Raw genomic sequence first — 144,179 nt, 5'->3', positions numbered from 1 at the left:
CTTGGCAAACACATTTAAGCAAGGTTATCAGACGGTGTCCCAACTCCCTCTGTCTGAGCAAAATGCTAAGACCACTTACCCAGTTGCAACTCCTTAACCCTCCTGTTACACTATGTCCCTCCTGTTCCATTCTATGTCCTTATGATTTGTTTGAATTCTATGTCCTTATGATTTGTTTGAATAAAGATCAGATATGGAGTTTGCTGAACTGCACTTTCCCATCTCATAGTTGCCTACCCTCCTGCATTCTGCAGGAGACTCCATGAAATAGCAGCAAACTCCCTCTCTCCCTCATTAGTCTAGCAATCTCCCTAATTTCACCTAGCACTCATTACACTATAAGATTTTGGGGTGAAACAAGGAATGAGAGATAGATAGATAGTTACATTGAAAAATCAACCCATTTTCCAGCATTTTACCAAGTATAGTAGCTCTTACTAACTACTTTGGGGCTCATCTACATTTGGATATAAGTAATTTTAAAAGATTCCACTCAGATGTAGCAGTACACACCCACAATTCTAGATGCCTCTTTGACAATCTCTTCACAATCTCTCCATATATGGAACTAGACACGCCCTTTGGGTGGAGCATGACACGCCCCTTCAATGGGGCGCTTTGCAAAATTCTATTACCAAATATATTCTCCCTGAAACTTGTTTTCAAAAGTAGGCAAGTATGCCCATCTCTGTGGCAGAGCAGACAACCAGTGTCCATGTGAAAGTCTTCCTTTAAGTACTTACGGTTGTTGCAGCCTTCTTTCATTCAATATTTGGGAAGATGGTTCATGCGGAGTACATGCGGAAAATACTTTACTACAGTACCAGAGTCTTTGCTGTCTGCTGTACTGGCACCATCTTTCTGAATACATTGTGGAAAGTTGACGCTTCTTGGAGCACTTAGAAAGTATTTTCAGCACAAACATAATGGTGTATATCACGAAGGGTGTACTGTGTGGAGCCCTACTGGGCATCGCACGTCCTGTGCCCATTATATATACTATTCCGGTAATAAGCCCAGGCATGTATTACAGAGCCGATAGCAGTTTATTCATGCCTAATGTTGAATGTGTTTATTGATTAAAAACATCTAAATATTGATGCACGTGGGATGTATGTTTACATGTATTGCTATGTTTGATTTACTGATGCTCACATGTGCATATGTGTAAATACGCATGTAATAGCAAATTACAATAAGTACAAGCATATAAGCATATTTCCTAATAACATTTGTTTATCTTACAAGCAAATGCATTTCAAAGGTGTAACATTTGCATCACTCTTAGTCCCTGAGAAAGAAAACTAAAACACCCAAGAGATATACAGTGTTCTGAATATGTGTTGCTAGGAGTTAGAGCACCTGTGGCCTGCAAATAATGGAGGCAGACAATTTTGGATGGAACCATTATTCTTAGGAATTAACTAGGAGCCAGGAATTCCAATAAGGCACTACACGTCTTACTAGAACAGAGAATTTAAATCAATTATAGGACCATTAAATTAAAATTTACAATTATATTATTGCCATTGATACATTTTTTCCTCCACTAGTCCTAAGACAGGGATGGGGAACCTTCGGCCCTCCAGCTGTTGTTGAACTACACAACCCAAGTTTTGCTATTTGGCCATGCTAAAACTGTTGCAGAGCATTCTGGGATGTGTAGTTTAACAACATCTTGAGGGCCGAAGGTTCCCCATCCCTGTCCTAAGACATTAGTGTGATTAAACTAGAAACCATATTTAAGAAAAGAGAATCAGCTTTATTGGCCAGGTATAGAGAGAGAGTGGGAGAGAGAGAGAGAGAGTGGGAGAGAGAGAACCGCTACCAAAATATTTACGGCTGCAACTCTATAAGTCCCCCCTGTTAGTGGGGGAAAAAAGAGACAAAATACACAAGAAGAATATAGAGTGCGCCTCTCAGTGTATCACCACCACCACCTCAGAATTTGATGGTAAGTATCATGTAGTCAAATATCAGATACATTTAGACAAACATTTTATGGAAAATTAGCAGGTCATGTCGACTTGTAGCATTAATTCATCCAATAATTCATGAAGAATCATACAGCAGTCATCATCATAAATAGTATGCAATGTGCACCCTAGGGTGCCACCCTGCGCTCAGTATCGCTCAACCTTATTGTTGTGTGTGCTATGCTATGTATCTAGCCAGTATTTTATATACAACATGCACGGTATTTGATGAATATAAAAATAAATTTATTTGTCACAAGATTAGAACATATCATGGGACATTTGTCATTTCAATTTACAAAAAATACGGAAATGAGAATAAGATTAAAAATAGAATTCAGATATATATAAGAATGAAAGAAATATATGAATAAAAGATAAAAATAGGACAAGTATATAGTATACAGTATATGAATATGCAATACTATTATATAGGATAAGCTATAGGAAACAACCGTTGTTTACAAAGTAATTTTGCTAGTGAGTTACCCTAGTACCGGTATACATGCCACAATGGGGAAGGTGGGGGTTAGGGGTGACGTACATAGACTCACATAGACTAACACAGTCTTTGTGGTACCAGTGGGTGATTGCCACAAACTTGTTGCTCCTGTATGACGTTTTGGGCAGTTCTGCTTCCAAATGGGCAGTTAGGTCTCTTTACCTTCAGGCTTGGGGTGAGTGTCTGCCGGCAGACTCTCGCTGGTGCTGTCACTGTGTGGACGGCGCTGGGCGAGTGCAGGACTTCACATCAACTAGTTTCGCCCGGGGGTGGGCTTCGTCAGGATCGTTGTGAATAAATAACTCGACGCATTTTGTCACTCTGACTTCATCAGGGGTAAGAAAAGACTCGATAATAGAATGTATCAAATTAAAAAGTGAGTCCGGTTCCTCTAGGATTCCTAAACAGACTAAATGTTAGTTTTGCTGGTATCAACTACCATGTAGAAATGGACCAAAAAAGTTATTTAGGAGAAGGATTTGTCCGTGGGTCCTCTCCAAGATATTGCAAGAGACAGACTTCATTGGAATAACACACCAATATATATATATATATATATATATATATATATATATATATATATATATATATATATATAGAGATAAAGGAAGCCAGCACATCCATTTCCAAATGGAAAAATATTTTTATATGAAGTAAAGTGAAAAAAACGGGAACACATCATGGCGGGTCTGGGTCAATACACAGATACAGTCCAGCTTTACATTGTTACCGCAATCCAACAGGATAACATGATGGTCCACTTTCAAGCCACTGATGCCCGACGGCCGTTTCGGTGTGGTCACCGTCGTCAGGAGCATAAATGGCTATCAGTTAGGACGCATATAAATAGCATGGTCAATCAAACAAAACATCACACACCTGTCTGTACCCAGCGCACACCTCACCTGTGTATGTCTATTCCGTCAGTGCTGTTCAAAGTGAGCGGCGTCCGTGACCGGAAGTGACGTCACACGGGTACGGACTGAAAGCCCTTCCCCGCGTTCGTTTCCACGGCAACAAGACGCTACTGTTGGAGAGCACCTAAGCCTGGATCTACGGCGTCAGACCGGGTACAAACCCAGCGCTGGCGTCCGTTACCATGGCTAGGCTTCTCTATGACGCAAGTCTCAAAACCTCTACTTGAAGTCAGCGATCCTGACACAATGCCTGGGTACACTGACAAAGGAGGGAGACAATTGGCAAATAGCCATAGCGTGCAAACAAATGAGTACGGAATATTGACAGGTAACACTGGTGTGATGGTGTGGGCCGGTTAGGTGCTTAAAATACATAATATCGTGACCAGATGTTATATGCAATATACATATTTCAACGCAGACTAGCAGCCATGAATAAATAAGGAAAAAATAAGAAAAATAAGAAAAAAATAAAAAAAGAGAAAAAGACATGTGAAGAAATGCAATCATCATATATTTATAGAAAACAATTGAGGGAATATTCCTCATTGAGTCCATCAGGTGATATACAGCCAAGTTGGCGTATCCAGAAACTCTCTCTTCTTAGCAACAGGTTTCCACGATCGCCCCCTCTTCTCAATGGGGGTACATGGTCCACGGGCATAAAATGAAAGTCCTTCATGGTATGCTTTAAAAGGTGGAAATGTTTGGCAACAGGCGGAGTTGTGGCATCGATGGTGGTCATAGCTTTTTTAAGAGAGGACCGATGCATCCCAATGCGTTCCTTTAGAGTCCTTATCGTCTTACCGATATATACAAGCTTGCAAGTACAGACAATCGCGTATACCACAAATCGACTATCACAGGTAAGATGATATCGTATGGGATATGAAATGGAAGTTCTAGGATCGACAAAAACATCAGAAGTTAGAAAAAACTGACAGTTAATACATTTGCCACATTTGAAACTCCCATTTTTAGGTACAAGCCACTTGGTCATTTTCACAGGTGCTAAGTCAGATTTAGCAATCAGATCTTTCACATTTCTGCTCTTCTTATAGCAAAACATTGGGTAATTATTACAGTATTGCCCTATTACAGGGTCTGCCTGCAGAATATGCCAATGATTAATAACCACATCACGTATTCTTTTCGAAGCTATAGAATACGTACTAATAAACGTCAACCTATCTGATTGATTTACTCTCGTTTTAGATATAAGGGCTTGTTCTTGTGAGATCCCCTCACAATGACCAATGGCTTCACTAATCTCATCTCTAGAATATCCCCTCTCCTCAAATCTTTTCCCCATCTCTATCAAGGAAGGAGATACATCTTTATCGTCTGACGTTATTCGTCTTACTCTGAGTAACTGTGATAGTGGCAGACCCCGCTTGAGAGGGTGTGGATGGAAGCTGTCAGCCATTAGTAACGTGTTTTTGTCTGTAGACTTGCGATAAACGCAAGTAGTGATGCAGCCATCACGGAGGTTAACCCCAACATCAAGAAAGCTGATGTAAATCTCACTGAATGCCAGTGTAAAGCGGATGGAAGTGGGTAGGTCATTTAAAAAGTCAACGAATTCAGTCAGAAGCCTAGGTCCACCAGTCCACACCATGAATAGGTCATCAATGTAGCGAACATAAAAAAATATAAATGAAGAATAAATGTCATGTGACATGATATATTGGTTCTCGTACATATGCATAAACAGGTTGGCATAGGCCGGGGCCATGTTTGACCCCATGGCCGTGCCCTGCCGCTGTAAGTAAAAAAAGTTTTCAAAAAGAAAATAATTTTTTGTAAGTACAATCTCCATAAGCAATAATAGAAAATTCACATTGGGACCCTCATAGTGTGGACTGGCAGAAACCAAGCTCCTGACTGCGTCCAGTCCATCCTTATGTATGATGTTTGTGTATAAACTGGAAACATCTAAAGTCACTAAGAGAGAGTCGACTGGAAGTTTACCCAACTGCTTTAGCTTGTGTATAAAGTCAGTGGTGTCACGTAAGTAATAGGTCGTGTGCTGTACCACAGGTTGGAGCCAAAAGTCGATATACTGGGAGATGGGCTGACAAAGAGATCCACAGGTGGACACAATAGGTCGACCCGGTGGGTTGACCAGAGTTTTGTGCACCTTCGGCAACACATACAGAATAGGGGTGCGTGGATGGGTTTGCGTAAGAAAATATACAGTGGGTTCATCCAACCACTCATTGATGAGTCCCATCTGTATCACCGAATCAATTTCCTTTTTATAGGCATATGTCGGATCATATGTCAACCTTTTGTAACACACTTCATCAGCGAGCTGCCGAAGTACTTCAGAGATATAATCTGATCTATTGAGTATCACCACCCCACCCCCCTTGTCGGCGGGGCGGATGGTGATACTAGTATTAGCTCCAAGATTTTTAAGGGCCACATTTTGCTCTCTTGAAAGATTGGAATATGATAACTTCTGTTTACTCATAAATTCAAAGGTGTCACGTTTGACTAGATTAATAAAAGTCTCAATGGATCGATTTTGGCAGGGAGGGTCAAAAGTGCTTTTGGTTTTAAAGGGATGGGGTTTTTTGGGAGGCGTGGGGTTCTTTACAAAGAAGTCTTTTAATCTGAGGGAGCGATGAAATCTATATAATTCAACTTCAAAGTCGAAAGGACGTTGTTTAAAAGTTTTTACATAGCTCAGGCCTTTGCCTAATACCTCCAATTCATGTCTGTCAGGTGTGTAGTCAGATAGGTTAAATATTACGGTTTCATTTTGTTTCTGCGTCCCTGTTGTCTCCTGTCTCTTCCTACCCCCAGATCTACCCCTTCTACAAGGTCTCCTCCCTGTGTTTTGTATTTGGAGAGAAAATTTTAGAACTCGCAGAAGAAGGGTAGGAAGAACAGACAAGGGTTTTTCTGATGTCGACACGCACACATCAGCCAGTGACTCTGACCAAGCCTCACAGCGGGTTTTTCCCAAAGGCAGTCTAACGCGATCCAAATACAAAACACAGGGAGGAGACCTTGTAGAAGGGGTAGATCTGGGGGTAGGAAGAGACAGGAGACAACAGGGACGCAGAAACAAAATGAAACCGTAATATTTAACCTATCTGACTACACACCTGACAGACATGAATTGGAGGTATTAGGCAAAGGCCTGAGCTATGTAAAAACTTTTAAACAACGTCCTTTCGACTTTGAAGTTGAATTATATAGATTTCATCGCTCCCTCAGATTAAAAGACTTCTTTGTAAAGAACCCCACGCCTCCCAAAAAACCCCATCCCTTTAAAACCAAAAGCACTTTTGACCCTCCCTGCCAAAATCGATCCATTGAGACTTTTATTAATCTAGTCAAACGTGACACCTTTGAATTTATGAGTAAACAGAAGTTATCATATTCCAATCTTTCAAGAGAGCAAAATGTGGCCCTTAAAAATCTTGGAGCTAATACTAGTATCACCATCCGCCCCGCCGACAAGGGGGGTGGGGTGGTGATACTCAATAGATCAGATTATATCTCTGAAGTACTTCGGCAGCTCGCTGATGAAGTGTGTTACAAAAGGTTGACATATGATCCGACATATGCCTATAAAAAGGAAATTGATTCGGTGATACAGATGGGACTCATCAATGAGTGGTTGGATGAACCCACTGTATATTTTCTTACGCAAACCCATCCACGCACCCCTATTCTGTATGTGTTGCCGAAGGTGCACAAAACTCTGGTCAACCCACCGGGTCGACCTATTGTGTCCACCTGTGGATCTCTTTGTCAGCCCATCTCCCAGTATATCGACTTTTGGCTCCAACCTGTGGTACAGCACACGACCTATTACTTACGTGACACCACTGACTTTATACACAAGCTAAAGCAGTTGGGTAAACTTCCAGTCGACTCTCTCTTAGTGACTTTAGATGTTTCCAGTTTATACACAAACATCATACATAAGGATGGACTGGACGCAGTCAGGAGCTTGGTTTCTGCCAGTCCACACTATGAGGGTCCCAATGTGAATTTTCTATTATTGCTTATGGAGATTGTACTTACAAAAAATTATTTTCTTTTTGAAAACTTTTTTTACTTACAGCGGCAGGGCACGGCCATGGGGTCAAACATGGCCCCGGCCTATGCCAACCTGTTTATGCATATGTACGAGAACCAATATATCATGTCACATGACATTTATTCTTCATTTATATTTTTTTATGTTCGCTACATTGATGACCTATTCATGGTGTGGACTGGTGGACCTAGGCTTCTGACTGAATTCGTTGACTTTTTAAATGACCTACCCACTTCCATCCGCTTTACACTGGCATTCAGTGAGATTTACATCAGCTTTCTTGATGTTGGGGTTAACCTCCGTGATGGCTGCATCACTACTTGCGTTTATCGCAAGTCTACAGACAAAAACACGTTACTAATGGCTGACAGCTTCCATCCACACCCTCTCAAGCGGGGTCTGCCACTATCACAGTTACTCAGAGTAAGACGAATAACGTCAGACGATAAAGATGTATCTCCTTCCTTGATAGAGATGGGGAAAAGATTTGAGGAGAGGGGATATTCTAGAGATGAGATTAGTGAAGCCATTGGTCATTGTGAGGGGATCTCACAAGAACAAGCCCTTATATCTAAAACGAGAGTAAATCAATCAGATAGGTTGACGTTTATTAGTACGTATTCTATAGCTTCGAAAAGAATACGTGATGTGGTTATTAATCATTGGCATATTCTGCAGGCAGACCCTGTAATAGGGCAATACTGTAATAATTACCCAATGTTTTGCTATAAGAAGAGCAGAAATGTGAAAGATCTGATTGCTAAATCTGACTTAGCACCTGTGAAAATGACCAAGTGGCTTGTACCTAAAAATGGGAGTTTCAAATGTGGCAAATGTATTAACTGTCAGTTTTTTCTAACTTCTGATGTTTTTGTCGATCCTAGAACTTCCATTTCATATCCCATACGATATCATCTCACCTGTGATAGTCGATTTGTGGTATACGCGATTGTCTGTACTTGCAAGCTTGTATATATCGGTAAGACGATAAGGACTCTAAAGGAACGCATTGGGATGCATCGGTCCTCTCTTAAAAAAGCTATGACCACCATCGATGCCACAACTCCGCCTGTTGCCAAACATTTCCACCTTTTAAAGCATACCATGAAGGACTTTCATTTTATGCCCGTGGACCATGTACCCCCATTGAGAAGAGGGGGCGATCGTGGAAACCTGTTGCTAAGAAGAGAGAGTTTCTGGATACGCCAACTTGGCTGTATATCACCTGATGGACTCAATGAGGAATATTCCCTCAATTGTTTTCTATAAATATATGATGATTGCATTTCTTCACATGTCTTTTTCTCTTTTTTTATTTTTTTCTTATTTTTCTTATTTTTTCCTTATTTATTCATGGCTGCTAGTCTGCGTTGAAATATGTATATTGCATATAACATCTGGTCACGATATTATGTATTTTAAGCACCTAACCGGCCCACACCATCACACCAGTGTTACCTGTCAATATTCCGTACTCATTTGTTTGCACGCTATGGCTATTTGCCAATTGTCTCCCTCCTTTGTCAGTGTACCCAGGCATTGTGTCAGGATCGCTGACTTCAAGTAGAGGTTTTGAGACTTGCGTCATAGAGAAGCCTAGCCATGGTAACGGACGCCAGCGCTGGGTTTGTACCCGGTCTGACGCCGTAGATCCAGGCTTAGGTGCTCTCCAACAGTAGCGTCTTGTTGCCGTGGAAACGAACGCGGGGAAGGGCTTTCAGTCCGTACCCGTGTGACGTCACTTCCGGTCACGGACGCCGCTCACTTTGAACAGCACTGACGGAATAGACATACACAGGTGAGGTGTGCGCTGGGTACAGACAGGTGTGTGATGTTTTGTTTGATTGACCATGCTATTTATATGCGTCCTAACTGATAGCCATTTATGCTCCTGACGACGGTGACCACACCGAAACGGCCGTCGGGCATCAGTGGCTTGAAAGTGGACCATCATGTTATCCTGTTGGATTGCGGTAACAATGTAAAGCTGGACTGTATCTGTGTATTGACCCAGACCCGCCATGATGTGTTCCCGTTTTTTTCACTTTACTTCATATAAAAATATTTTTCCATTTGGAAATGGATGTGCTGGCTTCCTTTATCTCTAACTTTTTATTATGTGGCCCCCGCACTCCCACGCTGCCCTACTATAGTGTGCGAATTGCCTGGACTCTATATATATATATATATATATATATCAGTTTTTTCATTTCCGTTCCTATATGTGGAAGGCAGTGCAGAAACCCTGCATGCTGCTTTAAAAAAGGGGAAAACTCTCCCAAATATCTCACCTTCTGATTCTCACACCCTATTACATTTGGCCTCAGATCATTGAATTTCTTATTATTGCTATTTGCAGCAATAATAAATTTCATCCAGATGTATTAAAAACCATGTGCTTCTTATTGTGAAATATTCCCAGTCACGTCTTCATACATACATATTTGCAGGTATATGCCATATGGCCCATAAATGAGTCTAAACTGAGCAATATTTTAGTAAAGTAACTGAAAAATGAGGCCCATAAGCTTTTTGTATACACTGTTTTATTACTTCTGGCTTTTACAGTTATCATCAAAGGCATCCTGGACAGAACCCACCAAGAGGGTGAGATGCCTCCACCCCCCAACTACCCAGCCATTGGTCCTTCTTTCTCCTTTATACCCAGATTCATGGACTGACATACTACTGGTGGGGCTGTATACTCAGAAGCTTGTGTAGTACACTAATTATCTCCCGCTCTTCAAGACCAGGCTGATGAGCTCATCACTAAAATGATAACTGGGGCAATGTGCACAATACTGTAGCCCACTTCCCATTCCTTTAAACTCCTAAGTGCCCAAATTCCATGTGATTGACAGCAGGTCCGATGCGATGCAATGGAGCCTGTGAGTTTAACCAGCTGCAGAAACAATCTGCTAGCATGCTTGCAAGCCAGACAGGTTCGGCTGGGATCGTATGTGATATATTCAGTGGTGTTTTTTATCTATGGGATGTAGGGCTGCAGCCCCTCCAGGTAAAATCTGCCACTGTTCTCTGCCTGCTCTGGCTTCACTATGACTGGGAGTGACTTCCCATTGGAAGTCCAACCCGCCAGTCACCCAAGGCAGTCCCATTGGAAGGTGTTCCCTCCCTCCGGGATGCCTCTATATGGGCTGCTAAGCAGCAGCCCATAAAAACCGGGTTCAGTGCATGCACACTACAAGGATGATACTGAGCATGCACCGGACCCGGGACCCTGAATATGCCTCATTGGGCTGCAGCAAAAGCAGCCCATAAAGGCTGGGGGCCAGCGTATACGCAGCACCAAAGAAGTTACTGCTCATGCCCTGGCCTCGCTGCGGGGTCCAAGACCAATGGTCGTGAGCGGGGACCGGGACCAGGAGAATGGCAGCAGTGGTGGAGATGTCAGTGGAGGGTAGGGGGGCCACATCGCGTCAGCCCCCCTCCTCTGCAGAGATAGGAGCCACCACAGGATATATTGCATGCAAAATTACTGCATGCGATATATATCAAGGGCATATTGCCGGCGACTTCTCCAAGGGAGGAGTCGCAAAATGTATGCCCAGCTTCACTGCCCAGCTTTCATAATCATGTAGGCTAGTGGAAGCACTGCAATTAAATCTTACCTGCCCTTTTAATGAGAGAAGACAGGATAACTTTAGTAAATTTTGTGAAGTGACCCATGTGTTTTTTTACACTGCAATCCAAAATAAAATGTGAGTAGTCTTGATGGTGCACTTGGACTTGAACAAGTATATTACAAGTTATACACTTTATTGTATAAAGTGTATAACTTTTTGAGAAATATTTAAATAAAGTGTCTAGGAACTTAATTAGTGTTCATTCTAGCGCTCGCCATCTTTGAAAACCCATGCAGTTACTCTTCCCTGCCTGGGGTGTCGATGTCTGCTGTAGTGCTTCTAGCACAGTGTGGTCTGTATAGCAGCACTGATATGCAAACCAGACCTGTGCTAGAAACACCACAGCAGACAGCGACACCCCAGGCAGGGAAGAGGAACTGCATTGGTTTTCAAAGATGGCAGGTGCTAGAATGAACACTACTTAATTCTGTCTATTAAAATGGTGAAATATGAAACAAAGGATAGTGAAAAAGAGATGAAAATATTGTGTGTAATAAAATATATGCCAAAAATAAACATTTGTCTCTTGTGCTTATCATATAAATCATTTATAAAGGCACACTGGCTTATTTTTCATCATATATTGTTTTGTTGCAGTTCTTATTCCTGAGGCTGGGTTCCTTCTCCCACTGCTACTTATGTAAACAAAGTTACATTTGATCCAGGATATTCTGTTAATAGAATAGAATAAGTCACCCATATGTTTTATTACTCAGAAAAACGACGCAATTAAAAAAAATAAAGACTCGGACACAAATAACTGGACTCGTAGACAATAAATAATGACTCAGACAACTGTATAAATTGGAAAATTAAGCTCACAGCCAGAATTTATTAAATCGAAAGGCTGGATTGAATTAATTAATCAAAAGTGGCCAAGCAGCATGGCCCCTCGGCAATAGCTTATGCAATAACTAAATAAATGGGCGTGGCCTCGACCACGCCCTGCGTGACCATTACTGAGTAGCTCCATTTCCCCTAAATTGGCCTAGCCTTTGCCCATCCCTCAGATGTTGACCTGGTCCCCCCTTAAGGTAGTGACCGACTCGCCACTGTCACAGGGAAATGCTAGTCAATTTCTGTCACGCTAATCTCTTTTAAACCGAGGAGCCATGCTCTCCGCCTTCCACACCTTACTTGCAAGGCAATAAGCCTTTGCAAATCTCCTTTTCACCTTGCTCTCCCTCCTTGCAAGGCCCTAAGCCTTTGCAAATCTCTCTTGACCCTCTTGCTCCTTACTTGCCAGGCCCTCAGCCTTTACAAGCCTCAACATGAACTTACACAACCAAAAAAAAAAAAAAATTCTTACTTCGGGTGGGTGGGTGGGAATCCGAAAATTCAGCAAGAGGAATAATTTACCTCAGCCAGCTCTTAAATAAACTCCTAAGCCCCTCCCCCCGCTCTGCTATCACTGGCTGGCTGCTCTACCTCACACCCAATAGCTTTCCCTGACTGAAACACCAATCAACTAACAGCTAACTAATTCTTCATACAAAAACAGGGTGCTTATCTAATCTCAAGCTCAGGTAAGCTTTCGATTCTATTAGAATCAACTTTATTGGCCAGGTGTGCTTGCGCACACTCTGAATTTGTTGTGGATATACAGTGCAGCATCAAGCAGGGATGAAGGGGGGGGGAGGCATTACATAGGTTACATTGACACATTTCATGCTGGCAACACATGCTCGCCGAGTAGCACAGCTGTATAGCAGGGACAGTACAGTATCACACAGAGAATATATACCCGCCAAGCTGCACAGCGCCTAGGCAGCCATCAGCGGCGCCACTGGTCGCTGCAGCAGCCAGGTAGGTGACAATATAAGCAGGGACAGTACAGTGTCACACAGAGAACATATACCCACCAGGCTGCACAGCGCCTAGGCAGCCATCAGCGGCCCCACTGGTCGCTGCGGCAGCCAGGTAGGTGTCAATATAAGCAGGGACAGTACAGTATCACACAGAGAACATATACCTGCCAAGCTGCACAGCGCCTAGGCACCGCACAGCCAGGTAGGTGACAATATAAGCAGGGACATTACAGTATCACACAGAACATATACCCGCCAAGCTGCACAGCACCTAGGCAGCCATCAGCGGCGCCACTGGTCGCTGCAGCAGCCGGGTGGTAACAGTATAAGCAAAGATACCGCAGTTATAGGGACAGTACAGTTATCACACAGGGGAGACACAGGGGGTTACATATGCTGAGTGCACAGATCCTAGGCAGCCATTTGTGGCGCCAGCTTCCTGTAGGAGAACCAGCGTGGAGAGCCAGCAGGGGGAGGGAGGGAGGGGGGGGGAGGGGGAGAAAGAGTCCCTGAGGCCTGATGGAGTCAGTGGGGCCTAGGGCTGGAGTTGGGCCCTCCCTGGCTTGAGTTCCAATGGTCCAGTCATACCTCCTCCCTGGTGGGGTGGGGGGGGCGACGCCAGAGGCATAAAAAGGTCTTCTGCAGCTTCTGGTGCTGGGGATCAGCAGCTGGGGCCTGCGGCCTGGTCGATTCTCATTTGTGGGTCAGCCGGGCGCCGATGAGGGGGGGTGGGCGCAGCTGTCTTCGAGATCATGCCGCCAGGTCCTCCCTCCTGAGCCCTGAGCCACCGGTGTCTTCCCGGGGGCCATCTCCGTGCCGCGGGTGTCTTTGGCGGCGGCCGTGTCCAGTGTCGCATTACCTTCCGGCGAAGTCTCGCAGACACGCTGCTGTAAGTCGGTCGTGCCGGGCCATGGCGGTGCGCTCGTCCCGGCCGGGAGGGTGGACACCGTGATCGTGCTGACGGAAGCCGGTAGCTGCCGCCAGGTCCACCTTCCGTCACCTTCCATCACCCCCTCCGTCCTCCCTCATCTGTATCTCCACGCTGCTCTGGGGGCCGGGGATGTAAGCTCCGGTGGATGGGAGCTCGCGTGTGTGCGACCATCCCCGGCCCCGACCGGAAGTATACCAGTGTATCCAAATAGATGTTTCATCTATTACTCCGGGTCTGATTCAGACCTATTTGCTAGGCTGCTTATGTCTGCAGCCTTGCAAACAGGTAAACGCCACCTACCAATCTCAACCCCCCCACCCCGCCGTGAAAATCCCTGCATTCCTGCCGTGCAAATCCCTCTGGTTGTGTGCAAATCGTACTGTTTGCATACAATCTGATGGTGAGATATCCATGCAAATACCGTACTGAGCGTGTACAGACAGTTTTTTGAGAGACCACCTGTAGTGCCCACAAGCTGCATTATGTCAATCATATAGAGCAGGGGTGGCAACTGGGAGCACTGCAGAAAATGAGGACGTGTTTCCGCCGTTTTCTGGGCATGCCAAAGCCATTGGCTGTGTCTGTGGATGCAGCTTCAGTAGCGCTGAATTCTCAGTCATTTTGAGTTACCTTATGTCTGATGGTAACACAGAATAATCCAATGCTGCACCCTTGGATGCACTAGTGGACCACAGAAGCCGTCATGAGGAATCTATAAACACAAGAAGTTTCCTGCGGCATCAACAGCTGCTCCTGAATAGAGTACAACTTAGGAGTACATTTACTAAAATGGGAGTTGTAATGAAGATGGGATGTTGCCCATAGCAACCAATCAGATTCTACTTTTATCCATTTAGCACCTTTTAAAAGATAATAGATATAATCCAACTTGTTGCTATAGACAACATCCCATCTTCAATAGAACTCCCATCTTAGTAAATTGACCCTTTAGTGTCGGGCCCAATGGTTCTAATATGCTAAAGTTGGCGACTGACATGGGAGAAATGCGAAGATTGGAAGCAAACTTTCACAAACCTCCATCTCTTTTTAAACACACCCCTGACTCATAAGTCACAGCCCAGGAATGCCCAGCACCAGTGGCTCATATATGGGCTGCAGGCCTCTCAGTAAAACCCAATCACTGTAGTGAGACAGGTGCAGTCAATGACTGCACTAGCATACCCTCCAACATGACCCTCTCCATTAGGTACAAAATGACTTCCCTCTTAATTTATGATTGCCGTCACCTGTGTTGAACTAGTCCATTTATAAGAAAGGTGTGTCAACACAGGTGATACAATTATATAAGTCAGAGGGAAGTCCTGGAACAGATCGTTTTATACCTAATGGAATGGGTCATGTTGGAGGGTATGCACTAGTTTCACGGTGATTGGAAGACCTACCTGGCAGTCATCCGCAGGACAGGCAGTCCCTTGGGGAAGTGTTTCCTGCCAGACCAGGCTGCAATTAGCAGAGAGCTGACTTTCTGTATCAAGCCAGGCCTTGAATATCTTCAGCCCAATCCGGCTTCAATGGATTGAAGCCAATAATCGATAAATTACATCATTGCTGCAATGCGCACATGCAGCAAAAAGTTTACAATTATGCTAGCAGTAATGGGCCTATACTGAGAAGGGAAGCTATGACCAGTGCTGTTTGTCTGTGGTCAGTGTCTGTGTGTGTGTGTGTGTGTGTGTGTGTGTGTGTGTGTGTGTGTGTATACATCCCCTACACTACCAGAATTTCATGATAAAACCAGAAATACAAGTGTATATTTATAATTTCTGGCTGACCATGTGGTCAGCTAGGTGCTTGTTATCATCATAATGTTATGATGATGGGCCTATTGTTGTGTGGGGCCTGGAGTTTGAGCTCCTACCGCCCAATAGTTAATCTGGGTCTGGATGTAATGGGGCGCATCAAGATTATATTGGGTTGTGTATCAGCCACTGATGGTGATCCTGAGGAGACAGGATCACCATCCTCCAGCATCTCAGTTGGGCTGCCCATTCTGAGTAGACACTGCACCCATGAAAATATTCCAATGCCTATGCATGTATGTATGTATATCCCTAAGATCTGGACTATTGAAGTACTGGAATACCGTGCATCAATATATATACCACCCACGAGTGCTATCCAAATCCCCATTATATATATATATATATATATATATATATATATATATGGAATTTTTAATGACTGAAGAAACATATATATACATGTACACGAGCATACGTAGATAGCGCACACACCTTGCGATGGGTTACTATTGAGAATCTATTGCTCCCTTCTATCACCATTACAAGGGTTAAGAATAATACTGTAGTGTCCATGTTTCCCTGACCTCTTTTCCAAGCTTGCAGGATTATCCATGTCAGCTGGGCTGTGCTCTAGAAACCTAAAACAGGAGCTGCTGCCTTGCAGAGGGACTCTAGGATAGTGATTGCACTGTGAGGGGGTTGGGAAGACTTGCTTGTAATCCCAGGTTGCTGGCTTTTAGCAATATGATCCCAGTGCTGGGAGACCTTGCTAAAAACTGGTCAAACTGGTTTTATTATCCCACATCCCAAATTCCCTTCTGGACACATTTTGTCTGCAAGGCTCTGTAGGAGAGAATAAGAATTCAGAATTCTTTGTTCTTGATGCTTTCTAGCAAGTAAGCAAATATGTTTTCATTGAAATGGGTGTGCAATGGGTTCTACACCACATATTAATTGTGTGTGTGTATATATATTACACTATTTTGTTGTGATTTCCTATGGTCCTGACGAAGGGTTAAACACCCGAAACGGCGTAGACCGTGGAAGTAATAAACTTCACCTGATTGCTACACGTAAAGCCCCGGAGTGACGCCTGTTTTTTGAAGAGGATATTTGTGGACACCATACCACTGGGAAGGCACCCAGGCAGCAGCATTGTGTGATATGAGCGGGGAGTGCCGGACACCCACACAAAATATATATATATATATATATTATGTCTGTGTGTTATATTTTGTTGGGACCGCTCATATTATTTTCTTGTAAAATATGTCTGTTAATACAAACAAAATAAATTTACATTGAGTGGCATTTAACACTTTCTCATATTGGTGTGTACTAATGTTATGATATACTTTGGTTGCTATAAGCTCAGCTGTCTCAAACATGCTTTTGACCCTTGGGAAGTAGCTTGTGAAACAACAGCAGAAGATTATATCAACCACACAGGTGTGGAAACTCCTCCTTGCAATGTGTGATCTACAACCTGGACATGGACTGAAGAGGATGTGTAGGTTACTTACTACTGATACAAAAGGAGCTGATACTAGTTTAGTGCTATGGTTATTTCATTCAGTCTCTCAATTTTTATTTTATTTTAACAAATGCATTTTTTTAATTTCCATATATTACAATTCAATAAAATATTATTTTAAATAATTCGCATTAATTACTGCATCAACATTTTCTGCCTTATGTAACAAACATTATCATGGAGTGTAGAGGTATTTTCTTTCTTAGTAATATTATTATTCATATCATAATCTATATAATTGCATGATATTTGTATTGCATCACTAGGTATATGCTGTTGCTAACACATCTATGAAAAAACTTTCCTGCACAGTGTTGTTTTGCAAGCTGTCTTTATCACTGTTAATAAAAAAGTTATATGGCATTTGAGAAAAAAGGTAATTTTTATGCAGAAAATAAAATGAAATATAAATGTACATATTTCATGTAAACATTGTACCTATAGCACTTACAGATGTGTTTTAACCTGGCCATAGACAATACATTATCAATTTGGAGGTCACAGACACAGCACAAACGGTAATGGTGCAATTACTGACATAAAAGTGCTTTTCTAGGTTTGTTTTATGCCTTGTAATATTATCGAACCGGAGCACACGTTATATTGCTTGTATAGACCTGACTTGTGACCCTTTTCCACTGATGTCCCCATACCTCCCAACATGACCCTCTCCAGGAGGGACAGAATGCTCTGCTCCCAGACTTCCCTCTTAATTTATGATTGCCATCACCTGTTTTGAACAGGTTAAGTGATAATAAAGGTGCTTCACCACAGGTGATGGTAATTCTAAATTAAGAGGGAAGTCCAGAAGCAGAGCAATGTGTCCCTCCAGGAGAGGGTCATGTTGGGAGGTATGTGTCCCTAACCGGCATAATGCTGGGTGCATAATACCTCCCAACATGACCCTCTCCAAGAGGGACAGAATGCTCTGTTTCTGGACATCCCTGGTAATGTATGATTGTCATCACCTGTGGGGAGCTAGGTAATTGATAAGAAAGGTGGTGATGGCAATCATACATTACCAGGGAAGTCCAGGAACAGAGCATTCTGTCCCTCCTGGAGAGGGTCATGTTGGGAGGTATGTGGGTGGGTGACATCAGCAGAGGCGGGTCAGAGAGGAGATCATCTCCCAGTGACGGCCTTTCATTGAAGTGAATGGTCCATGACCCGAGTCACATCGACCTGGGTTGCCCATTTAAACTCTCCCATGAGCCAGGTTGAATCCGTGTTCAACCCTGCTTGCTCGCTATAACCAAGGATATTTTGGGCATGTAAAAGTGGTATAATGCTGCCAAAAGAAAAAGTTTTTGTGGGGGGCGGATCTGTCAGTCTATCCTCTCCCTTGTTCTTTATTGGAGGGGTCAAAGTTTGTGTAGTGTATCCCTGGTCAGGTGGCTCTCAGTGGTTTAGGAATACATTGACCATCATCTCTGGGCCCCTTTTACTTAATACACAAATCCAGTATAGCCGCTACTCATTCTGTTTGTAAGGTTCTCCTGGGAAACTGAAGCTGGTCAAGGGAAAGGCTTCTAAATGGGGTAAATTCCACACTGAGTGGAGTGGAGTTCATTTCAATGCAGAACAATGTCTACATACTGTAACTATAGAAAAGGTATTAAATATTATACAAACTTTATAATCATGTTTTTTGCATGAGCCAAAAAGGTTCTCTGTAAAAGAGGACCATAATCGGTTTCAACAAATTCTGTGACATAGAAAATATGGGAATCTGGATGATTTCTAGTCATATCTATATCTTTATAACTATGCTCCGGTTCATTTGGTATTCTTTGTTTTTTTCCGTATTTCCTATTTCATTTTTTGTTGTTTTATATTTTTATTAAAGCTTTGTAATATAATAGGACATAAGGTTTAAGGGCATTTAACAATAAAATTGTATATTTGTATCTGTACTGGCGTATTGGCATATATATTCCTACTCATGAGCATGGACACTTTCCAAAATTTTCCTTAACTGTTTTCTTATAAATAAGTCAAAAAGTTTTCCGATAAGGAAAGAAATGACTTCAATCTGCATCTAGGAAATCTTTTCCTCTGAAAAAATAACCATTACTTATAGGTGGATCATAAAGGCCCCCATACACAATAAATATTGTGTACAATTTCAATGTATGCAATATATCGCAGGAAGTTTGACTGATGTTTCCGGTCCCTCTAGCCCCCTAATCCAGCCCATATCTTATGGTACAACTGTATATCATAAGAAATATCTTGGCTTGATTAATTACATGAGATATATCTTATGCAAAAATGACACCAATGTACAAAATCAGATGGACTCACTCCCGGGAAGGAGGAGTTCTGAGGAAATTCCATCCAACTTCATGGTCAGACATATCGTTGTAGTGTATGGGGCACTTAACCCTGTAATAAAATTGTGTCTTATTGGAGATAACAGGGATTTGTCTTCACATAAATGATTCTTAAATCTTGTTTGTGATCATAATAGCAGTGAGTGCTTTTAAGTAATGGATTAACTTAGTATTCTAGAGGTTGGAAAGTATTATATAGAACGGCAGTGTCAGTATCCTGCCCACAATGCATCATTACACTAGACCTCGAGAACCCACAAAAGATTGAGGTTGTATCAAATTGACGTTAGGTTGTATCTTCAAGGGCGACATGTACATACCAAACTCATTGTGCTCTTAAAGTTTCATATTCAAAAATGGACATATGGCCATCTCTAAATGAGGGTGAAATATGTGCTAAACCTAAATTATTTAATCCTTTACAAAAATTTCTATTCTATGTTTTCCCCATATCCAGGATTTTTTTGGGGTTGGGAAACTCTAGAAAATATTAGCTGTCTTCAGTTTCTATAGCATAGGAAAGTAGTTGCCATTTAATTCATACAAAATGGTGTCATTTTAACTTTTAGGTAAACTAACAGTTGTTTCTTCTGAATACATGTGTCAGTATTTCTAAAACCTTAACTAACAATATGTGTAAGATATGCTAGAATTCAGTCATCTATTCATTTTTATATACCCCTTCCCCAATATTAATTCCATAAATATAACTATAAGATATAATATCAACTAGAGTTTCAACTGCAAAGGCAAAAAATAATGGGTACAAAGGACAGCCATGAGGCGTCACAGGGATTAAATCAATATAGCATTTAAACTTGTATCCAAGATATTTGCTAATATTATAACATGAACGTTAAAATATGGCATCCAGAGCCCCATTTTAAAGTGCCATTGTGAGTATACTTTATCTGCACAACAGAAAGAAAGTTTAACACCATCAATACATAGGGCCTTATTCTGGTTTGTTCGGATGGCTCCGAATGCGTATGGACGGCCGATGGTTGGTGTTTGCGCATGTGCAGAGGCGTATCTGCGCATGTGTGAACGCCGCACACGCCCGAATACGACGTGAATTCTGTACAATCCGAACAGGGAGTGGAGAGGGGCGTGAAGGGCTGTTTGTACTCATTACCATATGCGTACACCCTGCGTTTCATGGGCGTTCCCATGAAAACGCTGGGTGTACGTATGGTAATGCTGCCGGGACGCACGTGTGGGGGGCGGACATATGACATAGCTGGATGCCAGCTGCCCGCCCATATCCCTGCTTTTGCACTGAGAAATGCCCAAGTGGTCTGGAGCACTCGGTGCTGCCTGACCATTGGGTCCATTATTCGATGGTTGGCGACCATCGAATGCTGGGGGAGGTTCCCACACATAAGGTGGGACACAGGTGTTCACATGAAAAATCCACTCGCGGTCCGTTCGGTCGGCTTCTTTTTTTTTTTTATAAATCGTCTTTATTCAGCTTTTTTTTTTTTCCATGACATATACATTACATAACATATAGACATACAAGCATATAAACATTGACGTATAAACACATTAAAACCAAAAACATCCAGCCCAACTCCCCCCACAGTTGCATTAAGGGTTATCATCTTGTTCCACAAATACCTGCTCATTGCCTACTTCTATACTTCCATTAAGGCAGTCTGGTAACTCAGCATGTTTCTTAATAATTATAGACACTCCACAGAGTCAATTTACCTATCATCCAGTAGCATAGCTAACTTAGCCCTATCAACGTACTATACTTTAGTGATATATATACATATTTTTATAATCTGGTGTACCTGTGGGATTCACTATATCGTGTTCTCACTTCACTTAATTTTTTAGTGCATCATTTAGGCCATAACAGCCAAGTATATCTATTCCTTTAATTGCTTCACCTTTCTATACCTTCCACATTAGTGCTCAACAGTTTACTATACATTATAGTGTTAAGGTTTAATACCCATCCACCGTGCCATCAGAGCTAATTCCCTTAGCTCCTTGGGATAGGTATATTCCTATTACTAATTTTAACATTAGTGCTCCTAATTTTACTATATATAATAATATTGTGAATAATACCATTCCCCCCAAATATCATAGAATTTAGTCCCTTGACTTCTTGAGATAAACGTGTACTTTTCGTGCTGCATAGTGCAATTAACTAAATTTATCCACTCCTTTATAACAGGTCCTTTGTGTGCCATCCATGATCGGGCTATTATGACTTTGGCTACCGCACATAGGTTCGGTCGGCTTCTTACCGCATTCGGACAGTGTGAGCAATCCGTACGGAAGGCGGGGCTAAGAACACTCGGTTCCAGTCCGCAAATACGCATCCAACCGATTCAACTAGAGGCCCTTAGTGCAATGTTCTTGCAGAGTCTTTGTAATAGGACAAAGATTATGATGTATATTGTGTGTGTAGAGCTGCAAGTTACTGCCCGCTGGGATTTCAACGCCTGAAAGTGGTAGAGATAGGCCTCTGTCTACAATTCTGTGTTGTCTATATATGGCCTAATGATGTGCTGGGGTAAAATCTATATCTTAGAGCAACAAATACTTCCTACTAGAATATCCTGGGATCTCATATATGGAACCTCTGATTTCAGTTTCTTCCAAGCTGTCTTTCTAAATGTACACCTCATTATAAGCTCTGTATATTGCATTTCAATTATCTTCAATATTCGTAATTTGTGAACCAACTTCCTGCATGTCTTTTCTGATATGTTTTAAGTAATTATATTTTTGCCCTTAAAATATAAACGACATTGAAATTGTAGCATAGCTATACTGTAAGGCCTGACTATCATACTCTCTCAGTGGAAGTCATGATTTTCTGAAGAGCCTGCAGTTGAGGTTGCATATCCAGAGTCTAGAAGATTTTTTTTAGGCCAGGTGCACAGTGTTTCGAAGACTTTGTTCATATCTCCATTTCAAAGTAAGGTCTAAATTGGACCAGTAATGGTAGCTGTAAGCTATGTAGTCATGCTTATGATTGTTATTTTCATGCAGTGGTGCAGATCTCGCTATTCGAGTGGCCATCTTGGAACCTCCTATGACCACATCCACCATAATGTTTTATTTTTTGCTTTTGTTTACAAGTCAAATGGTTCTGTTTTGTTTATTAAGATAATATAAATCCTTAAAAAACGGACTGATTTTACAAGTTATTACTTTTGTATTATTTATTTTATTTATTTACAGTTTCTTATATAGCGCAGCACATTCCGTTGCACTTTACAATTGTAGATAGTGATAAAACAAACTGGGTAAGAACAGACAGACTTGGAGGTAGGAGAGCCCTGCTGCAAGCTTACAATATAATATATATTGAATATATAGGGATATAGGAGGGAAACACAAGGACAGGCACCAGTAATAGCATAGCAGTCTCACCAAGTTACAAGTCCAGAAGGGAAGCTATATAATACATAAGTGCCTCAGAGGGTTATACGTGTGGTACTCAAATATGATAGGCTTGCCTGAAGAGGTGAGTTTTCTGGGAATGCTTGAAAGTCTGTAGGCTAGAGGAGAGTCTTATTGTGCGTTGAAGGGCATTCCATAGTATGGGAGCAGCCCTATTAAAGTCCTGTAATAGTGAATGGGAGCTAGTGATCCGTGCAGAAGAGAGATGCAGATCATGCTCTATTACACTAATAATACACACATAAAAGTATATATTGGGCAATATCCATATATATATATTAAAATATAGCAGCACAAAGTATAGACATAAAATAATTGCTTTGCACCATAGGTCGCCCAATATATGATAATTGTTATCTGTTCCTATATTGCCCCAGAGAGTCTTAGATATAAGTGCCTAATTGGAACACAAAGGATGAAGTTATTTTACTGTCCACCATAGATGTTGGAAAGGTGATGGCCTCCTAGTTTTGGTGTATAAGCTGGTCTTGTGCAAGGGCCCAGTCTGCCATGGAGGATGAAATATGAGCAGGTACAACCGATGTAAGCGACAGGACAGTCCGTTCCATGCAATGGGTATGACAGGTATGACAGGTAAAATTACATCTGGAGCTAGTTTGGCTGTGCAGGGTCCAGGGTACAGTAGGACTGATGGACACCCCAGTACCAGCCTAATCCGGATCACCCCTATTAGTCCCATTCCAATTGTGGGGATCACCAATATCCTTTGGGAGGAGAGCATACCTTTGGAACAAGCGGGTCTCACTTAAGTATTTTATGTCCTTTCCAAGTGGTGTTTTCTGTTTTGCCATTAAGGGCCATATAATATTGCAATATCAATTTTATCCACTATTTTATTAATCATGCCATCATATATGTGTATAATTAAATTAACTTGTATTTTCATGTGATACCCATCTGATCATCATTTTTTTATTTTTTAAGGACTTTCATTCATTGAATAATCAAATATTATCTTGAGCGCTCCACAAACCCTTTTTCTTCTTCTATATCCTGTTTTAAGGGGACTGAACACCCCCTCAGTGTGAGCAGCCTACATAACAGCCCACCCTATAAGCACCTTCATCACCCAGGGTGACCCTTGTTTTTCCTGGGACATTGAATCCCATCTGCCAATAAACTGGCGAGGTACGTACGGACAGTCGGGACCTAGATTGAATACCCTACCTAATCTGCACTGTATCTGATGAGCACTGTGGACCTGATTCTGGTTTACTTGCAAAGGCAAATTCTCTCTCTAATGGACAAAACCATGTGCACTGCAGGTGGAGATTGTACAAACTGATATCTATATTGCAGTGTAAAAATAAAGCAGCCAGTATTTACTCTGCACAGAAACAAATCTCACCCAATCACCTTATTGCGTGGACAAGAAGACACAATCTTGCTGGCCATGCCCCCACACCTGACGAACCACCTGCCACCCCATCAGTGGCCCTGCCCCCCATGCCTCACTGAACTGGCTGCCCTCTCCCGTAGAGGGCAGCCAGAAAGTAGGCAATTACGGGCTGATGTTACATGTGCAGAGAGTTAGATTTGGGTGGGGTGTGTACTTCGAACAGATATCTATGTTGCAGTGTAAAAATAAAGCAGCCAGTATTTTCCCTGCACAGAAACAAAATAACTCACCCAAATCTAACTCTTTCTGTACATGTTACATCTGCCCCCCTGCAGTGCACATGGTTTTGTCCATTAATGAAAGAGTTTGCTTTTACAAACCAACCAGAATCGGGCCCTATATATTGTGCTCTCTACTGAAGTGCACTGTAACTGACATGGTATCTGACGCACATTCTATCTTGCACTTAATATGATGCATACTGTATCCTGCATTATATTCAACCTGCACTGTAACCCACACTGTATCAAAGGCACACTATAACCGCATGTGTGTACCATACCTCCCAACTTTTCCTCAGCAGGACCCGGGACAGCCGCCTGCACGACAGAACATTTGGGGGTGTGGCCTAACTAAAGGGGACGTGGACTATACACATGCAGCTCCCCATGAGGCCACACCCCCTTTTGCCGCTGCAGGGGCATGCCCAGCAGCTACGTGAGCTGCCGGCCATGCCCCCAGACCCACAGGCTGCAGGAATAGACGTCTCTATTCAGGGTGACAGGGGGGGACTCCCAACTGCCCCCCCCCCTGCGGGACACTGTCGGCCCCAGGAAAGGCGCTGGAATGGCCCAAAAAAACTGGGACGTTCCTGCGATAAGCGGGACAGTTGAGAGGTATGGTGTACTGGTGCAGTGTGGGTTAACCCTGTTGTGTGCTGCACGGGGGAAGGGAAGAAGGAATGATGATGAGGAATAAGGAGGGGATTTACCATGGGCCTAATTCAGCGAGTGGGTAAACACTGCCCACTGGGTGAGCAAACGCCTGCCCACCTGCCTTTGCACGAATGCCCGTGGCTTCATGCGAATGGATGTGTACACATACTCAGTGGCAGAACTCTGGGAGGCAATGGAGTCATCTACCGCCGGGCTCCTGCTCCCAAGGGGGCACCTCTTCTCCCCTGTGAGTTTGAATCAGTTTATTGAAAGCCGTTGATATCGCTTCTGTGGCTGTCTCCTCCTCCTAGCAGCGGCGGGGACCCCGGGTGACCGCCGACAAGCCGGCGGTGACCCGGGGGAAGCGGGACGCGCGCACCTCTCGTGCGCGCGCGTCCCCTTCTAGCTATACAGATACACTAATTTATTCTCCCTCCAGGGGTGTCGTGGACACCCACGGAGGGAGAAAGTGTCGGCTTTTCGGCGGTCGGGATTCTGAACGCCGGGATTCCGACCGCCGGGATTGTAACTGCATCCCATGTGCTGTGTATTTGTACTGCTGCTCTGTCACTTAATGTCACCTGCACCTCACTGCAGCCTTTGACCAATATTGATGAAAAATTTTAAACAATGTTGCCAGATATGAGCTGGTCAAAATCGACTGGAAATTAGTGGAAATTTCTGTTTTTTTGAGGTTAATAACAAAAACAGGCAAACAAAAATTCTAATCTCTCTAAAGACAGCATTAGCCAATTTGTTAAATAGGAGCCAGCCTGCAGCCCACCTAGAGAATAATTGGCACTTGGCTTTACAGCACTAATTAGCCCTGTGAATGGCATATGGCTGATATCTCCTGTGGTAGGCTATTACTAAATAACCTAAATACTTAATATAATGCAGAAACTTTTGTTTTCACATAATTTAAATACAAAGGGGATTTATTTACCATTTTATGTTAAAAAAAATCACAATTGTATTTCATTTTTTTCTGAAAACTGTAATGGTGAAATGAGTATTTTATTTCTTGACAATAACATCACAATATGGGGAATAATAATTAGTTTATATATTTTAGTAAACAATTGAGGACAAGAAACCCTTAAAAGCATAAATGGAATTTTTGTGGTTGTAGCTGTGGAGATGAGGTAAGCGTGCTAGCATATGGAGCTTCTTGTAACCAATTCTATTATTGGATGATAGAACTCTGTGTCCATGCTGAACTCCAATAAACAATCAATGTTTGGAGCACAGTAAGAAATGGCACTCTATGCCCTATTATTAGAACTGGAAGATGCTTCCTGGCACGACAAATTCAAATACCTTTTTTTTAAATCACGCACTCATTTTCATGGAGGCTTCTACAACACTAATGCTGGGCATACAGAGTCAAATAAAATGCCTGTCAGGCAGATCGACATTTTATCTGACCATCTGACACCCATCAGATACAGGTTAAGTATCCAAAATGATCGGGACCAGAAGAATGTCTATAAAGACAACGGTGTAGTATAATGCTCTCATGAGGGAGGCGTGCACCATGGATCTCTTGTCCCAACCACAGACACAAATTGGAGGCCCTGGCATGGTGGTGGAGGTGGATGAGAGCCTATTTGTGAAGGGCAAATACAATGTTTGGAGGATGCTGCCCAGTGGCGTAGCTTTGTTTGGGGTGCCCCCCCGCCGTTAATGGGGGGGCGCCCCCCTCTCCCCCCGGCTGCCCGTGCCCCCCGTGCCCCCTCCTCCCATCGCCGCATGCTTACCTGTCCGCGCGTCCCGGCTCCACTCCTGGCTTCAATTAATTCTATGCAGACGGACCACGATAAAATGGCCGCCCCCATACCGCAGACAGTTTCAGAGAACAGTCTGCTTTATGGGGCTGCCATTTTATCGTGGTCCGTCTCCATAGCATTGATTGAAGCCAGGAGGGGAGCCGGGACGCACGGACAGGTAAGCCTGCGGGGGATGGGGGTCGGGGGGATTACTATAGCACCACAGCCCCCCTGGCGCCCCCATATGCACAGCGCCCCCCCCCCCTGCGACCGCGGGGGCTGCGGTGCTATAGCTACGCCACTGATGCTGCCCCAGCAATGGGTGTTTGGTGGTATATGCAGGGAGACAGGAGCCTGCTTCCTGACCGCTGTTGAAAGGTGAGACGCCACTACTCTCATGGCTGCTATCAATGATCATGTGGCTCCCAGGTCTATAATATATTCAGACTCCTGGAGGGTGTATGATACCCAGGAACTGCAGCAGGCAGGCTATGAACATTCCAGGGTCAACCACAGGTTCCATTTTGTGGACCCTGACTCAGGTGTCCACACACAAAATATTGAACGGATGTGGGGGGCCGCCAAATGGCTAAATAAAAGGCACAGAGGCACCGCAAGACACCACTTAGAACCTAATTTACAGGAATTCATGTGGAGGAAAAGTTTGGGAGCTGAGAATGCCTTTGAAAGAATTCTTCATGCGCTGACTTTACTGCCAAAGGCTACTTCTGTGCCCTCACAGTGACTGATTTTCAATAATTCTTTACTCTTTTAAAATTGTTATTATTGTTCTTTATCTTTTTATCTTTCTTATTGTTCATAAATGTTGTTATTATTGTTCTTTTCATTACCAGTAAATTCACAGTGTACACGTGTCCACATTACTGTGTCAGATGTATTGTATGGCTGGTGTAAATGTGTTCCTAAAACTTCCCCACTATCCACGCCTCCCCGAAGCGTGGCGAGCGGCAGCGGAACGCGTCCTCCCGACCTTTTCATACCCCCACTATCCACGTCGGCGTGCAGTTGATTTTATATAGTGCGGCGAGTCACCGAGCCCGAAGCATGGCGAGGGGACGCAGATCACTTTACATGTATTCCGTGTCCGCTCGCTACGCTTCAGGCTCGGTGGCTCGCTGCGCTCGCCACACTACATAAAGTAAACTCCACGACGACGTGGATAGTGGGGGTATCAAAAGATTGGGAGAACGCATTCCGCCACCGTTCGCCACGCTTAGGGGTGGCGTGGATAGTGTAGGTCTGCAAAAGAAAAAATAACAAAAAAAAGTGCATGGGTGCTTCTACAATGAAATATTGCATCGAATCGCACGGTGTCAGGGCCGGTGCAAGCCCCCCGCCCGCCCCAGGCAACAAAAAAAACCGCGCCGCCCGCCTGGGGGGGGTGTGTGTGTGGGGAGGATGCGGACGATACTTGTTGCGGCATGGCGGGGGGGGGTTGCGGCCGATACTGCGGTGGGCGCCCGCACCCCCCACCCCCCAGAGCGCTGTACCTGCTGTTGGAAGCCGCGATATGCAGCTTCCGGGTGCTGCGAGTCCTCGCTGAAAACCCCCAGCAGAGAGCAGGTGGCGCGCGCGGGGGACAGCTTTGCTTCACGCCAGGCTCAGTACCGCCCTCCAGTGGACGGCGCCCTAGGCAAATGCCTAGTCCTGCCTAGGTGTGTATGGCCCTGCACGCTGTATGGTGCCATGCGATCCCATGCGATATTTAATTGTATAAGCACTCTTAAACACTTAATATTATTAGCATGGGTGGCCATACAATGAAATATCGCATTGGATCACATGCCGTGTATGGTGCCGTGCGATCCCATGTGATATTTCATTGTATAAGCACTTCATATATTAACTAAAGGGACATCTCATTGCATCGGATCGCATGGCACCATACACGGCGTGCAATCCGATGCAATTTCACTACAGAGAATAGCCCAGTACCCTAATAGCTTACTGAGCGCCCGGCTACTACATAAGTATCTTACAATTTATATTTATATCGGTCTGCAATGATTTGAAACTTTTATTAATTGCTGGCAACTTTATTGGCACCAAACTTAACTAGCCAGTGGAGGGTATGAACACAGGTGGAGCCTTACATTTAATGTTATATACACAAAATCAGGCCAGTGCAGGTCAAGAACAAGTACAGTTGTATTGGGTGTAGGGAACTAAGTGCATTATTATGCTTGATCACAGGGCAATTTTTTTTTACATGGGCAAACCATGTGCACTGCAGGTGGAGCAAATGTAACCTGTGCAGAGAGTGATGTGGGTGGGGTGTTTTCAAACTGAAATCTAAATTGCAGTGAAAAATAAAGCAGTCAGTATTTACCCTGCACAGAAACAAAATAACTCACCCAAATTTAAAGCCCCGTACACGTGGGCAGTGCAAAGTGATCTGTGCGGACCAGTGTTCTCTGGTGAGAACACTGGCGATCTCACTAGATTTATGATGCATGCCTTATAACTCTAGTCTGGGGATGGCGAAATATGGGACCACGCATTGCCGTAGCAATGGCCTGTACACATGGGGTGACTGCAGCCCCATGCTGATCAAGGTGCTTAAGCACGGATCGCCCAGTACACATCCCTGCACACAATACGATGCATCAGCGATGTGTGCGAAGTGATCTGTGCGGACCAGTGTTCTCTCGTAGCGATGGCCTGTACACATAGGGCAATGTGTACTTAATTTCTAAGCTATCTAGTCAGTTGCTTAGAAATAGCCTTGAAATTGCCCTGTCTGTCACCTAATTACATAAGTGAAGAAATGACTGGAAAATCACAAGTGGCATAACAGATATTGTGTGCATTTGTGTGTTCTTATTATGACTGTTCTATTCATTTAAAAATATGTGTACCTATATATTTATACATCTTTGCTGTGCAATGTCTCTCTGTGAATATATCAACTTGAGCCGAGCTATGCTAGCTTTCCAGTGCAGTTATGTCGTGTCTGTCCCCATTCAATAGCTTCCCTTCTACAGGTATCACACAACAGCAGCAACAAAGGAGACCTGATGCCAACGGTGTGCTAGTGTTACATCCCCCCACCCACCCTGACAGACAGAGAGCACAATGGCAGACGTCATGTGGAACAAGCCAGGTTAGGCACACAAGCATGGAGCAGATGAAATATTCATGAGTGGCTTTGGTGCTCTCCTGTTCTTTCATTGAGACCTGAAACTCAGATGAGGTTTCATCTTCTCCAAAAGTTAATCAGCTAGAAACAAGGGATGTGGCAAAAGATGGCAGTGATGACTGGGAGTGTAAGGGTGAGGGACTATTTATCTGATTGTTCCTGATCAAATGTTAACCTGCCTAATGAAGGCAATAAGATCCTCTTACAGGTTTTCTTTTCACTTGTTGGTAACTGGATCCTTCCAAACTCCTGCCACAGCTGGATCAGGTAGGAAGAGGTGGGCAACTTTTTTTTTTTAACTATCCTTCTTTAGAATGGCTAACAGCAGGTACATAGACAGGGGGCAGTGGGGAAGGGAGGAGTCTGGGTGCTGTCAAAGATGTATAAATGCGTCCTGCAGGAACCCCATTATCACAGCATAGTCCAAGGTACCCCACTGCCCTGTGGATGTCTCACCTCATCTGCTCTGTATGGACTTCCGTGGGACTGGATGCAGAGGAATGAATGACAGGTACGAGCACTGACCTCAGTGATCTGCTGATGCAACTATTGCTTTACATCTGACAGAAATCTGTATAGAATACACATTGGGATTTACAACACATACTGACATTTAAATGTGTGTGTGTCTATATATATATATATATATATATATATATATATATATATATATATATATATATATATATACACATATATTCTCATATGATAGACGCTTCTAATTGTCTTAATATTTTGTATGCATTGGGATGGGGTTGGACTGATGGTTGTAGGGTGTGTCCGGTGGATGAGAGCCTCTTGATGCACTTCAGACCATCTGGATAGAGACACTTGATCCTCCTAAATTGCTGCACGCAGGAAGCTTCTCTTAAAGAAACAGAGTCTTTGTATGAAATGTACATATGCTCTGTGCTACTGGAGGAGGAGCATGCTGGAAGCGTGGAAGCAAATATTGCATCAACTGTTACATATTTGGTTCTAGAGATAGAATTGTGTGACTGCACATATTAGATTCGATGTAAAATAAGGTTCCAGCAGATAATCCATAGCATTACCTTTTTATTAATGATAGAGCACTATTTATTTCGCAGATAACATTCACAGCGGACCCATTATACACTATATTATCTATATTATTATACTATATTACACTAACATGACAAAAACAAGGTCAAGGCAACTGTGTTGTAGGAAAATGATGGAGTGCCGGCGAAATATACGGCATAGCTATTTACTACTAAAGCATTTCATTTTTGTTTAATACCGTATTTGTTACAGGAGAGACGAATTAGCCACGTTAATGAGCTCATTAGCATATTATGCCACCCATTTCTGAGGCAGGTATCTATTTCATCATGTACGCCTTTTCCAGCCTCTGTCTAACACTCTGATAGTCTCTGTCTCACACCAACATATTCATTTGTAATGTTTATATGCAGCACCCAAACATAGCGCCCCCTTTATATTACTAATCTAGAGAACTCCGGTTTTGGATTATCGTAGCTTGGAAAATATATAATAATAATAATAATAATAATAATAATAATAATAATAATAGCAGTAGTAAAAGGATAGCATTTCCACACACTGGGTTAATTTATTTTAGGAGTCATATTTTTGTACCCATAAATTTGGTTTACTGCCTCTCCCAAAATGCAGCTCAGCAATATGAAGAATGAACCGATCTATACTGAGGTGTCTCTGACCACCATAATACTTGTGGACTCATTACCTTTCTGCTTGTACTATTAGCTAGTCTTATTATATATGTATATATATATATATATATATATATATATATATATATATATATATATATATATATATATCTGTAAGTAGTATAAGGCCCCAGTGGCCAAGAGACAGGCAGCAGGATACTGCTATGGGGATTATTAGTTCATAGAACAACAGGTACATTCATTGATGCTGCTTTACTGAAGTTTGCTTTCCATTCAGCAAAAGTTTCCTTTTTTGTTGTCTTTAGGCCTAATTAAACTGACTTTTATCACCAGTTCAGTGACACATAAAACCACCAGCGATATAGGGAGTGGTATTACTGCTGCCATGTCCTGTGGGCACCTCCTCTCCCTCGCCCCTGCCCATATGGCTACAGAGGCACTAGCAGCGCTGGCTGCATTAGGCGTTTATCCCCAGGGCACACATTTCTGAATGGAGGAGACTTGTTTTCTTGCTGCGGATATTTTGTGGGAAGAGAAGGGGGTGGCTGGATGACAGATGTGCACAGGCAGCCAGCCATCTCATAGAGAATACACTGCAAGGGTTAATACACACACTGCATGTATTCTTCAGGACTGCAGATCAGGATTACCTGCCCCACGCCTCACTCCACTCGCTGCATTTTACTATTAGAATTTTTTAATTATGTTTTTAATACTTGTTGAGCAACTATCACACTATTTCCCCCCTTGCTATAGACCATTTTCTGTGCCCAATATATCTTTATAATGTCCACCTACCCTTTGTATGATGCCTACCTAGATCCATCTCCAGCTCAGGCACACTAATGTCTCCTAGAGTTGAACTGTGCCCTGGATGGCAGCAGCCTCCTGTAAAACATCTCCATGTTGGGCTACCTGTGCACACAATCTCCCTTTGTGCTGATCAGAAAGGTGCCCCTGCCCTTTGTGGGATTTATTTACTGAAGCAGAACAGCTAGAGGCGGATTGTTCAGGGAAATCTCCTGCCTAATAGCAAGCTGGGAGCCGAAAGCTGCTGGGTACATTGCACAGAGACATGTTACATGAGCTGGGGCATGTCAGCAGGAACCGTTATGCTCTCCCTAGAGCCCCGCACCTCTATGTCTCTGGGTACCGCCGTCTCCTGTCCAGGTACCGCAGGATACTGTATCACAGTCATGCCATCAACTATAAGTATCCAAACACCGACACAGGACATACCATACATTGTACACCTACACTAGGAGTATTTGTGCGCACTCTGTACAACGTACGGCTGCGGAAACTGTTATCTATTGCATATTACAATTACTTTGCCACAGATTTATTTTATACATTGTTTCTACAACATAAAATCTCGATCTTTCAAGAATTAGCTGCGTTTCTTTTTCTTTTTGGAGGCAGAATTAAGTAGTGTATTTCATATAGACGAATATTACATTCCAACTATTAATTCACAAGTAATAGTATCTCAATTATATATATATATATATATATATATATATATATATATATATATATATATATATATATATATATATATAGCTTCATTAATCTACAAACGCTGCTATACACACCCAGAAAGATAGATAGATAGATAGATAGATATATAGATAGATAGAAGCTTTATTTCCATGCGATGAAGTCTAGGGTCGTCGTTTGTCATTTGTATGCAAATACACACATACACAGATACACACACACACACACACACACACACACACACACATATTATATATCTATCTCAAGTGCAACATGATAGTGAGTGATAAGTATCCAGGACGTTTTGTGTTTCTAGCAGATATTCTTGCTGGTAAATCTCTGCCTATAGTGAAGGATATGAGGATATGTAGGAGAATGAGGATATTTGACTGAACTAGTTTAGAAAGGGTTAAATCATTTCAAGTTATCCAAAGGATGCTCAGATGGACAAACAGATATCCATCAAAGGGCTTTGGAAATTACATCAGACAAGGAGGCTGGGGCTTAGCAGCGTAGACACCCCCACCAGCCAATCAGCTGCCTGCTTTTTAGTAATTAGCCTGTGACTCTCAAGGTGAGCCTGCCTCCCTGCACTGCCACCTTAAAAGGCACCTGGGCCGATGACATTGGAAAATGAGAGGCGCTCCCCGGCACAGACTCTGTCTTGGATTATTTCCCAGGCTGTGGAGGTAAGGTGATTACAGAAGAATTATCTTTCTGTGTCTGCTGGGGAACATCCATCTAGACTTAGGACACAGGCTGGCAGTGGGGTGAGGGTTGGGGGATTGGGTGCTTATCTGCACGCTTTTGTTCAGCTGTACGAGCCATCTGACCTGTTGAGTATATAACAAATACTCTGATAAAGTGTTGTCAGGAAGGCACAGCAGCACAGTGTGGGATAATGCCGGAGTGACAGGCAGCTAGGCAGGGAGAGAGCCATTCCCAGGCCAGGTACAAGCAGCAGGTAATACTGGTGTGTCACAGGGACAGTGCCCGGGGCTCCTGCTGTCATCCGATAGCAGGGAGGATACTCTAAGCTCTGCTGATGGAAAGTGGCCTCTTTCTTTGTGTCTCTCTGATGTTCCTACAGATCTGCCTTTTAGAAACTCTCAGATCTCCGCAGACTGGGAGGAGGGGGGGGGGGGGGACCAGTTATAGTCTGGAGCTTTGAGTTCTCTTTATGTTTAATGCTCTGTTCCTAGAGGGATGTAGCAATGAAAGCCAGGCTCTCTCCGCACATATGACAAGGGCCAGGTAACAGTCTGTGCTTATGCTCCTGCATCAGGTAGGCTATGTGGCTCTTTGAAGTGGGTGCTTGAAGTGTGTATGTGCAGTGCAAGTAAGGTCTTGTGCCTGTGGACTGGAGCCCTTGTATACATAGACTGTGATTGATAGACTAGAGATTATTTGGTCTCCTCATTGTCTTCCTCTTGAACATCTTGATGCTTAGCAAATATAGACTGGTTTAATTTAGTAATCACAGGGTTTATGACGTTTAGGGGGAAATCATGGACTATATTTCGTTTATTCTCGTAACTATTGAAATGATCTTCCCTTAATATCAGTAACATTGTCCCCGGAGGAATTAATGCACAAACTACCTGCGTGCCAGGAATGGGATTCACAAGGAACATATAGACACGGGGCAATGTGATCCTCGGATGTGACAAATCAGTCATGTTAGATTGTACGAATAGTATGGTATATATATATATATATATATATATATATATATATATAATATTATTTACATAGTATTCATATATATTAGAGACAACAGTAATTAAACAAACTGGGTAGAAACAAACCGACATAGAGGTAGGAGGGCCCTGCTCTCAAGCTTATATAGTATTTATACGTGTGTATGTATATATATATATATATATATATATATATATATATATATATATATATATACATACACACACATCCATACACACATACATACATACAGACATACATACACACAGTCTAACTTTACAAGTCCTTAGTCGGTGGCTGCAGGATAATACAGAAGCTGGACAACACTACACTGTGTCTATTTATACAATGACAATGACAATTTCAGATATAAAAAATCAGTGTAATACATGAAACGTATATACAGTATATAGGTATATACAGTATGTGATAAGCAGTTGCACGTTGTTTTTATCCTTAAACAGACCATATATGTGTTTAGAATGTTGTATAATCGTTCCATGTAAATGGGGTGTGTACCCTATCATAAAGCGATGATATGTGATGGCTGTGGATATATGTCTGAGCTCTCTTTGCATAGACATTTACATAAAACGTTCTGCACATTGTCTGCGCTCTACCTGCCACACAACTACCATTCAAATCAGCAGTTTTCCATCCCAGCCTCTGTGGCAGGTGCACCCTTACTGCCCCCGGCACTGCACGGGTAATACACAGCAGATAGCATAGCATAAGAGGTCGTGCTATACTACAGTATATACCCTCTGTGGCAGGTGCACCCTTACTGCCCTCAGCACTGCACGGGTAATACATAGATAGCAGATAGTATAGAGGTCGTGCTATACTACAGTATATACCCTCTGTGGCAGGTGCACCCTTACTGCCCCCAGCACTGCACGGGTAATACACAGCAGATAGCATAGAGGTCGTGCTATACTATATAGCCTCTGTGGCAGGTCACAGCAGATCCCATATAGGTGGTTGCTCTATAACCTCAGTTAGGGAAGCCTTAAATTAAACAATGGGGGACACCTGCCACAACCTGTAGGACACATCTACTGCCTTGTTTGTTCTAAGCTGGTCTGAAAGGTGATTTTGCATTTAGAACCTCTCTCTCTCGTTGTTTGATGATCAGCCTAATGTATACGACACAGCGTATCTGAGAAGCATACATATAGACATATAGATATATTGAAACACTGTATAAGTCCTTTGCCCCAGATGATTCCTCCTCAGCTATGGACCGAGTTAGACAAAGGAAAATACTGTGAATAGGGAGTGGCTGTTTTGTCATCTGTGACTTGAGATCCAGAACATCAAGAACAGACAGACTGATCCCTATTCACCTATTGCGCCCATATGAATGAAGGCCTGGATGGGATCTGACTGTCAGTGTAGAGTTGTGCTAGGTGTAAGCAGTTACAGATGCTGTGCTTGTTGTGTTATGCACTCTGAGTGGCACGGATGCTGGAGAGACAGTAGGTAGCTGGCTACTGAGGCATCATTAGGCTTATACCCAGAGGGTTTGTCATTTAATCCAAGTTGCTCAGGGAGCAGGTTCTGTGCCGGCTGATGAAACGATCTGCTGCAACTCTTTGTAAATGCTGCGTGATCAGCCAGGTACAGCAGCTCCTACTGTAAACCACCGGAATGAAGATGATTAACCCTAATAGTTGTGCAAGGATGCCCAGATCAGCCTTGCCTGGACCCAGGAAATAACGGGTATTGTTTGCCAAAATTAATTGAAGTACAGTACTGAGTGCTGAGTCTCTCTCTCTCTCTCTCTCTCTCTCTCTCTCTCTCTCTCTCTCTCTCTCTCTCTCTCTCTCTCTCTCTCTCTCTCTCTCTCTCTCTCTCTCTCTGTCTCTGTCTCTCTATATATATAAATGTAAAATGACACAATGTTGTGAACCTTGCTGTGACAATGCTATAATGCAGGTATCATATAAGGCTGTTTTCCAAAATAATTGTGTGAAGCAAACTATGAGCAGCCTCATTGGAAAGGCTCCATTGAAGGAAATCAGATCTGCTTTATAGTAACACCGATCATTCCGGATAATACACAAACAATACTAACAAGAGATAAGTGATCTGTCTGCAGTCACCTTTCTATGCTTATATAGATATTGCCTTCATATAGGAAGGAGACTACCGCTGTCAGTCAAATGTAAAATGTGACTGTTCAGCATTATATTAGTTATTAATAACTTAATTTGCATTACTCAACGTGAATCTTTCTATCACATAGAATGTGATAGAATAAATATATATATATATATATATGCAATTAATAAAGTTACAATGTTGTATACTAATGACAAGTAAATATTTTGTTATAAACGACAAAATAAATGTGGTTTGATCAATGGAATGTAACTTTCCTTATATTATTCTGTATGTATAAAACAATTAGTTCTGGCAGATACACAGGGTGCAGAGGTCCCTGATTAGATGTACCATAAAGAAGCTCTAAAGTGGCCTGAGATTGATTTAGCATGAGATATTAATGACTTCCATTTCCCTGCATTGTACCTCTGCATTCCCGTCTTCCGCAGTGATTGTGTATTATTAACCATTCCCACGTCACCGCAATGGCAGCCATTATCCCCTAAATGTTCTACTCGCACCCTGTTCTTCAGACCTTGCTCCCCTGCTGGGTAATACTGTACACAGAACCGCTAACTACTGAAATATGTAGGGTCACCTTTATACTGAAATCAAGCGGTGTCTGTAGCATTACCATGTGCATATATATATATATATATATATATATATATATATCACTGCTTTCCCATGAATACAATATACATGCCATTACTGCAGGTCAAATATTCTACTACATCATTACACATAGTATAGTATAGTATAGCAACGTATTAGCTCTGTACATTTTTAGATTGATGTATTTGTTATTATATTTTATCATTGTAAGTTGCTGTCTTATATTGTTCGATCATGCAGAATATGTATTGACAGTTATCAATTACATTCCTTCTTATGTGCATGTGATACCTGTACAATTTGTTTATTAAGGTGATTGCTGAACTATCAATTTGCTAGACAGATATATAGATAGATAGATAGATAGATAGATAGATAGATAGATAGATAGAGATGCATATAAGATAGATAGATAGATGATAGATAGATATATAAGATAGATAGATAGATAGATAGATAGATAGATATAGAAGATATATAGATAGATAGATAGATAGATAGATAGATAGATATGTATAGAAGATAGATAGATATATAGATAGATAGATAGATAGATAGATATAGAAGATATATAGATAGATAGAGATAGATAGATATGCATAGAAGATAGATAGATAGATAGATAGATAGATAGATAGATAGATAGATAGATAGAAGCGTATGTGTCTGGTACAGCAGGCTAATTGAGCATGGCATTAGAGTCGGCAGAGGGATAACGATTTGTCTGCTTGCTGGGGCACAGTGCTGAGGGAGGCAGGATAAGTAGCATTGCGCTGTTCCCATATCTTTAAATATTAATCATCTATGATCTTCCTAAGTGATCCTAATTGATGCCCTGAGCAAATCCTGGGATGGGGTAGCAGCAGAGGGTCTTTGCAAGGAGGGGGTCTTTCTGCATCCTTTTGAATCTGACTACTTTTAGGAGATATTGATTTCTGCAGGAAATGTGCAAGGAAAAGATATCCTGCTAAGGGAGCCATTTAGGAACCTAAAATTCACTTAGAGATGACCAGTAGTAAATGATTAGTCATATATCCCTGCTGACATGGGGAAAGGGACGATGCCAGTAAGGGCTAATCTACTCTATAGGGATGTCTATAGACAAGGTGGTACAAGGATCAGACATAAAGTGATGGGTGGTAGATTCCAACCTGAGCAATGAGAATTATCTTCCGGTTATAATGCAAGTGCAAAACCAGATTTAGTTCTATCAACGGTTAACTTCTAATATTCGTTAAAGTAAAACAATATTTCACATGAAATATTAGATTTCGTTGGTCTGTGTTAGCAATATTGCAGGTGGAGGTGCAGATTGTTTTGAAAGAAATGACTTGAGTTCATTATTGGAGGATACTGCGATATATGTGCTAGTACCGCATGATTCTTATTTGGAAAGTCCAAGAACACTGTAGACTACCCTGCCCTAGAACTTCATTCAGCACCGTCCTATTACTCGCAGTTAGCCTGTTCCCTAGTCCTGAGCCAAGCTTTGTTCTGTTCTAGTTAAGGTGATCACCCTCAATGTATATTCGTATAACTTCGGAGTATTACTATGGGGGAAAGATGTAAATTCTACTTCGTATATGGGCAACAAATCAGTGCCTGTCTACTATCTTCTAGACCGTGCTAAATAAATAAGTAGATTCTGATTGGTTGCCCATAGCAACATCACATGTGAAGTAGAATTCACATCTTATTAAATGTCCCCCTATATGTCAGATACAGGCATCCTCACCTTAGTGTGTTTCTGCTGGATAGCTGCTAATATTCCTTTTTTTTTTTAAATGTCTATTTGTAGCTTTTTTGTTTTCGCAAAACGTTTTAAATAAACGTAACCCACAATTATATATAGCTAGACCCTTTATAACAAAAATAAATACATGCTTCCTCTGCGTATCTAGAACCCAATTTCTTGTTATACATTATGAACATATTCACTTAAATAACTGGTTGATGTTCAGGTAATTCCATCACATTATGCAGCTACAGTGGGTGGTTGTCGGCTGTAGACAAGTCTAAATAATGATAATCTCCTTTGTCTCGGCATAATCTGCAGTGTATATTTCCCTGCACTATACTGCAGATTTTGTCAAGGCTGCTGCCTCTAGCATGTCCCCGCAGACTGAGTGTGACGCAATCCATCCCAAGGTCAGTTCAAGGACATTACTGATGGACTGGTAGTAGATTACTTTTGTCTTATTGCCAAGCAATACAAGTGTTGGCATATGGTGTCTGCATGTTTCTAATAGCAGGAAAAAAAAATTATTTCAAATTATTTATAAAAGATAATACTGTGACATTGACACCTAGTCTATACGAGCGTTCCATATATTTCTGGTCTGCGTGAAACTTGTACATACCCTCTGAGGTATGAGTGTATTACAAAAATAAATGTTATACGTTAGACATTGTATTTAGTACACAAATTTAATTTCAGAATCATAGATCACTTTTTCAGACGATACCAGAATAATAATTATTACTATTTGCGTTTACATTTCTGGCAATCATAATGTAATAGTTTCCTGTACAAGCTAATTCAAAGCCTACTGAGGTAAACATACAATAATAACTTAACTCTCAATGCACCAGCGCTTTAATTTATTTATATTTATATTTTTATATATATATATATATATATATATATATATATATATATATATATATACATACACACACACACACACACACACACACACACACACACAAACACAATCGGTCATCAACATAATGCGGACATCAGGTCTTACAGAACATGCTTTGAGGTTCTCATAGGATTGCAGGTGGACGTATTAAATACCTGGGATATCTATCCTTATTGCAGTATACACTGTAGAATAATACAGCCCCTTACCTGTTATTTGTGTATAGGTAAGAGGTCACCAAGTAACGGTTCTTCCGTCTTTGCGCAAAATTTTTTGGGGTCATCACCTGTAGACTACAATAGGTAACGATTACATAAGATCATTTGCATCATTACTAGGGTAGATATTAATATTTTATCATAATGAACATTACCCAAATAATGCTTTGACACTGTCTGGATATATTTAATTTATGCATATCCAGTTTTTATGCTCAGTTTGGCAGATAACATTGATATAGAGCTCAGTACAAGTGACATGTGTGTGTATATGTGTATATACATATATATATATATATATATATATATATATATATATATATATATATATGTTGCATTATATTACTGCAACTCTCTGTTCTAGAGGTTGAGTACCCAATTTTAGTAAAACACAGATATCGGAGAGCAGAAATTCTGCTTGGACCATTGCAGTAGACTAGAACCCCTTTTTGTTTTGCATTTATTGGTATTTGTGAATATGTTCGGTAAAGCACATCTGAAATCTCTAGTTTGGGTCAGACAACACTCCTGCACAGCTAAATCTACATCACACAATTTACTGATGCATTATCCCCAAAATACGTATGGGGAACACTGACAGTGTCCCGGCAGTAATATCCGATATAGATGCGTCCCATGTGACATGATAGACGAGAGAGTTGGCATTTCTGGTTAATGCATTTTGCAATAATTGCTGATATAACGAAGGGGCTTGGTAGACACTGGTTCTGATCCACATAATCTAACATAATCCTAGAACATTAGATTGTTGATTGGTGTCAGGATTGGAGAGATGCTCTTCCTAGTGAAATATAGAATCCTCCTAACACCAGCATCCTGCTGACATAAGGCAACATAACAAATATCATCCAAAGCTTTATTTGAAATATATAGATCAGTTCAGGCTTTGGAGTGGGTCGGAGTGAAGAACAGATAGAAGGAGGTAATCTCCGACAATGCACTTACAGTACATTCTGAATAAACTAGCGCCTGAATGGAAGACACGATTTATTATGATTGTCTATTTCTTATATAGAACAGTTTCATAAAATATAGCTCTAGCTCCTGTCCTATGATTCTAATTATTTAAATCTGAGAAAATCTAACTAGTATTATTAGGTATTACTAGGAAACTCATCAGAAGACATTTCAAACTACAGTAGCCTTCAGTCTGCGTATGGCGATGTGTGTCCCTCTAGTTCATATCTCTTGGAGAATATTATTCCCCAAACCTTTTTTTTGTTCTTCCAGGATTTGATGCAAGCAGCAGCGTTACCCCAGTAATGTAACAGCCTGTTCCATTAGTGTACTCCAGAGGGAGCCACACAGAGACTCATTCTGCAGCCACATAATGGAGAGATTGTTAGGAAATACAGCACGCTCAAAATTGCTGTCTGGCATTTCTTTATCCCAGCTCCCATGCCAAATATGAAAGATTATAATCCATTAAATATCATTTTGAGTCTTGGAAAAAAAATCCACAAAAACAGTACAACGTGAATTACTATTATATATATATATATATATATATATATATATATATATATATATATATATATATATACTTTTTGACACACACGCACACTCTCTCTCACACGCACACTCTCTCTCACACACACACAATGCAGATACTTTAATTATTTATCTTATTTATATATTTAAGCTGTATGCTGGGACAATACTAGATGCTTTTGCTGGAAATGAACAAACATTGGGTAGCTTTTATTTTAGAGGGGCATTTAGGAATACAATGAAGAAAAACCCTTCCTCACTTAAGGGTGAAATGTAATAGGATGAGAGATTCAGAAAGTGAGAGATTCGGTAAGAAATCTCCATTTTTTTTTAAAGCGGCAATCATTTACACTGCATTTACAGTAAATGATTGCTGCTTTAAAAAAACTGGAGATTTCTTAGGAAATCTCTCACTTCCTAAATCTCTCATCCTATTACATTTCCTCCTATATCTCTCTGCACACTTTAATGCAATATGGTTGGTGGTGCAAGGTGCAATATTTCTCCCTTTTGTTTCTATTATTTTTATGTGCATCTTAGCTCACCACATACCCTTCATTATCATCCAGCATGTCAATAGACCAAACAGAACATCGCAATTATGAGAATCCCCTCAACTAGTAACAAGTTATTGCGTCTAGTATATTGTAATTATATGCCGTATTACAATAATGATCAAAGCAGCTACTTTCATCCCTGCAGATTTACAGGGCTCACATGTTTTATTTTGTGGCAGATAAACAATTATAGCCACACCCTTGGTAATTGCTCTTCCTATATAAACTCCATGTAATATTTTTTGGGTTTACTCCCATGCATGCCTATAATACGCAACACTGAGGCAGGTATAGCTTACACCAGTGCTTGGGCGTAAATAGACAAATTCTAGTGATGATATTATTATTATTATTATTATTAATAATAATATCTTAGATAGTTGATGAAATAAGGAAGTTGTAATTTTTGTGTTCTGCTGTTGAACTACATATATCAGCATGCCCTGCCACAATTTTGCTAATAGGGTATGCTAACACTGCAGTTTATTGGCATCATGCTTAATACCCCTGCTGTATATTGGTTTCATAGACGCTAGCCTACAGTATACATAGTGGACATAGCAGTGCTGTATATGTAAGGTATATAGTGCAATGGCTTCACTAGCATTACTACAGTGTGACATCATGCCAAGCATGTCCTACTAACTAATAGATCATAATACACAGCTCAGTATGCCAAACATTGGGATTCAGTGTAGCGTGTATCACACTGCTATTGTATGTATGCCCATGTGAGTACCAGGTAATGACACTTGTCCGAAGAAGTCAGAGTCCACCCCATCACGTGACTAAGGGCAGATAAGGGATTGCTTGTTGATCCTGAGGGAGCATGTATGATTAATTGACCTCATACATTGTTACTATGTATTTCTAATAATAAATTAGAGCTATTTTTACCTTGAGTAACATCATAAAAAAACATAGAATTTGACGGCAGATAAGAACCACTTGGCCCATCTAGTCTGCCCCATTTTTACACCGTAAAACACCAAACCGTATTTGATCCTTATTTCTTTGTAAGGACATCAATATGCCTATCCCAAGCACGTTACAATTGCTCTACAGTATTGCTCTACATTTCAGATACATCATCAGAATACCAGAGTGTAGTGGATCTGCCAGTAAACCATAAAAGTACACAAATTACCTTCAGGATTGGTCTAAAACCAGAGAATTTGCTCAGATAATCGCTACACACTTTTATAATAACCCTTCATGTTGTCCCCTAAAGACTATGGGTACAATCCTCTTTCTTTTAACACAGCTACAAAAAAATTGTCAGCATGCCATATTTATACTATAGTAAAGGATCCTGAGTTATACAGCGTACAGCAATATAACATTGGATCGAATAGAAGTTCTGGTAACAAAAAAATAGAAGAGGTTTCCTTGTTTATATATATGTAAATGATGTGCCATTAATAATCTATTCCCCGAGACAGATTGACTCAAATATGTACATTTGGTATTTCTATATGAAAACTGCTGTTGACAGAATCTTTCTCGCCTGCCATGTTACCAGAGAGAGCTCTCCGGTGCCCGTGCCTATCTTTAAGAAAAAAAGGGAAAGTTTTTGTTTTATCGTAATTTAAAATTGCTTTTGTCTCTAGACTACTTTATATGAAATAAATTATGAATATGTAAATTAGGCTGTGTAACTGGATTTTCTGATAGTTCCTAATTTCATAACTGTGCATTATCTATAAAGTTATAACCAATAGTTAATCACCTCTAGAAACACAAATAATCATATAAACATGGATTATAGATTGAGAAAACTGTAGATAGATAGATAGATAGATAGATAGATAGATAGATAGATAGATAGATAGATAGATAGATAGATAGATAAGCTAGTTACACACCTAAATATTTATCTGTCCAATCTTCTAGTGGGAAGATCTGGTAATGTATGGGAATAACATACAATCAAACACTTGCTCTAAAACACATTAAAAATGGTCATTCAGACAAATAGCTCAAATCTGTTTATTTTAACATATTTATCAAAATATATTTTTTGTTGTAGTGTTTGGGAGAACATTTTCATATTCTTCAGATATTCTAGATCTTTGTCCCCACCAGACAGATTAGACATACAAATTAGTGGGTATGTACCAAGCAGATATATAGATACTGTAGATAGATAGATAGATAGATAGATAGATAGATAGATAGATAGATAGATAGATAGATAGATAGAGTTAGACACAAATATTAAACACTCTTCTGTCTAATTCTCCCCGTTTATGGTAGGCTATAAACAAGTGGTGTAATTTATTTAGATTTATTTGGACAAAATATCACAACAATAACATGAAATGATACAAACTGCTGACTAAAGCATACACGTATGTATTCGGTTATGTGACTATTTAATGCACACAGGCCATTTAATGTGAATTAAAGGTTTGTGCCAATACATTGTTTACAATAAAAAGATGATTTTTATATCCCAATCCCTCTTAAAGAGTTGGGGTCTTTTTGACGATGACATGGCTTTCCTTCAGAGGCTCCCAACTCTGCCATTACAGTCCAGCCAAGGAGACCCATGATTCAGCACAAGTATCTTCATTAGCACCTCATTCAATGTGATTTAACTATCTAAGTCCAAACATGGTCATCCTAAAAACCTGGCTCGTATTGGAGATTATTGGTGTGTGTGTGTATGTGTGTAGTTTTTGTGTATGTGTGTGTGTTCATTGACCCATAGATCTATGAATAAAATAATATTCCAATAGTATTATCTGGAAGAATTTGTTTCCCTGTCATAACTCTTCTTCCTCCACAGGTCAGTTTCGTGGTATATTGTAACTACTACTGTAATTGTCTTGCAGTAACACACCTTCTCTTTGCAGGCTGCCATTGGCTGAGCATCCCTCCTGTTCTGTGTATGGCACTGGTAGAATTCACTGTGAAAACACACAATCAGTGAATTACCATAGGGCCATAAACAGAGCAGAGAAAGAACCACATGAGATACCAGTGAAGAACCCTACTGTATCAATGCCTATTCTATATGAACTAGTGTTATAATTATAAGGCTTGCTGTGTAATATCCCCACGCTGTATTAAGATGACCCTGTCCTGAATACACAGGAGAGGCAGCCATGTTGACACTTCAGCCTACAAGTTTACTCTTAATAGTGTTATTGAGGCATGTATTCAGAGTGTGCCTGATGCCTCTGTTACATTACATATGGCTTGTGGTACAGCCCAAACAAATGTCTGCCTACATGATAACTGACCCCTGACCCATTGACTGTAAATGATTCCAAATGGAAATTTCAAATAAATTACCTCAATGTAGGCAGAAATGCTGGGGACAAGGTTCATCCCTTCTGGAGTTCCTACATAGTGCTGTAAATCAGGGTGATATACATACATAGATAGTGCAATACATGTACAAAATAGTGGTGAGTGCCACTGGATTTCATGACAATATACATAAGCACACACAATTGAGTCGTGTTAGGTTTGTACAATAATGTGATTCATTTGTTCCTGTCCAGTTGTGATTTATTTAACTAGAACTTGTACTTTTTTCTATTTTTGTATTAGTGGGAGAAAGTATACCGACTGTTGTTTTCTTATGTGTACCAGTTGTCTCTCTTGCTGCGCAGCCTGCTCCAACTGCCCTGGGCAGGTCTCCTTGGGATCAGCAGTAGGAGAACACTCTGTGTGGCCTGCTTTGGCACTAGCACATTTTTGCTTTTGTACATCTACTTTGAGCAATTATGTGTAGTGCCAATATAGGACAATACAGAAGAAACTACCCTGGAATTACAAGTCACTTGAACAATTTAATCTTCCAAAGAATTGTAAGCAAGATGGTTTATTTGAATGCCTACTAAAGTGAGCTGGGCAATATGTTTGTGCCGGCAATATAGAACTCAAGGAAGACTAAACCTATTTCCTGCCTTAAATTTGGTAAATGTCCCTACACTCATGAGTTCTAGTTTCTCCATTATACTCAGGAAAGCAAGATCAATATGTGTCACTGTATTAACCCTTTGAGTGCCACTGCCAATTGAATTTGCCAAAATTGGTGTGAAAATTGGCAAGCAAACATTTGGGTACTTATAAGTTAGTTGGGGCGTCCACTAATCTATTTGCTTCGTTTTCCGCGTACGCTCACCATGCTTCGGACTCGGTGGCTCGCTGTGCTCGCCACACTATATGAAATCAACTCCATGCCAACATGGATAGTGGGGGTATGAGTGTACTAACTATAGTGGGCGCCCAACTAACATATAAGTACCAACATTTGTATTCATTATAATGACCTGTAAGGTTTACCGTATATATGAAACATAATATATTTTTTTTTTTTACAAAACCATTTTTTATTGAATTTATATAACACATGTGAGAGACCTGTCAATTTTTGTGGATATTTTGAACATCTCATACAGATTAGTCTTAGATTTGTGTTTAAATGCAATACAGTATAATGTTCTTTAAAAATGAACAAAATGTGTGTGTGTGGATAGATAGAAAGAAAGATATAGGTGTAGTAACATTTATTTCTGCTTCTGTTCCATGTAGTATTAATTGTAGTTGAGTGCAGTTTCCTGTCACCCAGACACAGGCTACCCTGCATCCCTGCCCAGTTAGCAAGCCCCTAGGCCAGGCATGTCCAGACTATGGCCCTCCAGCTGTTGTGAAACTACAATGCCTTGCTACAGTTTTGCTATTGGAGAATGCTAAAACTATGACAAGGCATGCTGGGATGTGTAGTTTCACAACAGCTGAAGAACCACAGTTTGGACATTCCTGCCCTAGGCCAAAATCATAGTAATGGCTGTAACACCTTTACTATGGCCCTTATTCCGATCTAAGCGGTAACGGCCGCTTGCGGCCGTTCCGCCGATGTTTTCGCTCTGCGCATGTGCAGAGGGCACTCTGCGCATGTGCAGGCGAAATCGCCGCACAATTTTTTTTACCGCCGCAAAGGGGGTGGATAGGGGCGTGAGGGGCTACTTAGCCTCATTTCCCTATGCATACGCCCCGCGTTTCATGGGCGTTCCCATGCAAACGCGGGGCGTACGCATGGTAATGAGGCTGTGACGCATGTGTTGGGGGCGGGCATCTGACATCGCCGGATGTCAGCTGCCCGCCCCCATACATGCTTTCACACGGACAAGTGTCCGTGAGGTCTATGGTTGCGGGAGCTGGTGGAGCGTGCGGCCCTGCCTTCGATGGTCGGCGACCATCGAATGCAGGGGGCTGCTCCAAGATGGTGGAGGCGTATCCCCCGCCATTTTCATGCGGACCGCCACATGTCCGCGTACGGACAGCCGTGGCGATCCGTATGGAAGGCGGGGATTCGCCTGCACGGTCGGAGCCGCATATGCGGCTCCGGCCGCACCAAGCAGAATAAGGGCCTATATAAGGTCAGTGTCAGGAGCTTTCTTTCTAAAATACAGATTTGTCAGGTCTGGATCAATATATTCCTACTGGCCAAAACTTGTTTATCAGTAATGGAAAATTTATGTTTAACTTGCACTAAAAAGGTAAAAAAAAGTAATTTAAAAATCTAAATATAATGTTGAAGCTAAGCAATGGGCTCATCGATATCAAGGTTTGGTCATTTTCCATAAGATGGAGCCGGTGAGGACATTTCTGATCTGTCTATACTACTTCCACTGAACTCTGGGAGGAGGGATTCATTAGATTAGGCTTTCTTACCACAAGAGAAGGAACCGCAGATCGGTACAAGCATAGCTAATGGAAGTCTCCATGCTGTGCAAATAGGAGAAGGGAGGTCACTGGAGCCAGTATTACCCTTCATATAGAGGCATGATGTGCTTGAGCACGAGCAGTATAAAGTGTTAATGTGGATAGAACTTTATAGTACTTTTACAGAAGCTGACATTCCCAAATGTCAAAGTAATCCCCAAGATAATGCATATCAGGGTGCTGGCAATGCCGGGCCGCCTAGTATCTGCAGCAATGGCATAGGAAATCTATGGGAAGGGGGGCAATTAGGTAGAATGTGGGGATCCTACAGAGAAATGGTCGTTTTATTGCTTGTCAGCTACAAATTTAAATTAGTAATAATAATAATAATAATAATAATAATAATACAGAGAGTCATTCTATCTAATTACATAATGATAGTTTAATGGTTCTTCACTGGACACTGACCTATGGAATCTGACAACTGAACCTTTGTTGTTTTATGGTAGTGTTCATGGTAGCAAAGCTTTTAGTTAGGTGATACATGGTAATTGTGGCAACCAAGGAGACTATTATCAGGGATCAGAAGTGCATAAGGTACAGACTGAAATGGTATACTGCATGTATGTGACTGTGTATTGATTGATGGTGTTGTTGAATGTTCTGTCACAAAAATAAACAATCTTGGCTACTGTGCCCTTGTACTGGATTGGTACTTATATGTTATTTGGACGCCCGCTATACTTAGTACGCTCATACGCCCACTATCCATGTCAGCATGGAGTTTATTTTATATAGTGTGGCGAGCCCTGCGAGGGGACGCGGAAAACTAACCAAATAGCTTAGTGGGCACCCAACCAACATATAAGTACCATTGGATTTAATGAATGAATGAATGAATGATCGATCACCAGCTTCATAGATATTAGTACTCTTATTTAAACTTTGGGGTCTATTTTATACCTTGAGTGGATCTCCCAACTGCCTGTTTATGGCAGTTAGGAGCTGATTGGCTGGTACTGTATCTGCTTCCAAGGCTTAGTAAATAGATAGAACCATATGTATGCTCAAATAGTGTACTGTCATTAGGAAATCTAGTAGTGGGTACGCACTGTGCGATTTTGGTTGCAATTCGATCACGATTTGATTGGGATCGAATCGGGATCAAATGGAATGGTACGCAAAATGCATTCGATTTGACTATATAGTACAGATCTGTACTATGTAGTCTTGCATGACTAGACTATTTTTCTATTCGATTTACACTATACAGGAGCGCACATTGGGATCAAATCTGCATCGAATGTAGGAAAAACATTCAATGCCCATTTTCTATTTGATTTTCTATTTGATTAAGCAAAATCAAATCGAAAAATAGTGCATATATTACCGAGTGTACCCTCTATAACAAGTACTAAGTAAACCTGGTTCAGAACAAGATAGCACTCTGCACAAATCCATGATGCACACTAGGATTGCAGCATTATAGTGCAACTCTGAATGTTTTCATGTTGTCCAACTTCTCTCCTCAGGCCCAGGACAGGATTGACTGACTTCCCTGGCAGTGTTTGGCAATGGTAGAACTCACACTGGTGAGCTATGTGGATCCGGTGGTTCTAGACTTGCCAACTATGGCCTGGGGAGAATGCTCTCAGCTGGACTGCACACTAATGCACAGGAGCGGCACACTGTTGCACAAGGAGCTGCAAACTGATGCACAAGGAGCTGTACAAGGAGCTGCACAATGATGCACAAGGAGCTGTACAAGGAGCTGCACAATGATACATATCTGGACCATACCAACACGCAGCAGGTTACGCCGGGAATCTGATTATAAGACTTTGCATATAGGTTCTCCTCGCTGTGACAAGTCTTTCCAGTCAGTGGCTGATGGTTGTGCAGGAGGACTGGCTTATGTGTTTCTCTGCACACCTGAAGTTACAGGATACTGCAAAGCTTCCATCTCTGAGTAGTATGGGATATTAGCCTGTTACCTGGCAGCTAATGTAGAAGGCTCAATGTTGTATAGAGTGTACAGGTATTCTGTATCCAGCAGCCCTGTGCTTCTTTCCTCAGGCACATCTTTCACTTTGCTGAGACACTATTTGCTTAATCTGCTAATTGATTTCACAATTCATTAGGATCAGTAATAAAATAAATTATATTCCCGATATCACTGATGGGTGTATAATATGTGCTGAACTAAATATTTCCACCATGTTATCTGTCTTGTAGTTTGCCTTACATTTGTCATCTTTAAAAAAAACTGTTTTGGGGAAGGGAAAAAGCATCTCAGTCCAGTATAATATCATTGTACTTCCGATATCTGCCAATTTATGCACAGGAGGAAAATGACCATTTACTAAGCAGGAATAGATGGAAGTCAAGGTGAAATGTTTCTACTTGCAACGAACTAACCTGCTAAAATGTTATTTAGTATTTTTTCCCATTTGTTACTATCAACTGCTCATGAATTGTTCTCATTTGTCCATTTGTTGCCAATTGTTTCATTGTAATATGTCCCATTTTCATGTGCGGTGGAACTTGAATAATATTAGGGAAACTGAAAGAAACAGCCCAGGGCATCATGACCAGATGAATCGCAAAACGATGACAGCTAGATTCTGGAATGATCTGGGAAGCTATAGAGATGCATGACCCAGTTGTGCCAAATGTGCCAACTTTGTAAATGTACTGCATGGTCCATGAAAGAAATGTACATGGCAATAGACGTAAAACCATGGCCTTAAATACATTCTTACCAGGTCCTCCTATCTTGGGGGGTTCTTCAGAGCTGATCGCTGGTGTGCGAATTTGCAAGGCGATCCATTATCGAACAACTGCGCAGGCATATAGGTCTTAGCGTGCATGCATGAGACCAAACAGCGTCCAAAATCAGCATTGACATTTTTGCAATCCTTTTGCAACTTGACTGACAGGAAGCTGCTGTTTGTGGGTGGTGGTGAGTAAGTTGTGTATAGTTTGTCAGCTGGCCGGCAATCATTGATATTTTCGTAAGACATATAGACGCACAGGGTGGGATTGCTCTCTGTCTGGTTGTCGACTATCTGATCGCAGGGCTCTGCAAATTCTGTTACCTGGAATTGTACCCCTCTCATCCATTATAAAGTAATACATATTTGAATATGAACTATGGGCAAATATTGAATAGTGGCCCTTATTCTGGTTCACTCGCAAAGACAAATTCCTTCTCAATTGGACAAAACCATGTACACTACAGCATACCTCCCAACTTTGTGATGATAAGAATAGGGACACGAAAAGGGGTGCTTATGCAAATTAGACCACACCCTCATTTTCGGCCGCGAATAGACGCTGTGCGCATGCGCACAGCGTCTATTCTGTGAGATTGGGGGGTCTCCCAACTGCCCCCCCCCCCCCCGCAGCGGGACACTGCCAGCCGCGGGGGGACGTGGGAACGTACCCGAAAATCGGGAAGTTCCCACGTTTAGAGGGACAGTTGGGAGGTATGCTACAGGGGGGGGGAGCAGATTTAACATGTGCAGAGATATTTAGATTTGGGTGAGTTATTTTGTTTCTGTGCAGGGTAAATACTGGCTGCTTTATTTTTACACTGCAATATAGATATCAGTTTTAAGTAAAACCCCACCCAAATCTAACTCTCTCTCCACATGTTATATCTGCCCCCTGCAGTGCACATGGTTCTGTCCATTTGAGAAGGAATTTGCCTTTGCAAGTGAACCAGAATATGCGCCATTAAGCTGCCAACAGCTTAAATGTAGACTATTCCTGCAACAAAATTGTTTCGATAAATATTATCTTTTCATTTATCATTAACAGCATTTTAACTTATTGTCTGCCCCCCAACGCTTGTTACATGGAACTTGGAACCGTTGCCTTATATTGCCTCCTCACAGGGACATCTGTTACCCCTTGAGAACATTGTAGTTAGGATTTTGGTTTTATTGTATTTATTATCATTATCTTTTGGAGCATGTACCTGGCTGTTTAATGGACGATTTCCTAGAACACCTTATGTTGGAGTACCTGGCAGTTAATGGGTTATCCCCAGAACACTATCAGTGAAAGAACCCAGTAATGTCAGTTCATATTTCACCATCTCAGCAACATCTTCTATTATCTCAAAAGTAATCTGTCATGAAAAATGAGCAGGCTTAATGCTGATGCAGGTAGCATGAGTGCAATAAACAAGATACCTCTATATTACTTCCATATATCACACTGATTCCTCCTATAGATACAAATGCATAGAATTCTGGAAATAAGAATATATAGTATCCCTGTAGACATTAACCACTATATAACAGACCCCTATTTAGCAACTGATGGTGATAAATGTATGCAAAATATATTACTTAGATGGTAACTATGGGCCCCCTTCAGCGCTGGGCCCTATTGCAGCTGCACCCCTTGCACCTATGGTAGTTACGCCCTTGACAGTGTCTGTCATAGTTACATGGATTATTTCTGGGCTGTATAAGAATCAGCAATTGAGAAGAAACTGTGGGGATTAACTAAGCCAAAAATATAGAAATCTTGTCCAATTTGATTGTGTTATACTATATTGAGTTGAACTGACTATATATGTTAAGCCATATATTGCTCATATCGTCTAGCAGGCATGTCCATACTATGGCCCTACAAGCTGTTGTGAAACTACACATCCCAGTATGCCTTGTAATAGTTTTAGCATTCCCTGATAGCAATACTGTGGCAAGGCATCGTGGGGCTTTTAGTTTCACAGCAGCTGGAGGGCCATAGTTTGGACATGCCTGGTCTAGTTCAGGGTTGCCTACCCCTCCCGGAATGGCCGGGAGGGTCCCAAAAATCGGGTCACCCTCCCTGGCCCCCCGGAAAGGTGGCCAACCCTCCCGGATTCTGGGGGACCCCCGCTCCCCCCCCCCCCCCCCTGACCGCAGCATTTAAATTACGTTATCTCTGCAGATCTCCGGGGAGGGGGCGGGGCTAAAGTGTCATAATTGCTTTGTTTAGCCGAGATAGGCAAATTGAGTAACTTTCCTTTGTGGGGGCGGGGCTTAATGATGGCACGTTTAAGCCCCGCCCCCATAACTCCTGCTGAAAGTCTCCTCTCCGGGCTTCTCCCGGAGAGGAGCTTTTAAAAGTTGGCAACCCTGGTCTAATTTCTACACTCAATATCATTAAAGATGCCTGCTCCCATGCATTTTTAACACCCCCCCTTCCTCCCATCGCCTGGGCTGCATGCACAATGTTAACTATATTTCAACTATGCTTGATATCAGCGGGGCAGGTGATGTCACTAACCAATATTGTTCCATGATGTGACATGTTCTATATAATTCACCAGCACTGATTGGCTAGTGTGTATGGGACTTAAGAAACAAGGTGGCCATCAGATTTTAATTAGCATTTGCAGATATTTGTTTGGGAGGATGGCATAATCCAGTGACTCTATAGCCCCAATCACACTAAACTATTCGCTCCAGGACCAATATTGTTGGAGCTGCTGCAAATGATATAACACATATACACTGAACGTTATCGTTAACATTAACAATTTTGTTCAGTGACGTCACTCACCATCCTACCCAAATAACATTGTCTCAGTTCATCCAACATGACTCTTTCCAGTGCAGAATGCTCTATTCCCAAACGTTACATTTATATTGCTAGTGCAATTGAGCTGGAATAATCGGTATTAAACATAAAACTGCTTTATTAGCAATTCATTATTTGTACGGTAAGTGGAAGTGGTCCTGTTGGAGCGGCGTGGCACATTACATAAACAATGTCTCAGTCAACAGGGTAAGGTCACCATGCACAAGGTCGACAATGTAAAAAGATAGACACAAAGTCTTGACATGGAAAATGTCAACACATGAAAAGGTCGACATGAGTTTTTCAGTTTTTTTGCTGTCAATGTTGACACCGGAGCACGTGGACCCCCAGTGTGTCCCCTCACCATGCTTGGGCCAGGTGCCTCGCTCCGCTACTGCTGGGCTCAGAAAACTTTACCGTTCCCAATCGGATTCCACGAGGATGGTAAAGTATTAAAAAGTTTTTAAAAATGGCAAAAAAAATCCCCAAAAACTGATGTTGACCATTTCATGTGTTGACCACAGCTATGTTGACCTTGTGTGGACCTTTTGACCATGTCATTCATATCTATTTAGACCACATGGTGTCAACCTATTGACTTTTGACCTAGACATTGTCTATTAGCCCTCTGGAGGAAAGGGCAGGAGCAACTGTCGGGGTGGTACAATGTATTATATTCCAGTAACAATGCAAATACTATGGTGCACCCCAGTATTGCATTCTCTGTAATCCCAACATTCTACCAAGGGCGTAACTAACATAGGTGCAAGGGGTGCAGCTGCTATGGGGCCCAGAGCTGAAGGGGGCCCATCTTTACTGACTAAGTAATGTGTTTTACATACATTTATCACCATCAGTTGCTAAATAGGGGGCCTTACAAACTTTTGCTATTGGGCCTAAAAATATTTAGTTACGCCCCTGCATTCTACTATTGCTCAAGTCTAGTTCACAATGGATGCAGAACTATATATAGTATAGTCATAACCACTAATGTTCTTCAGCCATTTACTATGTAAATTCAGGTTCATGTTATTGTTTTTATTGCTGCTTTGTCCAATCCTAAACTAATTAGCAAAATCAATCAATATACAATCATCAGTAAAGCATGCATTATTGTACTTAAGCCATGGTACACAACAGGATTCTTAAGAGGCACCGGCTCTAAGGCTAATGATGTTTCCTACAGTCTATTATCTGACACTGGGTCTGTTTCACAGTATTTAGTGTCCAGACAGGAAACTTGTGCTCCCGATTTGTCCACACACTAGAAAGATCTGCGATCTTAAGATGTGCGCATAAATTAGCCTTCAAATCTTTTGACCGATCTGGACAAAAGATTTCAGGCAAGCGCACATCTTTACCAAAGATTTTTCTTAAGATCCCTTGTGCGTTCCTATGGATCTTTTGTTAAATCTTCTGATCTTTTGTGCAGCACGTAAGATCAGAAGATTTAGCAAAAGATCCACGGGAGCGAGCATCGGCCGATTTTCGACCGATTTTTGACCGATTATCGGTAAATATCGGCCGATATATCGGCCGATTTATCGAAAATCGGCCAATCGGCCCAAAAATCGTTCTAGTGTGTGGGCACCTTTAGAGAAACATGTATCCCCCCCCCCCCCCGTAGCCAAGGGCCGGTGTGCACTGCACAAACCTCACCCTTTATAGACATGCATATGCCCCTCCTTAAAATCCAGTTCTGTGTCTAATCCTGATGTTAGGGCTCTGGGCTTGCCCACCCTCAGTCAAGGACAGGAATGAACCAGCACTCACAGTTGGATGAAGAAAAAGGTGTTTGTATTGGAGAATACAGCATGGTGAAATACAAGTACATCATGGTTGACCCAACAGTCATTTTGACTGGAGTCCTTACAGTCTTCGGTTGGACTTTGAAGTCCGACCTCGGATGAAACACGTTGGGCGTGGCTTGATTCTGTGACGCAAGAACATTCATCCAGACAACCAGCTGACACCTGCCTTCATTACTGCTGGTTATCACTCCAGTGGCCTCCAGCGTTACACAGTGCTGCACGCTGAGACATTCAGTTAACACTAGGAGACTATCCTTTTACATCTGGTGGAGATGTTGCTTTGAGATATGCTGGCAAACTGATCATTTTAAACTTTCATGTATGTGAGCTTATGTTTCTACGTTAATACAACATTGACTTCACTTGGCGCAGCCTCCGTGTTTTGTCCCGTGATTGTCTCCGTGATTGTCCCGTGACACTACTAAATCTCTTATCCATGCACTCATTATATCCCGCATTGACTATTGCAATAGACTCCTAACTGGTCTTCCCAAGAACAGACTCTCGCCAAGGCAATCCATTTCTCAGGCTACAATTCAATGCCTTGGAAATATTATTTACCCCTTTCCCGATTGGTGCATTTCCATAACCTTGTTGAATATCAATTAGAATTGTTTCAGCTATAACTTATTGCCTTAGTATTCATTGGAGCAGATGTATTAAGCCTTAACAAGAGATAAATGCAAGGGTGATATAGAGAGATAAACGTCCAGCCAATCAGCTCCTTACTGACTTTTTGTAAACACAGCCTGTAACATGGCAGTTAGCAGACGATTGGCTGGACGTTTATCTCTCTTTATCACCCTTGCATTTATCTCTTGTTAAGGCTTAATACATCTGCCCCAATGTTCCTAAAACATTTTGGCAACTGATTGGATTAAATGATTGTGGTATTGAGTACTTTCTATTGACGAGTTGGAATAATGTTCAGCCAAACCCATTATGATTCCATGAGGTGATGAATAAAGCAATGAAAAGAGTGGAAAGTAAGCTAGTGGAGAAGTTCCAATGGCAGCAACAAGGCCTTGGTCATGTAGCGCTTTGAAACTCAGTAAGTTGATCTTGAAGATGATTCGCCATTTTATGGGCAGCCAAGTGAAGGGAGAAGAGAATGTGAGTTACATTGCTAGAATGTGGGTGGTTGGTTAACAGCCTGGTAGCTGTGTTTTGTACCAGCTGCAATTGGTGCAGTTCTTTTGCTGGGAGACCAAGGTAGAGGGCATTGCAGTAATCCAAACGAGATGGTACAAATGCATGTATGACTTTTGGCAGATCTTCAGAGGGGATCAAGTGCTTGATTCTGACTATGTTCCTCAGATGAAAGAATGAGGATTTGATTGTGGCCAAAATCTGATGTTTAAGTGTCAAGCCACCATCCAGTACTACATCAATATTCCACACATGATCAGAGTAATAATAATAATAATAATAATAATAATAATAATAATTATTATTATTATTATGGTAATAATAATTTGGGCAGATTGTCCCTTACAAAGAGCCAGATCTGTCAGGGAAAGAGGGATTCTCTCATATGGAAAACACAATTTATAAAACTGTTGGCCATAAATCTACATCACCTCCTACATTAATTAACTGCTACTATAAATTGCATTTTGCATACATACAGACTGGAACGTATCACGGCGATATTTACATGACACTCCGGATCTTTATATTAAAACATGGACCCCTGGATGGCACATTTTGAAGTGGAACCTCCACTAGCTACTATATAATTGTTTAGTCATATCCACCCTATTTCATTCCATTGTTCAATCACCCCATGCGGACAGGACCGTCTACCCCCCTTTCCTCTCTTCCATCCCCTCCTTTTTTCTATCTCCCTGGCTCCCCTTCTAAAGTTCATTTGTTTATCGATACCTGACCGAGTGCTGATGCTATGCTCTCTACTCACTTATTTCTCAATGATATTTTGCTACTGATTTACTAGTTTTGACATCCATTACTAGGCACTTATTCATTGTTACCTACATGTCATGATTATGCTCTTTAGTATGTGTGCAGTGTGTACAATGGTTGTACACCTGCATTGTCTGTATTTCATTTTTACTGCTTTACTTTAAAAATTAATAAAAACTTTCTAAAAAAAAAAAATGTTGGCCATGCAGAACAATACTTAACACTTGCCTGGAGTAATCAGATCTCATGAGACCATGGCAGCCCGTGCTTTCCCTGGCCTTGTCCCGAAAAGAGGGTTTGGCCTCAAGGGAAGCTGGTGTGGCCTTGTGGCATGCCCCTATTACTGACTCTTGCAGATTGCTGGTCTATCCCCAGGGTCTTCCAGCACTGTGAAGATGAACCCAACTTTTCCTCCAGCGAAACACTGTGGCTTAAGGGGGTGATTCTGGTTGACCCACAAAGCTGCAAAATATGCAGCTTTGAGGGTCATTTAAACACTGCCCGCTGCACGCACAAACGCCCCCCCCCCCCCCCCCCGGCACACGCCGATTTCCCTGCATGCACGCCAATGAATTTTTAGCATAAATATCCATTTGCAGCTTTGCTTGTGGTATTTGCAGATCTAAGACACCTAAGATCTCTCTAAGGCGCCCCTGTGTGTGAAGCAGACGGGCAGCTGACATCCGCTGATGTCTGCTGCCCGCTCCCGGCACCTGCATCATGGGTGCATTTCCTTGGGAACGCGCAGCATTTTCATGGGAATGCCCACGAAATACTGTGCGTTCCCATATAGATTGTAAGCTTGCGAGCAGGGCCCTCCTACCTCCATGTCGGTTTGTATCTACCCAGTTTGAAATACATAAGAAAATGTAAATAAATAAATGGGTGCGACACCTCGCCACTGCCCCACACCCCCACCTGCTAAGTGCAAATGGGCCAGTGAATAAGCGGTTGCACATGCACATACATGTGTATGCGCATGTGCAGTCACAACTCACCTGTGCGAACACACAGGGGAGCGTATGGATTAGAATCAGGGCCTATATTCCCCATTAAGCAGGACTGTCCCATTCAAAGTGGGACAGTTGGGGTGATGGACTTGTATGGTATAAACAAAATAAAACAATTAATTAAACAAATAATTTGATAAATAAATAAGAAACTCTAAAGTGTTCCATGTATATCATAAGATACTTTATAGTGCTTTAGAAAGAAACTTTGGAATGGAAAATAGTGACATTTGAGTAATACATTGTCTGGTCTCAGCTTTCAGTAACCGGAATTTCTAGGTATCATTAGCCATCTCCGTGTCCCCTAGTGCCAAGAAAGTATCATTTATTTAACAGTAATTTATATTCTACCTGCATGCTATGTAGTGTTTTGCAGAGAATATGGAGGAAGATCACCTGGAGGAAACCCATTAAAATGTTACAGAAGTATGTACTAAATCAGGGATGGGGAATCTTAGGCCCTCCAGCTGTTGTTGAACTACATATCCAAGCTTGCTATGCAACAGTTTCAGCATGGGCAAATAGCAAACTGTAGAAGAGCATGCTGGGTTGTGTAGTTCAACAGCAGCTGGAGGGCCTAGATAGTATCACACACATGACCAGGCACTGTGCACAGCACTAATTTAGTGCCATTTACAGCTGACTAAAAGAGTAAATACAATTATATTGGTCTCGCTGTGCTGCAGAGACCAGGGATGGAGCCCAGCAGATAGAGTTTTATTGTCATGTTGTGATTCATGTCACTAAACATTTGACTATTTTTCTGCCATCATAATTTCAACTTCAGCATCTGTTCAGCATCCATAAAGGACTGGATACACTGTAGGACCTGCATTTACTTGCCAGCAGGGATTATACATAATTGCATTCTCAAAGATACATAGATACATATATGGGACTCATACTTGCCTACCTGACCCTCTCCATGAGGGAGAAAATGCCCTGCTCCTGGATTTCCCTGGTAATGTACGATTGCCATCACCTGTGGTGAACTTAGTTGATATACAGATGTAGCGCCGCCCATCCAGCGCCGGGGCTCGCCAGACCACCCCCACTGTCGAGCGGCGCTACATTTGATTGGGATGCGCAAGCATCCCACACGCATGTGCGCCTCAGTTTCTGGGGGCCCGTCTCCGCTTCAGGGAGATGGGCAGGGTTGGGGGGGGGGAGAGGGGAGGGGGGGGGATATGGAGGGGACCGGCGGCGAGGCAGCGGGGACCCCGTTGTCCTCTTCTGGTTGCTGGCGGGGGCTGGTGCATGGCGAATCCACCTCCAGCCCCTGCAATGAAGAGAAGTGCTACATCTGTATATTCAACATTTTCTCCTCTGCAGTTACAAGTGCTGTAGGCTGTAGGCTCAAAATAAATAAATCATTCACAAAGATGTAAAAGTTGGCTTTAAATACTGCTTTGTGATGTCACACTCTACTGTTACACAAATGTACTTGATATATGAGTAAGTACATGCAGGCAAGATAACAGCATCATCAGGTGTGTAAGCATTTACACTATGTAAGGGGAGGCGTTATAGCTACAGGCATTTCTTGGCAGGTGCCAGCTGGGAAACTGAGAATGCCTAATTTGCATTTAGTGAAAAAAACATGCTTTCATTTGACAAGATGGGATTATTTAGATGAGCTGGCGGAGATGGAGATGTGCACTTAGTAAGTATTCCCGACCACGGATCTTCCCTCTATGCAAATAGACTTAAATTCTCCAGAGTAGACCACACTCCATTAAAGGTGCCTGTCTGATTAGGTGCAAATGCATCCTATAAATGCAGTTTGAAAATGTCCCTTAATCAGTTCTTATAGAATACTTCCACTCTACATACAATATATAGATGGTATTTGTGTTACCTGGGAAATCATTTCCTGTATGTAAAAGGGGTTTGAACTAAAAAGGATCTTGAGATGCTCAATAAAGCCATGGGGATACATATAACACATGTACTTTTTAGAATCTCGTCATCCAATAAAATAGTAAGAATTATTTAAAATCAAATATACATACACATAGAATAGAATCCCTTTATTCGTCTCACAATGGAGAAATTTCAGTGTTACAGCAAGGTTCAAGTACAGATAAGAGTAGTAGCATAATAATAAGAACACACATAATAAGATAAGATCCAAACAATATTACTCAAGAATCTAGGAACATGCAGGTCTTCTTCAGACCATGACAGTTGTACATTCTAATTGCAGCCGGAAGGAACGATCTGCGATATCTCTCCGTTGAGCATCGAGGGTGAAGCAACCTATCACTGAAAGTGCTACACAGATCTGTCAAAACGTTTTTGAGAGGGTGTGAAGCATAATCCAATAATGATGTTATCTTGTTGATCATTCTCCTCTCACCCACAACCTCTACAGAATCCAAAGGCATTCCTAGGACAGAACTGGCCTTCCTCACCAGTCTGTTTAGTCTCTTACTGTCGGCTGTTGAAACACTGCTGCCCCAGCAGACCACTCCATAGAATATGGCCGATGCCACTACACAGTTGAAGAAGGTCTTCAGGAGCGCTCCCTGCACTCCAAAGGATCTCAGTCTCCTCAGCAGATAAAGTCTACTCTGCCCCTTCCTATACAGAGCAGCAGAATTATCAGACCAGTCCAGTTTATTGTTAAGGTGAAAACCCAGATACTTGTAAGTTCTTACAATCTCAATATCCATTCCCTGAATACTCACAGGAGTTGGGGGCGGGTATGCTGACGTTTCCTGAAATCAACTACCAGCTCCCTAGTTTTCCTTGTATTAAGTTGAAGATGGTTCCCCACACACCAGGTAGCAAAGTTCTGCACAAGTTCTCTGTACTCCCTATCTTCGTCATCTACAATAAGGCCCACAATAGCAGAGTCATCAGAGAACTTCTGTAGATGACAGGTTGATGAATTGTATGTGAAATCTGCAGTATAGAGAGTAAAGAGAAATGGTGCCAAAACTGTTCACTGGCACTCCTTGGTCCTCACATACTGTGGATGGTTTGTAAGATTAACCATTATAACGATGTATTGTGATATAAAAAGATAAGAACATATCTCCAATGCAATGGAACATACTGCAAGCTCCTTACTCCATTCTCACTTTGGACTGATTCTGAGCAAGTAACTTTGCACCAAGAAAACCCATGCTGCAATGCAAAGGGTGGAATTAATGTTTTTATCCATTTACATGTAGGGTAAATTCTAGCCCAGATATGCCAGACAGCTTTTATTTAGCAAATTTGATTTTTGTTGGACATGCCCCTCTTGATCAGACGGCACTCTTTGGATTTTCAACGAGCAGTGAAAAACGACACTGTGGCTTCTTGTCTTTTCAATATTTCAAGCTGCTAGGATTTTGATCAAGAACATGCAGGTACAACACCATGCATGTACTTTATATCATATACACAAGTGAAAACACCTCCCCCCTTGTGTTCTGTCTGGCGACGCCAATGACCACACAAGTAAGTGTCAGCTGGGAAACCAGCCAAGAGTACCACTGGGGTGCATGCACACTAAATCGGGAAACACACATAGGGCCAGATGTATTAAGCTTCAAAAAGTGATAAAATGGACAGTGATGAACAGCCAGTCAATCAGCCCCTAACTGCCATGTTACAGGCTGGGTATGAAAAATGACATGTAGAAGCTGGTTGTTTATCCCCGTTTATCACTTTTTGAAGTTTAATACATCTGGCTCTTAGTGATTCCCCGGTCACCAGTGCTGTGAGAGAATGATATAGAGCATACACACTGACCGATATCAGTTACGATATTGTAGTTGCTGACACTATTGTCAGATTTTGCTGCATGTAAAGGCATTGTGGGGGAGGGGGGATAACGACCCACGGACACATTCATCATTACCGATATTGAAGGAACACACTGGACAAAATGCCCAGGATATCATAAGCAATATTGATATTGTCCATATCTTTAGCGATATATCACCCAGTGTGTACCCAGCTGTTTTAGGAGCAGCAAAACATTGTTCTGATATTGTCTATCTGCAGCACAGCTGGCACCAGATTGCAGGGGCAACATCAATATGACAATAAAACAAATGGTTTAAAAAAAAAACCATAAACGTCATTAACCTAAACAACACAATATATTAAAGAATACAAAGAAAAACTAGCAGTTGAAGCGAGTGGGTTGTGTTATCATACACATTTCCTTGGATGATTCAGAGAGATTCGGGGGGGGGGGGGGGGTTGGTATTTGGCCGGGCGGCCTGTCAGGCGCTTGGTAAACTATGATTCTAAAAGAAACGGGGGGAGAGAAAGAAACTCGGGTGGGGTGCACTCTGAGTCCCCTATTAAGTTATTCTGAAGGAATTAGTTTTTTATATTATTTTTGTGATTTTGTTTGCTTGTGCATAAATTATATGTCTATTAATATACAAAATTTGTGAGAAAATAAATAATAATAATTTTTATAAACTAATACTTTACTGTGTGCTTTTATACATATTTCCTGTGAAAATATTTTCTACAGAGTACATAAAGTATAATTAATACCCGCCTGTCTGTCAATTTTCTTGCAAGAGATGACCATCATATACCCCATCAATCATACACCATTGATGTTGTGGGTGTCACTTAGACAAGTGATAAGGGTCTAATCATTGGTCAAAGAAAATGACAAAAACAGACAAACAAAGTATTTACACCAATCTATATTTACATATATACATTATACAATATCTGCCTCAAATGCACAAGCAGACAAAATCACAAAAATAATATAAATAAACAAATTCCTTCAGAATAACTTAATAGGGGACTCAGAGTGCACCCCACCCGAGTTTCTTTCTCTCCCCCCGTGTCTTTTAGATAAACTTGTCATAACACGGGGGTGCACCACTGAGCATCACATATGGAGCATAGAACCCCATTGGGTCAAGGCCAATAGGTGATGTAAATTATAAAAATAAAAGTATAATTATTATCTGCTAGGTCCCCTTCAACATAAATTAGCTTAATAAAAAATGTTTTCACCCTGACTAACTAGTGCAGCTCCCCACTCCCACTCTTTTGCATAAACTATGATTCTTGCAGCTTACCAAGCAAACCTGAATGAGGGCCCATCTGTAAGAGCAGTGTGAAACCTGCAAAGCCTTTTTGGGATAGTCAATGTTCCTACATTCTCTTTTACTCACAGAATATGGATTATTTTTACAGTCTTGTTATTTCCTAAAATATTTCTGTAAAGTTAACACCAAGATGTACTTAACAGCTAACATCCAAACCACTTTAATTGATAGAGTCAGAGACAAAAGGAGCACGACCAAGATTATTCAAATTCATTACAACCAAACACTGAAAGATGGCCATAAAGATCTGCGTAAGCTCATTTCTTGATTTTTCGAGTAGGTAAAATGTAATTTATAAGACAGATGCCTTATGTGAGGTAGGATTGTGTGTTCCACAATTGGAGCAAGTCTTGAGGTGTTTACCCTTTCCCACTCCAGGACTTGGATCCACGCTTCACTTAGCGGCTATATAACCCAGTTTGGCTTGTTCACTGCTCCAATTGTGGAACTTTCTACAGGATCTACTGTGGCTCCCCATCTGGCATCTACCATTGGATGTCCCCAGGTGAAAACCTCTAGGTGAACTTTTCAATCTATTGCAACCTCAAAAGAGGATTTCCTCACTTTCCAGCTGAAACCACCCATATATCATATCCTCCAGCGGCTATTGGGGGCACCGCATCACCAGAGAGGACCTTTGGCAAAATCTGGGGTCTGGAACACCTTGATCCCTCCACAGATTCCTCCAGCAGCACCGGATCGGGATACCGTACAAATAGAGAGGACCTGTGTTACTCCAACTTCTTTATCGTCTATGAGCAGTGATTCATACACCAGTCCCTTTGGTAAAGTGCACTAAATTTGACTGTTATCCATTGAACAAGTGACATTCATGGTTTCATCTTCCGTCCTGTGAGTGAGGTTTATCAATCAGTTTTTAATAACCTAATATTATTGCGATGTGTATGTGTATACCTAACTATTAAATGTTTTTATTTTAAATATAAATAATTTTTATTACCAAAATTGGTTTAGTATTTATTCATTGTGGTACAAGTGCTTCTTTATTTGTATTTTTTAGAATTGTGTGTAAGTGAGGTATTTGTGGGAGTGTTTCACTGGAGAAAGTGATTAAAGTTAAATATAAAGCTTTATATTGTTATATATGTCCTTATTTCTTACTGTTGTGGGCCTTATTCTGGTTCACTCCTTCTGGCAAATTCATTCTTAGATGGACAAAACCATGTGCACTGCAGGTGGGGTAGATGTTACTTGTGCAGAGAGAATTAGATTTGGCCGGGGTTTTACTTCAAAGTGAGATCTATATTGCAGTGTAAAAATAAAGCAGCCAGTATTTTCTCTCTGCACATTTTACATCTGCCCCCTGCAGTGCGCATGGTTTTGTCCATCTAAGAAGGAATTTGCCAGAAGGAGTGAACCAGTATAAGGCCCAATATTCTGATCTAAAATATATGTAAAGCAGGGGTGGGGAACCTTTTTTGTGCCAAGGGCCGTTTGTATGGGGAAAAAATCCTTCGGGGGCCATATGTAAAAATAGCTTTTACAAATTGTCCTGCTGCAGCCGCCCCACACTCCGGCTGCTGCCACTGAATAGGACTGACAGTCTCCGGCTGCTGTTGATTAATAGGAACCTCGCAAGAACTACCAACCTATCGCAAGAATTCCCCTGTACTTGACTCCCGGCAAAGCCGCTGGACGGGTGGGAGGGCCACTCAGACAGGCTACGGGGGCCGCATACGGCCCCCGGGCCTGAGGTTCCCCACCCCTGATGTAAAGGCTCAAACTCTGTTTTTCCCCACAATGTATACTCTTTGAGCCGTAATACTAATGATTACTTACGATGGTATTCCTGTGGTGGGATTAGCAAAAAATGTGGTTGTTGCATTGAGGACTGAAACCTGCATGTGTTTACATACTGTCACTGCCAATCCTTCATCCAATCATCCAATCCTTCAACCAATCATCCAATCCTTCATCCAATCATCCGATTGCTTCACTCCCTTCTGTCGTTCATGCAACAGCCCTACATCAAAGCACCAAGCCTCCATTACACTACAGCTGGTGCTTCACGAAACGTGACACATACTAACTTCTAATAAGTGTTAAGGAATATCGGTTCAGATAAACCTGAGCTGTATATCACTGTGATTACGCCAGTTCCAGACCTTTTGAAGGAGACCTTTATTTTATATGTTCTGTAATCTACAGCCAGGAGACAGACGTGACACCTAAGGTAAAAAATAGCCACACAAACTTTTCTGTTGAGGTGTCCCCCAGTCAATAATAACGATAAGAAGAATTTTCTTTATATTGCACTCTTACGCCCATAGGATGGCTATACTGGGCTGCACTTTTCATGTACTTTGTTATGGATGCATTTTTTTATACACCTGCCTTAATCCGTTTGTATAGCTAAGGAAACAGAATCACATATTCTGTTCTGTATGTTGGTGTAATTCCCAGTGAATGATTTTACCTGTATCTAAGGATAATTGCACAATAATCCTCAGTAACCTATTGAGGATTAACAGTAACTTGAGCCATGGGCTGTTTTCTAGGCATTTCCCCTCCACCTTGCCGGGCTGTCACCATGTCATCTACCACTCAGCTGCTCTAGTCTATAGGAAAACGGAATCATTCTCATGGCATCTTCTGATGTGTCATCCTTCTTCTATCTATAGTGGTTCCTGTTTCTACAATGTAAAATGAGCTTGCAATCTCAGCTTGGCTTTTTATAGTAGAACCCCCCCCATCCATCACTGTAATAATATGACATTGGACAACAGATCCCTAACAGCATTATATAAGACGCCCAGATCATCTCTGCTAGTGTCACATCCTGACTTCAAAACATACCATTTATATTACTTATCTCTCCTGTGTTGTCTCACTATGGAAGTGATGGGACTGATTCAGACCTGTGCGCATAGGTCCAAATTGGTCCCTGTCCCCGATGGTGGGGGTCTGCGCATGTGCGAGAATGCGTATGTGCAAACCCCTGCAGCGAGTGCAATATTTCATTTGCCGGGGGCACTCACTGCCTGATTGATAGGCAGGGGGGTTCCAGGGTAGGCACCCAGCATTTTATGGGCATGCCCACAAAAAACAGTGGGTGCGCCCATAAAAATGCTGGGTAGGCCTGTCGGAATGCAGGCATGCCTCTGTCTGCTCTGGACGGACGTCACATGACATCAGCGCCCGCCTCCCAATTCGTCGGGAAGCGTTCAAATGAAATGTACGTCCAGGCCTACGTTTCCTTACGAACAGAAGAAAAATCATTCGATGGCGAGTAACCGTCAAATTATTTTTTTGTCTGTGCATGCAAGTGTATGTGTAAGTGCACGCATCAGCTCACAGCATACCACGGGGATTCAGGGGGCGCAGTGGGCGTGTGTTCCGTGGGATGGTGGGCAGTATTTACCTGCTCACTAGGCAGCAAATGTAAGCAGCCTAGCGAGCAGGTCTGAATTTGGGCCCCATATCTCTCAGTGTAATGTAGAGGCCATATGACAGCATTCTGCACTCTAATTGGGTCATAGTAAAAGTGTGGCAACCACCATTACCCTGTTAAGTAAATGTCCAGTAACATCCACCAACCTTTCATTGCTTACACTCAGCATAGATACATCAAAAGTACATAGGGCCTTATCTTGTTTACTCTTTCTGACAAAATCCTTCTTAGATGGACAAAACCATGTGCACTGCAGGGGGGCAGATGTAAAATGTGCAGAGAGAGTTAGATTTGGGTGAGTTATTTTGTTTCTGTGCAGGGTAAATACTGGCTGCTTTATTCTTACACTGCAATATAGATCTCACTTTGAAGTAAAACCCCACCCAAATCTAATTCTTTCTGCACAAGTTACATCTGCCCCACCTGCAGTGCACATGGGGCCTTATTCTGATCGGTGCGGCCCGATCAGAATATGCGGCCGCGACCGTGCAGGCGAATCCCCGCCTTCCATACGGATCGCCACCTGCCGTCCGTACGCGGATATGTGGCGATCCGCTTGAAATTGGACGGGGATACGCCTCCTCCGTCTTGGGAGCAGCCCCTGCATTCGATGGTCGCCGAACATCGAATGCAGGGCCGCACGCTCCACCAGGTCCCGCAACACAAGACCACACGGACACTTGTCCGTGTGAAATCATGTATGGGGGCGGGCAGCTGACATCCGGCGATGTCAGATGCCCGCCCCGTACCCACGCGTCACGGCCTCATTACCATGCATACGCCCGGCGTTTGCATGGGAACGCCCATGAAACGCGGGGCGTATGCATAGGGTAATGAGGCTAAGTAGCCCCTCACGCCCCTCTACGCCCCCTGTGCAGCGTATAAAGAATCCGTGCGGCGAAATCGCCTGCACATGTGCAGAGTGACCTCTGCACATGCGCAGACGATCAACATCGGCGGTCCGTCCGCATGCGGGAATATCCGCACCGATCAGAATAAGGCCCATGGTTTTGTCCATCTAAGAAGGATTTTGTCAGAAAGAGGGAACTAGAATAAGGCCCATAAATAGGCAATGTGTATTAGCCACTGTAATGGATCCACAGCGCCATATCTTCCCATGGTGGAACCATGGTGGTATTAGCAGTGAATAGCTACTTAATGCTTTTCCAGGTATGATATATTGGAGTATTTTGAATGCAGTTTTGTACAAGGTTATCAAAGAGAATCTATTTAAAGAAGCTGATTCATTTACAAGTTGGGAGAAGAGGATAAAGAGCAGGTTCATTTGGACTTTACACCTTCTTTGGCATGTTGTATATAAAGTAGTTCATTCAATTGCGTACATACAATAACTGGCTTCCACTTCAACAATGATACTTCTAAAACGTAATCATATGTTTTAAAAAATGATAATTTGATTTAGCGATATTTCCCTTTTAAAAATGTTCTAGGTAACAGTGGTGAATGATATCCGGATAACTAGTTTGTCCTAATTGTGTCACATTCAAAACTATGTTGATATAAATACTTTTTTGTAAAAGACTCTAAAATAGCCTACATTTACTTTCAGACAGTGTTATGAATATATATATTTTCAGCATCCTTTCTTTGAAACCTAAATCAATATGCCTTTGCTCAGGCCTCAAAATAAACTCTGTAAAACAGAAAAGCTTTAATGTAAATGGTAACCCACACACTGCTCATCAGTTCTGGCTAAGCTCTGTCTTCCGCTGAGTGACTCACAGGTTTGGTGATGAAGGCGTTGATAATATAATTGTCTTATTCTAAGGGTTCTTTGTAATAACTATAAGCAGCAATACTTTCATCTTTATTATTACGGTACTTTTAACAATTTCTCTAACAGCAAAATACTCTTGTGACAAAAAAATGGTGACATAGTAATGTGTCATTGAAGGAAACAAACCGGTGGAACACAAAACAAATATCAGAGAACATTTGGAAAATTTTTTACAACTACAGGACAATGGCCCTTATTCTGGTTCATTCACAAAGGCAAATTCCTTCTCATATGGAAAAAAAACATGTGCACTGCAGGTGGGGCAGATGTAACATGTGCAGCCCACCTGCAGTGCACATGGTTTTGTCCATTTGAGAAGGAATTTGCCTTTGCGAGTGAACCAGAATAAGGGCCAATGTAATGTGCTATACTCGCTTATGCTGCATAGATTAGGAAGGTACGTACAGTACCTTGCATTATTGGACCACTATCCACGTCAGCGTGGAGTTGACTTTAGATTGAGTGGCGAGCGCAGCGAGCCACCAAGCCAGAAGCATGGCAAGCGCGAGGGGACGCGTATTACTTTACATGTTTTCCACGCTCACCACGCTATGGGCTCGGTGGCTCGCTGCGCTCGCCACACTATCTGAAATTACCTCAATTCCGACGTGGATAGTGGGGGTATGAAAAGGTCGGAGGATGCGTACCGCCGCCCCTCATGGGCTCGCTGCGCTCGCCACGCTTCTGGTTGGTGTTGATAGTGGGGAGGCATTTAACATTGTAAGGACCCATCAGGATGGTTGTACAATAAAAAATCGTATACCATCGCATTGTATGCCATTGTATGGCATACGATGACATACATTTTATTATTGTACAACATCGCGTCGCGTCACATCGCATACCATATTTAGTCTTATGGTATACCATGCGATGGTCGCCGTGCTAGGAAACAAGTACCAAAAATTTCACTATGATATCTGGAAAACAGACAAACAATGAAAACATTCTGCCATGACTTGCTGAGACTATAAATCCAATAGTATAATAATCATATTGTATACACATGTAACATCTCAGCATTATTAGTAGTAACTAATTGTAACAATTAATGTAAATCTTCCAGCCATGGTTTTAGAAATAGATAACTGTTCATTTGTTATATATATATATATATATATATATATATATATATATATATATATATATATATATATATATATATATATATATATATATATATATAGGAAAGATACTAATGGTTAAGTAGCAGATTTGGCTTTAATGATGTACCAGCTGTAGACGCTTAATTGAAAATTAGCTGTGTATATATACCCTGCAATACTTACCAATGGACACGCCTCCTGACGAAGTCCTAGATGACGAAACGCGTTGGGTGTGTGTTCTTTCTGACGTACTGTGTCTGAATCCCATCGCTTCTATCGTGGAGACGCTGCTGCTGCCTTGATTCCATCTGGCTGACGTATGATGACCGGTCATGCCGCAGTTGCTGTGTGAAGTGTCCCACGCTGATAAGTGCTAATTTAATTGTATGTGAGCCTTATTTCCTTTAGTAAAAGTTTTGCTATATTACCTGCTCATCTGTGCGCCCCTTTTTTGTTCTTTCCTGCATGAAATTGGTGGGGGTCGGGCATACCCCATTTGGAGTCGAGCTGCACCTGGACACACTTTGAAATTTGAAGAAATTTGATATTGGACTGTTTTATCCTTGTGAGGACTTTGCGCATAATTGATTATTGTATATATATATATATATATATATATATATATATATATATACTAGTTACCTTTGAAAAAGCTATTTTATAGCGAAACACGTCAGGGACTCACTAGCTGCACCATCTTGTTCCACCTTGGATACCACTGCCCAAACCAACCTGTATGGACTGAAAATTTTGGACATTTCCTACTGAGGGATCCAAACAGTGGTGCTTCCACGCCTCACTGCTATCTGGATAACAAAAGGGACTCTTGCCTTAATACAGACCCTCCACAGTCTTAAGGAGGAATCTCAACTCCATAGTTTACAAGACAATCTGAGCCCCAAATCCGAGGAGGCGGATAGTAATTATAAACTGGAGGAAAAAAAATGGGGATTTTTAGAGCACCATGGGCATATCCACCTGAACAAATATAACAACACAATTGTATTATGTAACACTTATTTATTATAAAATTTAATTTTTAAGGTGGCCACCTACATGAAAAATGCAATATGCACAAATACACAATAAGAATATATTATACATATATCAGTATAATTTAAAAATAATATGTCATGAGACAATATTGTAAAAACAAGTGCGCTTTTAGAAATATGAATCTACTCTGGGTATGACCCAGCTTAATTGTGGGGTCCAGCAATTATATATAGAATTTACTTGGTACAGTTAAAGAAAAGTTCTTTAATATAATATATATTTAATATTCCGATTAATAGCAAAGCCCATTGTCGGCATTGTCGGCACCAGTGGCTGTGTTCCGTAGAACAGAGCAACACTTCAATTGTTCCATTGGGTGCGTGTATGAGGGTGTGAGAGTGACCCTTTGGTGTATGTGTGAGCACCTATCCCCCCCCCCCCCCCCAAACACACACACAATCACCACCACCCAATGCACCTTCCAGCAACTCACAGTAGCCCCTGCTCAGTATAAAGATGGAGTTGAGACCACTGGAAACCAAAGGAATTGCAACATGATTTGTGAGTGGATAGGAGGGCTCCCAAGCAGGCAAGGTATGAGGTGACTGAAATCAGCAGATTGCTACATTCCTTGGCCCTTATTCTGGTTCACTCACAAAGGCAAATTCCTTCTCAAATGGACAAAACCATGTGCACTGCAGGGGTGCAGATGTAACAACCAGATGCGCTCTGATTCCATGAAAGACTCCCACTGCAGTGATGTCACTAACTGAGTGCGGGCCACCCCCGTATGTCACCAAAAGGTTCAAAAATGAAATCCCCACAAGGCCACACAACCGAAAGGAGCTCGTCCAGGAGTGGGTCTGCGGCTGCCCATGTGCGTTCCCCACCCCCCGCTGTGTGTGCATGTCCCTACGGGCAGTGTAGTCTGTAGCCCATAGGGTACAATGGGCTACCGGCATCTCAGAATTGCGGTAGCCCAGGGACCTGTTGCTATGCTGCCCAATGTTGTTACATCAGGCAGCATCGCATCCCCCATAGAAACCTATAGGTCATGTGGCCAGCGGCGAAGCAGGAGTGTTTGCAGAGACACCATAGCACTCAGAGCCTCCAAATTTGGCAACAAGGTACCTCTGGACCCAGTGGTGTGCACTTCACAGCCATTTTTGGGAATTCATTTTGCCTTGATTCATGATCTCCCGATTTCTTTGCTGTTACTGTGAATGCAAACACATTCTAACATTATGGTGGAGACTTTCAACAATTAGGAATAATTTGGGATATACATATACCATACAAAACACACATGTACACATTGCACAGATACAGAAACACACAGAACACACACACTTAAACATTGCACAGATACACAAAGCACACTACACACATATACATGTAGCGTACCTCTCACACTTACACATTGGACAGATACACATAACACACCACTCACAGTACAGCACACACCCACATTCACTACAACACACACCCAAAAACAGTACAACACACAAACACACAACACACACATACTTAAACACTGCACAGATACACAAGCACACACATTTAAACATCGAACAGATATACACAGCCCACTACACACACATATATATGTAGCGCACCTCACAAACTTACACATTGGACAGATAAACACAACACATACATAACACACCACACACAGTATAAGACACACCAACATACATTACAACACACACACAAAAACACAGTACAACACACACAAACACACACAAAAAATGCATCATAGTTGCTAAATCTCAGCAGTGGATGTGGAATTCATCAACACAAACAAGCTATCGAGTACATTGAGTCAGGAGCGGTGTGTTATAGCGCATACACATTCCGCGGCGCTTTACAGAGAATATTTGAACATTCACATCAGTCCCTGCCCCAGTGGAGCTTACAATCTATATTCCCTACCACATATACACGCACACACAGACATTCTAGGGTTAATTTGTTGGCAGCCAATTAACCTACCAGTATATTTTTGGATTGTGGGCGGAAACCGGAGTACCCGGAGGAAACCCACGCAAGTACGGGAAGAATATACAAACTCTGCACCGATATGGCCACGGTGGGAATCAAACCCATGACCTCAGTGCTGTGAGGCAAAGTCATACTCCTGACACTTTGTCAGTAATGCCCCTTTCAGACCGCACAAATTAAACGGTATATTGCCGTTTCTTTACCGTTTCAAAACGGTAATATGTGCGGTCTGAAAGGTCCAGCGTGAATTTACCGTTTTAAAATAATCAGTATTTTAACACGGTAAAAAAGCAGGGTCCTACACGTTTCAGACCCGTTTTTTTTTTTTGCGGTCTGAATGGGTCTGAAACGGTACCCACTCAGCAGTGAGCACTATTGGTCCCCAGTGCCTGCATATTTAATGAGCCGGCCACTAATTACATATGCGCATATGTAATTAGCCGTTAATTACATATGTGCATATGTAATTAGCGGCCGGCTCATTAAATATGCACTGCGCTGGCTCAGAGGGACCAGCGCAGAGGGGACCTGGCTCAGAGGGGACCCCCCCAATGTGTTTAAGAAAACCCCCATGCGCCGGTACGTCGTGCCTTACTATCCCGGCTGTCAGCTCCTGCTGCTTATAAAAAAAAGAGACTTTCGGAAAACGGCTGCCCCATAGGAAAGACTGTTTGAAAAAACTGTCTTTGGTATGGGGGCAGCCATTTTCCGAAAGTCACTTTTTTTATAAGCAGCCGGAGTCTGCACAGCCGGGATACGCAAGGCATGAGGTACCGGCTGCACGGGGGGCTTCTTAAACACATTGGGGGGGGGTTTGGTTTAAATGTAACACGCTGCCAGCGTGTTACTGGGGGGGGTTTTGCTGAAGACCGCACTGGCTTTGATCCTGTATTTGGAAAGTTTCCAAAAACGGGTCTGCCAGTGTCAAAAAGCGGCACTTAAACCGTAATATCCCGTTTAAGAGATGCAGTGTGAAAGGGGTTTTACCTGGCAGACCCGTTTTTAGAAACGTTTCAAAATACCTGGTCAAAGCCAGTTTTGCAGTCTGAAAGCAGCATAAGTGAGATAACCCTACCCTTAACCTCCCCATCCAGTGCAGTCTAACCCTCCATTCCTGCAGCCTAACCATATCCATCTCTTCCCGCAGCCTAACCCCACCAGCAAGCAGCCTATTGCTAATCCGTCAACACTGAAATTCTCACAGGTTTCTGGATTCTGATGCCAGACTCCAGACTTCTGTCAGCATTTTGTAAGTTGTGATGCCAAATACATCCCCTTGTCTCTACTTAAACTCAGCTTGGATTAAGAGTTATACCGGTACTGATTTATAGAAAATGTAGGCTTTAATAAGGAATCAACTAATTTCTTCCCCTACCCTTTCGGTCAGAATAATTGTAGATAGTATGAAACACAATTTACATGATCTTTAGCTAAACTAAACATCTCAGCATTTCTTGTTCCTAAATAAGAGTCACTGGGGGAAATTTACTAAGATGGGAATAAGAGTTCACATGTGATGTTGTTATGGGCAACCAATCAGAATCTACTTTTTATTTATTTAGCACCCTCTAGAGCAGTGGTAGCCAACTACGGTTCTCGAGAGCTACCAACAGCTCACATTTTCCAGACAACCTAGCTGCTGCACAGGTGCACTCATTACTAGCTGACACATTTTCAAAGAAGCTATTTACTTCACTTGCGATTCTGTGAGGAGATCTGGAAAACATTAACTGTTGGTAGCTCTCGGGGACTGGAGTTGGCTACCCCTGGACTAGAAGATAGTAGACAGGATCTGATTGGTTGCCCATAGCAACATCACATGTGAAGTCTAATTCCCATCTTAGTAAATCCCCCCCCCCCCCCCCTATTAACTACATAGGACATTGCCTTTAACAACAATGTATCAAATCATTTGAATAAATCATCTCACAAGTACAAAAACATAACAATATACTCCAAAATATTTAATTGTTTACAACATGGGGGTTATTCAGGCCCGCTCTTTTGTCCAAAAATTTGGGGCTTGCGCATGCGCGAATATGTGCATATGCAAACCCCCAGAGCGAACACCTAGACTGACTTTTATTTGCGAAGGGGTGCGGGCAGCATTTTCCTGCTCACTAGGCTGCAAATATACGTGGCCCAGCAAACAGGTCTGAATCGGCCCACATGTTTGTAAACAGGTAGCACAAACGCATGAGCAGATAGAATGATCCACATTTTCTAGGGAGTCATTTCTCAGTGCCGGCATTCAGTCCCTACGTTAGGCAGGTTTTATGATGAAGCCATTAAAGATTCATTGGTATCAGGGTGTCGCTCTCAGATCATGCTCCCTCCCTGCCACGCTTGTGGTGCACATTACTTAGCTTTGTTCCTCGGCTATTTAAACCCGACTCTGGATTAAACAGAGTTCTACAATGAGCAGAAGGTGGAAGCCAGCAGGTGGGCCTGACCCTCTCATTTAATAGCGATTAGTGAAGATTAAAGTCACCATTCATCTGTTGACAAGAAAACTCCCTGCCCCCTCCCCATCAGACTGGCATGTTGAAGCACATATTGTATCATAACAGCCTTGGAAAATAATAATGGCAATAACTGTTATACAGTATAGAAAATGAAAGTTACAGATGCAGCCCAAACCAATATATAGTCTGAAAGAAAACCTGCATAAGGAGGGATAACATTGGAGAACATCAGTGATTTTAGTGCAGCAAATTGAATTTCAACATACCATAGATTATGTGATGCAAAGGAGAGAGTTACTTATACACTTACATACAAACCAGAGCGATGCAGATCATGAGCGGGTCGTAAGACGATCGTACAACATGCTCCCGATCTGGTGGAGTTTACAACACACTCACGAACTGCATCCCATCTGATCGCGACCCGTATCCACTTCAAACAACCGTGGGACCCCGCATCAGATTAGGATCAGATCTGAAATGCTCGGAAATGGCCCAAAACATGCCCAATTTACATACAATCGGTCTAAATCAGTGGTAGCCAACTCCAGTCCTCGAGAGCTACCAACAGTTCACATTTTCCAGACAACCTAGCTGCTGCACAGGTGCACTCGTTACTCACTAACACATTTTAAAATATCCACAGGTGGAGCTAAGTACTTCACTTGTGATTCTGGGGTTTATTCTAGTTCACTCTTTCTGACAAAATCCTACTTAGATGGACAAAACCATGTGCACTGCAGGGGGCAGATGTAACATGTGCAGAGATAATTAGATTTGGGTGAGTTATTTTGTTTCTGTGCAGGGAAAATACTGACTGCATGATTTTACACTTCAATATAGATCTCACTTTGAAGAAAAACCCCACCCAAATCTAATTCTCTCTGCACAAGTTACATCTGCCCCACCCGCAGTGCATATGGTTTTGTCCATCTAAGAAGGATTTTGTCAGAAAGAATGGACTAGAATAACCCCCTCTGTGAGGAGATCTGGAAAACATTAACTGTTGGTAGCTCTCGAGGACTGGAGTTGGCTACGCCAGGTCTAGATTGAATCTAAATTGGATCATTTTGGTAGGGTGACCAACTCATCCCTTTAATCCGGGACACATATTAATTACACAGGTTCTGTGGCAGTTTTAAACCAGGTGAAATGGAGTCCTGAGGTGTGGCAGTTTAAAAGAGGAGAGGCCAGCGGTGGAACAACAGGGGATGCAGTCTATACCAGGTTGGGGGGAATGAGGCCTAGCAATGCTTCCACCTTCTAGGACCCTAAATATGCACTTCTTTAGGTACTTGTGTATTTTGGCGGCGCCCGTCGTGGGCATCGTGTGCCTTAACTTTAAGGCACAGGACGCGACGCGATGGACCCGATTTCTCCATAGGCTTCAATGTTAAAATATTTTTAACATTGAACCCGATGGAGAAATCGGGTCCATCGCGTCGCGTCCTGTGCCTTAAAGTTAAGGCACACGACGCGACCGACGCGACCGACACGATTTCTCCATAGGCTTCAATGTTAAAATATTTTTAACATTGAAATACTGTCGGTCGCGTCGGACTTGTGCCATTATATTGGCACAAGATCAAATGTAGTTGTTAAAATCCATCTAACATAGAAAACAATGGGAAATGGGCCAATATGGCCCATTTCTCATTGTATATGGCCCCGTCATGTCCAAATATAAATGCCCCCCATTGTCAGCGACACCCCAGTATTGACGCCAACCCGAAGCGTGGCGAGCGTAGCGAGCCCGCGAGGGGCGGCGGTACGCGTCCTCCGACCTTTTCATACCCCTACTATCCACGTCGGCGTGGAGTTGAGAATAGAATAGTGTGGCGAGCCCCGCGAGGGGACGCGGATACCTTCACAGGTATCCGCGTCCCCACGCGGGCTTCACAGGTGTCCGTGGCCACGCGGACACCTGTGAAGTCTGCGAAGGGACGCGTTTACCTGTGAAGGTATCCGCGTCCCCTCGCGGGGCTCGCTGCGCTCGCCACGCTTCGGGCTCGGTGGCTCGCTGCGCTCGCCACACTATTCTATTCTCAACTCCACGCCGACGTGGATAGTAGGGGTATGAAAAGGTCGGAGGACGCGCACCGCTGCGCTCGCCACGCTTCGGGTTGACGTCAATACTGGGGTGCCGCTCACAATGGGGGGGCAGTTATATTTGGACATGACGGGGACATATACAATGAAAAATGGGCCATATTGGCCCATTTCCCATTTTATTCCATGTAAAATGGACTTTATCAAGTCCATCTTATCTTGTGCCATTATAATGGCACAAGACCGACGCGACCGACACGATTTCAATGTTAAAATATTTTAACATTGAAGCCTATGGAGAAATCAGGTCCATCGCGTCGGTCGCGTCGTGTGCCATGTTAATGCACACGACGCGACACGATGGACGCGATGGACCCGATTTTTCACACACGATGGACCCGATCCTCATCGTGGGCGCCGCCAAAATACACAAGTGCCCTTCTTTATGTGAACATAATAGGGGGCCAAAGCTATCAGGGCATCACCATGGTCCTGCCCACAATTTAAGGCGATGCCTTGCAACGTTCCACTACAGTTAAAGGACCAAATTATAGACTCATACACACACACACACGTTTCCTAACTAAAAAACCATTTTGTATATCAATGTTTCAGTGCTTTAATGCACAAGTTCAAGTAACATACAAACAAACATCCAATGTAAATACTCTCTCTTTTATGCCCCATTCTCTCCACCTACCCAGCAACGCTTTCCGCTCACCCACTCCCTGGGTGACGAAGGGAAGTGATTTCTGCAGTGTGCACCTTGTTGTCTGTGTAACAACAATAATAGCTATGGCACTCTCTACATTGGTTCAGAAAATGATACTATTATAGGCCAAACATGCTGCAGAGATGTCTCTCTGGAAGTATTAGGACAAGAGCTCCTTTAAAACATTGGGTCCACAAAGTTCTGACTACGCGCCTGTCTACAAGTTTGTACAGTGCCCCTGTGTTGGTGTGGCTGGTCTGCTTTGTGATCGTTCACTATAATAATCTAATTAATCACTTTTAAATATTTTTTTTATTAATACTACTCCTTCCAGCATTTTAATTCACATCTTTCACATGTGCAAAACTTTGTAATAAATAACTTTTATTTATTTCTTATTAACGCCTCAAACTGGGTAAACACTATACAATGTGTGTACCCAGTGATATCAGCAGCGGCGGGTAGTTGGCATTGGCAAGTGTATACATAGCGGTGATAAACAACGGTGGTGATGGTGGTGGTAAAATGGGCCAACGCAACAATAACCATATAGTGCATAGACAATATACGATATGCACAATGATATTGTTAACAAAATCGTTATCGTGCGCATCATTCACTTTTATCGTCTACTTTCTGCGCACCTTTAGCCTCTCACTAATGTGATTCCCTGATTCCCTGCTTTCTTTTTTTGTTTTTATACAAGCTGGACAGTCAGAGTACTTTTGGTCAACAGGTAAAAAAGTCGACATGGCCTAGTTCGCAGTCGACATGGAAATGGTTGACATAGGAAAAGGACGACACACAAGTTTTCACATGTTGTTTGGTATCTATGTCAACATGGACACCGCTCGCTGCGTTCTCCATGCTTCGGACATGGTGTCACGCTGTGCTTGGCACACTATTATATTCTTGTTTCAATACTTTTGTCATAGTTGACCTAGACCATGTCAATCTTTTTCATGTGAACCAGTAGGGGTCGATCTAATGACTTTCAACCTAGGCACTGTTGACCTATCGATGAATACCCAGTGTGTACTGGGTGATTGCACACCTTGCACCGCCATAGTTATGGCACTGATAATGAAAGATGATGTCACTTGCAGTGTCCCAAAACCCGTAACATGAGTGACATACTTCTGGTGTTTGGCCTTGGTGATTGGCAGCACAAAAAAAAATGGGCTTGCCGTTTTCTGGGGGTGCTCAAGCAGAGCTTGTTTGGTAATTCACACTGTCACAGCAGTGGATCACAAAAGAAAACAGTGTTGTCTTTCAACTACAGATGTCTCCTGTTGCTTTTATATATTGTAGCAGTCTGCTGTTGTTATAGCATCCATCTTTAAATCAGGCACATTCATAGGAAAATCTAAAGGGTGGTCCAGGGGTGCACCGGACCACCCATTAGACCGCTGGCCGCACACAATTTAAAGAAATGACAGCCGGGCAGAGAGAGCTGTGCACTGTATAGTCTAAGCAGGTCCGTTGATATTTTAAATTCTCCCACTGAACCGCTAGCCAATAGCAGCTTGCAGTCCGGCAGCCAATCAGGAGTGGCCACCAATAACACCGATGCCGCTCTTGATTAGCTGCCGGACCGCAAGCTCCTATTGGCTCATGGTACAGCGGGAGAATTGAAAATATTGACAGACCTGCTTAGACTATACAGCCAGGCAGCGCACCGCTCTCTCTGCCCAGCTGTAATTTCTTTAAAATCTCACTACCCCTTGGCAACAAGCAATTCCCTCCCCCTTTGCATCAAGCAATCTCACTCCGCCTTGGAAATGAGCGATCCCCCCCCCCCCCCCCCTTGGCAACAAGCAAATTCACTCCCCATTTGCAATGAGCATTTAACTCTCCCTCGGCAATGAGCAATTCACTCCCTCTTGGCAACAAGCATGTATTCCCCCATGGCAATGAGCAATCCCCGCCCCCCTCCCCTGGTAACAAGCAATTTCACTCCCCCTTTTCAGTGAGCATTTAACTCCCTCTTGGCAACAAGCATGTAAGGAGAATGAAGCCCCCTTGGCATCGAAAATGAAGCCCCTGGCATCGAGCATGAAGCCCCTGGCATTGAGCAAGAACCCCCTAGCAATGAGCATGTAGGTAAGCGGCACTTATGTGTAAAATATGTAATGAGCATTACGGTTTGTTATATAGTATGTAGCACAATGTGTAATGGGCATTACGGCATGTGGCCTTATGTGTAATTGGCAGGGCCGGCGCCATCACTAGGCAGCTCTAGGGTGCCGGTCACTAGGGCGGCAGTTTGAAGCAGGTCCCCCCCCCCCGGATGGAGGTGAGTGGAACCGGCGGTGGCAATTCCCCCCCCCCCCCACCCCGGAGCGACTAGGCGGCTGCTGCCGCATTAACCCCGACACCCCCTGCCAACCCCCCCAGCGCAATTACCAGCATTCCCCCCCCCCGGGGGGGGGGGTTTGTAAGTACCGGAGCGCCCATTGTTAAGAGACTCCACTGTGTGGTTATTATTTTACTCAGCATTTGCGCTGTACTCAAGAGCTCTATCTTATAGTGACAGAATTGTCTTCTATAGCATCTGTCTTTTTATTCTTTATCTGGAGATGAATCAAAGGTGGACAAATGTAATGCATCAGCTACAAGCACCCAATGTTTTACCTCTACGCATGTGTCCAGTGTTTACTGTTAGGAGACATAGATCGTAACTGCATGAAGATCCATTAAGTTTCCAGGGGCATATCTGGGCAGTAACTTGGGAGGGGTGCGTGTGTGTGTGTGTGTAATCATAGGTGTGCGCAGCACATTTTGTTAGGGGGTGCACCATCTATTGTGCATGTCTAACAACACCCATTGGGTGCGTCTAACACCACCAATCAGGCATGTCTACCATCATCTATTGGCACTCACTACAATATAAAAGTCTCTTACCACAGCATAATCTCCTGCCTTATTACTCTCTGTAACAGTTCATGCAAATAAAGTCAAAAACATATATGGATGACACAGGTATGTAGTGATATGACAATGGTCTAGTACAAGTAACAATGCAAAACACACATAATTGAATGATGGGCTCTTCTTTTAATAGAATACAGTTCTAAAAAGCAAAAGTCTTTGGTAAAAGGTATTGCTGGTTGCTAGCGGCAGGGAGGTGTTTATAAGGGCGGGCACCCCTAACACTCTATATGCGCATGCCTATGTGTGTGATAATGTTAGGGGTAGGCTTTACATACTTACCCAGAAGCCACCAGAATTCTCAGCATTGGGATTCTGACAGCCAAGATTTTATGTTCAACTAGTCTAGAGCAGCATGGAAATTGTACTTTTCCCTTTGACTTTTCTTTCTTATTTTTTTTTATTTTTAAGCATTAAGGGGGTTTTCAATCCGGGATTCCAACTGTCAGAACGTCTGAAATTCAATATTCCGCCTGATGAGTGTCAAAAAGTGGCAGTGTCGGTGAAAACGGCCATGGATTTTTGGGAAACGTCCGTAAATTCAACAATCCATGGCCATTTCCGACAAAACAGATCTGACTTACATTAAAGTCGGATCTGTTTAATCAGAATCCGTCTTCAATGCTGTCGGAAACGGCAGCATTGATTAGGCGGCAGCCGCTTCTCCCCCTGTCGGACATTGACTACCGCCCTAAATATGATGGAGGGTATGTCCATGCAGAGTAGTACATTAACCTCTCAAGGCCCAGAGTAGTGATCTTTTAAAATAGTACCGTAACATTGCTACATTTCCATACATCTAACTCATCTATTTATTATTTTTTAATTAAGCATTTAAATTCTTCCAATCTTTTCTGTTCCTATAAACTTTTCGTCAACTCTACTCTCTGCAGCTGTCTACCTAATTTCAATAACATTGAGTTCAATGAGGTTCTTACGTAAAGGCACAGAGGTCTGTGTGTGTCATTCTCAACTACATAGATAGGTCTGTCAACATTGAACATTTCTGTTCATTGGCTTTCTAGAGCAGGTGAATACTTCCTCTCTGTATATCACCTGCCAGGATCTGCAGAGCCTTTGTCTCACAATCTTACATGGACGGACAGCTGGGAAAACACCAGGTTGCGTTTTTCGTGACATGTAGCTTCAAACAGCATATTCTAAAAAATGAAGCCGGCAATCTCAGTTTACGGCTATGTGCACATTGGCATCACCACAGTACAGCTTTACACACAGTTATCTTGTGTTTTATGATGTGTTGTTTGATTTAGATAAGAATTGTTTCATTCCGATGCATGTGATGCATGTCAACACAACTGACACGTACATTCATTTTAATAGTTGTGCATTATAGATCTCATTCACACTTTCTTAATTATGCAATCACAGCCTTTTTGGATATGCATATTTTCTGAGGCAAGTTTTGTTACTCCCTACAACATGACAGGTCAGGCTGGACTGGGGTTCGGATAAAGAGTGTAGATGTGACCACAGTACATGTTCAATCTAATACCCCTTTCACACCAGAAAATGCAGGGACTTACCCGAGAAAATAGTCCCCGCATCAAGCATTTTCTAGTGTGAGAGGGCAGCGGTGTCCGGGCAGCAGGGTCAAGACTGCGGGGATCCGGGCAATGGTGGCTTGGCGCTTCTAGCGCTATTTGCCGGGCAGCGGGGTGGGAAGCGCTGGATTTGAAAACATATTGAAAAGACTTGCTGGACGTTGATTGGCTAAGAGCGTCCGGCCAGTCTTTTCAAAATGTTTTCTAATTCAGTGGCACTTCCCATCCTGCTCTAGGCAAATAGAAGCACCCAGCCACCGCTGCCTGGATCCCCACAGTCTGGAACCCGCTGCCCGGACCCCACCACCCGTTGCCCGGACCCGGGTAAGAACCTTTCACACCAGCCAATAACCCAGGCTGGTCGCAGGAGCAACCCTGTTAGCTAGCAGGGTCAAAATCCTGGCAAATTTTCCTGGGAATTTGCACACCAGTGCTAGTCGCGGGTTCTTCCCGGGGCCAACCTGGGAATTTTGGCTGGTCTGAAAGCGGTATAATTGTAGCCATGATGACTGTCGAACAATCATAGTAGATTCATCTGTGTTAATGGACTTGACTTGCAGGTACTCAGACCCTGAGCCAGGGTGTGTCTAATTGGTCAAATGCATCTAAGATAAATAGGTAAATGTGCTTTGACTATGAATTAAAAGCAAGATTACAGTACTGGTTTTGAATAATAAAAGTAGGTTTGTTACTCAGTTTGAGAAATCTGACCAAAATTTTTTTAGAGTTATCTTTAGAATAAAAAATTACTTTTGCCTCTAGTTCTAATAGTTTAACACATTCCAAACGTTACTCTCTGGACATTTACTGCATTGAGTGTGCACTGTGTGTTGCAATTTCAGTATTTTTTGTACTCACAATGACGCTGCACCTCTCATCATATTCCTGACACATATTATTCTGCACAGAGAGAGAGAGAGAGGCGCATTTGTTGTGTTTGCAGAGATGGTCATACCTCACACTTGTGTCAAACTCAGGAAAGGTAACAAAATGCTAACTTTTTATCTGGGCGCATTTATAATTTTGTTTGTTTGAAATTCTCTTGACTTAAACAAGCTGACAACTTCCTATTTTATCAAGAATAATTTGAAGATCCTTATCTCTTCCAAGCCCTCCAACCATTTTGTCTTATCCCATTTTTAACTCTCTACACCCCATATCCTCTTCTCACTCTCTGCTCTTGACTTTGACACTCACTTTGATTCTAAAACTGAAATTATACATCAGACATCACATCCCATCAGACCCTTGTTACCCCATCTCCTTCTTTCCCAGCTGGTCTTTACTCAACCATTTTACCAACTCTAACTTCCCTCTCTCCAGTAACAGGAGATGAAGTCATGGCTCTAATCCAGTCTTCACACCTCCAGCTTGCCAATTTCACAGGGTACTGGGATGTGAGAAATATTCATGGCAGCCCATGAGATCTGCAACTGCGATGCGCCTTGCACTACAATTGCAGGAAAAGGGCATGCAATGTGACACTTTTCATGCGATTCATCGCAACTATTCATAAGAATCACATAAAAAGTACCAATATCGAACTAGTGGATGGGTAAAGCCCCATCGCTCTCCTTACCTTTGCTTCCAAATTCTTTGAGCAGATTGTCTATAACTGGCTCTTTTCCTCCTGCTCACTACTTGACCCCTTTCATTGTGACTTTTATCATCTTCCCTCCACAGAACATGCCCTTGATTATCAACAATGGCTTCCTTGATGCAGAATCAAATGGCCACTACTCTCTGCTCATTCTCCTCAACCTCTCTGATGCTACTGACACTGGGGACTATCCTAAAATCTCGTATTGTGACTCCACTTCCCCCCTACTTCCTATGCCAGGGGAGGAGAACACTGCCTGACTGGGATCTCCATTCCACAACACTCTGTGAGAATAGGCAGGGGAGGAGGAGACTCTGCCTGACTGGGCTCTCCTTTCCACAACACTCTGTGAGAATAGGCAGGGGGAGGAGGAGACTCTGCCTGACTGGGCTCTCTATTCCACAACACCCTGTGAGAATAGGCAGGGAAGGAGGAGACTCTGCCTGACTGGGCTCTCCTTTTCAAAACACTCTGTGAGAATAGGCAGTGGAAGAGGTGAATGCCTGACTGGGCTCTCGTTTCTGTGCAAAAATTTCCCTGCTGTCCTCTGACCTGACAGGTAAAAAGAACGTTCTCCTCTTAAATAATATCTCATTTTGAGAAGAAGAGCAGGTATAAGCAGCCACAGCCATTAAATGTTTGGAGGGTTGTCTGTTTTGCTGAGGGATGGGGTTCTTATTAGTTTGTCTGTGGCAGACACAGTTTCCTCCATCCTGCAGCGCTGAGGTAAAATCTGACCTCAGGGGTGGGGCTTAGCCTTATATACAGCAGGTGCATGTGACCAGAGTGCACTTGCATGACCTGCTATGCACTAGTCAGCTAAGCTCCCTGCGTCCCTGGCTGTGGGAAGTTCTTCTTTCACTATGCTGTCCCAGCGTATGTTGGGAGCCTTGCACCCTAACCCACCAGCTGTTGCTAGGTGGAAAGCCTCCCGACGAACAAACATGATACTGGATAGTGCATACACAGGATTAGTTTTCATTTTCCTGACTAGTAAGCCTTTAGATACACTACCAATAGAAATGACAAAATAGGCTACACAGCCTATGAGATCATGTTCTGTTGAGTTCTCATTGGATATATTTTCACATGCTGTTGTCCTATGCTGATGAGGTTTTAATTTTCCTTCTATTTCCCAAGCAATCTCCTAAACAAGACTTACTGATTAAGTATTAGCAAGCCTAGTTATTTTGTTCTTAAAACTCTTGCCAAATCTCGCAACGTGGAAGCATATGTGTATCTGGCACTGTGGGGTGCATATGTGTATCTGGCAGGGCACTATTTGGAACATATGTGTATCTGGCACGGCACTATTGGGGGCATATGTGTATCTGGCATGGCACTATTGGGGGCATATGTGTACCTAGCACTGCACTATTGGGGCATATGTGTATCTGGCACTATTGGGGGCATATGTGTATCTGGCACTGCACTATTGGGGGGCATATGTGTATCTGGCACTATTGGGCGCATGCCTTTGTTACCGCTGAGTATTTTTTTAGACTTGCACTACTGGCTTGTTTATCTGGTACTGCTGGGGGGGCATTGTGTATTATATTTATATGGCATTACGTGTATATATGGCACTGCTGTGGGCATTGTGTATATAAAGCACTGCTGAGGGCATTATGTGTTAAAAAAAAGGTTTATGCTACAATTGATGCCCCACCCCTTTGGTCGCTCCACCCACATCACCACCCACTTTCTGCACCGCCCACAGTTCCTGAACCTGTTTTCCTTCAAAAATAGCACTGTGTATATGTGTATATGTATATATATATATATATATAAATTGGCACCTTGATAAAGTAGCGTCACCAGCCACAAAACGTCGGTTAATCATGCCTGGTTGTGTTTCTTTTCTGCGAGTGCTGCCGTCCTCTACACTGTATGTATGTATGTATGTATGTATGTATATATATATATATACATATTATCCTTAAAAAAAAAAAAAAGTGGCAAAAGATTATTTTGTACCAAATGGCCCGACTTTGGCCTTTCTAGCTATATTGTGCTGAAACCTAACTAGTCTAACCTGCAAATGTAAAAAACAAACATTGCTCTAGCAACAACAGGCCTTACTTAAGGCAATTGCCTATAAACCCAATATTGTTCGGGTTGCGGGTTGATGTATTAGGATATGGAGTATCGTCATAGTTGTACTGCCCATATGGCACTTGTCTGTGGTCTTGTTGTGTTGCTTGGATATTGTTATTGTTACTTTGCATATGGCTAAACATACACTCCAAAAATGACATCTGCCTCTCATGCATGGCCGCTATCTGTGTCATAAATGAATCATGCATTTTTTTTTCAGATGCCAAAAATCTGGCAATTCTTGCATCTTCATGAGAGTTCCAATCGCTATCCGCCTCACGCAGATGATCCTCAATAATCATTGTCATTGCTCTGACCGATTGTTCTGTTCTGTCTGGTTTCGGCTTTCTTTTGGGAATTTTATAGACTGTGAAAGGGATAAAAAATGATTTGTTACACACTGAGCATATATAAACATTGCAGAGTTTAGCAAACACGTGTTTGTGGCCTTTCGCCACGTGCACACTAGCTATACTGCAACATTACCCATTATGTTTTCTATCCTTTTTCCCAAACAGTTTAAAGGTATTTTTAAGTCATTGTGTGGGATGTAATATTGTTCTAGGTTGCCGCTTATCTACACACATCCCAGCAAGTCTTAACATAGTTTTTGTATTACGTATGGACTACTGCTGCAACTGTGACACATCATGCTAGGATGTGTAGTACCAAAGGAGATAAAAGGGCAATAGTTTTGACACCACTGCAGGCTGTGTGTGTGTGTGCAAATTTCAAACTTACTGTACTATTGGAGCGCAAAGTTGTGGGCTTGGGTGCCTGTGAAGTCTCCACCAGAGAACCCACTACCTCCTTATTTGCAGCGCTGATGCTTGACTCTTCCAAACTGTAGTCAGATATAAGCAGCGGGAATGGTGGTCCACATTGTGAGCTGGGGAGGCTGTGCTGTGTTTCCGCATGGTCCTCCTCTATTGACATCTGGCTATTGGCACAGCTGGATGATGATAGTGCGATGGTATTAGTTAGGGCACTATTGCCAAAGAACTGTAGCATAGCTCATAATATGGCCAATCAATACGTCCTGCGCCACTTTTCTTGTGATTATGGTCGTGTGTTTACGTAAATTGTTTGCATAGTGCCTTCAATTTGTTGACCACTTGCTGCTGTGTTTTTGTTATGCCTGTCTGCCAGCATAAGGGATGTTCTTGTACACAACAGTATCCTTTACTGTTCCCGTCATCTGCCTTCTAATTTCTTCCTCTCCCCAAATATTAAGTAGGTTTTCTCTCACTGTCTGTCCAACTTTGGCTAGACTTGTTTTGCTGTTGAAATACCCGCTTGTGCCCAGTGTTATTGGAGGGAAGCTGCTGTGATGGCTGCTAGTGCCCAGCATTGCAGAGATGCCTGCTTGTGGTCAGTGTCTCCCAGCGTCTCTCCAAAGGATGACCTCATCTTCAGATGCCCCTGAAGAACCGCCCTCAGAGCGTTATCCAGATATAAAAACCCAACACGCTCAGACACGTGTCATTACTGGGTTTTACCCTGGTAACTACCAGGGTAGAATTCCCTGGTCTCTCTTCCCGTGTTTTTGAAGAAGGACCCGTTCACACTAGCAAAACACCCAGGTAGAATTTGCTAGAGGAAAAGGGGTAAAAGTAAGAGCACTGTAATGGAAATGCAAGAAGAGTCCTGTAAGAACAGGAGGGAAGAGGGCCCTGCTTCACAAGCTTACAATTTAGAGGGAGGGGTGACAGACCGGCAACACAAGATGTACCCAATGAGTGAGCATGGCAGAGATGGCCAGGACATGAGGCAGCAGGTCGAGAGAGTGGCCTTGGTACTAGATTATGCAGTAGGGTACATTTTGATGAACAGGTTGGTTTTCAGGGAATGTTTGAAGCATTGCAAGGTCAGGGAGAGTAAAAGTGAGGGAGCTCATCCCAGTGAAAGTGGGGGGGGGGGGGGGGGCAGCACAGGAAAAATCTTGGTATTGGCATAGGACGCAGTGACAAGAGTAGGGGAGAAGTAAAGGTCAGTGGCTGACTGGAGTGGGCAGGAGGGAATGTGTACGGAAATGAGTTTGGAGCTGTAGGGAGCAGATGAGTTATGGGTGCCTACACCCATAGCGATTTAGGGGCATTTTCTAAGCAATCGCACTAGATCGCTTAGAAAATGCGGTACTTATGTAGTAACTGGGCTGCCGATTTTGAAAACGGGTCCATCGCATCGCATCCGACCATATCGCATGCGATGCGATGCGATTGAATCCTATGGAAAAATCGGGTCCATCGCATCGCATCCGACCATATCGCATGCGATGCGATGGACCCGATTTTTCCATAGGATTCAATGTTAAAATGGACTGAGTCCATTTCAACATGGAATTCAATGGGAAAAGGGGTCCTTTTCATACCCCTACTATCCAAGTGGGCATGGAGTTGGATATAAACCTGTAGCGAGCCACCGAGCCCGAAGCGTGGCGAGCCCCGCGAGGGGACACAAAATACCGTCCGCTCGCCACGCTTCGGGCTCGGTGGCTCGCTACAGGTTTATATCCAACTCCATGCCCACTTGGATAGTAGGGGTATGAAAAGGACCCCTTTTTCCCATTGAATTCCATGTTAAAATGGACTCAGTCCATTTTAACATTGAATCCTATGGAAAAATCGGGTCGTCGTATGCGATGCGATATCGCATCACATCTGATTGTATGCCTTAAATTAAGGCATACAATCAAAAAATCAGCAGCCCAGATACTACATAAGTACTGAAAATGCCCCTACATCGATACGTGTAGAGAGGCCATAGCAATGCATGGTCTGACATGTTGCTATGGTCAGGCTTTTAATATCCAGCATGATGGACATTAATCGGTCAGGCCCAGTGTTCTCACCGCCGAAGTACACTGGCCCTTGACAGATCGCTCAGCACACAACATGACAAGTTGCTGAGCGATCTAGTATCGCTCAGCACATCTCCCTGTGTGTAGGCCCCTTTAGAAATGGCTTGTATGTGAGGGTGAGTAGTTTCAAGAGGATACTGTAGCGTAAGAAGTTAACAGATATCACTTTTTAGAAATCAATTTAAACAATACTCTAAAGGCACTTAAAATGTAATTTCTAAACCAACCACATAAATGTGGAGAAACGCAATCACTTTTAGACATTAATGAAAAAAATACATGTAGTAACAAAAATATTCGATCTGTACATCTGAGGATGTATATGCATCAGCAGCAATTCTTATGTGTATGCAAATCAGCATTAGTGTCCCAACCGCATGCATGAATATCAGTACTTTAGGATTGGCCCATACCCAGAACCGTGGTGTGTAGTCTAATGTGCTGGTGGTTTTCACGGGTCCTGTAGGGAGGTTTGAACCTTGTTGTTCCCAACATGCAGTTTGATGCCCTCTGACTGGGTTTCTAATTACAAGGGCCAATATGCACTGGAGCTGGAATGGATCATTTGCACAAATATGTACAGCAACATAAATCAGCTGATGCAGGGAACAGGACACATTATTGACACGTATAAGGAAACAAGTTTGCATAAGAAATATAACCATTATGGCAGTTTGGGAGCCTATACTCTAACTCCCTACACGGGAAGGAGATTCAAAATTTGGGGCACCAAGAGACCGAAGCACGCGCCTCTATTGGAGGTGCAGGCATCCTGTCACACAGCAGGAGGAAATACCATCACCCATTAATGCAGCATTACTGCCGTAGCCTGGGAAATGTGTGCCTTCAGGTTCTGTAAGTGAGCTCCAGGTTCAGACATGCTATGAGAATAATAAAGTAAAATGGTACCGATGTACAACATACTCACCTACTTTTAGCTTGATCTCTCTGGCAGGTTGGCATGGGTAAGTGTAGTTGCAAGATGCAGGGGTGTGGTGAAGACACAAACATCAGTGTCCCCTTGCCATGGAATACTGTTTTACGCCATTAGCCAGACCACGATAATGCAAATCACAATAAACCCGGTCATCAAGCCCCTATTTACTTGTAAGCTAGAAGCCATATGCTTTTAGGTGCTTTTGAGTGTTTTCTGGAATCCGTGAGCCTCCTGGACATTGTGGGAGAGTAGACAAGTATAAAATACAAGCAGCAAAAGCTTCTGTCCTTTTACTCCTCAGGCAGCCCTATACATAAAACTACTTATAGTTGGATCCAGTATGTCAATGCCCCCACAATTTAAGGATCACCCTGATAGTAAACCACACACGGATATGTTCAATAGTTTATTTGCTCAATGTAGCGCACACTGAGAGAGTGGGAAACTGGAAATCAGGTCATGTAGCTCTTCTTATTGCAATTAGTTGTGTTTGAAACCCATTGAAAATCTTTAATACAGTTAAAACATAAAATGTTGTACAAGCTATAAGCCTATATATAAAATGTTTCCCTAAACCACATACATTTATGAAACAAAGAAAAACATTTGCTATACAGGTAACATTTATGTACAAAACACCAGAGGTACTGTACTGAGAGGTACAGAGCGTTCCTGCACCCCTGGCAAGAACACTCCTGCACACTGCTGTATCCGCTGGAGTAGGGTAGATTTCCAAGGACACACACAAAATGGGAGGCAGCAAGGAAGTGGCAGAAACAGCATGAAAAGAAATTATATATATATATATATATATATATATATATATATATAAAAAAAAACAAAAAAAAAAAAACACTGTGTCCCCCCCCCCCCCCCATCAAACATACAAAGTTTGCTCAAACAGGATAGAACTTATCTGGGTTGGTATGAGAGCAAAGCATGGATGGGATTTTTCTCCAAAAGTATCCTTTAAAAAGTTACCACAATTATTCTGTAGTATTTTTTTTTTAGGACCATAATATACAATATTAAGTGTCTGCATGTATGTATATTTTAACACACACGGAAATATTGTGAGCTTTAAATCACAAAAGTCTAGCCTGGACATTGGCTCCCACTGACTCTGACCTCACATTGCATCACACTTTATCTAGCAAGTTTCTGCTGATGGATGGGAGATGTTGGTGTATTAAAACAACTTGCATTTATTACCATTATACAATAAATCACTATTATCAACAGTCTAAATTCATGATTCAAAATTTTAAAAGACAGAATAAAGATAAAAACAGACACTGAAGTAAAATCATGACAAAAAAAACATAGGTTGTGTTGAAAGGGTAACAGAGAACTTATAGAGCATATTTCTTGAGCTGGTGTTTACTAGCAATATGCTCTGATCATACATAAATCTAAGCAGGTCGCCACAGCCATGGGTGTGGATGGAAGTCTGCAGTGTCTAGGCCGAAAGTCAATAGTTCAACACACAAAAGGTCAACATTGTCAAAATAAATTCACATGAAAAACGTTGACACGAAAAAAGGTAGACCTGAGGATTTTCAAAAAAAATTTTTTTTTTTTTTTAATTTTTTTTGTGTGTCAATATCGACATAGACCCCAATTACTGTAGCGCATAAACTTATCTGCCTTTTCATGTCAAACTTTTACGTGTGTCAACCTTGACAATGTAAACCTATCAACTGGATACCCATGGCCGGGAGAGAAAGCTACTGTAAGTTCGGCAAACAGTTCCTTAGAATCTGGAAATCCTCGAATATATATACACAACAGAAAAAAGGTCCTAATCCGTTATAAATGAAGCATCTCTTTGGCAGTGCAGGAGACAAGAAACCTAATTATTCACCAATAACGTATATGTACAAATAATAAACAATGCATCTCATTTCATTCAGGGTGCCAGGACAGTGTATGAAAATTACTAGCAGTATATTTTATAGCTCTCCTTAAATAGTACAGATCATTTTTTAAGTGTATACTGTTCCAGGGTTGCCGGCTTTTTAAATTGGAGGGCCTTGTGTGTGCGCGGCGTTGTTAAGACCCGGGGCTAAAGTGACGCGATTCTGCCACTTTTGCCCCGGCCCCTCATTGGCGATCGGCCAATCCGGTTTTTACACGCCGTGGTCAGGGGTGAGATAGCCTGGAACAGGGGGTGGAGATGGGTTGCCCACCTTTTCGGGAGGCCGGCCCAATTTTTTTGGACCCTCCCGGCCATTCCAGGAGGGTAGGCATCCGTGTACTATTCTGATAAAGGGAAATATGACTGCAATATTTATTACTTAAGCCATCCTTTTCAATGAGGGAAATAATTTCCAACCTCTCATAATAGTACAGATTTAAATAACCAAAAGTTTATACATTGTTGATATGGAAAATGGATGGTTAATGTAATTTCAATAAAAAAAACAAAAACCAACAAATAGCCATTGATCGAATACCAGCAGCAGCAATAGTAAAATAAAAATGATCACGGAGGCCCTCACACAAATGTACTCCATGTTACTTCATAGACTCAGGTTAATATTCTATCCACCGGTACAATGGCCAGGGAACATTTGCCTGTATGTTCAAGTCTATATCCAAGGATTATGTAACAGACATGTCTTTTAAGTAGCGCTCTCAGTAGATAAAAGTATTAAACAACTGCAAGGCATCACTCTGACCATATTCTCTCTGAGCAATGTTCATACGGTCCACCATTTACTACTACTACTACAGTGTGTGATTGAGATGCTCTGTGAAGGTCCTGTAATTAAAATTACATTTAGAATGAGCAAATACCCTAGCATTATACTTAAACTTTTTACCCAGAATTGGGAAAAGTACACAAAAATGCCAGTAGGTGAAAGGGCATGGTGTGATTTACATTCAGCAATTGGAGACCAAGAGATTGTTTATACAATCCAATATTCTAAATATGTCCGCCATTGCTTGCATTGTGTAAACCTGCTGCATAACCAGCTGTGCCTTAGTTGTTGGAGGGAACAGTCTCATAGATTTTAAGCCTTATAGAAACATTTAGTCCAACAACTGGGCAAATAAACCAGTAAACGCTTTGCTTACAAAGTTGTTTGTCATGTTGCCAGTTAACATTGATGGAGTAAAGCTGTCCAAAGAGGAGCAAATGGTCATCCAGGTCTTTTTCCACATTGCTGTGAATGCCCCAAACAAATGCACTTGACATATTTTATTGAAATAAATTAAATGCTTGAAGAAAAATAACGAGACCAGTACATGAGCAAAACCAAAAGTTTTTTTGAGGGTTAGTTAAGGTGGGGTAGAAAAAGTTGGTCTTGCATACTGGAGACCTCTACAATGTCACAGGGATCCAAGTAATGACCAGGTTTGCAGATGCCCATAAACACTCCGGCTGAAAACACGGGAATCACGAGCGAGACAAGAAATTACATCACAACTCCTTGGCGACATAGTCACTGTTCCAATGTAACCACCTCCACTGCCTGCCCATCCACTGTGACCGTAGAATCAGAAATTCTTGCAGTGACCGGTGCCATGGCAACTTGTACAGGTCCGTTGCCCTGTGTCAGACTGGTGACCACCGTCTGGTACATACTGACAGGGATCTGAACTATACCTGAATAACAAAACAAAATCAAAGTTAATAATAGTTCCACAAAATAAATAAAAAAACAATTTACTAAAGGAATCCACAATCTAGACAGCGGACATTCTTAATGCAACGAACAAATAAACATGACAATTCTGCCTATCACTTACTGGGAGCATCAGGAATGTTCATTCCAGAGGTGCCCGAGAGGTCTCCTATTTCTGGCAATTAGAATGAATCGTCTTATATATGGTTTAGTATTCATTCTAGCACTCACCATCTTTGAAAACCATGCAGTTACTATTCCTTGCCTGGGGTGTCGCTGTCTGCTGCAGTGCTTCTAGCACAGTGTGTTTGTATATCAGCACTGATATGTAAATCAGACCTGTGCTAGAAACACCACAGCAGACAGCGACACCCCAGTCATGGAAGAGGAACTGCATGGGTTTTCAAAGTTGGCGGGTGCTAGAATGTACACTATTGTTGCACAGAATAGAGGAGCCCATAGATTTTAGTAAAAGGTTCTCATTGAAATATACAACTCCTAAATTTGCCAGGTCACAAACCCAGGCCCGAAAATAGGACAGCATCGGCTGATCGTTCCACACCGTTCAACCTAGCCAGCAACTTACTAGTGTTAGCGACTGTACATCTATCATTCCCAGGTACAGTCATAACAAATGGTCGCTTTTCCAATTATCCAGCTGATTATATGCGAAGTATGTCTACATGGTATATACAACCGTGACACTGGGGAGTAACTAGTAGTGCTAAAACCAGAAAAGCTTTAGTTCCAGGTAACATTTACCATATGCACAAGAATATCGGTCATCGGGACCCACCATGAATTTATCTGTAGTACATGGGTGATTTTCTAACACATGGAGAAACAAGGAGTTCAGATTCTTACTGATTTATAGTTTTTACTTTGTATGAACGTTAAATAAATAAGTATGACACATATGGTCTACATGGTCAAAAAGACGATATGGCTATTGTCGATGTGAAAAGGTTGACATGTATTTTGGGAAGATTTCCTTCATTTTACTTTACCATCGATGAGGAATCTGACTAAGGCCAGTAAAGTGAACAGGGCGCAGCGAGGCATCTGGTAAACAAATTGGTGAGCCATGTGCTGATACCAAGAAACGTGAGCACCTCATGTCACTGTGGACATTGTGTGTGTCAAACTAGACATGGTCAACCTAATATACCACCCCCAGCTATGCAGGTTACTTATTTTTAATATGCCAAAAGGTGAAGGTTGTGACTGCAGTCAGCAATGGTAATCGATCATTTTAAAAACAATTAAAAAAGGTTTGTGTAACAGAAATGTATTTAAAATCGGTAATACCTTTATTGTTTAAAAACTATTGTGTTTAATTGTAGAACACAGGACCATGTAATATTTGCATAGAATTCAGTGACTCAAAAAGCTCTTAATGTACACTTAAGAAAAAGCGTACCAAATACCATACATAGTTGAAGATGGCAAATAAAAAACCTTAAAATCAGGTAATGTAAATTAATTTGTCAGGGAAACATTTAGGAAACACTGATAATCTTTGAAAAGCAGAGAATTCCGAATATGTCTTATTTATTCCAGCATTGCTCTTCGATGGTAGAGTAATGGCAGCTCACAATGCAATAATGCCAACACTGACTTGTATTAAAGCTCAGTGGACAGACCGTGAAGTGATTAAGCCCTTGACAAGTTTTAATCAGGTTTGTGATTGTCCCGACAATGCATCTGGTCAGACGTGGGGCTTTGATTAGGCTAATCTAGTCTGCACATGTTCATAATCCAAAGTGGGGATTAAGACCCTTTCAGTTTTATTAAAAGACAGTCACGTCTCGCCAACACACACTGATAATTTCCCTCCCAATTTCATCAATATTATAAGGTGCTGCAACAGTCTGCATTACAGATGATACATGCTGAAACAAAAAGACTTAACAAAAGCATGCTCTGGAATGGTTTTAAACTGATTAACATAAAGTAAAGGTGCCGTGATTTACATGTCGGTCACCATTTCGCAACCTGCAGATAAAAAAAATTCTCATCTGAACAGTTTTTTGAGATTCTTAAACATTTTACATCACGTGACTTCGCACTTTATGTACTATAAATCACTTGACATAAGAGTCACGCGATTCACATTCAGGTATCACCTAAGGGGATCATATAATTTAACAGAAAAGTTGCAGTCTCAGTATTGGGCTACATTGGCATACATACACTGAGCAGAGAAATAGATGATGGAAATTAATCTATACAAGACTACATGGCTCCACTGGGGCCTGGCAAGGCAGTCAGACCAACAGTGTTGATCATCCAACTGCACTTACTTGTCTCTTAGTGGTCTGACAGTTTGTGTGTTGTAGTGAGAACTAAAATGGACACCAACCAATAATAATATTATGCTATTAAATGGAGCCAGGCCAAAATGCAGTTTGATTTAGCAGGAAGCTTGTCTACACACAAACTGGAACAAATGAGGCTGGTATATCATTGCTAGTTTCCATGCTGATTCCACTGGGTCCAGCTAGATATAGATTGGATTACAAATGAGTGCATTACTTTCCAAAAACTATTCCAAGAGAGCAACTAATGAAGACCTCTTCACATTTTGAAGGAGCTTGTTACTATTCTCCCTGTGGAAAGGTATTAAAAACTATGGTTGCCATCCATCCACATGGAACTCAAAGTAGAATCTGATGGTGGCCCAAATCCCTTTCACTAACAGTGGAAGATCTGTAGCCCATAAACTAGACAGAGAAAGGAATCATAATCCATCTCCATGTGAAGAAAAATTCCCAGGATATCCAGTTCCATCTAATTTTCCCATCTGCTGCCCCTTCCACATTGGCAAAGTTGCAGCAATGGATTTATCATATCAGCAGCTTTGTCAGAATGGTTCTATCTTTTGCACGAATATTACAAAGCTACCTATATTATACAAACTAATGCATCACTGAGCACTTGGACAGGACTCCTAGGTACACCCATTACACTCATGGGTACAGAATACAATAAAGTAATATTCAATGTACTATACATGTTTCCCAGAAAACACAGACATAACGGATCCAGTTTCGGATTCTCCGGTGCTCTCCAGGCCAGCATTGCTAAATGCCTCGATAATATGGCTCAATGTGAGCCTTTGCATTGTGTAGTGCTTAAGGTGCATAGACACCAAGACATTGGTGACCAATTTCCCTTGAACTTCACCAGTGCCCTGGACGAAAGATGTGGTGCAGACACACTGAACGATTTGACAAAAGATTAACGATGAATGACCTAGCTACAGTCTATAAAATTAAAAAAAAAAAAAAAACATGTATGTAAACTGAGCTGCCTGCAGTCTACTATGAAACTTGATGAACAACCCATGGGACCACGCATTGTCATTTGTAGCATACACACTGAACAACATTTTGACCAAGATCATCATTTTGGTTGAAAAATCGTACAGTGTGTATGCACCTTTACCCTCATTATCAATTTCCAAATAGATTGTAAGCTTATGAGCAAGGCATTCTAACCTCTTTCTCCTGTTATTACAGTCTAGTATTATTAGTGTTTGGTTACCTACTGGACAGATCAACAGCATAGGTTGGTGCTATATAATAGTTAATGAATAATTAAGCCGTAACAGTGGTGATGAAGTGCCGGACTATATCCACAACATGATCCTGGTGCACTAGCAATTAACCAAATAGTTTATATACAATCCTCTCACTACCAGGTACAATCTTACAGGGCACTTAGTGTCTCTTGTGATATACAGCATAAAAAGCACTGATAAGTGTCTGCCTAATAGAGACAGATCTGCAGTGCGGAACAATAGGCTTGATTCATCCTGCTATGTTCCTGCACAGCTGTTTACTGGCTCCGGATTACTGCAGTCACATGAGCTGCTTTACAGCACAGCAAGCTGTCAGGGGCTGGGAAGGTCATGAGGAGAGGGGAATCAGGACAGAGGCTGTGTGCTCCATCCCTCTGCACTGCGGTATGTTGGGAGGATGACAGGAGATCAGGCCTGCTACACACACCCATAGCAGAATTGCAAGATTGCAATCCACAACATAAAAATGCAACCTTAGTGGCAACTTAACCTCCTGCAAACTATATAATTCCAATATCTCTACCTACGCATGATACTTAAATCTATATACAATATTTAGATACACAAATAAATATATGCTATTTCATTCTAATCTGAACTAATTCAGATGAAGTGGCTATATGAAAATAGCAAGTAGTTTCCAACACTAATCCTTTAAATATCTACATAAAAACTACTGACAATTGCAGCACACAACTCTTTATATAAAAGATCTCGGTACTTGTGTAGTTTCACGGCGTGGCAAACTATCTAAAATAAAGTTACTTAACTCCATGCCAACGTGGATAGTTCATACCTCCACTATCCACGTTGGCATGGAGTTGATTTTAGATAGCGTGACGAGCATAGTGAGCCACCGAGCCCGCAGCGTGGGAGAGCGAATCGAGACCCGCAAGGGGACGCAGACACACGGCGCCCTGAAACTACACAAGTACCAAGATCTCACAATATACACAACCAGAATGTCTCAAACATCTTTTTTTTTTTTTTTACTAAATATGTACAGTACGACCATGTCTCATGTGATGGCAAACATTAATGAAGTACCTCCTAAAGTGCGCTTTTGTTTTTCATGAACTTGACACAGTAAAATAATTGGATATTCATCTTGGGATTTGTGGGGACTGCAGTGCCATATTACACATCTGGTGGCCTTGATCGAGGACCTTCTACTGGAAGTATACTGCAGCAGATTTACCAAGCCTGGTGAATTGATAAAGTTGCCGCAGCCAGTCAGCCCCTAACAGTCAAGTTACAAATTGGGTTTGAAAAATAACATGTAGGAGCTGACTGGCTGCTACGTTATGACTGACCACTTTATCACTTCTTCTCGCCTAGGGCGTTAGTGCAATATGGGTACTTTTAATGCGATTCCAACTAATTGTTGCGACGGATCGCAAGAAAAGTGCCATATTGCATGCGATAGCAATCCAAGGCGCATTCCCGTGCATGCGATTGCGACCCGAGAGCTGCCGGGTGAGTTGGTGGGCTATAGCATGGGATGTACTGCTTGCGATACTTCGCACTAGTGTATGGGGGACTTTAACACATTGGCATCATGGTCTCCTGTACAGGATATTAGAAGCACTGATCCCTAAAGAGCCTTGGATATTCCTCCTAGGCCACACTCAGACCTTACTAGTTGAAGTAGTCACACATTTTGGCTGCTGCAATGTCCATAATAGCAGTTCACCAGAAAGAGTGAAAATACAGCCCTCTTTTTATTAAAAAATAGTATTTGGTATGTGACATGTAGGGACAAAGTCAACTTCTCTCTGAATTTAGGTTATCCTTCGCACTCCGTAAATGGTGACCCCCTTCAACACCAAGGACTTTGCAGTACACAGGAAGTGTTCTCCTGGCATATGGAAAACTGTAAAGCTTGTGAAACAGCTATGGTCAGAGTCTGCTTTTCATGTATGAGCCTGGTCCTCTTCGTTTCAATGAAGATAAATGGTAATGTTATATAGTACAGGCCTGGCCAACCCGTGGCTCTCCATCTGTTGTGAAACGACAAAGTTCGAGCACGCATTGCTACAGTTTTAACGTTAGGGAATACTAAAACTTTGTCAGGGGCATGCTGGGATGTGTAGCTTCACAACAGCTAGAGAGCCACAGGTTGGCCAGGCCTGCTACAGTATATAATAACTTCTAGAAACTGTGGGATTTCAAATTTGTTACAACAATTAGGGAGAAGTCCCTATCTTTTACTGCATGACCAAATCATGATCCATCAAAATGGTTTGCAGAGTGTGGTGTAGAAAGCTCATTTGGTCTGTAAAAGGCCCTACACTCAAATACTTCTTTGTGAAGAATTGGAGTATAGACTGCGATCCAGGCCTTATCGCCAATCATCAGTGTTTAAATTCGTCAATTTGCATCCAATTAGATAGATTTTAAAATCAAGTGAAAAGCTTTCCCAGAGAAGGGGAATGTTTAAAAAAAAAAAAAAAATTATATATATGTGAGTTTTGTGTACTTTTTGCAATGTAGTATGCACACTGCTTGTTTAATATAATGTAGTATAGGAACACAGAGTAGCGGAGTATATATAATGAATGGAACAATGGAAACACGTCACTCCTAACTGATGCATTGACAAATCGTTTATTTAGTAACAAAAATATTTATTTAAGAATATTTTAATGAAGATTGCCTTACAGTTCTACAAATACAGTAAGAATATACACTGAGGTGCCAAAAGTCTTGGGATAGGTTTGCTAGTATAGTTGTAGGACCCCTTTTAGCCCAGTGAATAAAGCAACTTAACCTGGCATCAATTCCACAAAAGAACAGAAGACCTCTGCGGACATGTTCACCCATGCAGACTAGAAAGCATATCACAGCCATCTGAGATTTGTAGGTGCACGATCTTGGGTACGAATGGGCCTCTCCATCACATCCAATAAATGCACGATTGGGTTCATGTCAGACAAAAATGGTGGTCACACCATTCCCCACAACTCTCCAGAATGATCCTCGATCCAATTCTGGACAACTTGGTTCCATTGCTGTAGGGGTACATGAAGCTCATGAGGGTCTGTAAACTGTCACTTAGCACTGCAATGTAGTGATTACCAGTCAAAGTTGTGTTCAGGCAAACAAGTGGATTCAACCCATGCCATGCCTGCATAGTGCCATGTTGACAATTTGGGTCAATGGCCTCATAGGGTCTGTACCACACCCGAACCCTACCCTGAATATATATAATGTCCCAATTAATGGAAGAAAGTCAGACATCCCCTACAGTAGGTTTCTTTTTATTCTAGATGTGTGTTTGCCACTGAAGTCTTGGATGATTTATTACAGGGGTCCAAATAAAAAAAAACAACAACACACTTTTATTATCATAGCAACTAGATCACAGAGTGCTCCTATTTTATACTAATATATTACACACACACACACACACACACACACACACACACACACACACAAATTACACTAAACATTGGCACTCACCTTTCCTAGTTTTGGGTTGCCCTACGGCTTGTGACCACATTGTTTAAACAGAAATTGTAGGGGCTCTGCACACACTAAATTAACGGATATGAACTAAATCTCCACTATTTATTAATATCAGTTAATTTAGTGAGTGCAGAGCCCCTACAATTTCTATCTATATATATTTTTTTTCAGCGTGTTAGATTTTATTAATCAGTTTTACTACCTGAAATACCATTTTTTTTATATGATGTCATAGGTATTTATTGCATAATAGAAGGTAATCTATAAATATTTTTTATACATACAGTAGGTGTCTTGATTGACTACCTTACCAATGGGAGATTTGATTGCTGAATACAGGATAAAAATAATAAAATTAACTACAGTTAATTGTATAATTGTTTGTTTTTGGCCTGTTTAGTTTGAATTAAAACCCAAATTCATGAACTAGAATTTTTTTTAAATTAATTTTGCAATCCTAATACATAAGACTCTAAACATCCCTTTCATGCTATATAAATGCTCTCACATATTAACCGTAGTGTGTGTGCTATGCCCATTGTACACATTTTCAGAAAATGACGAACAAAATGGTCTTATTTATCAAACAGCTTATTTAGTGTCTTCATGCAACTTAAAGTAATCACCTTTGCCTTGGGTGGGAGGATTTAAGGCTAATTCCTTTAAAATCTTTTTAATATGTCTCTAGTTCACCTCTTAGTATAATATTCAGTATATAGAAAGAGAACAGCACCATATCTTTAAGAGGGATAATAGCAATACCTTCAGCTACTGAGATTAAATCCCTGGTGACTGCAGAGGGCGTTAAGCTGTGGCTTGAGAAATGCACACACTCACACAGCCCGCACACTGATTGTTCAAATGGCTCAGTCTATAATATACTGATATATAGAGACGACAGTAAATTGCATTTCAACAGGAATATTTCTGAAATAAAAAAGTTCCTTAAAAAACAAGTTTAATTGATAGAACTGAACCTCGTGGAAACACTTTCAACAAAGAAACTAGTGTTTTGCTGACAAAGAAGATATTAAAATTTAAGGGAGGTGTGTATACATAGAAATAGAGGGAATAGGAAGGGAATCCCAGGGACAGACTAGGTAAGAGGAGTGACATTTGGGGCCTATTCATAATCATGTAATGGCCACGTACACATGCAGAAATGCTACATTCCACGCTTTATGTAATGGGTTATACATTTTTGGAAACCGACAGGGCTGCCTAATATTCAGCATTGGAGTTTGCCTACGGAAACAAACTCTGTCTTCATTTAGCATTTGTTCCTGAAGCCCCACTACTTCCTACGGGAGAGAAGTTCAGGTTTACAGAGATCCCTACGCCACCTCCTCACTGAGAGCACAGTGGCTGTTTTTATGTGTAACCTCAGTTCACACAAGCGCAAAAGCTGCCAATTGGGAGTGGTAAGTATCACTGCTACTTTGGCAGCAGTGTTACTAATCGTGGGGGCAGATGCATTCCTGGTACTCCATTGTCTCACTCCTACAACGTTTTGTAGAGTATCTATCTTCACATGCACCTTATGCACTTTTATCTGCACATAGGACCTGGGCCCTAATTTCTCTAACTGTTCCTTATACAGACGGCTGAGACTTAATTTCATGTCAGGCCTGGGGTTATTGTATCCGGAACATAATACTCTCATTTCCCTCTCTTATCCATTTCTGGAATAATTTCATGTTACCTATAGGCCAACCGTTTACATGTTACTGGCCATGGCTTAGTAGGAACATACGCTCTGTTATAGATAGCTTAAATAATAATTGCCACCAAGTCCTCTTTCTCCTTGTCTGCCTTTAGAATCTTTATTCTACCATAACCCTATAGCAAGGGGCATAATTCCTACAGTTTATTCTGAGTTCCTCTTATATATACATTTATACTTCAGTGGGAAAAACATCCACCACATGACAAACCAGCTTAATCTGACATTTATTTGTTCATCTTAAATGCATCCATCTCAACCTTAGTTAGGGAAACTGCTTATAAGTTTTTTTTTTTTTACTGATGGAATTTGGTCCCTTCCAGATGACACAACATGTTTCATTCTGCCTCCTTCTTGGGCTCCTTTATCCATATATGGTGGGATACGACTGCAAATTTAATTAGCACAGTAGTTTACGGTCTCCAAAGTTTAACCCCCTTGGATCTTGGGTTTTCCAATATCATTTAGGACACCACAAATAAAATTGAATTAGTTCAAATACTAAATCCAGATGCCCAGTTGCGCTAAACTGGAAGCACCTGGAGACCCTCCTCTTCACTTGGTTATTACCAAGATTTGGTATTTGGCAAGTATGCAGGTCACCGCCAATCTTAACAGATCATTTGGATTCCTACAGATATGAGACATGTGGCTTCGTCCACAAAATATTTTATAGTTACCATTCGCCGTGTGGGCTTTCAGCCCTTCTGTTCTGATCTCAATTACGTAATTACTCATGTTTTTACTTTCTATAAAAAAAAACTGACACCCTCTGCTATACAGGCCATGCTTCAACATTGGGTATACTCTGGCTCGGTGTCTTATCATAGACTCAAATATATTTTCCTCTTAATTGGTGCAAAGAGGATCCTGAGAAATGTTTTACCCAGATGTCTGTATAGGCATTAATTCCCTTTTTCTAAAAACATTACCCCCACAGGAGACATACTGAACTCCTGTTCATAAGTGGATGTTCAGCAATCCCCCATCCCAGAAGGTCTATGCAAAAGCCAAAACCTTGTAGCAAAGCTGGAACACGGAAAACATTTTGACTAGAGGATAAAAAAAATACTATGATAGGGCCATATTCCAGGTACAGAATTTAACTGCAGGTTTACATGTATGAAGTAGTTTGAGACCAACTAAAGTAAATGCCCATACACACGGGCGATTTTCTGCTGAAAGCCACTCAGTTTACTAGTTTGAACGGCTTTCAGCTTAAAGCTGCCCAGTGTGTACGGGGAATTGAGGGGTGAGCTCTGTGCAAAGTGTGTATGGACCTTAATACACCCAAAACAGGAGAAGATGGGTTCACACCACATACTGACTTGGACATGGTGCAAGTGCAGTATGCATACTGCTTTTTCCATGGTTTAAGACATCTGACAGGGGAAGATTGGTAACCACATTAGTGGGCTCCCCTCTGAGTTATAGGGCTAATCTCCAATAAGAGGGCCACTTGTACCCCATGGAGCCAGAAGGTAAAGGACTTTTACATCCTATAACTTTAGCAATAATAAGGTCTAGATCAGAGACTGCTGGAATTATTAGTCAGTTACTGTGTTCCAAGCTGCAATTCCAAGACCATCGGTAGATCTTTGACTTTGATGCAGACCATCTTCAACCAATGAATAATAGGTTAGCATATGTTGGAAGCATGGTATTATGGGCCAACACATCTAATACTAGAGCGTTTAGCAGGACTTGAACACATTGTGCATTGTGAACTACAGATCAGAGCTCCAGTCATTTGAACTACAGTATTTGTCAGCAGGTTTTGCATTTGCTTCTGGCATGCTTAAGCTTGTAGAACAATCTCTGCTTTACGTCTAGAGTCAGGTGTAGGAGGTTGCTATACAAGGCATAGTGTGAATACATCCTGTGCTGGTTATACTGCCTGTCCATATGACTGAACCTGCTATAGCTTATATGATAATTCATATTATTGACCCGGACCATTTAGAATGTTCCTATCCTACCCATGTCCTGTTACTGAACTTGTCTTTATTAGCAGCCTGTGGGCTGCGTTCTCCAGAAACTTTGACTAGGCCTTGTCCTCCTTCATTCAAATATCTGTGTTCTGCTCACTCCTTCCTTGTCCTATCTGGTGCTTACAGATGAGAGCACTACAAGCATAGAATAGCAAAGCACTGAAGACAATCTCTTGTTTTGATCCCTGGTGAAAACTTGGGCTGCGTACAGCATATAAAAACACAGAAATGGTACATTTTGGCTAAACCCTCCACAAAATATCTAAAAACAAAACAAAATACACATTTCCAGTTATGCCTCTGTGAGAAAACCTGCCGTTTCTAACTATAATGTCAGCGCATATAACCAAATCATAATGAGTTTAACACAAACCTTGACTTAAGATAATGATTTAACACATGCATGTGTCTCAGCCCAGAACAGAGGAGACTAGTCTCATCTTCACACAACTATGGTAGTCTAGCAGAACCAGAAGTTTGTCAATATTGGAAGTCATGTGCATATATATCTACTACTAACTGCTTATGGAAAATACATGTTATATCATGGAGACTACTGGTGTACATAAATACTGAACAGTACAAAGGTCTCCATCTACTACTGGGAGTAAGCTTATCAATCAGTTTTAATATTATCTGTCATTGTTATGTGTATACGTGTTCTTTAAATGTTTTTTTTATACATAAATAATTTATTCAAAAGTGTTTTAGTGTTATTCATTGTAGTGTAAGCGCTGTTCCATTTGTGTGCTTTTTCTTGTTCTATCCTGATAGGGATGGACTACCCCTATATTTGAGCAGCTGCTTTTGAGAACAAGCTCTTATCTTAGGCGCCCATGTCATCTTCTTTTAGATCAAGACCTCTTGTTTTTTCCCTCCATCTACTACTAACTTCTTATGGAAAAGATATGTTATATCGCGGAGACTACTGGTGTATCCATATACTGAACAGTACATAGGTCTCCTACCATTAGCATCCTGAACTCCAGTCAAAGCTCCAACAGCTGCCGCAGTCTCTCCTGACAAGACAATCTGTCCTCCTCCTTGTAGCGTGGCTTCTGCCAAGGTAGCTACCGCATGAGCCGCTGCTTCACTGTAGTTAGACAAGCAACATGGAGGAAAAAAACAAACAAATATATAATAAACAGGCAAGATACAGGTTCTAGACAAACCGGTCTATGCTGTATGAGTCTTTACCTTTTACTAAACGTGTATCAGAATCATAGTGTGCATGTTCTTGTTTAATTTGGTCACCATGGAGATATATTGTACTAATTTGGCTAAGGCAGACCATGGGGTCGATCCTATTACACCGGATTGGGTGCAGATGATTCGCGAGTTGCGCATCATCACAACACCGGGCACACTTTACGGCGGGCTGAATTCGCTGAAAAGTGCTCGCACCTCCATTGGGGTGCAAGCAATTTTCAGTGAATAGGTGAAGACAGTCAATAGGTGAACACTGACAAAAGGTCAACATATGATTTCCAGTGGTTGTGTGATCTGCTGCTACAGGGGATAGATACTGTGCTGCCTCCTTTTAGTCTGTTAACTCTTATGAGCAGGGCCCTCCTTCCTCACGTACTCACCCTACCTCTTTACCTCACCTGTGCTCCTGTCCGGTTCTTCCCTTCCTCTACTTCATCTTCAGTCTCCTCGTCAATCTCAACACCTACTTCTGAACTGATGCTGATTTTAGCTCTACCAGCTATACCCCTATTTATGCTGTATTTTATCAACACACCCTGTACGTTACCTTGTAATTTGTTTTTTTGTTTGCTATGTGCGGCGCCTTATAAATAAACGTACTACTACTACGGCAATATGAGTGCATCATGCACAAATATACGCCACTCTTGCTTCCACAAGATCATGTTTAAGTTGACAATTAAGGATTCTTTTATTTAGACAGGAATTTGCGCTTTTGTATTTTATTGTTTAGACAGCATTTATATCTATTTTATCCATAAGTTTGGATATAAATGAACAGAATGAAAAAGTCAATGTAAAACTATAAAAAGATTATATTATGAAAATCAAATTAAACAGATCATGTTATATTCTGCGTCATACATACACGCAAAGGAGATGCCATAGAACATTTCTAGAACTAAACCAAGAACTAAAAACGTGTGGACAAAAAGAAAACTCATATGTGCAGAATAAGGTAGTCATGTAGCCATGAGCTTCCTGGTCACTTCAGTTATAGCACCCCCTGGTGATAAAAACTGGAAAGTACACATTTATTTAAAATACAAATGTATCAGGGTTCGCAAATACTCGCTATAGCGAGTATTTTACCCACTTTAGAGCACCAGGGACTCATTTTTTATGAATGGCTGGGTCCCCTGGGACCCAGCCATTTCGGCGTGCACGCTGTGTTAATATGTGTGCCAAGGTCGGAGGGATCGGTTTCCCCCTCAGAGCTGCCTGTAGGAGCGGAGCCTATAGACTCTGCTGGGATTTCACTCCCACTATCCCTCCTGTTCCTGTTGCCATTACTTTTACAATCCTAATTGGTGCAGCACAGGTGTCCCTATTCCGACATTATGCCTTTTTCTAGCATATGTGTATCTTGCTTTGTGTGAGTGGTGATAAGTAGTGGGCAAATTGCCAATTGATTACCCCCCCCACCCCTAACCCACAAAAGCCACAGTTTTGGGGTGCCCAAATCTATGTTTGCTTACCAAAAAAAAAAAACAGGCTCAGGCTGGCCATTGGAATATGCCATATGGAAGAGAGGAGGAGGCTTCTGCATGTGCCATGCTGGGGAAGGGGAGAGGAGGCTTTATTCCGTTGGGACCCCGAAAAGGTCAAGTAGGACCCCGATTTTTGTAAGTGAGGGGTCCCAGGGACCCATAATTTTTGGGTGTTTTCGCGATCTCTGTGTATACGTAAAATTATCTTATTTAGGTTTATATTTTTCTGCATGGAATTTGGTTTATAGTATTTCAGTCTCTAGGAAAAATATGAAAGTACACAAAATAAAATCTAATTTTAAAGAGATGAAAATGAAATGGTGGACAGATTATCTCATAGTAAACTTCCAAAGCATACAATATTAATACAGAAAGAATACACTACGCAGGTGGAATTTTAGTCATTGAAAGTAATATTATTAAAACAATGCCCTAAACATTATAAGTAAAAAAAGAACCTAAACCCTTTGCAATAACACAGAAAGTACAGACAGTACAAAAGGCATTAGGTATAAGTAACTACCTGTTTAGTGCCATGGTCACCGTAGTTCCAGGTGCAATTTCATGTGATGCAGCAACAGCGGCTTCTGCTAGGGAAGCAACCGCTTGGGTAGCTTCAGATGCTTGTGTTGTCTGGATGGTCATCTCTCCACCCTGGAGTGTTGCCCAATTCTGTTCTACCTAAAGGAAGAAGGCCTCATATTAGCTTACCTACAGGTGCTGAGACTTCATTATATACAAGGCAGTAAAGCATTTCTAACATGTCACATGAGGAAATATTACACACAATGATTATTAGTGGGAAACCCCATGAGAAGAACACACACACAAAAATCCCTCATATACAATCTTCCAAAAAGGTTTCTTTTGTAGGTGCCCAACCGCAAAGGTGGGAGTAGTCACATTTAGCGCTTTTGAATAGGAAACAGAATACATTTTTTCCTTAACAATAAGATTTTGAAAATTCTGTTACAGGAACTATGCATAAACTAGTCAGGTACCAGAACAAAATAACTTGTCATCTATCCTATGAGCAAAACGATTGATCATAAGAGCGAGTTCATAAATGTCTCGCTGGTAATCATAAGGAAGGGCTGGGTATCCCCTTTACAAGACACTGCTGGGGGTTAAGAAATAATCACAATTTAAGACTGTGTCAAAAATAGTGTGGCACCACATTACAGATATCGATAGTGTAGAAGCACATTTTTTGGCCACATGGAATCTATTTATTGAAGTGTTAGTACTGTATCAGAGGGTTTTCATTTTTTTATATTCATTATAAATTTAAATAGTGTCCTCAGGATGTGCCAAGGTCAAAATGGCTTACAGAGCCCATTCATGCCTGTGAAATGCGGTGATAGACTTCATAACATTTGGCACATATAATTCATTAATAGCCTCTTTAGTAAACAAAATATGTAAATACAATTAAAGCACTTACCTCAACATACAGTTAGCAAAATATTTTATTTGCAAACTGTAGTCTAGCTATTAAAATGGCAAAGGGCCTGATTCACAGGCCTTTGGTACATTGCGCATGAGCCGGACCCTTACTGAGCACGTGCAGTCTGTGTAGTACTGCTGGAGAAGTCAGAATGTACAGTCTACAGTCATTTGAGGTCGAGGAGGATTTCGTGGCCTTAGCCACAGAGCTGCAGAAGCCGGTCTGTGTAGCCTCATGGGTTACTCAGCCAGTTGATGGTGTTGTTGGCGCAGAAAAGGATCACACATGCATGCAGGAGGCATCTATTTATACCAGATCACTCCTACTGCATTACCATATGTTAGCAATGCTTCCAAGTAAGCCGCAGCAATGCAGTTTCTAACCACATCTGAAAAACCTCAATGGTTTTTAAGTACAGATACTAAATACACCTATTCACAACGCACACCAAACACCACATCTGGCACTCTACAGAGAACACAATTTAGCTGAACAATGTGACATTTCTTGAAATGTGTGTCTTAATGTGATACTGCATACAAATTCCTCTGCAAAAAAATACTAATCCTAACGAATTAGATCAGCGAATTATGATGCGAAATGAAGGACAAAGGTTATTTTCTCAAGTACAGTAAATAGTACATTATTAGCATTAGAATCTCAAATTAGAATTGAGATGCAAATTCATGAAAAAGTTTTCAATCACGGGAATTCCAGTCCAAGGTGGAGCTACTAGTCACACCAGGTGTCTTGACCATAGGAAGTCATGTGACTGTTTAAAAATAATCGCCCACAAAAAGCAAATTATGCCCAGAAAATAAGATTTTCTGAAACTATTGTAAAATTAATCAAATACTCACTGATGACATATACAGATTACACCCTACTGGAACAGTAATGGTCAATGACATATTGGACTGGAGTAGGAGCGAGAAAGGCAATGATATTTGTCCTTCCAAATTAAATGGTAAACTCCAAATTCCATATACAGGTTGAGTATCCCTCATCCAAATATCCGCTATCCAAATTATTCCGAAAACCATATTTTCCAGAATGTACTTTTTTTGTGTGCTAAAAGCACTACTGGGGACATGGTATGTAACTGGCACTAAATATGTGTAAGAAAATGATTGCTTAGCATTTACATTTAGTCCCTGAGACACCTAAAAATATTCAGAAATACGGACTAATCCGTTATCCAAAATTCTTCTGGTCCCGAGCATTTTGGATTAGGGATACTCAACCTGTAGCATGAATACAACAGTGTTCCAATTCATGATCCCTCATTTACAGTATTCTTTCTGTCTGTATGCTCTTCATGTCTTACCTCTCCATCACTGACTGTGGAATAATTCACTTGTGCAACAGTGACTGTAGTTGGTAGCTCTGATGCGTCTGCAAGGGTGGCAACTGTGGCTCCGGTACCAACCTGTGATAAACAAAGCATTCATCTTACAGTCTATTCCTAAAACAAAGAACTACAGGAAAACTGTATATAAAATGTAGGGACCATAGACCATGGTAATAGCTCAGCAACTTACATATTAAACAGAATACAACTTTAAACAACTGAAACGTTACTCAAGAACAAGGTTAACAGAAAGTGGAGGTAAAATGCAGTACCAGATAGTGGGCGCAGTGATATCCTGTGATGCATAAGAGGTATACATGCAAGTGCTACTACCACTGTTAAAAAAATCCACTAAGTAGACTGTCTTAAATATGAATTAAGAGTTTTAAGGACTTCACTGTAAGGAATCAGATAAAAAAAATTCAAGATGGCGCAGGGGCAGAAATCAGAACTAATAAAAGGAATGGAAGAATTGAATTATAAAAAGATGGGGGGGGGGGGAAATCCCTAGGAGGTGCCCCAAAATATGTATACATATATTTAAGGTCAACACAAAGATTTGGCAAACTAACTTTCATACCATGGATCATACAGAGGACAAGGTGTCACGGATTGGTGATGAAGGGACTACTTACAGTTCAGAGTCCTGTTACTTATACAGTATAGCTTAAAATCACAAACAACAACAACCTAGACTTTATATCATTTTCTATAGCTATACCACTGTACAATATATAAACAAATTGCAAACTAGAGTAAATTAACCTGCCACAACAAAAATATGGAGATCCAACGCAACAGAACATAGAAAAATAAAGCAGTAAAATCTTATTGTTGAAAATATATGTGATTGTAGAACACAGTTTTGATAGACCCTTCTGTGGGACTCACACTACAATTAGAGACTGGAGCAACAAACCTGAATTAGGGACACTGTACCATCTGGGTTGCTGATCGTCTGTACCACAGTTTGTGAGGGCACGAGATGTGCAATGCTATGTGTGGTTTGCACATGATGTGGCTGCTGATCCTCAAATGCATATAAAAGGTCTTCTCTCCCATGTTGTTTGTAACAGTTCTTTACTATCGTTCGCAATGCTTGCGTCCAAGAAACCTGCAATAGGGAGGGTCATTATTGCTTTTTGGTGTACAGTAGAAGTAATTTATGATTAATCTGCATGTTCCATTAAAGTAACATTCTCTGCATAGATGGGGGGTGTGGCCTGGAGTGACTGAGGGAAGATGTGTCTGCTGGCTCTCCCACCTAATATCCTGAATTAACCTCCTTTTGTGGCTGCGCTGCCTCTAAAAAACAGGCTGGGACGACTTCTAAACCTCTCCTGCATAGCTGTGGTGTCCCGGTGGGGCTCTCCCTGCGCTCATCGCCACTTGTTACATTGCGCAACATTTCACAGCAGGGATACGGGCTGCGCCATCAGCCGCCGCCAGCCGTGGGTGGGCTCCCCTGCTAGAACCCGGCGGAAACACTATACAACCTTCGGTGACTGCCTGTACAGACTGACAGTCCGGACTGGACATACCCGCCGCCCGCTGCCACTCAGCTGACAATCTTGGTGATCGTGCAGAGCCCGTGGCCATCTTTGACTCTCCTGGCCAGCGTTTTTGCAAGGAGCACGTGGCTTATCTGTAGCGGTGAGTCTGTATCGTTTACTCCTGATGATCTGCAGTCTGGGTTTCTGCTACTGTGCTCTCCATCTCTACTTCAAGCTATAAAGTCAGCAGCAGAGTGCTGAATATTATCTTATATATTACCTTACACATCGGTGTCATACTATATATACTATGGACAATTTATTTGTTCTCCACCATAACCATGGCCATCGCTCATCTCCTTGACTTTATACAAGCCTCAACCCAAAGAATCCTTTTTAAACTTGAGGAATTGCGACAGGGAAATTTGTCCCCTTCCTGTGCCCGCGCAGATGGTGACGACAGGGCTATATCTGATGTATCTGTCTGTTATACATCTCTAGCTCCTGAACACCTACAGGCTACGCAGATAGAGACTCCTTCTGCCCTCTCTACTCCTGCATATGGGAAGGACGAAAATAAAACAGCTCTCCTTGATTACTGTACCCCTCTCTCTCATGCGAATGTTGCAGCTTGGTATGTGAATATACCTGTCCTCTTACGCGCCATGAATATGCTCCAAGCTGGTGATGGGTCTATTCTGCTCACTTATAACAATCCTGCTATGCCTATAAAACGTGCACGCGATGGAAACCGATTTCTTTATGAGACTTTCTCTGGATTGATAGACCGCTGTCCCTCCAAGCTGCAGTACTGTGGGATCGCCAGGATGCTCATGATATGGCTACTATTGCCACTGCTGGATATCCTGAAACCTCTAATATCTACATGCAGTGAATCTACTGCGGAGTGTTCTGGACTGTATGGGGATGGGACTAGCGCTATACTTATCCCATATCAGGACGTTTGTGCTTGGCCCGACTGAAGATGTGGTTCCCTTCTCTAATGAAGAGGTTATGTCCGAATGTGATCACTTCATATTATTAACCGTGTTATATGCTATCTAATCCTATTTTGTCCTTGTCTGATTTTGTTGTTCATATTGAAACTATATCCTGATAAGGTTTTTTTTTTTAACCTTAATGGTAGGCAGCTCAGCTGTATAGGCTCCCGGTGGGAGAGCCTGTGCAAGCTCAGTTCAAGGTCATTAGTTTTTTGTCCCTACACATTTGGGTGGGTGGGTTGGGGGACGTAGATAGTTAGTAGGGGGGGGAGTGTTGGGCACTATTTAAGGGATCCAAGTATACCTGGGTTGGGGTTTAGGTCATACAGGGAGGGGGGTTAATTGGGGGGGTTGCTTTGTGGGGGTTTTATTTTATTTCTTGTTAGACACGTCGTTGTTACTATCCTATATTGATTGCAGCTTGAGTGGATACAAAGATTCTGTTTATACTATGTGACAGAGGGGATTGTCCATCTAGTTTTCATAAGACCGTTTTATATACAGTATATTCCTGCTACTTTTACACCAGACACTTACCCGAATGGTGCCTTCGGGTATTTCTGTTGGTAGAAATATATGGGAATTATTTCTTATATCCTGTAATAAATACTTGTCTCCTTTGGTACGATTGCACTATGCTAAGTGTTTACCTGGATATATACCACCTATACAATTCCGTGTCTATTTGTTTGTTTGTCTTGTTTAATTGTGTGTGAAAAATCAATAAAAAATTATTGAATTAAAAAAAAAAAAAAAAAACACATTCTCTGCATAGATCAGTGATTGTCTGAGATTTTAAAACAAATTCAGAAACTCATTTTTTTTATGAGAAATTGTTTATGTCGCATAAAATATTACGCAGAAGAGGCCATAGGAAATGAGACATAAGATGCACTAGTATGGCAGATTTGCAAAACTGAGTTTAGTTTTATATAGGAAATATAAACTAATTTTTTTACACGTGTAGTAAACCAACCTTCCTCAATTATTCTACCAGCCACTTATACTTTATACCCCTTTCCCACTGCAGCTCTTACACGGTAAAGTGCTGTTTTTTTAGTCTTTTTAAATGGGTAGAGCTGCATTGGGAAAGCTCCAGGGTGCTTTACCCATTTAACAAATACCGGTATTTGTTAAACGGGTAAAAAGCAGTGTCCCGTTTAAGACCAGTTTTTTTTTTTTGTTGGGCAGTGGGAAAGGGTCTTTAACAGTATCCCACACTGGTCTCCCCCCTCCCTTGGTACCTTGCAGCTGGTACCCCCCCTGGTACCCCTTCTCCCTCCCCCCCCCTCCTTCTCTGGTACCTGGCAGCAATCCTGGGGATACAGGCAGCGTGGCTGTGCTCAGGCGGAGGAAGCAGGTCCATTAGGAGAGTGTGATTTCATCGGCGGGGTCCCTGCTGTAAATAGGAACTAGCGCATATGTAATGAGTGGCTCATTCATACGTGCATATTTTAATGAGTGGCTCATTCATATGCGGATATTTAATGAGCGGGATCCGCTTCCTCCTAGTGACCCGTGCACGCCCGCTGCCTACCTCCCTGCCAGGTACCAGGGGAGGGAGTGTTACTAGGTGCTGCCTACTGCATGGTATATTACTGGTTAATTACAGTGTACCTTTCACAACCGATGCAATGTGAAAGGTACAAAAACAGTAATTAACCATTAATACACCGATTACAACATGCAGTGTGAATGGGGTTAAACTTGCTCTGACTCGGTTAAAGAAACGTTTTAAAAAAACATGTCAGAGCAGGTTTGGTGTTGGGAAAGCAGCATTATTCTGTTCTAGGTTTCTATACCTTAATTGAGCAAAAGACTTCAAGCAGTTTGTGCTGTAGTTCACACTTATTATATTGTGACTTCATGTCTAAAGAGTTAACTGAACAGCACAGGCCATAATGTATAAGTGTATACACTTGGTCTGCATCAGCAATTTAGACACAAAATGACATTCACTAACATATCTTCTTCCAGTAACATGGTGCTTAAAAGCAACCGTGATCTGCAGTATTATGAAAAGTATTAGACAAGCCAAATGTCACTTTTCACCCTATTATTTTATGGTGTTGTGGAGATGCAGTGAATGCAAACACATTTCGAAGATTTTACTTTTCAAAAGTTAATTTATGCACGGTTACTTTGGTCTTCCATTAAATAAAACACTCCTTTTCAGTAAGTCAGGACAGGATGCTGTGATGACTATTAAGCCCTGTACACATGGAGCGATTTGATCCAGTATCGCCGGCTAAATGGTAGCTGAGCGACCATATCACCTGTGGGTTGTGTGTGTACTGGATAAATCGCTAGGAGTGCACTGCATTAAGGGCTGGCTGCAGGACCACAACAAGATTTAGTATATTTCTGGGCACACAATACAGGTGTTGTGTTACCATCTCATGCCCTTTTGTCTGCATTTGTTTGTGGACCATCCTATTTGGTGAGAATCCTGCTGCAATGTTACCTCCATTTCATTTAAATTTTTGTCTGTAAAATAAAAACTGCATTGGAATGTTAATTGGATGCCCATGGAGATGTCACTGTCCCTCCCTATACGCTGTATGTCTACTAAGTGTAGACCAACCTAAACAAATGGTTATTTTTTCCATATTGTAAAAATAACCCCAAGAGAAATCAACAGTACTTCACTATTGTATGCCTTGTGTGTTTCCATTTTTCTAGGTATTATCCTTTTGAGGAGGACCCTCGAGAAGTGAATTTTACAAAACATCTGATTGGCACCTAGGAACAATCTATTTATTTGGCTTAGAACATCAGCACCCAGAGATATACCAAGTCTTGTTGTGGTATTGTATGTGGGAATGTGAGGTGTCACATTTTAACTTAGACGTATCTCAGAGCTGCTTAGAGCACTATTTCACTTCTCTCAATTTTGTATATTACGCTATTTGCAGGAGATTATGGCTAAGAATCACTGGTCGCTGGTGCACAATGCACTGTGCACCAGCGACTTCTAGTTAAAATAGAATATAGATTTTCAGCCAAAATCGCTGGTCGCTGTTGGTCACTGAGCAATATACTGCTGAGAGATATTAAGCCAAAATTGATCCATGACCATATTGCACTGTGTGTACGCACACCTTTCCAGACCATGTGCTGCAATATTACAGTAGCTATCTGTGACAGACCCAATACTGCAGCATGTGTAGCCAAGGAAAGACAAAGCTGGCTCATAGTAAGTGAATGTTGGTAAGAGGACAGCAAATTAATGCTACTGACGTGTTTCCGTGAGGAACTGTACTATCAGTTCTCAGTTAAACTGTAAGTAATCCAGCTACTGGCGCAATAAACCAAACTGTAGCTGGATCACTCAACCAATTTGCCAAAGTGTGTGGTCAAATTAGACATACATAACATCCCATCGCTCTACAGTTAGCAACCTATGAACTTTATTTAGCTTCTGATTGGATACTGGAGCTCCTAGAGTTGGGAAATAAATCTTTTATGAAAACAAAGAAACACTTTACGTATTAGACAAGCATCTATCTTACAAAGGCATTATTAATGGATACTCATCTAGCTCCCAAGTAAAACATTATTAGAAACATAACTTACCCTTTGTTTCTGCTCTTCTGTACGGACGTCACTGCGAACATTAGCCCATGGTATGTCATCAGGCCACCAAATGGGTTTACAACTCTCCTTTCCCCAGCCTGGTTTACCTCGCCCTGTGGAGTACTTCAGCATCTCTGGGATGAATGCGCGCAATTGAGCCTACAAGAGACATTGAGAGTGGTAGGTTAGAAAGAATGTGCAGCCATAGGCAGATTAGACAATCTGTTGGGTTCTGAGCTTTAATTGCTCACTTCTACCTATTTCACATCGCATTGCCAGGTTGGACCCAGGTCCGGCACTTTTACATTAAACCCAGGTTGCCCATTATATACAGTCCGACCCCTTTTATATACTGGGTTGAATTGCCAGGTTGTGGTAAATGGGTTATAGGGATTGGAGCTTTCACACCTCACCTCGACCCAACAACAACCTGGCAGTAACACTGGTTTGAGGTGCAGTGTGAAAGGGGTACAAAGTTCTTGTGAAATGTCAAGACACAGAACAGTATACTGTTTAAGCAGCATTGTACAACGATGCAATCACAACGCTCGCTTTCTTCACAAACTTCGTTATGGAGCTTAGCAGAGGCCACTGGAGTGTCAAATTACTAGAAAAAAAGGGTTTTTAGGGAGCAAGCTGATATTTAGGCAGCAGTGCCATCTTAAACCACTTTGTTTAGGATAGCGAAGACCTTCATCCAGCATGTATAGGACACTTCATTCGGATTGGCTTACTGCCTTCACAAAGTTGTTTGAGCACATGCAACTTAGATACTTAACCTTAATAATGTTCCCTTTGTTTGTAAACATAATACTTTTTGTGCATCCAGAATCTTAATGTACACCCCTTGTATATTGTACCATCTGATGTCTGAGAATTGAAGACAATGCTCAGAAAGCTTTCATCAACAGCATCAGCTGTTCGCTCACCTTTTATCTAACAATACGCTTACATTCTTACCCTCTAAAAAAAAAGAAAGATATAGTAGACCATTAGATTACAACCACCAAGCTTCCATCCTGTGATGTAGTATACAGTCACAGATACCAGCAGGGGTGGCCAAAAGTGTGACAGGCTGATTCTAATTGTATCAACACTGGGCATATTGCATCAGGTACCGTGGCTACCACCATTCTGGGATGGCAGTAGACCATGGGCTATACACCGCATTACCGGCGAGGTAGTGCTGATAGGATTAATTGGGCATGTGCAGACCCCTGCCACCTGGCTCTGCACATCACATCAGAGTCTATGCGTGTGCATACATACTGCCGACAGCATGGCATATTACAATGCAATTACAGTAACATTCTGCCCAAATAACATTGTATATGCAACACTTATTAAATGTGCATCTATATGTGGAGGGCTGGAGAAATTGAATGTGTTTTTTTTCCTGTGGGGGCCAAAGGGTAGACAGTCCCTACACTCCGCAAGATAACATTGTGCTTTTTATGAATACACAAATATGCCAACTTGGTAGGTGACAAAACAGAAACTAATAGTCCCTCTGCCTCTGTCCTATAGGAAAACAGGTGATATGATGTGCAACATACATGTATTGGCTTCGATAGATAGAAAACTAAACATTCAATGCTTTATTACAGCATTGTATAGAGCAGTGGTTCCCAAACTGTGTGCCGTGGCTCCCTGGGGTGCCTCGGGACACAAGCAGGGGTGCCGCGGCTTGGTGGTCTAGGACCAACTCAAATTATTAATGGTTAATTATTTATGAGCAAAACCAGTGCTGGTGGCTGCCAATCATAGAATGTGTACAAACAGAAGCAAATACTGCCCTTTACCACATAACTGCCACTAAGAATCGCATATAAACCCAATCTAATAAATTTTTTTGGGACCTAGGGGTGCCGTGAAAAAAATTCTGATTCTCTAGGGTGCCGTGAATCAAAAAAGATTGGGAACCTCTGGTATAGAGCATTAATGTTTTAAAGTAAAAAGGTAAGCTGCCCTTGACAATATTCTGCACATGCTCATAACATGACAATTAAAAGACAAGGAATAAAGCAATTCGACAACAATTTTTTTATTTACCAGGACCATTCTAATTTCCTGCTAGCACAGTCCTACAATAAGAATACAATTCCCTGCTTCTGTCTGGTGTAACCTTACTCTCCAGGGTAATCACTGCCTAAATGCAACTCTGTGGAAACATTTCACATCCAAAAGTGCCAAGGAAACCGTTTATCCTACACAGCTAACTTTTCACTCAGTTAAAATGATTTAGAATTGTTCCATCAGGGAAGCTAAGGGCCACACAAAAAAAATATGGTTCACAAACTGGCAGAGAAGAGACTTTCCCAATCAGCTCGCAAGAGTTAAAAATGAAATATATTTTTGAATTGGGCACACTCCAGCCAGGAGGGCTAAAATTAATTTCGAAGTGAAATGGTTTCTTTAAAATTTTCTAATATTTAGCATCTGTAACTTTAAGAATGTAAGGTTTCTTGTATCCCTGTTTTGAAAACTGGATATGGTAAGAAATCAGTAGCACATCAAGAACCTAAACAAACCTTGAAAGGGGGAAAGCGAAAAAGTAAACAAATGCTTACTGGCCAATGCAAGGAGCAGGGCAGACAAAATTAGGGAACTAGAAACAGTGACCACAAGGGATTATGATGATATAATTGGTATGACAGAAACATGGTGCAATGAGTCAACACAACTGAGCTATAAACATGGAGAGATACACCCTTTCAGAAAAGACAGGGAAAATAGAAGAGGGGGGTGTTCCTTTATGTAAGAACGAACTTAAAACAATGTGGGAAGGAAATGAGCTTAGGGATAGCTGAGGATAATACAGAGGCTGCGTGGGCAGTGATAACTTCTAACAAAAAAATCCAATAAAACTTTTGGTACTTGTGTATTAGCAGGGCGCCCATTACGTAATTTGCGTAGTGGTGTATTGAGAATACCAATACACCACTAAGCTGGATACGTAAACTACGTAACTTATGTAACTGGAGCTGTGCTAATACACAATGGTTCATATCCCCACTATCCACGTCATACTCCCAGTATCCATGTGGGCGTGGAGTTAGTTTTATAAAGTGTGGCAAGCGCAGCGAGCCACTGAGCCGGAAGCGTGGGTATTTAATTGGAGTAGTGCCGCTGGGGGAGCAGGGAAACCATGTGATGCTCCCCCAGCGGCAGTACCCTGAATTACATACATTGTTGGTGCCGGGGAGTCAATGCCACGCTGCCCACACTACTCAAGCCCCGCCACTCGCCCTTCAGGGCCGGGACCCCCGTCCCAGCTCAGCCCCGTCCCCACTGCGCGCATAACGAACGTCAAGCTAGCAGGGCGCCCAGCTAGGCTACATTGATATCGTAGCCCAAGGTACGTTGTCAGCATGGCGTAGCTGGGCGCAATTATGCCCAGCGTGTATGCCCAGCAATGATTGCTATCATCGCTGGGGGGAAAGCCGCTCAGTGTATACACACTGAGCGGCTTTCCCCTGCCCGGGGAGAGGACGGCTTTGCATAGTGCAGCGCTATGCAAAGCCATCCTCGAAATCGCTCATCTGCTGGTTATACCAGAGCAAGAGATTTTCAGGAGGCAAAATGCTATTTAAGGCTTATACACACACTAGTCTATTTTCAACTGAAAGTCGCCCAGTGTGTATGCCCCAGTGATTGCTGACTAGCGATGATGCGCGTTTCCACATCATCGCTAGGCAGTCGGCTGGTTTTACCACCACATCTAGCGAGGATGAATGGCTTTTCAGCCATTATCGCTAGGTGTACGTTCACCAGCCTGAAAGAGGATACCCTTTCAGCCCGGCTGACCGCGCTGCTCCCACACTACACGGACTGCTCGACTCCCTTGCCCAGCTACACAGCCTGGGGGAATGAACCCCCCCCCCCCCCCATACACACAGCCGCTGGCCACCAATGAATATTTTATTATAAGTGGAAATGTATACATGGCTCATGCGAGCGCGCATCATCCCTAGTCAGGCATCGCTTGCTGACTTTCAGCTGAAAATCGCTCAAAATGGTAATCTTTAGCAATTTTCAGCTGAAAATCATGAAGTGTGTATGGGCCATTAATATGGGTCAGGCTGATATATGCAGAAATATATCTCCAATTGTGTGCAAAATATTCAGCCGCCTCATACAAACCTGTAGCTTACCTGCATAAAGCCATCTGTGTCATTTTGTTCTTCTGATTTGTCCTAGCTCTTTCATGTATGAATATTGCATGCATGAAATCAGTGCTATTACATACATATTATTATTATTATTATAATTTTATTTATAAGGCGCCACAAGTGTTTCGCAGCGCCGTACAAAGGAACAATACAGGGAAACAAAACTTGGCATAACATTGAATAAATAACAAAAATACAGTACAAATAAAGAGCGCCACAGATCAATACACATTACAGCTTGGATATAAGTAGTGAGGACTCAATCAACAAACAACTAGAGGCTTGAGGCCAATGATGGAGAGGAGTATGCAGATGAAGATGGTCACTGAGTGTTGGAGTAAAGGAGAGCTGTGAGTGAAATGTGAAGAGAAGTGGGCTTTGACAACAGGAGGGAAGAGGGCCCTGCTCAGAGGAGCTTACAATCTAGTAGGAAGGGGAGACAGACAGATTACAAGAGGTGCAAGCGAGGGGGTGGTGGTTAGATAGCAGGATGTAAACAGGCAAGGGGTCGGAGAACCAGCTGGTTTATGCAGTGGAAGGGTACGCTTTGATGAATAGGTGAGTTTTCAGTGCCCGTTTGAAGCTTTGCAAGGTCGGGGAGAGTCTAATGGAGCGAGGGAGTGCGTTCCACTGAAGGGGTGCAGCACTATATGTAATAACTAGTAAGACCACTCGAAGCAAATGCTTTGAAAGCTAGTAAGTGATGTAGTTTCACTGGTACTCTTTACCTAGAACGGCGCCCGTCGCGGGCATCGCGGGTACATTTATGCCTGCCCGCGACGCGACCGACGCGATGCCCGCGATTTTCCCATTGAAAACCATGTTAAACCTGAAAAATCGCGATGCCCGCGACGCGATGCTCCCGATTTCCCATAGGAACCAATGTTAAAAGCCGCGATGGACCCGATTTTAGTGTTAAATGCCTCAATCCACCCGATTTGGCCATAGAAATCAATGTTAAATGGGCCACAGAGCCCATTAACCCTTAAATGTCCCCCCAATTTTTGTACGCCACCCCACGATCCACGCCAACCCGAAGCGTGGCGAGCGCAGCGAGCCCGCGAGGGGCGGCGGTACGCGTCCTACGACCTTTTCATGCCCTACTATCCACGTAGATGGCAGCGTTTCGGTGGCAGAGACATCTTTAAAGAGAGCAGGCACTCACCAGCACTGTAAATTTGCACCATTTCTTACTCATATGAGGTTAATTAGCATTCAAATTGGCAACCCCTACTGTCAGATGTAGAAATAATGACTAGCCCTGTGTAGCCAAGAGGCTCGGTTGCCTTGTAAATTACAACCTCTAGAGACCTGATCAGCTGAAGAAGCTGTCAGACCAAAACCTGTTCATCTGTAAGAATCTAATGGAGAAGGACAGATGATCTAGGTGTCAGTTTGCAAGTAAATCTGCACTGCACTCAGAGCAATTGCTACTTCTCCAGAGACCCAAAGGGACCTTATAACACAAGTCTTCATTTGCAGTTCTTACATACAAATGTGAAACTAGCTAAAGTTTACAGGATGACCATGTAAAAACACCAGGGACACAAATTACTGGCTAATCTTCACACTGATCTGTTCATCTCAAATACCCATTGGTTGTATAAAGACATGAAATCATAGTAAAGCTGGGTACACACTGGGTGACAGATAGTTAACAATATGGACTATATCAATATCATGTGCACTTCATCCAGTGTGTACGTTTAATATTGTTAATGATCTCCCCCATCATTTGTACATGCAGCTCAAATTGACAATATTAATCAGCAACTGCATGCACGGAGCAGGTGACACAACTGATTGACCAATATAGCTCAGTGTGTATGCACTATAGCAGTGGTGGCCAACCTGTGGCTCTTGAGCCTCATGCGGCTCTCCCCCTTGTAAAGTGCGGCTCCCGCCGCCCACCATCTGTCCCAGTCCCTCCTGCTGACGGTTCCCTGAATCCCTTCTCCTACTGAGGGGAGGAGAGCGCGCATCGCGCATCTCTCTTACCCCTTACTGTGCATCCTTGTGACTGGGCCGTCTGCCAATCAGAGCTCGTGGGCCAGCAGCCAATCAGGAGCCGGCCAGCGAGCTTTGATTGGTGGGCGGCCCAGTCACAGGGAAGTGAGGGGGAAGGAGAGGGGGGGTGCTGTGCTCTCCTCCCATCGGTGACATGACAGGAGGACTGCAGGGGGACACCAGACTGTCCTCTCCCCGCCTGGCAGCAGCAGCAACAACGGTGAGTGCTGCTGCTGGGAAATTTGCACTGTGGGGGCATAGCAGTTTGTGGCACTGTGGGGGCATAACAGTTTGTGGCACTGTGGGGGCATACCAGCTTTTTGGCACTGTGGGGGCATACCCGGCACCGTGTGGTGCATACCTGGCACCGTGGGGGGGCATATGTGTATCTGGCACTATTGGGGGCATATGTATATATGGCACTGCACTATTGGAGGCATATTTGTATCACACCCACCCAAGGGGTCAAAATAGACTACGCCCCTTTTTTTGGCGCATGCGCCTTTGGCGCGCGCATGATGTTGGCTCTTTAGCTTGACTACCGATATTTTTCGGCTCTTTACCTCTTACCGGTTGGCCACCCCTGCACTATAGCACTGCCAATATAGTTAACCGGGCGTGAATTGCTAAATATGTATACCCAGATTAAGCCCTTCAGCTTTTAAAAGATAAGATGCAAGATTGATAAACCTGACCAATCATTCTACAGTATAGGAGCTGTAACGCAATTGTCAAAACCTATCAATCTGAAAACGGATTTGATTTGTTATGGAGAATTACAAATGCTTTTAAATGTGACTCTGCGAGGAGACCTAGAGAACATGCACTTAGATTGGACAGATAAATCTTGTATGTATCCAGTTTGTCTGGTGGGAACAAACATCTGGTAACGTACGGGAGTGGATGACAATCAACAATTCGCTTCCAAACGATAGAAAATGGACAAAGACGATTGTTCGGATTAATTTGTTTCTTTAGCTTTAACGAATTTGTCTGAATCACCATTGACTGTTTTCCAGTGTGTGGGAGCAAATGTTCGATTCTCTTGTGCTCCTATACTGTACATTACCAGATTTTTGTTACCACCAGATATATCAGACACAGATGTGTACCCTGCTTTAGGGTTCCCATCAACACCAACATACATATTGCATTTCAATTTGGTGCCTAAGCATTTAAATGTCATGAAAGTCCTGTATACGAGAAAACATAGAAATTATAAAGGAATTAGCAAGAACTAGATATTTGACGTAAATCACTGTTTTGTTTATTTATGTATGCTAATTAGGTGCTGCAGATCCCTAATGGCACCATACAAATTAAGAATAAAACAAAAAAGAATAATTCCACTATTCAAATAAGCTTCTACAGGAGGTGTGTTTTAGAGCTTACTTATGTGTAAGAAAGCATGTTCTAGGTATAGGAGCGAACAGGACACTGCATGTACAGGTCCATGGCACCAGAATAGCTTTGCCTCACATAACACTGGAATGGAAAATAGAGCAATTAAAGTTGTGTCACCTAAAGGCCCACAGCTAGCCTAGTGCACAGCACACCTGAGCTCACTGCTACTTGTACCATTTAATGACTCCTCCTGATGAAAGGTTACTGGCACTTCCAAAGTTGCTGAGGTCTCCCAAAGGAAATCACCCTCCACTCATCTCATTCATGGTTTGTAATTTCAGCTTGCATTGAGAGAATGAAAATACTGCTGACTGCAATTATGGAGGCAGATTAATCACTTATTATAAGACAGGGAAACCATACATAAAAAACCCTCTTTAACCCTTTGAGTGCCAAGTGAATTTGTCAAAATAGGTGTGAAAATTGTCTAGCAAACATTTTTATTAATCATAATTACCTTATAAAGGAAATATAGGAGGGTATTCAATGTAGGATCACGGCTGTCGATCCCCAGCGACAGCAGTGATCCAGGCCCGTTTGCGATCAGATCGACCGTAGAACGACAGGCGGGATTCAATGTCCCGCCTGCCGCTCGACGCAAAGGGGGTGTGGCCGCGAATTTTCGATCTGCGGCCCAGATAACAACAATCCACGGCCGGTATCGGCAGAACGGGCCCGACAGCTTCTGAAGTCGGGCCCGTTCTGCCGTGATCCCTCATCAATGCTGTCGTTAATGAATTGGCCATCATTCACTGTTTGTCGTCGGTGAATTCTGAGTGTTGAATAGGGCGAATGACTTTTCCAGTCAAAAAATTTGCCAGGGAGCACGAAAATAGGACACATTGGAAAGAAAAGAAGCGAATCAGCCTCATTGAATACTGTCCAAAGGGTTAATATCCTGTTTTGTGAAAGTGTTTTTAAGTCTGCACAGAAAATGATACAATTCTGAAAAATAGTTTGTCATATTTTTGCAATTTTTTTAACGTTTTTAATCTGGCTATACTATTGGATCACCTGATAAAAAGACCCACTTTGCACGAAAACACACACTCTGGTCTGGAGTTGTTGAATGTATAGGGAATATGGGTGTAAGATGCTATTTGAATTTGTACAACTTAACGGATATTGGGGCAGATGTATTAAGCCTTAACAAGAGATAAATGCAAGGGTGATAAAGAGGTAAACAGCCATCCAATCAGCTCCTTACTGACTTTTTTTTTTTTACACAGTCTGTAACATGGCATTTAGAGATAAACGTCCAGCCAATCACATCCTATCACCCTTACATTTATCTCTTGTTAAGGCATAATACATCTGCCCCTTTGTATCCAGTGAATTTATTCTACAATGTGTCCATCTTTCATGGTATGTTTTATTGCTTTTACTATGGTGGCTCCGATTTCTTTTTCGTTCTTTTGAGTTTTATTTATTTTCTTTTATGTTTCTTATTGTGGTGTTGCATTATTGTAAACTTTCAATAAAAAGACAAAAAATAAATAAATATGGATATCTTCACCAGGTACCAACATGTCCACACTCACTTATCTGTGTGCCAATCCAGCATGGCACAGTCACGTGCAAATAATCCCACACCTGAGATGGGCTTTATAGTTTTATCAATCGGTTTACTTCATAACAAAATATAGACTTCAAGTGATTCCACTTTTTAAGTGCATTGGATATTTTAACCCATATGGCACTATTAGGTCAGTCTTCTAATTAAACCAATACAGGGAGTTGAGGAAGGGAACTTAGCAGCAGTCATAAACTAAACATACAGTATATTGTTTCAGCCCCCAGAAGTGGGTGCTCCCCTTTAGTTAGGAGTATGGTGCACTTTAATTATTACCTATAATGGTTAGCAAAACATGTAATGTGGTTCGTTAGCAAGTGGTCAAAGATACGAATATGTGCATTGCATCAGAGCACATACATGTCCCAGGTTTTCAGGGATCAGAACTGATGCACTGGTAGCTGCCTGCTCACCTGTGTCATCTTATCCACAGACACTGGAATGCCGTCAATAGTCAAGGGAGGCAAATCAGAGTTTATGTCCTGCTGGACAGGCGCATGTTCTGCCAGTGCAGTTTCAAGGTCCTCAAGGATCATACTCTTATACTTGCGAACCTAAGGGAGAGAGTGGGTGGTAAACAGAGATGAGAGCAATGCTCAGCTTCCTGGTCATTAGTACCATGACAGTCCCAGGGCTCAAAGGCACCTCTGGTAGAACAGATAGCAGCTAAAAATATACATTCTTCTGTGTCTCTGATGGATGAACAAGCAGGAAATAATGATGAAACTTTAAGCAATACCATTTATGTGAAATCTGTAAGATCTGAGCATATGAATGATATATTAATGAAATCTAAGTTTGAGCTATTTTCTCAAAATAACAGTTACGACAAATATTACAAACTAGATATTTTGGGCAATTCACTACTGCCTGCCAACAATTTCTCCAACACACCATCCCTCTTAGGATTTTAAATTGGTTTGATTGAAAGTACTGCTGTTTTCAGATCACAATTCTTACTAATTAATTCCATGAATTAACAGGGAGAATAAATGATTAGGAGCTATCCCGCAGACATACCACACGAAGGCCTATGGAAAAATTTCAACTATTTACTAAGGGCTGAATGTAGGAAGTCTGAAAGGTCCCTCCTGCAGTCGTCCCCACTCCCCCCTTTTGATTCTTTAAACAAGTTCAGAAAAGCAGTTTTCTTTGGCAGTTTCATCTCCGATAGCTGATGATATCTTACAATATTGTTAGCCACTGAAGTAGACCACAATATTGCATTTTCTTATGGTGAGAGATCACTGGTGGTAGCTTTCACTTGTACATGCACATCCAAACCTAGTAATCGCTTCCATCTCTTTACTGTTTGATGGGACAGGCTTGTCAGTACTGTTTATCAGTACCAGCAAGATACAGTTGTTAAAGATATCGGAAATAAAATGAAATTAATTCCTAATTACAGCAAAAAGTAATGGTCATTTATGGCGCTTTAAAGTAATTCTTAATAAATAAACCGCTAAAAGCAAAAATACATACCTTTTAAAAATTTAAATCATGGTAATTTAGTTTATGGACTAATTACTATTTGCAATAAAACATTAATCAAAACTGCAGCCATGGTCACAAATGGAACTAGACATTACTAGTTGTGAAACTATATAGGCGTTTCCATCTGCCATTGTTCCACATGTCACTCTACTATGCCTTTTACAAATAAGCTCAAAAACCATATCATATGGCACTGGTAAATGGACCTCAAAAAGGTTTGTGTAGAAAAAGTAGTGCTGCCATTTATACGAAAATGTAGAAATGATATAGTTTTATGGCGATTGATCCCTCTACAGATATCACATTGTATCTGAAGAGTCAGCACAGCAGATATTTCACAGAAACCTTAAGCAAATTGGCAGCTATTGCTGCTAACAGGACGACAGTGCAGTGACGTAAATGATAGCTGTATGTTCTCTATCCAACTTAATATGCCGTTACAATAATTGCATTATTGAACACTATCGTTTCAGTAGCAAAAAATAGCCGCTCTTGGCGTGTCTAGTGTCCAGCGTCTTTTCTGCCAAAGACACGTCTTAGTCACAATGCGATGCTGCTCCAAGAGCCTGTCTATTAATTTGATGTGTGACACGGGTATATCTGCCCCAATACAAGTTCTGTTCTGCGCTATGGCTCAGTCACACACAATATACAAGTGTCATATCAAAATAATCAGCAGAGTCTCCTGGTGCGTCCTAGGTGCACCATGCTATAACCAACATCCATTTTCGGAACAAACAAGACTGCCCACAGTCTCATGAGACCTGATGGCTTACTTGCGCAAGGCATCTCACGATGCATGGCATATGGAGACTTGATGTAGGGGGACACATCTGCATACGTAGCTGAAATGGTAGCTGAAAAAAAAGGTCTACTCACCACATTCTCCAGTGGTGCTGCCCCAAATACTTTAAAAACTGGGTTGGGTTTGGAAGGGGAGATGCACAGGACGATGGCTTGCTGACCCACTCTGGTGGTATACTCATCCAAAGTCGCTCGCAGCTTTCTAGAAACAGAAGCAAAGGACAAGTACAGAAACTTAATACTTTATTAAGCAAACAATGCTCCCACTTCTCCTTTCATTTTTCCTGATCCATTCTCTGTGCCCCCATACAGGTCCATACATTCTCTCCTACATCATGTATTTCTATGTACATTTGTAAGGTGCCCACCAGATCATTCTGAATAAGCGACTGTAAGTATACTGAATATGCTCTAAATCATATCATGAAAATATAAAATTTTCTAATCTGCATCCACAAGACCGAGAGATTGCCATAGCTAGCAGTATTCAAATGACTACTCTGTTATTTGCTCAGCCTATAAAGAACAGGCAAAAGAACACAGCCTAAATAGATCGGGCAGTCCCTAGCAAGACTGATGATGTATAACAGTTTAGCTAAATATGTGTACAACTATTTTATATGTCTCTTCAGACTTTACAGGCAGTAGTAAGAGTACAAACTTCTAAGACTGCTGTATATACACACACACATATATATTTGTACATAATAAGCACTCCCACTATACTCAAAGCACGTTATGCTGCATTGAGGCCTTGAGAACACATATGAAATGCTGCTGATCGCATACAAGGTTTTTCCTATACTTGGTTTTGAAAAACCATGTGTACAAGACCATATATCAGCGGTTCCCAAACTGTGCGCCGCGGCTCCCTGGTGTGCTGCGGCGATGTCACTGGGGAGCCGTGGCTGCACAGCCTGCCCTTTAATTATGCAATGTGAGGTGCTTCGCATAGAGCATGCTCTGGTGGGCGCCACTATAAATAAATTAATAGACACCTGACCGGTGACTCTGGCTCCAGTGCACAGCCCGCTGCAGTCCCCTCCGTCCTCTATGCATGAGTAGTAAGTGGCTGCCCAGCTCATTACAACAACTCACACAGCAGCAAGGAGTATGCTGGAGCAGCAGCTTGCAGGAAACAGTTTCGAGTGCGGGACACACTGGAGACTGAAGTGGCAGGTGGCCCACCCTGCCGCTGCCTACTTCAACTGAGCCTTCTATTTAATAATGCCTACATACAGTTATAAGTACAATAAATTAAATTTTCCACTTCCCCATGGTGCCCCCAGTTGTGCCATTTACACACATAATAGCCCCCAGCCGTGACGCTTACACACATAATAGCCCCCAGTCGTGACGCTTACACACATAATAGCCCCCAGTCGTGACGCTTACACACATAATAGCCCCCAGTCGTGACGCTTACACACATAATAGCCCCCAGTCGTGACGCATGCACCTAATGCCCCCAGTAGTACCCCACTAGCGGCGGCTGCTGTTCATTGCCTTGGCAGGGAGAGGATATGGTGGTACGGCTGCCGCTACGGTTGGGTGGGGGAGAAGTACGGGACTGGAGGAATCACAGCAGGTATCGGTGCTGGTTTTTCAGCAGTAGTTGAATATAGGCCATTTTGACCTAACTACTTTTATTTATTTTTTTTAAAAAGCTTTATGATTATTTCGGCTTAAGGGTGCCCTGAAAAAACCTGGAGACCAAAAATGTGCCTTGAACTGAAAAAGTTTGGGAACCACTGCCATAAATAATAGTAATCTGATGTTAGAAAGCATCGCCTACAACAAACATAAGCTACATGTTAATTATGCAACACTAAGGTTTATTTGTAACATTTCCAGCAAAATGATAGCGTAAATGTGTAATTTACCTTCTATTTTATAAATGGTCATTTTACAGGGAAAAAGAGAATGAGGTGTCTGATACCCAACACAGTTTCTAGGATTACAATATACAAATCATAGCTATGCCATACAAAGTCAGACTAGACGTATGTTTTAAGGTTACTAATAATGCGCAATCCTGCCACATACACAGCAATAATAGGAGGCATTACTATGACCTGCAGGCACAGAAGTAATACATGCTGCAAAAGCTAGTTTTGTTGTAAGTATACAGTATTTTGCATGGTACTGGTTTATTAGACTTTGGGAGGAAGCACTCACCTCAGTAGCCGCGTTTGCTGTCTTTTGCGTATGGATGGGTTTGATTCAAAGATATGAGGTCTCTTGCGTTTCTTTCCTGTTGCCACAGCAGCTGCAGCCGCCATCCCCACAGGGCCTACAAAAACAGAGCACTGAAAGTTACAATTATTTGTTGGATTACCACACATTTATAAGAATTACCTAAAAGGTGTACTGAACACCACATATTTGGGTCTCAACACCCCCAGGGAAGTCAGCCCAGTAACCAAGTGGCCAGGGGTTGGTGGGAGGCACGGCAGGTGGACATGCCTGTGGATCTGCGGGTATGACCAGGTGCCCCACCAGCCAATATATCGGGCTTAGGAAACCACTGAATAGCATGTCACATTTTGGCGGGCCCCAAATGAAATGGGGCTGCTGCCAGACATATCAGGCAGATGGTTGGTAAGTGTGTATGCACAAAATCATTAGTCAGGTCAGCAGGTCAGATCTGTCGGCCAAATGTGTACCCAGCATTAAGGTATTCTTAGAAATACTAATTTGAAACATTTACAATATAAAAGTTTTTATCTTTGTGTCACATATCAATACATTTTATGATTTTATATTCTTCCTTAAGTGTATATTTCATAATAGCAAATGTTATAATGTTCTTAATTTTGGCATTGCTTTCTCCAAAGTGTTCAGTTTGGGAATATTATCCAAAGCAACATTATGAATAATTCAACATTTTTAATTTAATACTATTATTATGACATAGTGCCAGAATATTCCATTGCACTTGACAAAATAGTAGGAACACAGTAATTGACTAGGAAAGAACAGGAGAGATAAGGTCCCTGCTTTCAAGCTTACAATCTATAGTGCTATTAAGGTCTGAATATAATTTAAACCAACATTATTTAATAGATCCCATTGTTATACCTGCAGCTGCCAGATGGGCAGTTATCTCATCAGCTGCAGTGGAGTTGAGAATATCAGAGTCATCGTAAGAAGTATCCTCTGGAGATGATGGAGAATCTTCATCAGCACTGAGCATACTGTGGTCTGTGTATGTGGCAACATGGACTTGCTGTACTTGCTGCGCCACAGTGTGAGCAACGGTATGGGCTTCAATGGTCATATCCGTCTGGTTAACAGTATGATCCTCCATTGTTGCTAACTGTAAATAGACATACAGCATTTGTAGAAAGATGAACATATTATTGCAGTCACTCAAAATACAATGGTCAGAACACGTGACTACTTCCTCACTTCATACATGCGATCATGAAATGCACGGACAATTTAAAAAAAAGACTAAAGTCACAATTTTCCTTCATTCCTCCCATGGAGACTGCATTGTATGTACTGCTATAGCTCCATGAACACCCCAGCAGATATCACTGCATAAAAGGTGATTTCATCCTATACCAGCTGTGTGGTCGCACAGACTTCTGGAGGTCTAGTGAGCAATATGATCCATAGTCTTATATTTACATACCCAATGAACGTCAATAATCATTCTGGGTATACTATAGCCCTGTCTGCTTAGAAACACATTAAAGGGGTTAATCGATAATTTGTCAATACGTATTCACTCACGGGCGTTTTCACCCATTTTTGGCCATTTTCACCCATACCTTTTCAATGGATTTTTTGAATTGGCATGGCGAAAATAGAGCAAAAAATCAACCCTTTTCATGGGTTGACCTTCTCCCTGTCAACCTAGACACAGTCGACCAAACGATCCATACCAGACTTGGGGTAGGTGGGCCCACACATGTACAGCTTTATTTAATACGTTATTCTCTCAAGTTTCCAACTGCCTCTCTGCCATCTCCTCCTGGATGTCTGAACGATTTCTGAAGCTGAATATGGACAAAACCGAACTTATTATCTTTCCCCCACCCAGAGCTATGCCCCCTACTAATATCTCTATCACTGTTAACACCACCATCATCTCCCCTGTTCCCCAACTCCGCTGCCTGGGTGTCACTCTTGACTCCTCCCTCTCCTTTGCACCCCACATCCAAGCCCTGGCCCATTCTTGCCGGTTCCAGTTACGCAACATTGCTCGCATCAGGCCCTTTCTCTCACAGAGTGCAACTAAGCTGATCATCCACTCATTGGTCATCTCACGGCTCGACTACTGCAATGTTCTCCTCACCGGCCTCGCTCAATCCCAACTGGCTCCTCTCCAATCTGTCCTCAATGCTGCAGCCAGGCTTATCTTCCTCTCCCGCCGCTCTAATTCTGCCACTCCCCTTCAACAAAATCTGCACGAGCTTCCATTCCCCTACAGAATCCTCTTCAAACACCTCACACTCACATACAGGGCCATCTCTAATTCCATTGTTCCATATATCTCTAACCTCATCTCCATTCATACACCCTCCCGCCCTCTACGGTCGGCTGACGACTGTCGTCTCTCCTCCACCCTGATCACTGCTTCCCATGCTAGAGTACAGGACTTTGCCCGTGCTGCACCCCTTCAGTGGAACGCACTCCCTCACTCCATTAGACTCTCCCCGACCTTGCAAAGCTTCAAACGAGCACTGAACACTCACCTATTCATCAAAGCATACCTTCCACTGCATAAACCAGCTGGTTCTCCGACCCCTTGCCTGTTTACATCCTGCTATCTAACCACCACCCACTTGCTTGCACCTCTTGTAATCTGTCTCCCCTTCCTACTAGATTGTAAGCTCCTCCGAGTAGGGCCCTCTTCCCTCCTGTTGTCAAAGCCCTCTTCTCTTCACATTTCACTCACAGCTCTCCTATAGTCCAACACTCAGTGACCATCTTTGTCCGCATACTCATCTCCATCATTGGCATCTAGCCTCTAGTTGTATGTTGATTGAGTCCTCACTACTTATATCCAAGCTGTAATGTGTATTGAACTGTGGCGCTCTTTATTTGTACTGTATTTTTGTTATTTATTTAATGTTATGCCAAGCTTTGTCTCCCTGTATTGTTCCTTTGTACGGCGCTGCGAAACACTTGTGGCACCTTATAAATAAAATTATAATAATAATTATAATAATTCCAGCAGTCTGCAACAAAAAGCTGGAAGTAGTTATAGAAACTCTTCTAGCTGGGAGTAGAAAGTAAATAAGGCACATTATAGAGATAATTATATCTCACAAAATTGGTTGGCTACTGAAAGGTTATGTGGAGATTTATCGCCTTGTGTCTAGACCAACTTCAAAGTTTGTTTTTTGCAAACAAAGTTTTATAAAGATACATGTTTAATTGGATAATAACCAAAACAGGAAAGAAAAAAATACTGCATGTTTAATCACACGGCACATCTCACCGTGTGTACACACCATTAGATGTATGGGTAAATGTTACTTCAAAGCTGAAAAAACATCCACATGAACGGACAGCTGCAAATCTGATTTATCTTATGTGCAGCACGTGCGACCTCCAACCCAATGCACACAACAGATCAGATAGAATGTCAAACACATTTGATTTGGCCACTTTCACCCAATTTCTTGGCTCGATCTTTGGCTTTAAAAAAACCAGGACACTGTTGCAGGCTGACTTCAGGCCAGCAGTAAAAAAAAAAAAAAAAAAGAGAGAAAAAAGCAGCTCCTAAAAAGCACTCAGGATTATCCTTGTGTTAATATCCTGTTCTTGTGACTTCCAGCCTTCATCTGACCTGGTTTTAATCAGCCACAGAACCTGTATAATCCACAAGCTTCGTGTTTTAAAAGGAACGGTATGGCCCATACACACTGGGCGACTGAGCTGAAAGTCACTCAAAACAAGAGGTTTGAGCGGCTTTCAACTCAAAGCCACCCAGTGTGTATGGCCTGGCGATGAGCGCTTCTGCGCGCTCCTGCAACATCGCCAGGAAAGCTGTTCATCTGCTGGTTGTACCAGCAGATGAGTGTCTTTCAGGGCGGCTTTGCATAGCGCTCCTCTATGTATATGCACTGAGCTGCTTTCCCCGCAGCAATGAATGCCATCATTGATGTCCATACATGCTGGACAGTCACCCAGTGTGTATGGACCTTAAGCCTACTCTATGATCACCGATGTACTACAGTACATATAACTTAAATTGTGCCAAACAGGCGCTTCTGACGAAGTAGATAAAATATTTAAAAACAGAATCTGTAAACTATCATAGGGCTGGTGACAACAGCTACTAGATTTAAGTCACATGGTTCTGATGCAAAACTGCATAATTGTATAAATAATTTGCTCATTTTTTCAGCAAATGCAGGGCATACACTGTACAATCAAATGTCTGCCACCCCAACAAACATTTAATCCAGGGCTGGACCAACCCCGGGTGCCAGGTTACCACAGCGACCAGATTTTTTTGTGGAGGAAGCAGAATCTGGTCGTGGCTGGGTGCGCTTGCGGTAACAGTTTGGACATGCCTGGTCTAGACAGACAGTCAATTGGTCTACCCCAAAAGTTTGACAGGAGTTTTCCAAGATTTTGTTTTTTTAAACTGGTTTATTCTTACTTCACCAAGCATGTTGGCATAGAAGGAGAATATAATAGTGCTGAAGCATAGTGAGGGTAGGGAGCCATGCAAGGGTACGCTTTACACTAATTCAGAGTCCATGTTAACATTAACACCAAAAAAAATAAAATGTGAAAAAACTCATGACGACCTTTTCATGACAACATCTTTACATCTTTACCCGGTCAACCTATTGACTACCTATTTAGTCCAGGTGTAGGCAACCTATGGCTCTCCAGCTGTTGTGAAGCCACAAGTCCCAGCATGGCTTGCCACGGTTTTGCTATACGAGAGTGCTAAAACTGCGGTAGGGCATGATGGGACTTGTAGTTTCACAACAGCTGGAGAGCCACAGGTTGCCTATGCCTGATATAGACACGGTCTACCTAAATATTTATTTACAGTTTCTTAACGCAGCAGATTCCGTTGCGCTTTACAATAATAGACAGTGATAAAACAAACTGGGTAACAACAGACAGACTTGGAGGTTAGAGGGCCCTGCTGCAAGCTTACAATCTCCACACACCTGTGCATGGTTGTGGCTAGAACCACTTCTGTCTTAACTTTTCCCATCAGCCACTGGGTCTACGTATACCTGGACTGGGAATATAAGTGTGGCAAGCAAAGAGTAGCGAGCCCACAAGGTACAATCCGCCTGCAATAAAATAACCTACCCTACGGAAATTATAGGTAAAATAAAAAAGGCTGTGAGGGCATCTAACAACTTTCGCCCTCACATAACATCACATCCCAGTCAAATAATAGAAGTGGTTCTAGACACAACCCACCTGTGTGCCCAATATATTCCTTCCTCCCTTAGGGAAAAGACATTCCCCCGTTCTTTCCCTGTGAAGGAACAGAGGAAATGTCCGTCGCTCAGGCAATGGCAGCTTAACGGTGATGCGGCCAACATGCAGCTCATGAATTATTGCATCTGTCCATTTGTGGTCTGTCACTGCCACACACAATCAGCATACTGTGCCAACAACAATATAATGCCGTGGCACTCTGGGGTGACTTGGGTTGGTGGTCCAGGACCAATTCAAATTAATTGACAATCTAATAGGCAAAACCAATGCTTGTGTCTGTCAATCATAAATTATATGGACAAACAGAAGCAAATCTTATCTGGCACTACATAAATAATCCTAAAGATGTCATATAAACACAACTTTGAATTTCTCTATATCAAACTTTTGGCATGAGGTGCCATGGATAATAAAATTGTGATACTATTGGGTGCCGTGATTCTAAAAAGCTTGGGAACCACTAGTATAATGTATGCCCAGCAATATACTACATTCCCCATGTTGAAATATAACTGAACAGCAAAGACATAATTTTTTGTCCTCTGTTTTTGCACTTAAGTACCCCATATACTTGTGAGACTTCTGTAAAGGTGTCCACACATGCACCGATCCCGGCGTGCGTTGTGGGCTTAACTAGCACACATAGCATCGCATCGTATGCCTTGTGCATGCGATGCTATGCTAGAAAAAGCTAGTACAAAAAGTATGTGCAGCACATACTTTTTGTACTGTGCGATGGGGTGCCGAGGGAGCGCGCACCCCATTGTATAGCATCGCACCGCCGGGATCGGTGCGCGTGTGGGAATTTTAAGGCTTGAAATCAAATGTGATTTCCATTGAACTCCTCGGTGGCCGGATCACATGATACATCATATGCAGTGCTTTTGCATATGATGTATCGTTTTCAATCACTGTCATGGCTGTGGGATCAAAAAATCTTTATGGCAGCCATTGCACTCTCAGGCTAAAATAAGCACAGGGTCACGCATTAAATTGGAGGTTAAAACGCACATGCGATTTGATGCTTTTCACCTGATTGCTCGCCCGATACGTCAGACAAATCACACAAGTGTATGGCACAAGTCGCACAAGTTTATGGCCAACCAACTACTACATAATATGTTGGTCTAATACACTTATTGTAGTGTATTTATGTAGCCGGGGCTAATTCCTTCCCACTTTCTTTGGACACACCTTAACCAGCCCAGCATACTCACCGATAGGGAGGTCAGTATCCTGTGTCAGCATCCTGATGTTTATGATGTTTTGAAGGCAGTGTAAGTTAGATTTTGGCGAGGTGTGCTCAAACTGAAATCTAAATTGCAGTGTAAGAATGTGTAGCAGTTGATAATCCTGTCTGGTCAACTGCCTGGATTCGCGATCTCCACCAACAGGGGCTATCACCCTCGCAGGGGACCACACAGAGGGAGAATACAACCAGTGGCAAGCAAAACAAGCCACGAGCCCATAGCAAGAGGAGCATGTCGAGTGCAGCGAGCACGAAAGGTAGTTTTTTGCACCACCACCTGTCGGCATACCAGTGGCCGGGATTCCAGTGTCCTTCCTTGTGAAAGAACATCAGAAATGTCTGTTTGCCAGTTACTGGACAAAGGGGGCACATACAGTACTTTCGTGGCCAATTGGCTAGATAACTGCATAATGCATGCTCAGCATAACTTTGAAGAAGGTCCTGTAGCAGTGCTTCCCAAAACCTCTGTCCTGAAAGCACTCCACAAGTCAATGTTTTAAGGATATCCATGCTTAGGCACAGGTGACTTAATTACTAACGCGGTCAGTTTGATTATACCATCTGTAGTAAAGCAGGTATATCCCTAAAAATGTGGAACGGTTTTGCCGTTATATGTAGTTGAGAAACACCTAGCAACTAGAAACATCTTACTAGCTAATTAAGGACTATTCATTCTCAAATAACCACCCAATATAAAAAAGTTGTACAAGTTAAAATTAAAATGTGATTGGTATTCACCAATGGGCTTCACATTTAAATGGAATTTACAGGAATTCTGTGCAAAAACACATGCCCTCTACCACATCAATGTGAAACTCATCGGATGTCACTAACATTCCTAATACTTACACCAGTGGTTCCCAACATCTGAGGAAAAGCAGGTATATCCCTAAAACTTGGAATATTGGAGTTAAGCGCACCCAGCTACGACCAGATTCTGCTTCCTTGAGAACCATGTTCGGGAGCCTCTGCCCCATAAAGCAGATTCCATTAGACTCACCATATGCCCCTTACTGATTTCTGTTTGTAGATGAATAGAACGGTGCACAAAATTAATCACGACCAGGACGAGATTAGATGTCATTGCTCTCTTAAAATCTAATTAAATTGAATCTTTAGTGTGGATCAGGTCTATTTTGGAACGTTACTTTATATTCATTGTAGATCTGGGTGGTCCAGGTGCATTTTTTATAAATTTATTGTGGCTCATGCAAAATCTATGTTAGTTGTGGCCTATTTTTCTATTCATATAAGCAAAATTGAATCGAAATCAAACACAATCGATCCCGATGGGCGGCATTGGAATCGGATAGAAAAATAGACTGTGCAGGTAAGACTATATAGTACAGCCTGTACTATATAGTCCAAATCAAATGCATTTGCCTTGCAATGCGATCTGATCCAGATAGAATCGGGATCGAATAGCAAGGCAATCGCACCATATGTACACCCTTTTAAGTGTTCATTTATTATGTGCCTAGGTGGTTCTCTGTAGATTGTGTGGATCCTGCAAAATCATTGTGTGTGAATTTATTATGGATCTGGTTTTTATACTCTTCATCTTTTGGGAAGGCCTGTTCCTTTAATTATATATCTGTTTTGCTGTTAGGAGTGAGGCATTTTCTGTGTAAATTCCTTAGAGGTTTACACTTCATCATTTTGGGAAGAATATAATTGGTACCAGAGAGCTATACACGGCAATAGGGAACTCTAAAGTGCTAGATTAATACTTAACTCTTTCCACAGAACTGTAATGGTGTGTTTTACACAATTTTGTTCTTTAAGCGCATCTTCATTCTCATATAAATGACCACCTCATAACTCTGTAAAGGCACATTTTTAGGCATGGCCCTTTCGCCTCACTGTTTTATTCTGCTTTGGAAGTGGTAACACAAATACCACAGAAGCATTACCACCAGGGCTGTAACGCAGAAGCAGCCAAACAGATCTAGTACAACAAACTATTTTTCCCTGCAGGTTTGTCCAATGTGTAAAATAGACCTTGGTCACTTAAATTGATTAATAAAAATGTTTTTGGACAGATCCAGTACAGGGAACAGTAAAATCACTACATATAGCTAGGAGACAAGGATCAGCATCCACAACTGGAACAGAGTATATTACAGCTCCAATTACTCCTCCCCAAACGGTTATGCACCCATCTGCTGGTCAATATGCTCTTCTCCCCCATACAGCAATTTTCTGTTACAGCAGTCTTCCTTCTGCCTTCCTGTCTCAGTCATCATTTTAGATGTATCCTATAGAAAGGTTCAAATCTATTACACTTAGCTATTCAGATAGTGAATGGGGGCTGTCATAGCTACCAAGAAATGTAAGCAGACAGTCATGGGAGATGTTCTATGTAGCTACATGTAGACACTCTGAGCTGTATGGAGCTGCGTAGCACTAGTGATTGTATTTCCCTTGTGTTAAAGAAAGATAATATGGCTGTTTGGTTATCTGGGCGGCTACGGATATTCCCGACCAATCTATATTTCCCAAGAGTCATTCACACTGGGATAAATTTGTTATAGAAACATAGAATTTGACGGCAGATAAGAACCATTTGGCCCATCTAGTCTGCCAAGTGTGCATTTTTCTAACACTAGACGAGATAGTAAAAAGACATCATCAGAAGGACCTTACTGAAAGATATATTTTACTAACTCGTCTAGTGTGCGCACCCAATATCATAAAAATGCACCCTCTTGCACATTGTTAATGACCCACTCCCTCATCTGAACAGCTTAGAAGAGAAAGAGCAACCTTAACAATGGCTTTGCTGCAGCATGCCACCCCCCAACTTTCCCCATCCAAATGATCTTCCCGGGGATGGACATCTTTCCATAGCAGGACGCTATGAAAAGCGCTATGGAAAGCCATCCACCCTGTCGCTTATCTGCTGGTAATATCCACGCGGTGGACGGTGATGATGCTAGAGCCAGGAACTCCAGCACGGAGGTCAGCAGGGTCTCCACTCTAAAGCTGTGTACACACGGGGGCGATAGGGGCTGGAATCGCTGGAAATATGGTCGCAGGCGACCATATTGCCAGTGATGGGAGTGTGCCCCTGCGATAAATTGCCGGGTGCGGGCTCCCGTTTTCAGCCCTGTTCTAATCGCTGGTTGCAGGAGCTTGCTCCTGCGACCAGATGATTACCTCTGCGGCATCGCCGGCAGAGGTTCTCTTTCATCAGCGACCATCTCTGGTCGCTGATGAAAAGGAGAAACTGAGCAATATATCTCCACCGTGTGTACGGGGCTTAAGTGCTGGGGACCCAGCTCACTGCAGGGTGAGCTGCTCCAGAGGAACAGCTTTGTGGGAGTGAGGAGGGGTATGCATGGATTTGTGTAAAACGTGTGTAATAAAGTTTTACTATTGTGTGAGTGTGTGTGTGTCTTTATTTTAACATTCTTTTTACAGGTGAACTACAAGTCTAAAGGTGTCCATACACTAGTAAGATTTATCTTCAGATCTGGCTGGTTGGAACAAAAACATGGTTATGGATGAATGACAGTTTATCAGTTTTCCAGCATTTCCAAACAAATGGTCAACTGTCATTTGCTCTCATCCATAACCAGGTTTTTGTTCCAACCAGACAGATCTGCAGATAAATCTGCGTGTGTATGGCCACCTTAAGGGTGCCCATTAATGCCCTGCATGCTGTGACTTGTAGTTCGCCAAGGCCCAGCATGTGGGTAAGGCCTTCTGGTATTTGTAGTTCTACTGTAAAAAAAGCAATGTTTTGATTTAATCTAATATTTACACTATTTTATCAGCTGCCAAGGGATGCCGGAGACAGACTTTTTCAGGGGGTCTCCACTCCCCCAAGTGACCTGTCCAGGGCTGACTAGCCAAGGGTGAGCATGGTTCGGCTGGGGGAACTTGCATAAAGTGTCCCCCGGCTGTGGCATGACACCGCTGACTGTTGGAGCCTGGTGCTGGTTTCAAAATACGGGGGACCCCCACTTTTTTAGTCCGGTGTATTTTTAGAAACAGGACTGGTCCAAGAGCCCAGTGCTGGTTTACCAAAAATCACACCTTATTACAGTTGCAATTTTGATTTTTTCCCTGAGAAAACATCTGGATGCGATTTGTAATGTACTGAAAGCAGCTCAAAACGGTAAAAGTGAGCTGCTTTCAGCTCAAAAATTGCCCAATGCGCATGGACCTTTAATTCCTTTAGTTTCATAACAAAATCACAGGATTAAAATTGGATTTAAAATCTGCAGTACTGCCTAAAGCTGTAGATTCCGATACCTGGAAACAGTGACACCGAACTGCACTACTTGGATTGGGGTGTTTAAACAGGAAAACCAGTAAGAATCTGAACCCACATTGTGGCCTCTTGTTGGTCCTCCTGCTCACTTTGCAGGTGCTTTAAAGAGGTGACCAAAATATTCACAGCTTTAAGAAGGATTGTTGTTTATGTTTTAAAGCATAAACACCCATATATAGCCAACATGTGTGTTCCCCTTTCAGCTACTTTATCTGATACACACACACACACACACATTGAAAAGACCAAATACAAGCCATTTTTATAGCCATCCAAGTAGAGACGCAGGTACAGGAAGGAGTTCCAATTAAAGCTCTTTTTATATTGGGCTGGTGAATGTAATGGTGCCCATACACTAGGGTGATTGAAGCACGATATCTCATTGCATCCTATTTCCCTTGACGCTTCCCATGCAAAAAATTGCATCTGAAGTGCTTTTCCCCTCATTTGATGTGCATACAATCATGAGATAAATCGCAAGCCCCATTTGACCTGAAATCGGGTGATGTCATGTGGGCTGGGGTATATAAATGACAGATTGCATACCATTGCGCTAAATTGCACGGGTTTAAAAAACACATGCGATACAATACATATTATGTGCAGCACATAATATCTTGAGATGCGAGATTCGACCAGTGTGGCCACGCATCGCATCATGGGACACATTCAGTGTGCATACAATGGCAGGTATTCAATGCTGTTTGCGAGTGGTGACAGCGAGCAGGGCTTCCTGCTCGCTGTCACCACTCACCCTGACAGCATTCAACACAGCCTCCGCATCCGCCAATTCCCCCTCGCTCCGTTTTTTGAGCGAGGGGGAATTGGCGGATGCGGCTCCAGAATCAGCGAGACCCGCGGCTAAAAACTGCGAGTTTTCTGCAGCAGCCGCGGGTCTCGCTGTTTTGGGGAATTCTCGCCGTCCTGTGACGGCGAGGATTTCCCCAGTACGTTGAATAGAGCGAGCGGCCGGCGCGGGGGTTAAACAGCGAGGATCGCTGGTTTTCAGCAATCCTCGCTGTTTAACCCCCTCGCCGACCGCTTGCTGCGGCATTGAATACCCCACATTGTATTGGGTACTTGTGTAGTTTCATGGCGCCGTGCATCTGAGTCCCCTTGCGGGGCTCGCTTCGCTCGCCCACGCTGCGGGCTCGGTGGCTCGCTAAGCTAAAATCAACTCCATGCCAACATGGATAGTGGAGTTATGAACTATCCATGTTGGCATGGAGTTAAGTTACTTTTTTTAACATAGTTTGTGGCCATGCTGGCGCCGTGAAACTACACAAGTACCATGTATTGCTCCAATGCAGTAGAAATCAAATGATTGCATGCAATATTGCCCTAGTGTATGGGCACCATTAGTGTTGACACTGAGCACAAATTTCAGCCAGAGAGAATGCATTATCGCGGTCTAGCAATGCATAAACCTCTACAAATCTGGCAGGGCAGAATTATTGTATACAGGTACTAGACTACTGTGCAGAAATGTCAATGATTATTTCTGCTTAATGGTAATAATAAATGTTCACCCCAAAGTTCAATGTTTGTTATCCTAAGGGGAGTAGTGTTTACTATTCCATTCACAAAGCACATGTAGTTAACACAATATTTTACTAATCAGACACCAAGACATGTGTGTATGTGTATGCCAATGGCCTTCTCAGTCACAAGACCTGACCCTAGTAAAGAATTCATGAGATAATCTGGAAAGATTCCAGACACTGTAATTTCCACAATTAACCTGAGTGATTCTTGTAGAAGTCAGGTCCTGCACCCTATTAAGTGACTGTATATTGGAGTTTCCATTTTGGGGTGTACAATGTGTATCTATTACAGCTCCTTATAGCAAGTGAAACAGGAGATGGTTCACATTTTATGGGGTATGGCTTAAAAAAATATATTAAAAAAATGTAATGTTTTTATTTTTTTTTAAGGGGGGGGGGGGGGGGGGATTCAATCAGAGGCATCAGATACCCATTATCAAGGTAACTTAAACTTCCCCAGAATGAAAGGTGTCCTCACTTCTATTAATAACTACCATTTCAAACACACATAAAATTGTAATAATAGTGATGATAATGAATAATGTAATAATAGTAATAATGAAGTTTGGTTGCAGTTCTTTGTGCAAAGTGCTATAATTTATACAATAAATAGTTTTTGGCTGTGATCATGTATGTCCATTGTATCGTTTCTTGTATAATTGTCCCCATTCGCGTAGAACAGTGATGGCCCTGTAGTATACACTATAGGATCAGCAGCATCAGCATGACAATCTATATGCACATATATGGTATATGAATAGCATGCACATGTGTGTATATATATATATATATATATATATATATATATATATATAAATAAATAAATAAATAATGTGTGTATGTATGTATGTATGTATATGTGAGCCACTACATCCGCCCCTCTCCGCAGCACAGCAGGCACTGAGTATATACTGCAGGCATGAGACCTAGGCCTCTCCCATGCCCCCCGTTAACCGATTGCAGTAGAACGGGCCTAGCTAGGCCTGCAGCCACCTCCCCGCCTTTTCGTAGCCCCCCCATTTGTCTCTCGGATCTCATATTCCCGTTGTTCTCCCCGCAAAGCGCAGTGCAGGGCGGAGCTGCTGGCAGAGCCCCGGAGCCGAGCTCCGTGTTGCGGCTGCGCCAGCAGCAGGGCTGATAGCTGGAGATTGCGCGGTAGGGCACTCACCTCAGAGCGGCTGCGCTACAGCGAGCCTGCGCCGTGACACTCAAGCAGAGACCTCTCTGAGCGGCTGCAATGGCTGCGGGAGCCGACACGCTGCACACGGCCACAGCTGGAGCGGCGTCACTGTCGTCATGACGTCAGCTCACTGCTGGGCCACGTAACGGAGGGTTCAGGCGGCCATGAGAAGAAGGTCTCTTACCTGTTACTGTCACTCTCTTGTCGCTTTATCGTGTTTCTTCTAGTTTCTGAGACTGGGCTCAATCACAGAATATTGGACCCCCTAGACTAGCATATATAAACTGCCTCACAAGAATACTATCCACTTGGACATCTAATGGGAATAGTAACGCGTGGTGAGCGAGTCTCCGAATCCTAAAACCCCATACGATATATTGCCGTGGCATTACATAGTTAACCTATTTGAGTGCACACACTGATGATATCGTTCAGTGACGTCACCAGGACATGCTGAACATGCGGGTAGTTTGGCTATATATAGCCAAATTGATCTGCATGCTCAGCAGACAGGAGGGGTCATTAATAATATTGAGTGTACACACTAGCAGTGGCATAACAATAGCCCTGCAGACCCCACGGTGGTGAGGAGTGTGGGCCCCCGAGGGTCTGCGGGCAGGTCCGGCGCCACCACTAGGCAGCTTTAGGCATTTGCCTAGGGCGCTGGCCACTGGAGGGCGGTGGTGAGCAGCAGCAGAGCTTCTGCCAGCACCGAGGGGAGAAAGCGGCTGGGAGCTTGGGACTGGAGCAGGTGAGTCAGCCATACCCCCGCCCCTGGATAGCGCCGCCCACACACCACTGACCCCCC

At 42.2% G+C, this 144,179-nt stretch overlaps 1 protein-coding gene across 5 annotated transcripts; it reads right to left on the bottom strand.

The window, feature by feature from the left end:
* Positions 1–91,872: 91,872 nt before the first annotated feature.
* Positions 91,873–143,698, bottom strand: NRF1 (nuclear respiratory factor 1). Of its 5 annotated transcripts, none has more exons than XM_083183295.1 (11): positions 143,556–143,698; positions 130,767–131,004; positions 129,864–129,978; positions 127,761–127,887; positions 125,801–125,941; positions 116,232–116,390; positions 111,081–111,275; positions 110,138–110,239; positions 107,888–108,044; positions 105,633–105,773; positions 91,873–93,880 (listed from the first exon to the last, which is right to left on the bottom strand). In XM_083183295.1, the coding sequence occupies exons 2-11, from the start codon at positions 130,993–130,995 to the stop codon at positions 93,717–93,719; spliced, it is 1,530 nt and encodes a 509-aa protein (XP_083039421.1). In that variant the 5' UTR covers positions 130,996–131,004; positions 143,556–143,698; the 3' UTR covers positions 91,873–93,716. The 5 variants fall into 5 exon arrangements, with proteins under 5 accessions (XP_083039421.1, XP_083039422.1, XP_083039420.1 ...); XM_083183296.1 differs by lacking the exon at positions 143,556–143,698 and adding an exon at positions 143,360–143,533 and having other exon boundaries at positions 105,633–105,757; positions 107,887–108,044; XM_083183294.1 differs by lacking the exon at positions 143,556–143,698 and adding an exon at positions 143,360–143,533.
* Positions 143,699–144,179: the final 481 nt, after the last annotated feature.

This window comes from Crinia signifera, chromosome 4, assembly GCF_055691185.1.
Source record: "Crinia signifera chromosome 4, ASM5569118v1, whole genome shotgun sequence".
NCBI lineage: Eukaryota > Metazoa > Chordata > Amphibia > Anura > Myobatrachidae > Crinia > Crinia signifera.
The sequence above is the reverse complement of the archived record's forward strand: the minus strand, read 5'-3'. Positions and strand labels throughout refer to the sequence as shown.

Excerpts from the sequence above, each read along its gene's own strand:
- NRF1 (XM_083183295.1), bottom strand. The coding sequence starts at position 130,995 with ATGGAGGATCATACTGTTAACCAGACGGATATGACCATTGAAGCCCAT. Across the intron at positions 127,888-129,863 it reads CAGCAAACGCGGCTACTGAG|AAAGCTGCGAGCGACTTTGG; the intron begins GTGAGTGCTTCC and ends TTCTGTTTCTAG. Across the intron at positions 110,240-111,080 it reads GTACAGTGTCCCTAATTCAG|GTTGGTACCGGAGCCACAGT; the intron begins GTTTGTTGCTCC and ends TGTTTATCACAG.